Raw genomic sequence first — 144,179 nt, 5'->3', positions numbered from 1 at the left:
AGAAGGTACAGTCGCGTGCACCGGTGTGAAACATAATCATCCGAGAGTAAACGAAAGAGATTTGATTGATATATAACAACGAGGCGCCCTCCACGAATCAGTCAGCCGCGCGCAGAATTTCGCACGATTTCCGTTCTGCCATATTTTTTGGTGTCTCTCTCTCTCTATCTATCTATATCTCTATCTATATATATATATATAATATATTTATATATTTATATATATATTATTTCGTTTCTTTTTTTTTTTATTTTTTTTCTTTTTTATTTTTGCATGTGTGTGTTTTAATTCAAAAAACGGCAGTGCATCGTCGTCGAATTCACTCTCTCGGCTATGAGAAGGGAGGGCGATCGTTTTTTTTCCGTTTCTTTTCCCCCCTTTTTTTTTCTTCTTCTATTTTTTTTTTCTCTTTTTAATCCTTTTTTGTTCCTCGTTTAATTTTTTTTTCTTTATTCTTCGCCTAAAAATTTACCTTCGTTTCGCGACGAGACAGCCTAAAAAATGCACTCCCTGATTTTCTCCTAGAAATTTCTCCTCTCTCTCGCTCTCTCGCTCCCGTTTCCTTCTCTTTATCCTTTTTCTTTGTTCTCTTTTTCCATCCTCTCTCTCTCTCTCTCTTTCTCTCTCTTTCTCATTCGTACCACTTGTTCTTGAAACTCTCACTCGCTCTCTTTCTCTCGCCTCGTTTTGTTATTTATCTGCGGTATCGTGACACATCGTAGGAACGTACGGGGTTGGTCGATCGGCGATCAAACGCGCGACGGTAAAAAAAAAAAAAAAAAAAAAAAACGACGGGGAAGACGCGAAATTTTGACTCCAGTGCCGAAAAAGATGTGCGTGTGTCCCTTAAAATCTAACCCTTTTCGACCCTCTTCTTCGAACTCTCTGTACTACTACTCCATCCTTTCGTATTATCCCCCCCCTTTTCCCCGAGTTTTTTTTGTTTTATCTTCATTTTTCTATACAGCGCCAAAGATATACATACATACATACATTACATACATACATATATATGAGGAAAACCAGCCACGTGCCGCGGTGCCAGCGATGCAACCGTCCGCGCCTCCTCTTGCAATAATTTATGTACAATTTTACAACCTACGACGCCGCCGACGATATAATTTTTTTTATTTTCTTATAGTTCGCCTTTAAATACACGAATAGGACCTAGACATCGTTAATTTTTTTTTTTTTTATCATCATCATCATCATCATCATCATCATTATCATCATCATCATCATCATCATCATTATCATCATCTTTACAACTATACTAACGAAATCTAAACGTTCAATTTTCATTTTCACCACACTAGGAATAATAAATTTTGCCGTATCGTTAGTATACCTTTATAGAAATATGCTTACAAAAATAGAATTTAGCGAGGCGCCGAAAGTGCGTCGCTGCCGGGCGCGGGCGAGTTCATTAGGAATTTTTTCTTTTTCTTTTTCGCTCTTCGCCCCTTGTCTTTTTCGTTTTTTTTCTTCCTCGTTTTCTTTTATTTTTCTTTTTTTTTTTCTCGTCTTCTTCCGTTTTATCCCTTATGTTTATTTTAATCTTATACATATATACCGAACAATTCCGAAAGAAAGTAGCAGACACGGCGTGGTGACAACCCCCTCCCCTGTATTTTTTTTTTTACGCTCGCCGAAAAAAACCATACGCCGTTTCGAGGAATTTTCTTTTTTTTGTTTCCTTCTTCGTCGTCGTCCCGAATCCACACGAATCCAACAACGTTCCACCCTAAAATTTTCGCGGGAAACCGTGAAACGTCGTCCCTTTGAATCACCGGCGTTCACCGTCGCGCCGATCGCCGTTCGTTCTATTTATCTCCCTCTTCCCCCGTGCAATTAATTTAGCGTGTGAATCTTCTCCCTCGTTTAACCTCTATACTCTCGTGCATTCTCTCGCGCATACCTAAGCACACTTGTACACCCTTTCACCTTCGTTTTCTCCTTCGTTTTCACTTATTTTCTCACTTATCGCGCGCAAAATCGCCATTCTCCCTCGCGTTCAACTTTTTGCCTCTCGCGTCTTTACCGATTTATCAATCGTTCGATTCTCGATTCTCTTCTGGCGTGCACACACACACTCAAACCCCATTCATTCCCGTTTTTTTCATTCGGCACTCAAACGAATGCATTCGCACGATTCGCAATCACGCATCGTTTATTCACTCTCGAATCGATCTCTCTCTCTCTCTCTCTTCCTTCCTTTCTCTCTTCACATTTTCCTTTCGTTCTGTCTTTCTCCTCTCTCCGATCTCATCTCTTTTTTTTTTCTTTTTGTAGAGTTTCCCAAGAACGTATATATATGTGTCTCAAAATTGTGAACAACTGAGTCGGTTTTTCGCTGTCGTTTACAATGTACGTACAATATAACGATAATTAATGACAATCAGAAATACCATTAATCGCCGTAGTAATAATAATCATAATGATAATCATAGGAATAATGATAATCATAATAACGGTTACAATCGTCGCACTTCGTTTTCTTTTTTTTTTTTATCTCGTTTGCCTCTTGGTTTTTTCTTATTATTTCTTTCTTTCTTTCTTTTTTTTTTTTCTTTTGCTTTCTTCACGGATAGATCAATGATAAGAAACGAACGTTACTTAAGGGGAGGACGAATAGACTCGTTTCCCGTTTGGACGACGGGGAACGGTTTTTACATTTTTTCCTTTTCGCTTTTTTTTTTTTTCTTTTCATTCGCAATAATGACAAGTGACGGGTGACTGACAATCGTAAATCGCAATAATAATAATAGTAATCGTAATGATAATCGTTATAAAGATGCAATTTGTCATTCTTTTTTTCATCATTTTCTCTCTCTCTTTTTTTTTTTTTAATGTTTTCGTATGCACAATAATCTCTTTTTTGTCCTCTCTTATTCTCTTTGTTTCTTTTATTTTTTTTTTTTTATTTTTTTTTTTATTTTTTTTGTTTCTCTTTAAATCATCCACGTGCACAATCTCTCACGCGCGCTCCCTAAACTTCAAGTTAACATCATCATTTAGACTCGTCATTACAATATTACATTATTAGATTACATTATATCATAATACGCTAGCGTTTATTCAATAAATTTTACATACTTTGATACGCAGTATGATGGTTTTCAAAAACGGTCATCGGCCAACCAAATTTTGTTCACACATCAATACACCTACGCTCAGTAGTCGAAGTAATTTGTACTTGTAGCCATATATTATAAATATTTTTTAGTAGTTCGGCCCCACTCTATTTCTCGCCTTTCGCCTAAGTTAGTTTCATTTTTTTTTTTCTTTTTTTTTCCCTTCTTCTTTCATTTTCACAACTTTTCTTGTCTCCCTTGTCCCATTCGGTCGCCAGTGTTTTCGAGGCCCTACACATTTTTTTTTTTTTCTTTTGATACGAATATTTAAATATTACTTTACCACCGTTTTTTTCTTTCTCTCTTTCTCTACCTCTTTTCATTTTCGCATTCTCTCATCACTCTCGTGCTCGCTTTTTCTTCCCTAGTTTCTCACGCACACCTCAATTTCGCTCTTTTGTCAATTACTCGAATTCTCTCTCTCTCTCTCTCTCTCTCTCTTTTTCTCTTTTTCGCTCTCACTCTCTCACTCGACATTCTTTGTGTCCAAAATTTTTTTACAAAAACACGACAGCGATGCGCCTTCGTCTACATCGTTCTTTCGTTAGCTATCAATCTCCCTACATTCCACCTCGTTCATATTTTTTTTCTCTTTTCTTCATTCTTCTCTCTCTCTCTCTCTCTCCCTTTTTTTTTGTTTTCTTTTGTTAAGCTAAAACCTTAAATAGTAGTCGAGATATCGTTGCCAAAAATATATAAAAAACCCATAATCGATTTTTTTCTCGAAATCGAAACAAGCGTGCTCCGGTCGAAATAGACAAGGACGCCGAATCGCGTGATCTCGGAAACGGATTTTACTTTTTCTTCGCTCTCTAAACATTTTTTTTTTTACATTTTACTAGTCGCTTTTTAGTCTGTACTCTTTTCTTTTTTGCGTTTTTTTTTCTCTCTCTTTTGCTTATTTTTTTTTTTTCTTTTCATCTGCCTCGAGTTTAGCCGAAATCCTCCGAAAATATATATGTATAACCTTTTTTTTTTCTCTCTCTCTCTTTTCTCATAGTCGCTTCCTTCGGGCATATTCTTTATCTATTTATTTCCTCTCATTTTTTTTTAAATAATTTTTTTACTTTATTCATTTATTTATTTATTTATTTATTTTTTTTTTGGCCAGGAAGAAGAAGGAAACTATAATTTCGGTCATCGAACGCGTCACGGAGAAAAATATTTACAAGATGATTTTATCCGCGATCGAGTCACGAAACGTATTCGATCGATCTTCTATCCTCCGGTATTTTTCTCCGTGCACCCCGTATCCGGCGCCCATGAAATTTCGAGCTCGCGTCGAGATCGGGGCGCGGTCACCGGGCGACCGAATCACCCCCAAGAAATTTACAATAAATTTTGTCTCTCTTTCCCCTCTCTTTCTCCCCTTCTATTCCCTTTTTCTCTCTCTCTCTCTCTCTTCCTCCTGTGTATTTCCCCTTCCCCTAACGCAACATTATTTCACGCATACAATTCGACACGCATCGGTAAAAGATCTCATTCACTCGCGTCTATCAAAATCCAATGCACGCACTCCCACTCGAGTCTACATACTCGTCGTCGTTTTACGCATTTTCGCTTCATACAACAATTTCGCCGTGTGTTTCGCGCAACGAGTCGACCTCGAAACTTGTCACCATTCTTTTATAATAGGTCTTTTATCCTCTCTCTCTCTCTCTCTCTTCCATTCTCTCTTTCCCTTTTCTTTTTTTTTACAATAATTTCTTCTCTCTCTCTCTCTCTCTCTCTTTTTAAAAGATCCTAAAAAAAACCACAAGAGCGTAAGATAAAATTTGTATTCGACATTTTCACCCACATATTTTTTTTTATACATCTAAAAGTTAACTTGCACCCGTTTCGGACGGGGCCGCCGGTGACCAAGCCGCCAATCGCGATTAATAGCAATTTCTACTGACGTTTCGTCTTTTTTTTTTTTTTCTTTTTCTTTTTTTTCCTCCCTTTTGTTATATCCTTTTTGTTTCGTTTTTTTATTGTTGTTGTTGTTGTTGCTGTTTGTTCTTGTTTGCTGTTCCACACGCATACATTCACACCCCTACGTTCTTTGCGCATGTTATACATTATTCTTTTTCACACTCATGCTTTATCAATCGCATACCGTGCACGCGTTCTTTCCCTTTCTTACCTTCTTATCGCTCTGTCATTTTTACGTCCTCTTTCTCTCACGCCGTTTTTCTTTCTCGTTCGTTCGTTCGTTCTTTTTTTTTTTTTTTCATTTTTTTCTTTTTTTCGAATTAAACATCGTTACTTTATTATCGTGATTTCTCGCTACGAATCTGCCGCCCCATTTTTAATTTTTTTATTTGTTTGTTTGTTTGTTTGTTTTTTTTTTGTTTATCTGTTAGTTCGTTCGTTAAAGTTTTCCGTGTCTTTTATGTTTCCTTTTTATTTTTGCCGCATACGAACTTTTCATCGAAATGCAACCGCGACCATTTTGTTTTCATCCATATTTTCCTCTCTCTCTCTCTCTCTCTCTCTCTTTCTTTTCGTTTATCTTTTTTTCGTTTTTCGTTTTGTTATAAAAAATGTACACTTACTAATGCTTAAATTGTCGTCAATTGTTCAAATTTTTTTTATCTCTCTCATTTTTTTTAAGATACAACAACATACTATACGTATATGGCTCTACAGATGTTCGCTTGCACTGCAACTCAAACGTGTGTCATATGAAGGTCTCACGGTACGTCAGTGGCGGTGCAGACATCTCGACTGATGGGATCACAAGACTTGATATTCCTTCCGTCGTTTTTAGGCCCATTCGTTTGCCATTTTCGCGTTTCTCGTCTTCGACGCTTCTTTTTTTTTTTTTCTTTCTTTTCTTTTCCCCCTTCCATCCGAATGAAGAGGTTCGCGATTATCGCGAAATTCGATCGATCTGCCCGCGACCAACGGCCCGTGAGTGCGGATTTAGTGTTTATTATTATTAATTTATTTTTTATTTTCGGAAAATTAGGACCTTCCCGCGACCCGAGTCGCGAAAGCTACTCGAGCGCGGCGGGAATTCAATGTTTAGAAACTCCTACCCGCGTTATGCTTCTTGTCGGGGTACCCGCAAGCAACACGTCAACCCCCTAAGGAACGAGCCAAGAGAAGAAAACAACCTTTCCTCCCCTTCCGCTCGTCCCCCTCTGCGATCCGGTGTTAAAGTGATCGCAGTCGACGACGGATCTCGTTGTTGTCACACTCCTTCCTCTTTACGATTTTTTTCCTAGCTCGGATTTATCTTTTTATCTTTTTTCCTTTTTATTCTTTTTTTTTTTTCCAATTTTCACACGAGTTTGAATGGAGCTCGATGGGCATAACGGCCTAATGAGAAAATCAGGATGGTAATTTCCACGGTGTTTAAAACGCACGGGTCTGTCTTCGCGAATTCGTTGTGCCAATTAGTAAGTGATTCTTTTTGTTCGATTTTTCAAAGCCCTCAATGGCTTTCTCTTACCCATTTTCTACGAGATCCGAGAGGCAGGATCACAGATCGAATCTAATAATCCTCGACAACAATCTTGATCAACAATTCACGCGTCGAAATTACTTTTTTTCGTGTGGATGGACAAAAAGATCCTTTCCTTTTTTCCCCCTCTTTTCTTTTATCCGAAGTACGAAATATCCGACTATATCGGATAAAAAGGTAACGGTCCCACCTCTCGAATCTCGATTTTCCCGACCGATTATCCGCGTCGTTGCAAGCAGGCAGCCCCAGTCTCGTTTGACCATGGCGTGTTTGTTTTTTAACCCCCGTGTTGTGGTACCAGGCGGTATACTGTATACAAATATTCATTAAGTTTTACATTACAATATATCGGTCATTTTGCTTTTCTCGTTAAAGTTTATGTGGCATTGTATATACGCATTGTATTCGTGGGAAATGAGAACCAGTCTTATGGCGCCTGACTGTAGCGCAGGCATATTCTGTAACGTAAAAATATATACATCATCTGTGTGGTATGTATAGTGCTGCTCTGTAACTCAAGATTTTACATCCAGTTTATGCATTCATTGTTTAATCCTGTACAAAAACGTTTAGCTACGCTTGAGGCAGATTCAGCCCCTGTCGCGAACCCTGAGCCGCGCTTGTCCTCCCGCCTCGTTGTCGTATCATCATCATCATCGTCGTCGTCGTCGTCGTCATCATCATCATCGTGATCATCGCGAACGGTTTACGCGTTCACCGCCGACAAAGATTAAGAAAAAACAGGAGATTCGACCGCCGGATTCGCGTGTGATATCTGTATGTGTGTATGTATGGGATCTTTGAACGCGAGAACGCGCGGCTCAGTCTCGCGGGGCCAGAACGAAGCGGACCCGCGGGTAGGTCGGTGGTTATCATTACTGCATTATTTTATTTTATTATTTTTTTTTTTTTATTTGTTCACAAACTGCACGGCAACTAGTGTTTCATTTTCTTATGTTTTTTTTTTTTATTATTATTATTTTTTTGTTTCCTGTTACGTCTGTTCTATTACTGCTGGTATCTGTAGAAGTGCGTGGCCGTATGCGTGTGTAGCTGCGTGTACGTATTTATCCTGTCACGTATACCTGCGTGTCGTGTTCAAAGTGTGTGCTTCCCGTGTACGCGTGTCTATGTATATGTGTGTGTGTGTGTTCATACGTGTATAAAACGGCGTCTGTGTCTGTAGAAACCTCTTCGAATTCGAAATGTATGCCTGTATGCGTTTATAAATGTGTGTATGTATTGTGTCTCATCTGCGTGTATTATCATGCGTGTGTATATTATGTGTATATTATCCGATCATCATACGAGTTTCGTCGCTGTGTGTCGATCAGAAAAAATGGTCGTGTGAGGATGGCGTAATCCGTGTTAGTGTCCTACTTTTTTTTTCCTTTTTTTTCTTTTTTTTTTTTTTTTTTTTTTTAAATGTGTGTGACCAAACGTCTCCCATACCTTATCGTCGTCGTATTATCATTAAATATCATTATAGTATACTATATATAATATTATATCGAAAATAACGGATAATACAACACGTAGGGAATCGAGGGGTTAGGGAGGGCGGGAGGGGGGGGGAGCTGGGAGGAGGGAATCGCGGAGGCAATTGGATGGAATATAGGGGAATTTCGGAATGGTTCTCTCTTCTTTCTTCGTGTCTTTTCTTCTCTTCTTTCGGATAACGGGGAGAGGGCTGGCGGGGGTGAGGGGTTTAGAGGGTGGAGAGGATGTCGAGGGACACTGGTTACTGGGGAATCGAAAAGGGCGCTAGCTGCTATTAATCAGCTGTGCTTTGTTTTTCGGGGCGTTGGCGCGTCCGCGCTCGCGATCGCTTGCTCGGTTTGGCGGGCGGGGCGGGGAGGGGAGGGTTTAGGTGGATGGATGGATGGATGGGTGGATGGAGAGAGGGGGCGGGCCCCGATGTTCTGCATCGGCCAGGGATCCATCGATCGAGGGAATCGCGATCCCTCGACCTCGACAATTAAATCCCTCGCTTCGTGGGGAACGCAGGGGGCGACCCGCGTCGATCGCGAACCGCGGCCGGCTCGATGAGCGGCGGAGCTAAAGTTACATGGTCTCCCCACACGTGTGCGTATAATCGTAAAACGAAGTCTTTGTTTTCCATTCTTTATTACTGTCTGTCTACGAAAAAACACTAATGGTAAATATCATGTTTTTTATTTTTTATTTTTTTTTTATTCTTGTTATTCATCGGCGGAATCATGTTTATACTGACTGGGGATGGGGGAGGGGGGACGGGTTTATACTGCGCGGGAGGATTCTGTTTACTTCTGGAGGATTTTTACTCCTGATGGAAATGACGTGGGAGAGGATGGAAGGGAGGGAGGAAGGGAATGATGGAGGAGAAGGAGGAAACGTGTAAGGAGTGTAAAAAGAAGCAGGGGACATCGACGGAGGGGGGACAGGACAGGGAGGACACCGAGTCTACATTTCTGCTGGGTTGCTTACGTCGAAGGAGACGGATAGATTGGTAATTGGGACGATTATCGGATGGGATGAGTGAAATAAATTGTTTGATGTCACCGGAGAATCGGGGGGGGAGGGGGTTATAGTCGTTTAAGAGGGATGTTGCGAGAAGGGGTAACCAGAAAAAGATACGGGAGGGCGGAGGTTTTTAGGAGTTAAAGAAGGTCATTAAAACCGGGCATTGGGTTACTTTTAATCGCTTGCTTATTAGAACTGGACTGACTGATACAACTGGTAGAATACAAGTTATTTTTTTTTTTTCATTCGTTTTACATACGGCTATTACTTCAATATACGGTAGGTAGTTAGTATGTAGTTGTCGACACACAATTCAATGATTACTGGGCGTTTACTGTTTATACTGCTTTACTGCTTGTTTAATTGTTAATAATTAAGTAAGTTTAATTGTAGTTAGTTAGTTAGCTTCTTACGTAGCTTCTCATCGTCATTCATAGTTAATGTGGTTAAATTCTACGCTTGTATTTTCGGGGGTATTTGGGGTATTCTCGATGGGTGGTAAGGAAGTTGGTGGTGTTCCTGGGGATATTTCTGGATCTGGTGTTTTTCTCTGGGATTTCCGGGGTGGACGTTGGAGAGTGTGGGAGAAGCCGTGCACCGATCCAAGTGTTGACAAACGATCGCGAGAGCGTTCTCCTCTCTCTCTCTCTCTCTGTTCTTCCTCCCTGCCTCTCTCTCTCTTTCTTTCCTTCTCTCTTCCTCCCCCGTAGATCGAACGATTTCGAATCGAAATCGCATCCGATTTTCCAGGGGGAAGGTGGAGAGGAGGGTTGAGGACTCGCGCGCTCTCGCGAGTCAACGATTGTCCGCTCGATCGGCCCACGACAACTCTTGGGGTTTTCTGACTGGGAAGTGGGAGAGACCATAGTATACATATATATTATGTAAGTATACTTATCGCATAGTAATTGCATTTAATCAATATACGTGTGTTATCGGTGCATAGCAGCGTTCCGAACTCCTTGCATCAACGAAAATATTCTCTTTTTCTCTGGGGTGTCGTTGGATATATTGCGAGCGTGTGCATAAGTGTACGTGTGCGTGTCGTGTTTTACTTCTTCTCCCCCCCTCCCCGAGGCACGGAGTCGAGTGTGAGTGTGAGTGTGAGGATACCGCGTATTTCGTGCCTCGGGGTACCTCTTCCTTTTCGAGGTGATAATATTCTTGGCCCCCCAGATTCCCGGGATCCGTGATGGACGAGTTTGATATCTTTTTCTCGCTCGATCACGATTTTATCACGCAGGATTCTCGATCGTCTCGATATCATTATAGATAAACAATATAAATTTGAAGATGTAAAACGGTGAGAGGAAATGTATAATTATTTTATTTTTTTTTTGAACGTGGTCCCAGACGCGAGTGTTGATCAAAAGTATACTGGAAAGAAAAGAAACGGAAAGGAAAGTACCCGCTTTTTATATTTCGAATAAGAGGATTAGCTTCGAATTTCAATTCGATTCATTTTTGCCCCTTGAACACGATCCTTTTCCAAAAATTGATTTTCGTTAAACTGAATCCTAGCTATAGACAAAAAAATCGAGACTCCTCCACCGATCGAGCTTCGTTGGCAAATAATATCAAACCTAATATCGCCCTCACGGATTTTGTCCGCGATTTCTCGAATGGGGCCTCGATAATTATTAACCTGTCTGTGTATATGTGTGTATACGTGTATGTAATTGTACCTGTGTGTGCTTGTTGAGACCGGTATCAGGATGAGAAAACGGGCAGCGGGCGAGCACCAGTCAGGCTTTGGGTGGGCGTTCGGTCTATGTCGGGCCCCTTTGTATAATTTTAGTATTTTTTTCGTATAAAATCAACACTGAAGGCACATTCTATCGGACGAGTCGGCCCAGTGTGTGCTGTGAATGAGATTGGGCGCGGGACCCGCTTCCACGCGCTCGCGTTACCGCGGCAAACCTGGCATATCTTTTTCTCTTCTCTTCTTCTTTTTCTTCTTCACTTTTTTCTTTTTTTTTTTATTTATTGCGGACCCGAGGGGTGGCCTTATGCACCTCCCCCACTAAACTAACGGGCAGCCGCACCTAATAAAATTATCTCTGGATATCCTCTGGGGTTTTTTTTTCTCTCTCTCTCCTTTCGAGGCTCGTTACACGAGATATCGGGTAAGATCTAGGCGTTGGGGAGAAGCGGGGGTTGGATTGGGGAGGGAGGGGTGGGGCAGGGATAAATTTCTCTCTCTTTTTTTCTTCTTCTTCTTCTTCTTCTTCTTCATCTTCCTCCTCTTCATTCATCTTATTAAATTCTTCATTTGTCTAAAGCGGAAATATCTTTGGTGGCTGCCGCGGCCGGGCCCCGCGCGAGAAACTGTTGATTCGTGTGGCGGTTATTTTTATCCGGTTGCCTTCCTCTATTGCGTCGGGTTTTGGGGGTCTGTTCATTTTTTTCGCTTTTCGTCGAAATGGCTATTTCAAAATTGAGAGCCGGCCCGACGCTCGCCTGACCTTGCCCAAGGCTAAACTCAAACTCTCTCTGGGGTGGTTTGTGCTTCGAGTCGCATGCGGTACGGCCGTGGATCCGCGATCCGCTCGAAGACGCAAGATTAATCACGCGTCGTCGATTACAGATTTCTCTTTTTTTAATTTTTTTCTTTTCGAAAACGAAGAACCGGGATCGAAGACAGACGAGGAGTCTCTCGCTGTTGGACAGCGAGGAGTCCCGTCTCTATGGATAATTTCGGAGAATTCGAATTCGGAAATACTCGTCGTAGTAGAAGATCGAAGATCGAGAAGCGTGTACGAAATGATTCGACCGGTACAACATAGAATATTATTGTACCCAATTGAAGTCTGCAAATGAAATGATCCAAGATATAGGAAGATGAAGGAAAACCTGTTAAATTGTTGTTGGAACGATCCGTCGGAGTATCAACGACGATCGCGTGGCACAATCGTTAAAGAAACGTTTATTTACTTGTCGCTTCTCGATCCTCGATCTTCCTAGAAGACGATAGAAATTAAAATATCGATTCGTGGATCGACAGAAAAGGAAGAATTTGACGAACGATCGAGAGATTGAGTTTGTCGTCCGACGTGGTCTTCGACGGATAGCAAGGACAGACCGTTCTAACATGGACTCGAAGCACGGGAATCATAACGAGAAGAGTCTGCGTGTAATCTCGTGTGGCTGTTGCGCTCACACGAGCCGTGCGCGCGTGTGGATGTAACGTCTGTGTGTGTGTGTATGTGTGTACGCGTGTGTATGCGTGTTCTTTATCATTCTCTGAACTTTGCAGAATTTCGTCGGAGAGGGGAAACATTGCTCACTAGTGCGGAAGCACATAGAACCGACAGGAACCCTTCGATCGGTCTAGAATCAAGTTCACGTTACACCGCGGCGAACAGGTACAACCCTGGAATCGCGGGAATTGAACTTCACCCCCGCGTCCATGGGTCGTGTCTGCGAAGCAACCGGGTGCCACGTTAGAATTTCGAAGCCGTGATCGAGTATCGTTTCACACGATAGTTTCGTCACGATTGAAACGTTTGCCCCGGATCAATCGGAACGAACAATGGCGCGGGAATCAATCTGAAACGAAATGGCGAAATTGGGTGTGAACGATCGATGCGTTCGCAAGACGGTTCCACGAGTAAACCTAGCGCGGCTCCTAGATTAGTCCCTAATTTGCTTCATCCCCAAACTGATATCCATATCACCCTCTGATATAACGTTTGTCAAATCTATATAATTAACATCCGGACATGGATCTGATTATCCGCGGATTATTCTCGTCGTCCACGCGTTTCGTCGTCCCCCGATTCTCCTCCTCCTCCTCCCTATTTCTCTTCTTCTTCCAAGGTATTGATGATCGTGATCGAGCCTCGATTCTCAATCGATTCAACAGTCGAGAGACAATCGATCGGAGGCAAAACAGCGGAACGTAACTATTTTATTTCACCTACGTGACCTACGTGAGGCGATCAGATCTCGTGTCTCGTTGTACATACTCCTTTTCCCGGAAATAGGAGGAGAATGGGAATGCGAAACGATGGACGACTTACTTAGCAATAAAATCGTAGTCGATAAGAAAAAACGCATTGTATTCAATTATCGAATAAGTAACGAACATACTGGTAAAAATGTACAAAGGATCGACGGTGGCGGTCGAAGGTTCATCGAAGATTCATCTCCGAGATCGAAGATTCCTTTCGAGGAAACACTCGAGCTTTGGAGATGATCAACGATTCTTCTTCTTCGACCGCCCACCTCGAAGAAAAGTTTATTTGCTAGAGAAAACTTAAACACAACAATCCTATTGGGCGGAGACGTCGATCAGAGAAATCAATCGAACCGCGACATCTCCGGTTCCGATATCCGTCCGAAGTTGTCCGTTTCTTTTCCCTGTTGGACGTCGAGTCTTGCACGCGTGTTCTAAAAAACAGAGGCAGAGGGCTTGGAGGAGTTTTCTCACAAGGAATTTTTCCTTTCTAGGCCTCGCTTCCTTATTATTGTTTTTTAGTGGACGATACTTTAGTGATCGCGCTGGAGGATTCTCTTCCTCTTCAAAATTCTATCAATTATTCAACTAGATTCAACTTATTCATCCTGCTGCTTGTTATTGTTGTAATTATTATTATTATTATTATTATTATTATTATTCTTTTTTATTTTTTTGAAAACATCGTTTCATTTTATCCTTGATTGATACATCGATCTCGACGCAATTTCTTTTTTTTTTTTTTTTACCGAATTTTTTCATTCTACGATTCGATCGATTTGAAGACGGGTGTCGATCTGTCGTTTCCACGTGGATGTGCTCTATACGAAGGCTACTATACGGGGGGGTGGAGAGGATACTGTGCGCTCCTCTCTATTGCTATTGCGCTCATGTACTGTTGTACGTTGCATCGTCCTGTTCGATTCGAAACTTAAAACCAGTTGTCCTCGAGTAATATTTGATATATGTGATGTGCGGTGCATCGGCACCGAGACGGTTTTTAAAAAAGGCATGAAACTGAAATCCGGTTGTAAGAGCAGAGTGCCTTCTGCCGCATCCTTCCATGAAACATTCGCACCCTCGAAAGAAGAACGATCGATTTTGGATTCCTTTTTTTTTTTTTTTTTCAAAATTCCTCGAAGGGTTCGCCTTGAAGAAAATTCCTTTCCTTATTTCATTCCGAATGTTTGATAATTTAGCCTCCTTTGCGCGACTAGACAGCTTTATCTAGCTATCTATAGTGGTCCATTTGTTAGACGAAAGGGATTGATATCCAATGTTTGATAATCGAATAATTTTTTCGCTTCGTTCTAGCGTTTTATTTTATTTATTTTTATTTTTTTTTTAAATTTTGTGGTTTCGCATTTTTCTCTTTTCCCCCTTTTTCTTTTTTTCCCTTTTTATTTTTTTCTTTTATATCTTTTAATTCACGGTTGCATCCAATCGTGTATATATAATTCCAGGATATATAAACGTTTTTTTTTCGGTTGACGATTGTTTCAAGTGATACGCGGTTTCCTTTTTTTCTTTTACATATTTCCTTCGATTGGATCGTTGGTAGTGACGTTGGTATGCGTGGCGTTGGGTATGTGAGGGGTATGTATAACGGGGTATAACGGGGGAATTATATGGGTTGTGGGAAAGGGAGAGCAAAGCTATGGGTCCGTATGGGATGGTCGACGGGTAGCATAGAGTTCCAAACGCTCCGTGATCTACAGACATTCAATATTAAACAGATCAATCAACTATGTCGTCATATAATAGGATACTAGGATAGTTCATAATCGTAAGTTATATCAATAATATAATTATATCATTAGGTATCATTAATGCTTGTTTAATGTGTGTACATGTGAGTGTGTATCTCTCTCTCTCTCTCTCTCTCTCGCTCTCGCTCGCTCTCTCTCTCTCTCTCTCTCTCTCTCTCTCCTCTTGCATGTAATGTAATCTTTCGCCTCTTCTTCTCTCTTTCTTTTTTTTTTTTTCAATTATACTTAAGTCTCAAGTTACAAGCTAGCGTATAAATGATGGGTAAGAAACGACCACCTCGACGAGAGGGAATCCGACTTGAGGGGAACGCGACGCCGACGTCGGGGAAGGCGTCGCGGCATCGGCCTTCGTCCCGAGTCGAAGAAACTACTCAAACGAGGGAACTCGAGCGCGATCGTTCGCGAAGGAAAGACTTTTTTTTCTTTTTTCTTTTGTTTTCTTTTTCTTTTTTTTTTTCATATACACATATATATATATGAAATATATATATATATATATATATATATATATATATATATATATATATATACATATATTCTTTTGTTCGTTCGTTCGTTCGTTTTTTGTTTCCGTTTTGTTTCGTTTGTTCGTTTCCTTTCGTTCTCTTCTTCGAAGAGAAAAAGAAAAAAAAAACGTCACGTTCGATCGGCACCGCCTCATTCGGACGACCGATTTTCTCTTTCTTCCTTTTTCTTTTTTCTTTTTTTTTTTTTTCTAGGCCGGATCGCTTCGTCTCGGTGGATTGTTTGTTAGCCGCCATGTTTTCATCGGGTTGTCCTCGTACCGTTTATATTATATATCATTATATCGTATTATCGTTATAAGTATTATTAGTTATTAATTACTTTTTTTAATTAATCGTTAGGTATAATTCAATTAATCAATACTCTTAACCCTTTTATCGTTTAATAATTATTGTTAGGTAGTTTATAGTTTTTTTTTTTTTATTAGATTTCGATAACGCGTACGGATTATTATTATTATTATTATTATTATTATTATTATTATTATTATTAGTATTATTATTATTAGTATTATTATTATTAGTATTATTATTAGCATTATTATTATTATAATTATTATTATTATTATTATTATTATTAATTTTATTTTTTTTTTTTTTGGAAGCAAACCTTATTTCCTGTTATTTGGGAAGGATTTACCGAGGGGGTGGAAGGTGGTGGCTCTTATCTTTTGTTTATCTTGTTCAGCGGTGGTTACGGGGGCGGGATGGGATCTCGGAGGGGACGCACCTGTTGTCCCGCGCGAAAATCTGCGAAAAATCAGAAAGTCGAATAGCGAATCTCCAGTGATTCCGTTGAATTTTTGTTTCTCTCCATTATTTCTTTCTCTCTTTTCTTGTTTCTCCCTTTCTCTCTCTCTCTCTCTTCATTGCTTATTCTGCTCGTTCTCTTGCTTTTCTTTCGTTTTCTTTTCTTTTTTTTTTTCGTTTCTTTTGTCTCGTGTTTTCTTTTTGTTGCTTATTTTTAGTTGTCGTTGACTTTTTTTCTTGTTGGTTTTGTTTATCCTTAAAAAATCACGCATTCTTCTTCCTTTCTCTCCCTCTTTCTCTCTCTCTCTCTCGCTCTTCCTCGTTATCTACTTTATTTTCAAGTGTTCTTTTTATTTCTCTCTCTCTCTCTTTCTTTCTCTCTATCTTTCGTTCGTTTACTCTCGCTCTCTCTCTCTCTCTCGCTCGCGCGTTCCTCTTTCTCTCCCTCCCGCTCTCGTTCTCTCTCAAACACACACGCTCCCACTTTTCACATGTTAATAGTTTTTCATTAATTTCATTTTTTCCTTTTCTTTAATATATTATTACGTTATTGCGAATTGCTTAGAACGCGTCGCGTTTTCAACGAATTGCAAGTGGCAAGGGTTTCTCGGGGTAAATTCCTTTTTTTTTTCTTTTTTTTTAATAACAGTTTCACAGTGTGTCGAATCGCCGCGGAGAATTTTCAAATTTTCCGCCGCGTCCGTTTTAAGTCCTCCTTTCTCTCTTTCTCTCTCTTCCTTTTGACACTTCTTCTCTGCCTGTTCGATCTCGGCCTGTTGTTCGTATAAAAAATTATCATATCTATATTTCATTCTCTGTTATTTTACATTTATACTTATTTGTTTCTTCTTCTTTAATTTTTTTTTTTTTTTGCTTCTTCTATTTCTATATCTCCTATTATTATTTCTCGCCCTCTTTCCGTTGTGCTTTCACGTGTATCACGTGTGTGTTTGTGTGCATATTCCATATTAGAATTCGCTTTGCTTCCAGTGGCTTTTGGCTTCCTTCTCGTCCAAGCGAGAATTCGGTGTCGTGCGTTGCCCGCATACCGGGCCAGCGACTTGTGTCTTTATTCCACGTGGCTGTACTCTTCGTTCCTGATATACATATACATATACATATATATATAATCATCTGGTTTCACGGGGGGGGGGCGTCTCGTATATAATATTCACGGCATCCTGATCGCGGATCGATCGCCGGAAGTACGATGCTCGCCGCTTCGATTCGTAATGCTGTCCCGTCAGAAGTGAGTCGTGAGATGTGTGGCCCTATATTCTATTCGAGAACTATGCTTCAAATATATTAAACGTTGGTTAAGCTGTTTGGTTATCCTGTTTATGATCCTACTATATTTTCATCTCTCCTCTGTTCATCCAATCCAGGATTCAACGATCGAACTTTTCCCTCCTCTCGTCCTCTCGTTGCATCTCTGGCTCAACCGCGAAGAAGTTATAATAATATAAACCGTTGTCGCGCTTCCGTGATCGTAAAGGAAGAAACTATTGATCGTGATTAACGATTGAAAAGAAAAATCTTGTTGAACGATCGAAAGAAAACGCTTGGATCAGCGTTTCGTGGTGGAGATAAATGAAAACCGGTAGTCGATTCGATAGTCTCGACTTTGAGTTCCTGTAAACGAATCTGTGTAGAAATTCAACTGAAACGATTGAATCTGGTTTCTCTGTCTTGTTGCTGCGACAACAGGTTTCCGGTATATAATACGTAAAATATACGTAGCTTGTTAAACGAATCAAGTGGCAGAGGTTTGGTCGCGAGAGAAAAGAAAACCGGCGTCGATTTTGCACGACGTGTTGGCACTGTGAAAAAAAACGGATCGTTTTGTGGTCAAAAATTGGTGCGTTAGAACTGTGCGAACAAATGGAAATCAACAAGTTCTTCTGAGTTAATTATCCAGGTAAAGGTATCGACGAAATATTAATCCTGCCTTTATCGATCAGCGTCGGGGAGCATCTGCATCCGACACCATCGTCCACCGGTAATTACCGTCGGTACGCCGTTATTATCGCTCCTTACAATGATTATTATCCTCGTCCAAATTATCGACGAATCGGACGAACGAGCAATAATTGTCCCTGCGATTATTGCCTGCCTGAATTATTATCTACCGTGTGATATCGTTACTATGTACACTGAAGACTAATCGAAGAAGATCGAGATTTTTATCTCTTGCCTCTCGTATACCTCTTTCGTATATTATTATTATTTTATTTTATTTTATTTTATTTTATTTTATTTTTTTTTCCTTTTTCATTATTACTTTGTTTCCTTAACTTTTAACTGTTGTGTGTTTATCGAAGGGAGATCCCGAGACGCTCTACGCTATATATTTTTTCTCCGTTATTTTTTTTTTCCTTTTTTTTCTTTTTTTTTTTTCTTTTTTTTGGTATTTTTTTTTTCCTTCCTTTTTTCTATCTTCTCTTTTTTCCTTTTTTTTTTGCGGGGCATTACGCGTCGTCGAGGCTGATCGCATTCTCCTAGAACGTTTGAACGTTGTCACGGTTCACTGTATTGCGGTGTGGTGTGTAGGCTGTGATGCATTCGCGGTGCGTTATTTATTTATTTATTTATTATTGTTAGAAATTACGGTGGTCGTTGATGCTTGGCTGTAAAGAAGACTCTGTCTCTGTGTGTGTCCAGCGTTGCTTCCTTCGAACTGGTTTGTAACTGCATTATCTGTCGGATTGGGCCGGGTCTGTTGGATCGTCGCGTGTTAATCAGAGGGTTTGTTGAAAAGGCGGGTTTCTATGGGATCCATATGTTTATGATTTGATATGGTACGCGCGCGTCGGTGGAGCGGCGCGTACTTGCATCCGTGACGAATTTTTAAACGTTTTAAACCAGAAGTCTGCCGAAACGATCGTTCCTTGACACTTGTATGATCGTGTATGATCTTTTTTCTTCTTTTTCTTCTTTTTTTTCTTTCAATTTCTCGGCTTGATTTTTCTCGGCCGCCGATATTCGTGAACGAATAGGTACGTGAGTTAGACGAGCTGGCCCAAATGCGCGGACATGACCGATGAGATTGGCCGAGTAAGGTGACTAGAAACGAACACGGGGATACAAAAGCATGTAATAATTTTTTTTCTCTCTCTCTCTCTCTTTTTTATTCGTCTATTTATTTATTTATTTATTTATTTATTTATTTTCACTTCGATAGTTTCACTTCTCTTCGGTAAAAAGGAATTTTGAATTTACTTTCTCGGTACGGTGATCCTGAATATTCGCTATTTGATGAAAACATTTCTCTTTATATAATATATTTTATTTAGGTATATACATCTTTTTTTTTTCTTCTTAATTTCTATCGTCCAAACAGTTGTACATACATGTATATATTGAACTTATATCAAAAGGAACACATAATTGATCCTCAATGTTTCGGTAGATCGAACGTAACTCAAGTCTTCTTATAATGCTCATCTATGGTTTCTTTTCTTTTCCTTTCCTTTCCTCTATTTTTCTCTCTCTCTCTCTTTCTCGTGCCTAAAGTTGTTGCTCCCAGTGTCGCGAGCTCAGCCGTCCACCGATGCGCAGCATCGTGTGTTCGAATTCGCCCATAAACGGGCACCAGTTTAAAACACGACGAATTGATCCTCGCCCCTCTTCGTTTTCGAGTCGTGGTCGAGTATCTCGGAGAAATATCGGGTTGGTTAGTGAAATGAAAACGGATGGCAAAGAATACCGCGGATCTACGCGACGAGATAATACGTGGTCGATCCCTCCTTCAACATTTTGAAATCTTCCTTTCTTCGTTCCTCACTTTCTCTCTTTCTCTCTCTCTCTCTCTCTCGCTTTCTTCCTTTCTCCGTCTTCCTCTTCTCTTCCTTATTGCAAGATTCTCCCGGATTTTCGGCGAATTTTCCCTCGTCCCGGCCGCGGGAAACAGCGAGTCGACAATCGAGTCGAATCAAATTTTTCCTTCGTTTCTCAATCTTCGTTTCTTTCTCTTCGCAATTATTCTGTATCCTCGTCTTCCGACCACTCTCTCTCCCTCTTTCTATCTCTTTCATGCTTCTCCTAGCACCGCTATCGTCATCGTCGTCCTCATTAATCCACATCTGCATTCCCGCCCGAAGACGAGAGTCCTTAGAATAATTTCGGATGACCCGTCCACTCGCGTCGTCGCTTTTATTTTTTAAGATCTTTCTTTTCTTTCTTTTTTTTTTTTTGCTTCATACATGCAGGAAGTGTTTTTCTTCTCTAACGCGAGAAAGGAAACGTCTCTCTCTCTCTCACTCTCTCTCTCTCTCTCTTTCCTCACGGATGATTTCCACTCTTAAGTTCTTCGGTTTCTCTTTTTCTTTCGTGCTCTTCGAGCGGATAAGGATTGGAATTCTTTTTCTTCTTTTTATCTTCTTAGGAGGAGCTGGGATATCAATAAATTTTGGCGTTTGTTTAAATCTTTTCCTTCGTTTCTTTCCCTAGGTTTCTTTTGGGGGAGTTTTGGGGGTGGGTGGAGGGACAAATGTCGCGGGGTGGGTTTGCTGGAGCAGGGGTTGTTTTCGGGCCGCGAGACGACCGACCGACCGACCGACCATCCTGCGTTCAAGGAGGGACTTTGAAAGACAGGTTTCGCGTCCACGTCGCACGTCCCTAATCGCGGCGAATTCGCTTGTGCACCACCCTCGACCTTGTCCTCGTTCAACGTGGACGCGAACCGTTTTTAAGAATTTCGAATCCTGCCAGACGCGGCGGGAACTGAGAAGACTATTTTTTTTCCTTCTTCTTTCTCTCTCTCTCTCTTCCTTTCTCTCCCTCCCTTTCTCTCCCTCCCTCTCTCTCCCGCCATTCTCCCTGAATCTTTCGATAGTTTTTTTTCTTTTTTTTTTTTTTTTTCGGTGGTTTGCTGAGTTAGCTGCGAGGTTTCGAAACGTCCCGCCGCCGGCGGATATATACTATATGTATACATATATTTATAATATATCATTTTTTATAGATACAATCTAGAGAAATCTTATAATCTAGAGAAACGGGGATCTTTTCTTTGAGGGGGAGAGGGAGGTACGAGGGAGGAAGGGGGAGGGCAGGACGCGTGGGAGGGTCGCTCGTCGTTCGTCGTTCTTACGGCCCTGGAAAAAATGTATATACTAAGGCCGATTTTGGTTAAGAATACGCTTCGCATTATTATTTTTTTTTTTTCTTCTTTTTCTTCTTTCTTTCTTTTTTTCTTTCTTTCTTTCTTTCTTTCTCTTTCATCTTCCACTCTTTTGATCAACTTTTAATTTTAACATTAAGGCGCAACGTGATAAACTTGTACTTTTTTCCTTGATGTGTCTTTTAGATTCTGGCCGAAACTGCGTGTAATTGTGTCTCGGTGTAAAAGTGTTCAGCGTCGTGTGTATGTGTGTGTGTGTGTGCGTGTGCATGTCCCCCTTACTATTCGCGTGTGTGTGTCGTTGTACGCGTGTGTGTGGGTGTGCCGCTAGGCGATCGAGTAGTACGCCGCCTTGACGAACACTTATCTGTTGTGTGGCACGAATTAGTCGAAGAAATGCGGCCTCCTTGTGGGCCGCGTTTCCACGAGCCATTCGAGCTGAGTTTTTCTTTTTGGTGTTTGCCGAAAAACGGAATTTTTTCATTTAATCTCGCTGCCGCGAGGGAACGTTCCTTGCCATAATTGCACCACCCATGTTCATCATCCATGTCCAGAACATCCCCCCGCGCAGCGTCTCTTGTGTGTCGTCTTGTGCGCAACCTAGGACAGCAATGAATCAATCCGAAACTTCTCGTGTCGAAAGCGAACTTATTAAAACGCCGGTAAAACGTGCGAAAGGAAAAACTCGTCCTCGTGTCGAAAGTAGTGGTGATATAGTATATCAAATATCGTAATGCGTGAAAGTAGGCAGGTTGGTTGGCTAGGACACCTCTGTCTCCTGTGTTTCGTTTCTGGATATCGAGGAGAGGTGGAGGTTATCGCGAGGTCGGAGTATGCACGACCTTCTCTCATCGAGAGATTTGCTATTGCAAATGAAGATATTAATAAGGATAAGTAATAAGTAATTAATCGAGCGATACAATCGAGGAGAGTTTCGTTCTACAATTATTCGATGTAACAATGTTAAATTCCAAGTATCTTTGAACGAATTTCCAATCCAGTCATATATATATATATATACATATATTTTTGTACAAAACTATAAAATTTTTATATCACGCTTGCCAAAGTTATATTTTTAAGAAACTAAGGGAATCTAATTCTTTTATTCATTTTTGTTTAATCTTTTTAACCTAAAATGTATCTCAACTCGATCAAATCGCTCGAAGAGATCCACGAATCGATCCTTTCGAGATCTCGTTGAAAAAAAGGTATTGATAATCGTCTAAATCTGTACTAAACTGTATTGAACAATCGATATCGTTAACAGGGAAACAGAGACAGAGGCGCGAAGCATAAAATGTACTTGCGTGAGCAGGTTTGCCTCGACTTGGCTCGATGAAGCTCGAGCCGGTCGGAGCGCAGAAAAACAATTCCCACAATATTCTTTACAAGACGTTCCAGCTGACCGGGCCCTCGGCCGGCATCATCGTTCGTCGTTCCGTGATTTCGCTAATTATTTATTTATTTATTTATTTTTTTTATTTTATTTTATTTTTTTTTTTTATTTTTTTTTTTTCCCCTGTTGTCGACTATCGGATACACCTTTCGAAAAAAATATTTCTGCTCGAAAGTTTGTTTCCTTTTCCGCGGAGCCGAGTCCACGATCGTACAGGCTTTTTTTCTTCGACAAAATTTAACGACTAACATTTATCTTTTTTTTTTTTTTTATCAAAGTATTGTCTGTCTTTGGCGTGATACTTTAAAGACTATATAAACCCCTGACGCATGTATCGCGGAAAAAACGACAAAGATGGCCGGCACGATGGCCCAGGTTCGCGTCCCTTTGTTTCACCTCAATCTGCGGAGGGTCTGCTTCTATATTATCTCTGAGGACTTCATTGGACTCAACGCGGCGATCTAGCTCACATCCTCACACATCAACGTAGGTATTTTATTTTATTTTATTTTACTTTATTTTACTTTATTTTATTTATTTATTTTTTTTTTTTCATTTGTATTCTGTGTCGCTTCGCTTCTACTCGTTTTGTCTTCCGCTTCTGTTTCGTTTTAATAAATAAGAGTTTCTATCCTCTTTATTTCCCTTCATTTTTCCTATTTTTTTTTTTTTTTTTTTTTTTTTTTTTTTTTAATATATATTCTTCGTTTGAGTTTGTTTCTTTCTTTTTTTTTTTTTCTATTTTTTTCTTTTTCCCCTCTTCGCTCTATTAAATTTTTCTCTCCCGTTTTTTTTGTTTTACACTTTTGTTCTTGTTCACACTTTTTTTTTTCGTTCGTTTAGTTTTCTTGTTTATACGTTTATTTGTTTTAAATGTTTTATGTTTATGTTAATGTTTATCTTAACACACCTACGATTCCCTACACAATAATACGTATAACCTAACACGACTTGCTTGGCTGAGACTTGTATGCGCAAGTAATAATATATTTTGCCAGAAATTTTACAGACACTATTTTAAACATAATATTTCTCATCTATTCATCCTCGTGTGTGCTCTTCTCGGGTACACGCACGTATCATTCACCACCCTCTCTCCCGGCTCCTCGATTCAATCACAGACGAAGGATATCAGACGTAACGCGATAAATTAGAAGTTTCGGGACGTAACGTCGGGTTTTTTTCCTTTTTATTATTTTCCTTTTCCTTCCTTTATTTTTTATTTCTTCTTCTTCTTCTTCTTTTCCTTTGGTTTTGGAAGATCTTGGTTAGATAAGAAAGTCGGGGGGAAGATTCTCGGCAACGGAATCGCCTCGATTCCTTCTTTCCTTTCTTGGAAAAAATTCTATGAAAAACGATGAAGCAATAATATTGCGATTGTTTTCGAATAACGAGTAACATATTTTCGAATAATTTTCCTTGTTTAATTTATTTATTTATTTATTTATTTATCTATTTACTTATTTATTCCTCTCTTTTTCCCTTTCTTCCTGGAATGAAGGATTTTTTTAACAACCGAAATTCGAAGGATTTTATATATTCCGTTGCTGTTGCAACACTACGTTACAGGTGGCGATAATTGACATTTTTCTTCCTTTCCTTTCCTTTCCTTTCTTTTTTTTTTTTCGAAATTAAAACGGAGGGGTCGGAATGGTTCCACTGGCAAGCAAGATCCGATTAAGATTCACACTTTTTTCGCTAGTCATTCGTTGCTCTCACACTCGGTGGTTGAAGGGTTGGATGGATCGTGACACTTTTAGTACCTGTCATACATGGTGCTTTGTGTGTATTGCCTGCCTCTTTGCAATCGATTATGTCCTTCTCGATAGCGCTACTGAGTCGGACGACGGACTTGTAATAATGGGCCATTAAAATCCCTTCCTCTTCTCTTCTATTTTTCATTCCTCTCCACTTTCTTTTTTTCCCCCATTTTTCATTAAAGAGATCTATCATTCACATTCTCACCGTATATACACATTCTCTCTCTCTCTTTCTCACGTAATCTCTCTTTCTCTTATTCACGTGTAATTTCTCACTTCTCACATAGAATGCACACACACACACACACATCCCACAATTATTTCTCCATCGCATTCTCGCTCGCGAAAGAATTGCCAAAAGTATCGTGCACGAAATGGGTGGGGGGGAGAAAATTCCTCGTTTTATAACTTACACTTACAAACTGGTCTAATAATTTTCTCTCCTAATTTTTCTCTCTCTCTCCTTTCTCCTCTTTTATCATTTACTAGTTTTCTTTCTCTCTTTTTGTTTAATATATAATATGCGGACCTCCCGGTAGGCAAGGAGATCGGCTCTCTCTGTATAATTTTTTCTCATCTTTTTTTTTTTTTTAATTTTTTTTTTCTCTCTTCTCAATTTTTCTTCAACGCACTCGCTCGAATCGTGTCTCAACCGCTCACTCGTTCACACTTTCGTTCATCTTTATACCTGTCACTCGTCCTCGTTCTCTCCCTCTCTTCCTCGCTACTCGCTCGCTACCTCCCTCCCTCTCTCTCTCTCTCTCTCTCTCCCTCTCACGCTCAACTAGGATCGGTTTACGCCGAACGTCTATCGCCCGTGGCTCCGAACTCAGTTCCGAAATCGCAATTCGCATGGATTTCTTCTCATCCAGTGACTTTTTTTCCCCTTGATCTTTTCTCTCGACGCCTGCTTGTCACCCGCCCGCTGGTAACATTTCTCGATTCTATCTCTCTCTCTCTCTCCCTTTCTGCTCCCTTAATCTGCTCGAAAAAAATCACCTGTTGAGATCGCGAGATTTCGTGGCTTCAACGACGGTCGCATCAAGGACACTTGGCTCCCTACACGCTTCTACACCATTCCCAAAATTTCGTCGGTCTCCATCTCTATCCCCTTAAACCCCTACCCACCCTCCCCGACTTGAACGGATTCCTCGATCGGTTTCACGGAATCTCGAGAGGTTTTCGTTCGAGGCACACGTTAGCAACTCAGAGATGTCTGAGGTTTTTTTCTCTCGATTTATTATTATTATTTTCTTTTTTTTTTTTTACAAATGATCGATGTGGGAAATTCACTTAGTCCATCGACTTAGTCGGGATTCGAGGCTCGCTAGGGATTAATCGAGGAGGTTTGAGGAGGTTTCGAGAGCTGGAGTATCGACAGCCTCTCGTTTCGTGATCTCTGTACAGTGAAAAAGGTGTGTTGGCTCGGTGTGCGTTGGCAGGGCAGGACAGAAAGAAGAGGGATCGCGGAGGGACGAGTCAACCCCTTGCAGGCTGTTTTAGGTCGATGGGGGAGTGCCGTCAGTGGTTTTTATAATTCGAGGTAGTTCAACGGCAATTGATGTAGTCGTGTGGGACCGGAGGGTTGTTTATTTAAAGGAACGCGTCGTCGACGTTCAGGCTAGAAGGCGAAGCGATAGGAACTTTAATTTAGAATTTTCGCTACCTCTACGAATTTTTTTTTTTTTTTTTTCTCTCTCACATCACACTCGCTCGTTCGTCCTTTCTCCCTGCAACATTCTCTCCCTCCCTTTCACACACTGTCCGCGAAATAGATACTTTTTTCCCCTCCCCCCCTCCCTTTTTCCTTTCAAAAATTGCGCCAAAGACATTTAGAAACTAATTCTTCTCTTCGATCTTAGTCCCTTCATTTCTTTCTTTCTTTCTTTCTCCCTTTTATTTTTTTCTTTTTTTTGCAAAATTTTCTCTTCAACGTTGAATCTGCTCGTCATTTGTCCTTTGAACAAACAACCCTGGATCGGGAAACAAGCGAAATGATCGTACATCATTCGCGGAAAGAACGAAAGCTATTGCATCTCCGATTAACCGAGAAATCATCAACACAAGACGTGAAACGATTTACGTTAACACATGGAACCGAACCACGTCTTTGAACATCGCGGCCTGCGAGGGATCGAATCTGTGCATCGTTCGAAGGCAGGAGTGATCGACTGCCTTCGTTTTATCTTTTTCCTGCTTTCCTGTAAATGAAACGGATGAAAATATCGCCTCGTATCTCGCAGCCGAGGACGAGGTAATTTTCCACGGCGTATATAAATAACACGTGTCTACTCCCCCAAATCAAAGAACTAATTGCCTACGTTAAATCGACGAGCCGGAGTAATCGACGGCCTCGTCGAGTTCCCTGTAACCAATCAGACAGAGAACCGATAATAAGATACACGCGATGATATGTAGGTTATCGGTGATAGCGAGTAGTAAGTTTCCAAATCCACCGATGAATTTCTCTTTTTCTTTCTTTTCTTTTCTTTTCTTTTCTTTTTTTTTTTTTTTTTTCATAAAGAAACGATCAAAAATTCAGGAAGCAAACACCTCTCGAAATTCACCCGATCGTAGGTCTCGACGTTATCGTCTCCTTCGCCTCGCGTTAATTTCTCATTTCGTCCGACTTTTTTCCATGTTTTTTTCTTTTTTTTTATCTTTTTCTTAAAAAAGTTTTAGTCGCTCTCACCTAAAAATCCCCTACCGAAACGTATTGTTAGACTTAACGCGCTACGTGTACTACGAGATTATCACACAGAAAGTTTGCTCACTCGGTGTCAACGATCAGTAATTTTTTTTCTCTTTTCCCCCTTTTATTTCTCACTCTCTCTCTCTCTCTCTCTCTTCCTTTCTCTCCCTTTCTCTCCCTCTCTCTCTCTCTCCCTTTAATCATCTTCATCTATTTCATTTTTTAAAATTTTCTCTTTTCCTCTCCTCTCTTTAGATTATTCCTTACGCACGCGCTCCCTCGCATTTAAAAACTCTTAGCTTCTCGCATCTCTAAATAATCTATCACTCTGTCCGCGTTTTTTCACTCTCTCTCCCCTTCTCTCCTCCTATTCTTCCCCACGTTCTCTCCCTCTCGCGCTAATTTTATTCAGTCGTACACAACTTTTCGAAAAAAAAAAAAAAGCACACGAAATTTTTCTCTTCCTAAACTAATATATATATATATATTTTTTTTTTTTCCCATAATATCGCGCGCACTTACCCGCACCTGTTCGCGGAGAAAAAAGAAAAAAAAAACACGATTTTTTTTTATATATATCTTCCCTTATTATTCTCCTTTCTCTCGCTCGCACACTTTTCACCCTTCATGCGTCGCGTGCGTTGCATTTACATTCACCGTAAACGCGTATTTCGTTTATAATAAATATATATACCCTAATTATGCTCCTAATAGTTTGAGGAATTATTATTTCTCGATGAACATACTTTGAATTTTATTCACAGTTTTCCTTTCTCTCTCTCTCTCTCTCTTTCTTTCTCACTGTCTCGCCATCACTGTCGTTCTCTCTCATTCTCTCTCCCGAGGTGTTTCACATCTCTTTCGTTCTTCAGCTTTCTCTCTGTATCTATCTCTCTTGCACACGCACATCCAACTTTCTCGTTGTTCTCACTCTCTCTCTCTCTTGCGCTCGGATTCTTTTTCCTTTTTCTTTTTTAGCCCGCACTCTCTCACAGCTATCCTCTAATTTCTTACACCATTTTTTTCCACCAATTTTTTTTTCCTGTTATCACGAACTCGATAGTTAATAATCGTAATAATAATATATAATCATATAATAATAATTAGTTTATTAGAGTGTGTGTGTGTGTATCTGTTTTTCAATTTTTTTTTCTTTTTTGCTCATTTTCGCTTCGCCCGCCCGTTTTTTTTTTTTCCTCAAAGAGCGGCATATCCGCAAAAATCCTCTCTTTCCTCTGCAGCGACTCTGATACGACCTTCCGCTCAGCTTTTGTTATTTAAGTATATTTATTACGTGCTTTTTTTATTTTTTTTTTTATCTCGCATTTAATTACCGTTTAGTTTAATCGTTTATATAATAATTAATAGCTTGCAAGTGTTAACGTTAAATACTATTACTTAATTCTGCTTACACGTGTTTCCTTAAAACTTACGCGTTTAGGTATGTGTGTACGTATGCTTATTATTCCATTTTCCATCCCTCTCTCTCTCTCTCTCTATTTTCCTTCCTTCCTTCATCTCATTTATTAAAAAACAATTCGCTCGTTCCCTTCTCTTCTTCTATCTCTTGCAAATTTCCCCTTCTCTTCGTGCTTGAAAATCCTCTCGTTCTCCGTGCTTGTTCGGCCCCGCTCCACAAAACGTAATAACGGCGAGTCGATCGGCTTTCGTTCGTTCTCCCTCCATTTTCCTCCATTCTTCCTTCATTTTCTTCTCATTTTTTTCTCTTTTTCCTCACAATCTCGTCATCCACATATTCGAATACCTCGAACAGGAATCGCGCGGGCTCTCTTATCCGTGAATTGTTTCGTCGGCACAGGGAATCCCTTTCGTTCTGTCCAGTCTCTCGAGCCCGCGATATTTTTCATATCCCTTCCGTTTTCCCTTCTCTCCGACAGCTTCCATCGCGGGAAATCGCGATCCGCACGCTCGAACGATCGAACGTTGGCCCGCGAGAGGATTCACGATCTCGATCGTTCGAGCGGAGGGAAGACGAGAAGGACGCGGGTTTCGGCTCCGTTTCTTCTTCTTCTTCTTTTTTTTTTCCCCTCCCTCGCTGTGTTTCTCGTCTTCGAAGTTCTTTCTTTTTTCTTTTCCTTTTCTCTGAGCGAGTGTTCGCGATTCGTTTGCGTGATCCGTGGCGGTTCGTCCTTCGCGCCTGGACCCCTCGATCCTCGATCGACGGAGAAAGAAATCGATAAATTAGCTTAGCTCGGATAGAGAATTAGGCTTCGACGGTTGTGCTTTCCTAAAGTTAACGGAGATTTATCGCGATTTGTTTTCCATCTTTGTTTCTTTCTCGTATTATTCAGAAAGCCCACGAACGACGTGGCGAGCCTGCGTGTATGCTGCGATGAGAAGGACGACTCGGGATTTTTCTATTTCTTTTTTCTTTTTTTTTTTGGAAATGGATCTCGTCCCGGTTTCGATATATACTTTGTTGTCGGTCAACTGTTGGCATGTTTTCTAAGCGTGTAAATGATCTAGCTTTCGCACAGACGTTTGAAAGCTTCACTTGGATAATAATAATAATTGGTTTTTTTAGCTGCTTCAACAAATTGTGTTAATATGCTATTGGTCGTGTCGGTGTGATGTCCTGTTTCCCTCAGATTATTACTTTCTGTTTATCGGTTGGCTGGCTTATTCTTTGTCGCAACAATGGTAGAGTATCAGGGTGCTTGCTTTTCTCTCTCTCTTTTTTTTTTTCCTTTTACGCGGGGTTCGATTGTTAGATCAAAATTGTTTTCGACTTTGGTTCTTGCTTTCTCTTTCTTTCTCTTCCCTTTTTTTTTTGGTTAATCATGAGTGTATACGTGGCAGTTAAATGTTCATTAAATGGTTAAATGGAGGAGGATGCTCCGTTTTTTCTTCTTCTTCTTCTTTTTTTTTTTTTTTTTTCGAGAAAGACGTTGACGCGAAACGCAAGTAGCAGTACGTAGTAGCGAGCTCAGTTTAATCCACGAATGCGTTTTGCGAAATGTTCCTCAGTTATATAACGTTCCTCATTGAGATCCCTATATATATAATAAGCCTCCACGAAATCGTTCGTTAAAATCGTTGAGAAAAATTTTCAAATAAAGACATTGTAAAAAAATAATCGATCTCCAGGATCCTTCTTTTCTTGTTTTTTTTTTCTTTTTTCTTTTTTTTCTTATCTTTAAATTTAAAAAAGAGACCGAGAGATCCGTGCATCTCATCCCTCGATCCGTGTATTATTTATATAATTCGTAATAATTCGATCACCTAAATTTCATCAAATTAATTATTATTTAACGGCTTCGCCTTGATAAATCATTCATCAATTTCCAATCTCGCGTTCTAGTACCTGTTATCATAAACAACCAAGTAGTATATTAGACGTAAAGTGTTAACGATGAAACGCGACGAAAAGTTTTATATTTTTCAACGGATCGATAAATGCGTGTGTGTGTGTGTTTTTTTTTTTTTAATTTTAATTATTTGTTTGAGGCGCAAACGCGCGGGATCAGCGCAGCGTTGGAATCGCTTCGCGCATTGGTAGATTAAAAATCATCCTTGAGATGATTCACCGCTATATAATACCCCCTGGCGAAAAAATGATGATGTTGTCGTCGCTGATCGTAACGTGCGTAGGAACTGAGCGCCGAAACGAGCACGACGAGGGCGACGCGTTCCATCCGAAACACTTGGCCCGAGTTTCGAGATCTGTCGCGGCTGCAGCAGGTACGTAATCGTCGTTTTTCGAAAAACCCCTTTCCCCCCGGTGGAACGAGCCTTGCACTCTTCCTTGCCTTCTTCCTTACCCGAAAATGTTTTGTTTCTTTTTTTTTCTTTTTCCTTTTTAGACCAAAAAAATCTTAGGCCACCGCCGAAGGAGATGCTAATTTTTAGGCCACTGAAAAATTTCCGTAAATTTTTTATATTCCCTCATTTAAATTAGAATTAATAGACTAGTATTTTTCTTTCCCCCCTCACCTTTTTCTTTTTTGTTATTTTATTTCTACTTCAATATCTTTTCTTTAGTCTCTAGTCGCGATCGTTCGAACCGAGACGCGTCGCCCGTTCGTGCTCCTCGCGAGACTCGTTTTTTCGGACTCGTTTCGGCAATTTTTGGATCGAAGGTAGGCCGGGTACGCGGCAGTCGAATGTGTTTCTGAGCTCGAGACGATTCGCAGGGTGTTCCATTCGAATCTATTTGGTTCTAGGTCTGTGAGGGATTTGAATTTTTTTCTTTTTTTTCTTTTTTCTTTTTTTGGCGAGAACAGGATGTATGCGTGCTGTATAATACGGTGATAATTTGTTATTTCAAGTGACATGGTGAAAAACCATGGGGGGGGTTGTCTGTCTGTACTGTAGGGGATGAGGGTGAGCGCGCGAAATGAAATGAAATGAAAAAAACGGCGTCCCGGTTTAGAAAAGAAACAAAAAGTAAAAGGAGACAACTTAGAGTTCCAATGTGAGTTCGTTTTTATTCTTCGTAAATAATAAATAAAATAATAATCAATAAATCGATCGATTAAAATTAAAACATTAGTTGACTTGTGACTAGGTTAAGACTCACCGCTTACAGAAACGTGTGTGTATAATGTATACGTGTGTACGTACGTGTGTCTCTTTCTTTCTTTCTTTCTTTCTTTCTTTTTTTTTTTTTTTATTTCCTCTCTTCCTCTCTGCCATATACACACTGTGTAACTCGTACTTAATCGTAATAATAATAATAATAATAATAATAATAATAATAATAATAATAATAATAATAATAATAATGATAATAATAATAAAAGATAATGATCGTCGTGATACAATAACTAAATACAATAATAACTAATAATAAAAACATTATTATTGAATAAGAAAGGAGGGGGAGGACGTGGGAGGAGAGCGGGGAACGAGGGTTTGTTTCGTCTTAACGCAAAGGGGGAAGAATAAAAATGATGATGAACGCAATTAATAGGGGGGGAGGAATTACACGAACAGGGAAACATCGCGTTGAAACAGAGCTTAATTACATAAATCCAAACAAATTCAAATCAATGACTACCGATAATCACTATAATAATAATCATGATTTAAACAAAATCGTCATATAATATACATAACATAATAATAATAGTACTGATAATAATAATAATATAATATCAATAATAATAATAATAATAATAATAATAATTTCAATAATAATAGTGCACGTAATACCGATAATTATAGTGGTAGTAAGGGTGAGAAAGTAATTAGGTTAACTTACAAGGGCTCGCTACCACTCGAGACGATATATGTATAATTATAATAATCATTACACGGTAAATTATCTACATCACCATTTATATACCGGTTTGGGGGAGGGGGAAAAAAAAAGAAAACGTTCTATATTAAGAGAACACATATGTAAACATCTGCAATGAATTCAAATCCCTATTTGCCTATTGTTCATATGCGTGTACGTGATAATTTACAACGTGTGAAAACGGGTGTAATACGTATCGTATAAAGTATATGCACTGTGTGTGTGTGTTTGTGTGTGTGTTTGAATGAGTACGCGCGCGAGTGTCGTGTGCAATAGGTCGGGTACAAGTGGAATAAGGGAGGCGTGGGTGTCTAACCCTCTGTCACACATTCCTTACGCAATTTTAATCGCGCCAACATCCGTCTTTCCGTTTTTATATGCCTAATATATATACATATAACTTTATATAATTATACATACATACATACATATATATATTATATTCAATTTTTCATATATATATATATGTATATGTATATATATATGTGTTTTTTCTTTTAAATATAATCTACTTTATATAATTACGCACCGGCATGGATTGTTCTTTCTTCTCTTCTTCTACTTTTAATGTTTAGTCTTTTTATATTATTCATATCAATTTATAATATCTCCCCACCTCTCCCTCCTTGCTTCGATGATTGTAATAATTTGATCGTATTGATTCTTTCCCCAATTCCAATAATGAAAGTGTATCTCTTCGAAATAATAAAAAATCGCCGGTGCTCGGTTCAAGTTCGTTTAAAATTATCTCGTGCATTTACGCGTTCGTTCGCCCCTCCCTGTTGTCGTCCCTGTTACTCGTACTCCTGTCACTGCGACTAGCCTAAACCTCGTTCATTATACTCTTATATCAATTAAAAATCAGTTAATCAGTTAAAAACATCTCTACGTAATTTTTTCTTTTTTTCCTTTTTTTTTCTTTTTTTCTTTTTCATCTTATTACGCGCGAATACGAATTTCTTCTTATTCAATATTTTTCGCACCGTGTATTTCTTCCCCTTCTTTTCGAATGCAACGCGGTCTTTCTCTCTCTCTCTCTCCGTTACGATCTCTTTCGTTTTCGTTCCCCTGTCGGCGAGCGAATTTCGAGCCGAGAGAAAATTAACAACGACAGAGAATTATTATTATTATTACTTTTTCTTTTTATTTTTTGTTGCTAAGCTAAATCGACGTTCGCTTCGCGACGTTCATCGTCAGAGCATTCGGCCGGGTTCCGAGCGTTTCCAGCGTCACGCTCGTCCGAGATTTCATGGAATTTATCACGAAGCTTTCGCCGCTAGGAATGTTCACCGTCGGATGTTTCGAATTTCAATATCGAATTGAATAGGATCAAAACATATTTCGAGATTTCGAACGCGTTCTTCGATTCGACTATGGTGCTAAGATAAAAGAGAAGAGAAACGTGTATATATACGTTACAACTTAAGAGCAAAAAGGATTTATATTCTGATCGCGCCTGTGTGCGCGTGATGATATCACCAGTTCAATTTTTGCTTACGAAATAATATATATATATATAAAAAAAAAAAAAAAAATTTCCATTCCAAGAGAAAAGAAAATAGTTGGGTTTCTAGTTCCCGTCGATTCGGTTTTACGAACCGCCATTCCAGGATACTCTTGTTCACGAAACAACAAAATCATCCAGGCTCGCCCTGTTCCACAGAGCCCGCGAGTGTGTTGTTGTTGTTGCAGTGATCGCGCGATAGAATATATGATCGCCACCGAGACGAGGGTTCAAAGGAGGGTGGTGCGCTCGATCGAATCGCGAGGTACGCTTTTTCTTTTTCCTTTTTTTTTTTCTTTTTTTTTTGGTACGCAGAGAATGATAAATGAAAAAGAAAAAAAAAGAGAAAAAGAAAGAAAGGACCGCGACGAGGTACACACACACACAAGTTCGACGAATGCCGAGTGAAACTGGCCATCGTTGTTCCGAGTTAGCTTAGTCGTTAGAAACGGTTCGAAACGAAGGGCAACGCCGTCCGTCCCGAACCGTTCCTCCCCCTGGAAGATCCACGAGAAGGGTTCCTCTTCTGCCTCTCAACGGGAAGCTGCGGAGGATCCGTCCAGCGGATCTCTCGCCCCAACATATACATATTATTGATAATAATTATCATCGATCGGTTTCCACTCTTCTTCTAGAAACATATAGACAAATATATATATATATATATACATATACATATATACATATACATATATATATATATCGTTTCGTATATAGGCACACCTCGTCGACGTTTCGCTCGAACGAAAGCCACCCCCTCGCCCGTCGTCGCGGGATTAATTATTATTATCATACGCTCCCCTTGTTAAAATGCTCTCTCTCCCCCCCTAAATCGGGGGAGGAAAGGGGGAGGGGGAAAAACCGTAGTGTATGCCACTTAAAAATTAGGCGATTTTCAATCGGTGAACTCGCGTAACGCAACAAATCGAAAACAAGATATATAATAGTTGACAATATATATATATATATAGCTCGAATATAGCTGTGTGTATTATTTATATTTGTGTTGTGTGTAAAATTCCTTGCCGTTCGTTGACCACGCTTTCGTCCTCGTTCTTCTTCTTCTTCTTTCTTCTTCTTCTTTCTTCCTCTTCTTCTTCTTCTTCCAAGACTTGTGTGTCGTCTCGAATTGTCGTCGGGCATGTGTTGGTCCACATGGTGGGCAGGATAGGGTGGACAGTTCGTGGCCTCGCTAGTAACTCGTAGAGTCCCGATCGAGGATCCCGATCGGGATTATTTATTAATAAAGGCACGAAGCTATATTTTGAATAATTATCCACCCATCCCGCGATGTGTGTGGACAGTTGTCTCGTATGATTAGGTCACAGCCTGATCCTTCGTCGGCACTCCTCATCGTTCCATTTGATGATGATCGATGCCTCCGTACGTCGCGTGTACGTCGTATGTGTCGTTTCGTTCCTCCCTTGAACTACGCTGTGTGTGTGTGTGTATAATCCTCCCTCTTCTCTAATTCTCCCTCTAACTCTCTCTCTCTCTCTCTCTTTCTCTCTCTCGCGCTCTCTCTCTCTCTCTCTCTGTTTCTCTCTCTCTCTCTTTCTCTCTCTCACGTTCTCTCTCTCTCTCACGCTCGTTCTGCGATATGTTAGTTTAAGGATACCTGAACGCGCTTTACGCGAAGGACGTGTACCTCCTGGCGGATGCGATCCTTCTTCGCTGACCGTTCCTTCATTCGCTATCGTTATTATTATTTATTTACTTCTTCCTTTTTTTTCTCTCTCTCTCTCTCTTTTTTGGTTTCTTGGTATTATTACCGGGAGCCGACGAGCGCTGATGAGCCCGCGCACCACGAAGAGCAAGAGCCACGCGACCTCCTGATTTAACCGAGCTGCTGCAGGAAGTTCGGGGTCTTGAAGTACTCCGGCACCGGGTCGTCCAGCCTCGAGATCACTTTGTAGATGGACTTTTTCCAGCTCTGCTCGGTGTCCTTGCCACCTTGAATCGCCTTGAAAAATTCTTTTAACGTTTGCTCGACGACGTACCTGAAGTTGCTCGGCACCTGTAAATCCCATCCAACATTGTCAATTTTTCCCGTCGATCACTTCTTATATATTTATCTATATATATATCATCGTAGATTTTTATGCGAATAAAAATATATATCCGATTATGTACGCGATACATACGTAGAAAGTATTCGTGCAAAGTTACGAATGAAAATTCAAATTTTCGCGAGAAGGGGTTAAAAATTTCGTGATCGAAAACTGCACGGATAACGGAGAAGACGATACCATTGAAATCGCTTTTTGTTTTATCCCGATATCTCGATCCGAGGCGGAGTTATAACAATTCAAAGTTTTCCTGGTACTTAAGACGCGGCGACGAGGGTGATGAATGAAACCGCGACCTACATTTTTCTCTAGGAATCGCGTACTACGTTTTTCTAGGAATCGCGTCTGGCGCTCGTCTGCCGTTCGAGACGGGAGTGCGAGCGAGACTTCCGAACGGGACGACGAGGACGAAGATAGTAAACGATTAAAAATTACCCTTCTCTTTATACGACGATATCTCGGGAACCGGAAGTCGTACAGGGATAATTCAAAAAGCGTTTTAAAGGGGAAGCTTCCGCGCTTCCAACGATCTCCGGTCGAGCTAATGAAACTCATCAACTTAGAAGTTACAGCGGTTTAAAGTTTCTCCAATTTTAATACAGTTTTACATCGAATTTTACGATAAATTACATTCACCTGTGAGAAGATATCGTTCGATCCTCCTACGAATAATATATATACGTAAGAAGGCGCGAATCTAATCGTTCTCTAATTACAGAAATCGCGAGTGAATTGCGCGCATAAATTAGATCCCTCGTCGACGGATCAATCGTTCAAGCTAATGAGAAAAATTTTGTGAGCGTGGGCCGGGAAAGGAAAAAAGGGAAAAGATAATTTCTCGCCGCTCATTACGGTTCACCGAAGGAGTTCCACCGCGTATCCCAAGTATTAAAGCGATGTTACGCGCGTGTATCGCTTAACGAGCGGCCGTGCCAAGAGTTACCACTTATAATTAGTACGTTTGGGTTATTAACGAACACGAGTAATTAATTACGCGTCAAGCGGGCGGCAATTGTGACCCGGGCCCGTCACATAAGAATGGAGACTCCAGGTTTCACCAGGAGACTCGTTAAATAATATTAAATAGCTGCTTTACGTGCGCGCAACCGTCGCCCGCCGCCGCCGCCGCCGCAGCCGCATTGCAAATACAATCAACGGTCGTTACGCCGTGGCGAAAGTAAATTGCGCCCCACAATGGGAAAGTAAGAGACGTACGAGTGATTTGCAACACGCGCCGCTCCACGGATACGGACACAAACCAAACTCGAATTCGTTTAAAAGCGTTTCCACGGGATGAGAAAGGCGAGATAACGGTGGCGCGGTCATGGCCGACCGCCGAATAATTGCGCCGGTCGCGCGGCCTGTCTCCGACTCCCGGCCAATTTTCTCGCTCCCATCGAAATTTCGACTCTGACAGCTCGATTCCGACCCCGGAAATTTGATTGGCGAATCATGGGGGCGCGCAGGTGGTTGATGATCCGGATCGGATTCTTCGTTTCTTCGCGAAGTATTTAAGTATTGGGAGGAAATGAAAGGTGTCGCGTTACTAACTATTTTTCTTGAAATAATAATTTCAGAGAAATTTGTTACGCGTGAGATTCAAGCAAGAGTAAAAGTTCAATCGACGTATCTTCAAGATCTTCAATTTACCTCAATGTGGTTGTTTCTGTTGTAATGAAGGTTCAGAACTCGATAGATTTCCGAGTCACCTCCAACTCGTAGGTCATCCGCGTTCTTCACACCTTCCGAAACAGCTTGCCTCGCGTATTTCTCCATTTGAATGTAGTAGAACTCCCTGGAAAAGCGACGATAAATTAATTATCCGATCGATTATTATTATTAATTTTCATCAATAACTTTTAGAATCAACCTTGGAATGGAAAATTTAATAAACAATGGGCTGAAAGTTATTAATTCTTTTAAATTCGGGAATACTTTCATCTTTGTTTATCGTCGAAAAATTATTAAAACGACAAATAATACTGAAAATTTTAATATTATTTTCTGAAAAACATTATTGGACTTTACCATGATAAACAACAATCATCTCAAAATCCTCCATCCATTTCTCCACCATTATATTTAATCTCTAATCCAACGAAGACACATGCTCTTAGTAAGAGGAGAGAGGGGTTTAAAATATATTTTCTTCGAAAGTTGGCAGCCGCCATGTTGATTCTCGCGTTAGCGTAGAATGCTAATGCACTACCGATAATTAATTAAGGGGGGTCGATACTGAAAGTGGTCTGACGCAGAAGCGCAGAAGAAGATGAAGAAGGAAGAGGAAGAGTGGGAGGGAGGAAGAGAGAGAGAGAGAGAGTCGCAAAGAGGTGTGTACAACTCCTCGTCGGCTGGCAAGCGACGCGGTTCAAAGAGACTATTAAGAACGTGTTACACTGTATCGTCCAAGAAGACCTCGACACCCTCGCAGAGGCAACCGCCGACGTTTACAGACAAGCATGAACGAGTGCGGCCGTGTACTTACAAACGCCGCGGGATCGCGCGATACACGCGCTCGTTTTCTCTCTCTCTCTCTCTCTCTCTCTCCTTTTCTCGCCAAAGAAGGAGGAGGAGGAGGAGGGAAGAAGGAAAAAAAAGAGAGAGAGAGAGAGAAAATAAAATTGCGCTCCCGACGCGAAGTTTGCCGTTTTACGTTCATTAATTAACGCAGTTAAACAAGCACAAGTCACTAATTGGCGGGTAATTTGTATAGTAATAGTGACCCAAGCTTTCGCGCGGAGAAACCGTGAAGGGGCGGCACCAAGGGGTGGCTCCGCTTCGATGGATCTCACCGAAAAAGTCGGGAAAGGAAACGGTTTACGACACAGAGGCGAGGCCGCCACTTTGAACCAGTCCTTTATGCCACGTCTTCAACCCGCCATTGATTAAGAAAATAATTATTTTTTCAATTGAACTCCGCGGACGGACTGAGTTAGTTTTCTTTCTATGCGACTGCTGTTTTGTTTTTCTTTTTTGAGAGAAGGCTGAATAGAAAGGTGGTAAGACGGTGGTGGGTTCACGAGACGCCTTTGATACTTTTATTATATCTTTCGGATATCTATCTAAGAAGAAGTTTGTTCAATTATTCAGAGAAAAACTAACAGATATTTGATCGAAAATGTTTCAACCATGGATCGTTAAGATGATGTAGAATTCTTCCAAAAATAGAACAATCTCAGAACATTTTCTCATATAGGCGAATTTTCATTAAACTGTTAAACAACAACCTGCAATTTATTTTCCAAATTTATATTATATTGTTATTCTATTTTTTTTTCTTCATTCTTTCCATTTTACTTTCGTGAAAAACAGAGCGATATCGGGAACCGTCGCGACGGATAAGAGAAAATGGAAAGAAAAGGGGGTGGATAGTAAAAAAAAAAAAAAAACACTGAAAGACGTCGATGACGAATAAGAAAGCCAGGCCTGGCATTCTTCGTCGCCACGAACGAACAAGTCGAGCGAGGAAAACGCGGGAATGACTTGACGCGACGAGGTGGGGAAGGGAGGAAAGAACGGGTTGCTACTTGCTCGCAATATTTTTCCATTCTTTCTTCCTCGATCTTTCTCTCTCTCTCTCTCTCCGAAGGTCCCTGTCCTCCTCACCCTTTCAACCGAACGTGCACAGAGAGAGAGCGTAAGCGGGAGATCCCGACGGTGGAAGAGTATCCTAGAGTAGCAGGCCAGGAATGGCAGCGAGAATGGCAGTCAGGTTGATCTTACACTTTGGATCCCGAGGGGATGCAAAGAAGTACGGTTGAGCGGGAAAGCAACGAGCGGGTAGTGCTACCGCGGCTTGTATAACTCGAGATCCCTGAATGCTCGACAATGCGAAGCAACCGGTTCAAACCTTCGGGTCTTGGTCTTCGCTTGGTGCCGCTGGGAGCAATTTTTAAGATTGCTTCCGCCTGGCGGGATCGTGCACGGCTCATGGAGCACAGAGGATCGACCGTTTCCATATCCGTCGTTTCTAGGAATATTCCGTTAACCGGTGTTTTCATCCCCCCCCATTCTCTCTCTGTCTCCCTCCTCGAAGATGCCTCGTTTCCTTTCTTACTCGAGAGGTAACTAACTCATCCGAGTCATAACAATTATTTTTGTTTGAACAACTTTTGAAAAATTTCTTTCGAGAGATTCCACCCCCTACCTTTCTTTTCCTCGATCCCTTCGATCAAGCTATGCGCATTAACAACACCTCTAGATCCGATAAAGAGAGAAGAGAGAAAGAGGAAGGTTTTTTTTTTTAAGTAAGCTCGATAAGACCAGCAACGAGCCGATGACACTTCAGATAACGAACAAGATAACGCCGGGGATTGAGATCTATCGAGCCAACGGAAGAAAACAATAGGATCCTTGGCTCGTTACCGACCTACTACGAGCAGCAGTCTAGAAGAAAGGGCAAGTAGTACTTGTAGCAATAATACTAGTATTAATACTAGTAGTAGCAGGAGAAGTCAGGTGGCGGAGACGCGAGAGAGAGCCTCTTCTCTTCTCATTCGATCACTCGAGATTGGCTCTCTCGCCAATTAAGACAATTTCGCGTGCTCTTATCAGTCAGCAGTCAGTCAGAGAAGGTTGTGCACACGAGAGAGGAGAATTGAAAGAGGAGTGTGTGTCTCTGCAGAATCGCGTGTCCCGCTCCCCTTCTACCTCCCCTACTCCCTCTCCCTCCTCCTCCTCCTCCTCCCTAACCCGCCTTCACTTTCTCCCTTCTCGCGACCGCTCTCCCTTTCGCACGCCCTCACGTGTGCACGCGTCCTCCTCCTCCTCCTCCTCCTCCTTCTCCTTTCTCCTTCCCGCTCCCTCTTCCCATCTCGCGGCTCCGTCACTCTATTTCAACCGTCTCCTTGAACCGACGTCACCAACACCCACCCATCGGAGAGCCACCCTATCCCCCTCCCCCTCCACGTAACGTGTATGTGTCACCTGGTGTCTATAATCCTTACTCAACCACCCATCAACCGCATTCAAGCTCGTCGGATCGCCGAGTATAGGTGGGTTACGTACGTACGGTAGGCAGGCAAGCAGGCAGGCAGACTGGGCTAGGCTCGGGCTTGGTTTATGTACATCTACGTAATACCGCGTGGTAGATATATATTCCGCGAAGTGCCTAATTAAAACAGACACCAGGAGACAGAGAGAGAGAACCAGGGAGGAGAGACGAGGCTGGCCGCATAATAGGGTGCAAGGGCGCGAGGGAGACGGAGCTAGTTCCGTAGTCGGTTTGACAAAAAAGCCCGAGTGCTAGAATTGCCACTCTTCGGCCACCAAGTGCACAGAGGAGAAGAGCAACGGTGAGCGAGAGAAGAAAGGAGAAGGAGGGAGAGGGGGGGGAGGGTATCGCGAGGAGCGGAGCGGGAGAGAGAGAGAGAAGGAGAGCCGCTGAGAGAGGATGAGGAGGATAGTGAGAGTAAGGGCTAGGAGGGTGAGCCGCGCAGTCATTCATTATAGTATTGTATAATTAGGATAATAATAAGCTCTTCAGGGGGCTCGGGTTTTCTTGCGCCCCGCGTTGCAACGACGTAGAGAGAGAGAAAGAGGAAGAGAGTGAGGAAAAGAGCGTGATCCTCCTGGAGGGTGCTGATTATTAGCATCTAATTACGAGAGGCTGCCTTTGCCACCGAAAAAAAAAGAAAAATAATAAAAAGAGAGACGGGAAAGAGAGAGGAAGGCGAAGATGCGGGGTGTCTTCGAGGAGGGAATAATTAGCCCTCGCCGCGAACTGAAATCGTTACCTCGCGTTTTTTCTCGATCCTCAGCCTCGTAAATGTAATATTCTCGAGGAAGAGTGAAAGTATCGAGCTAGAAGTATACTTATTTGTACGTCTTTAATCAATCGTTTAATTATATAGACTCTTTGTCTCTTCCTCTCCCTCTTATTTATATATATTTTTTCCTTCTCCTTTCTTCTAAAGATTCAACTTTTAATTTCTCTTTTCACATCGACGCGATCCGTGTTTCATTCGGGGCCGAGTTTTGAATGAAACTCTCCTCGCCCTTCCAGGATTCCTCGAGTCCTCGCAGCCGATCCTTTCCATATCGGGTACACAAAGGGGTGCGGGTAAATTCGTCGATTCCTTTTTTCGCCACGGTGGCGGGTATTGTAGCGAAGGTGAGGCAACAATACGAGCTTTAGAGGCGCCGCGTATTGAAGCGTTTAATGGCAATGATGGCTGTCGACATGACGCCTCCTTCTTCATACGACGTGATCTTCATCATCGGCGGGTTTGCTGTTTCGACGCGTTGCTTTTGTAAACGGATTCCACGCCGTATAGGCCGAGAGAGCACTAATTAAAAGGGGGAACATCAGCACTTGGCTGTACGTTTTTTTTTTCTCTTTTTTCTTCTTCTTCTTTTTTTTAATTTCGCACCGCTCTTCTCTTTGGTCGATTCGTCGAGAGAAAACATCTCTCGATCCCGAAATTTGAGTGTCGAAACTTTCTTTCGAGGCTCAAATTTCTTTTCTCAATCTTTTCTTCCTTTCTTCCTTTCTTTTCTTCTCGACCGAGTCTCGGTTTTGAAACGTAAGGGCGTCGCGGTATGACTTTCTTCCCGCTTCCTTCCCTATCTAAAGAAAACCTATTTGCATTCTGACTCGGCAAACAGGGGTGTAGAAAACAGGGGCGTGGAAAAGCGCGCGACTCGAGAAATCGGCCGCGCGTTTCCAGACTGTAAAGTGACTCGGGGCGTAACGACGACTCGCGTCTTCTCGCCTTACACCCTTCCTCCTTTGCCCGCCTCTATTCAAAGATCTTCAATCGTGCTCCTTAAGCCAGCCAGCCGGCTCCCTTTTAACGGTTATGCCAAGTCGGTCGACCTTCGACAATGCTGAACACCTCGGCTCCCCAAGACCCGGAGCTGACCCTTAAAGTCTCTCTCAACCCCTCGCGCTGGCTTTCTTGCCAGAAACTTTCCCACGAACGACTCTCCTCTCTCTCTCTTCCCTTTTCTCTCTTTCCCTTTCTCGAAGGGGAGAAGACGCTTAAGAAACGGCCGCCAAGATTCGCAAAGTGTCGGCTGCGGGCTCGATCACCTTGGAACCTTTTTGTCCCTTCTTGTGAGACAGCTGTTCCTCCGGTCGGGATCTAGCAAACTTTTGCATCCTTTAAATCTATCCGTTTCGGGGGTTGAATTTCACCATTTGTCCCATTTTATGGGATCGATTCGTCATTCGAGTGCCAATCATTTCGTTTGAGAAAAGAGAGGGAATTTCTAACGTGAATTTTTGGAGATAAAATAGAATCACGATTTTTTCGATAAGTGTAAAGTATTAGAAATTACGTATATTAACGTAATTAGTGCTTCGCGATAAAGCTAGCTCCCTTTGAATTCAACTGAAACGATTAAAAATACTAGTTTCAAACATTAACTAATGCAAACAGGGTAATAAAAATATTCCAACCGGTGAAACGCGGTCTTTTAAACATTCTGTAAACTCTGTGAAAAGAGACACTGTTAAATAAGAGAGATTTTTTTTTCTTTTTTTTTAAGGTTGCTTACTCACAGCAGATCTTTGGGCCCCTATTCCGGGGACAAACACCGGCTCTCGAGCCACAAAGACGCTGAAAATTTCGTTCACTTAATCTTTACCCTCACTTCGCCCCTCCTAAACCGACTAACTGGTCTAGAAAAAAGAAAAGAAAAAAAAAAAAGCCAAAGTCCACCGGCACGCTCGAGGGTTGGATTTAACCGTTGGGACACGGAAGAAGGAAGAAGGAAGAACATTAGCCCCGCGTTTCCTTATTACCTCAGCCTCCTTTCACCTTGTAATTATCATTGGGCAGAAACGGGTCCGTTTATGGAATACAGAACGCGTAGCGTTCAGCACAATTAACAGAGAGGCATCGTGGGTTGAACCACCGGGGCCATTCATCCGCCATCACCGGGCGGATAAATTCACGGCGTGGCTCCGCCGCTTTGTGGCGCGCGCGTGGTGGCCGATGGCGTCGCATGCACCGCGCGCGCTTGGAAAAACGTCAGCGAGGAGAAGGGAAGAAGAAGCTCGCAAAGAATTCGAGAGGAAACGTCGTGCCGCCACGCGCTACTTTATCCTCACGGGTAACGGGCACGAGGCGTGAAAGTGCGTATAACGAGAGGGCATTAAGCGTCTGCGCGCTCCTGTTTACGTGTTTGCGCGCGTCGCGTCGCGTCGTGTCGCGTCGCGTCGCGTCGCATCGGGTCTCGTGCAACCGAGCACGCTTTCCACGGATGCGCCTCCTCTCCCTCCCTCTCGCTCCCTCCCTCTCTCTGCCTCTTTCTTGCTCTTTCCGGGCAATAGATCGCGCAGAGCGCGATGTGTGCGTGAGGGAGAGGATGTGTGCGCGGATGGTGGTTGCGTGGTGGTGGCTCATGAGCGCGGATGGATGGGTGAGTACACGCGTTTGCCCGTCAGGGCGTAAGCGTCCATTCAGAGGGCGCGTTCAAAAAGGTGTCGCGCAGGGTCTTGATGCTGCACCCTGTGCACCCTTCTTAATTAGTAATTAACACTTTAACGCCATCTGTGCTCTAGACTTGCGGCGGCAAACGACGACGGGGCTCATCGACGGGTGGCTGCCTTGGGCGGCCTTCCTCCTCGCCTCGTTTCTGTCGACGACGGCGCGGCCGCGACCCCGGAAAATCATGTAATTAAAAACACAAGTTAACAAGTGATTACTTCATTCTTCGTTTCTCCGCCGCACACCCGAGCGGAGACGCGCGGATCCGCGCTGGTTTAAGGGTGGTCGTGCTCGTCGATCGCAAGGATGAGGTAATATCAGGTACGGCCTTTCGGTTGGGGTGAATCTTTTCTTCGAAAGGAGAAAGTCCAAGGAGAAAGGGAAGAGAGGAGGGGATGGACGAGTTGGATCATTTTCTTGCGGAGTTGCGCGAGAATTTAAATTGCTTCACGAAGAGAGAGAATCGTAATTATAATGTAATGTTTTTTATTAATTATTAATGTTTCTCATTAATCGTAATGTTTCTTTCGTGGAAGGGAGTTTGAAAGAAGCCGATAAGATTTCAAGAAAGTGAATGGATCTTAGATTTGGAGCTAGACTTGTCATCCTCGTTTCAGAAAATTTTCAATATAGAGTTTTAACGACGAGTGAAGTTTTTTTTATAATAAAAGAGCTCCATGAAACATTTTAAATTGGAGAAAAATCTTAGCTTCTCGATGCTTTATCTTGTTCTGAACGAAAATTTCTACAACCGAGACTGACTAGTATAAAATTATTAAACGGCAGATAGACATTTGGCAAAAGTTACATGGTGGCAACGAAAACAGCCGTCCCCTTCTTGGTCATCCCCTCGAAAGGGGAATCGCATACGTGTGCCCCGGCTGCTAAGCCACCTTTTTTCTTTTTTCTTTTTTTTTTTTCGACGAGGAGCAAGTTTCCTAAGCTTGCGAGACAATCGTTGGGCGATCGCGCGGCAGATGTGGCCCCGACAATGAGCTCCTGGGCCCTCGCCCTTCATAAAAGAGAGAACTCAAGAGAAACGGTGGCACGAAAAGGCAGAAGGGGCGGAGGGGGGGCCCCGGCTCTGAACACACACGGGGGTTCTACACGACACAGGGCACAGACTTAGGCGGAGAGGAAGGCTCCGCGTGCCGCACGCGCCGATCTTACAATGCACGCTCCTCGTGTGCCCCTTGCTTTTCGACTCCCCTTCCCGCTTCTCTCTCTCTCTCTCTCTCTCTCTCTCTCTCTTCTTTTATTTTACATCTGGCTGAAGCCTTGAAGCCCCCCCTTCGACGGGGCTCCCCTAGCTGATCCTCGCCCTTTTTCTCCTCGATAACTCGTTTTCATTCTCTTAACGTCAAGCTTCGGGGAGCATCACCAGACAGAGAGACGGACAGACATACGGAACGAACTTGGCCTTCCGTGGCACACGCTCGGTTAATGCGAATCGTTCGAGTTGAATTTATTATGCAAAGAGCGTTAGAACGAGAGAGAGAGAGAGAGAGAGCTTGGCGCGAGCCACCGCCATTCATTCGAGATTGAAACTACGTTATTTGCATATTTTTTTCGTACACCGAATTTCACATATCTCCTCGCGTGTTACGTATAACCCTTTAAGCTGGAGAAGCTTAATAAAAAAAAAAAGAAGAAAAAGAAAACACATGCAACGAATATACGTTCGATATCGAATAGTTCTCTCCACCGGAGGCGGAGCAGATTTCGACTAGGTCCTCGTGTATCGAAGCTGGCGCGTACACCAGGGGACAAGAAAACAATCAAACGGAACGCGTTGAACCGGCGGGAATGCGGAGCAATTGTCCGGCCCGGACCCACGCGACTCGCCTCATTCAGGAAGTTGTTCCATGGCGGCCGCAATCGCGGTTCAACAAGCAGCCGCGCACCGACCCTAAAAAACGAGCATCGAGATTCACGGACCGACTGGTTGGTCCGAAAAAAAACGAAAAGAGCTTCTCTGCTCTCGGTAGCAGAGAACGTAACCCGGTTTCTTCTCTTCCTTCGCTCCCGAACCTGCCTCTTGGCGCTTGGGTTTTTCGGGTGTTCCTCTCTTAAGGGAAAGCGTGCAGACGAGCCAACGAAACGTGCTAGCGTGCGAGAAAGAGGAGAAGAAAGTGGTTACGGGGGGGGAGAGGGTGTAGGATACTGTACGATACGATGTTGGAGGGGTGGTTTTTCAAAGCTTACGAGGAGTAAGAGAGAGTCGAGGTTCTGGGATCGGTGGGCGCACAAGCCGAAGCGGGCGAGGATCAGCGGGGAGGGGGTGGCGAGGAGGAGGAGGAGGAGGAGGGTGAAAGGTTGATGGAGAGAGGGGGCGGGGGCAGCTGCTTTGAGCGGTTTCACTCTTCAATGGTCCCGGACTATCCCTCCTTCTGCTCTCTCCCGTACCTAAGCCCCCGTCCGCCTTCACCACCCCTCCTCCTTCAACCCCGCCACCGTCCTCCTCCTCCTCCTCCTCCTCGTCCTCCTCCTCCACCTCCACCGGCTCCTATCGGCCGCGATTCGCGTCCTCGTCACACGTCGGCATCGGCCAAGCATTTTTTTATTCGATCGATTTTTTCCTCCCCCCTCCTCCCCTAGCCGCCGCCGCCGCCGCCGCCACTGCCGCCACCGATGCACCGGCCGCTGTTGCACTATGCATGTGCAGTCTCGCGTGCATAAGGTGCGAAAGCCTGGACTAGACTATTTGGGTGTACGGTGCTCCAAAAAGACCGAGCTCTAACGTGGCTGCACTTTCAGCTTCGGGTTGGTGGCTGGTGGCAGCTCTGTCATCATCACCGGTGTACCTTTCGCCGATGCAACGATGCAAGGGGGAGAAGGGGGGGGAGGGAGGGTGGAGGGGATGTCAGACGAGCGTGGTACCCTGTTGTCGATCACTTTGCTTTAAACGTATTCTTTGATTAAGGGAACGAGCGAATTTTTAATGGTTCAATTACCGGGTTCCGCTACGATGCATACTTGAGCGTCTTACTTGACCACGGAATTCGAACCCCCTCCCTTCCCTCTTCGGGGGTCTTTGACCTTCTTCGGCTGTGGCCGTGTTCGAAGGCTCGTTCGCCCGTTAAACTTCGTTCGAGTGTTCTTTGATTGATGCACGTATGCAATCATCATTTGTCGACTAGGAGGGGGAGAGGGGGGAACGTTGCTTGTAACCTCGTAAGTGGTTACACATTTTTTGGATTCACGGATTCACGGGCTAATCGAAGACTCGAACGAGGAGTGGAATTTTTTTTTATAGAGGTTGATTATTCCATGACGCAACTAATTCTTTCGTGAACAGTCAATGCGGGCACGTGATGGCATCGACGGATACGTGTTACGAAAGTTCAATGGTGTGTTCCAATCGATGGATTCGTTGTTCTATTTCGATAGGAGGAAGGAATAAACAGAAGACTGTTATTAGTGAACTTTCTAAAATTCGTGAAGGATTCCATCGATGAGGATCGGGTTTCACAAGATTTTCAAAAATCAGCGTAGAATTTTCCAGACTGGAAAAAAAGTTCGATTGAAGCATACGTGCGTATATATTTATGAAATACAAGAGACTCGTGTCGGTCATCGACTCTCGTTACCGCGAGAAACCACGAAAGAGGCTGGCTCTCGACGTCGGTGACGATTTCTCTGGTATTCTAACCTTAAATTTTGCACATCTGTCCCGAAGCTCGGATGCCTGCTGGGACGACAATGAGGCAGTTAAGTCCTCGGTGCATCGGCTGAGTACACACGGCGTGTGGGCAGCGAGAGACGAAAAAGAGGGGAAAGAGGACAGGCGGAAGAGAAAAGGAAGGAAATGGGCAGAGGAGCGAAGAGCGAGAAGGAGAGCGGGACGACCCCCCCCCCCGTCGCACACACGTCGCGCGCGGGGGCAAGAGCAGAAGAGAGCCACGGAGAGTCCGGGTGGCACACGGAAACACGTACACACGCGGCATAAGCGTAGGAGAAGGGTTACCTAGGTTAGGGACTCGGAAAACATCCTTTGTCGAATACCCTACCGGGACCGCTTCAGCCGCCCAGCAACTCGTTCAACCCGCTCAAAAAAAAATCAATAATTCTTTGTCGTCAAGTTTACCTCCTGTCGTGCCACGCTAAACCACATTACGGATCCGCAGCTTGAAAGAACCGTATATACGCGAAATAGCGGGTCTAAGTCGCCTTCTTTTTTTTCTTTTTTTGCAAGGAAACCATCTTCTTTATTTCCTTCTCACTTCTTCATCGAATGCGCCATCAAAATTTGACACGTTTCCTTACCATTCCCTCAATATATTTTTATTCACACCGAAGCGGATCAATTTTACGAACGAAGAAATGGAATTTTGGAAATTTGTAATTTTTCTTTCCAAATAATTTCACGTGTAACTGTCATTAAGATAATAGGAAAATTGGATGCGTCAATAAATTCGAAGGGATCGAGATTAGATTCGAAGAGGAAGGGATTTCCAAGAGTATGAGAAATTTGGAAAAAAACACAGCCGCCCTTCGGACGAATATCGTGAGATCATCTCGTGATCCGATCTACGAAAGGCCGTTACGCGTGCGATGAAAGATGGCAACGGTGATACGAAGGGGGAGGGGGGGATAAATAGGAGGAAAAAGGCAAGAGCTCTGTCGCGAAGGGAGGTGGAGAGTGTGTGAAAGAGACCGTGGAAGAAAGAAAGAGATACTGGAAAGAGAGAGAGAGAGAGAGATTCTTTCAGGGGTGAGACTCATGGCAGTAGGGCAGTAGGTTAGCTAGGGGTAGATAGACACCCTCCCAGCATCTTTAGTGTACATAGACCGTTGGGTAACAGTAAATAGGATTTGGTAGACAACTGTCGGGTGAGGGGACAGGAGAAGGAATATCGTAAATGTTGGAGCAGCTCGAGATTTAACAGTTCTTGAACGATACTAAAAAGATTATTCATCGAATTCAGATTATCATTCGAATATCCTGATAAATCTCGAGAAATAAAATTTCTTCGAAACCTTTAATATATTATGCATTCTTTGCGCGTGAAATCTTCTACTTAGATAAAGATCTGAACGTAATTTATTATTTCGTTATATCGTTGACACGTTGATGATATCGAAAGCATACATCGTACAACCTCCATAATTTCTTCTCACACGACACGTCCGTTGCTATTTCTTTAATAACGACACCGGCCTACTTGTCGCCCGTATATACCGTGTCGTAAGATAGTCGCGGTTGGCGTGCGCTCGTTTGCCCGCATGCTCGCGATGCGCTCAAGAGAAGTGACTCGCCATATGGGCGATTTACATACGACGCCAATAAGAGTCCCGTTTCGGCCATTGCCCAGGCTCCGTGGCCTCCGCGCCCGCTTCCAATGACTTCTTTTGGAGGAGCGCCAAATTAAAGGTAACGTTAACAATTGGGTGGCCATTGCCAATCCTTCACGAGTTTCACGAAGAAAGTTTCGCCGACGAAAATTTTTGCTGTCTCTTCGTTATAGATTGTGATTAATATTAAATTGTGATACACCGATTTCCAATAAGGGTGGAGAGAAAACGCGTTTCGACGAATGTTTCACATTTGCGAAACGATTATGAGATAAAATTTATCCGATCTTTAAATTTATTGCGCGCTCCTGAGCGCCCTATCCACCGTCGAAAAAGGCACTCAATCGACGCCCGGCTGCCGGATACGAAAGCACGAGAAAGTGCACCCTGGCTACCACCACCGGCGAGGGAAGAGTAATATCCAGGGACGAACACTGTTTGATCTGGCTCGGAGCCACGGTGTAAAGGACAGATGCAATTTGCCTGATATCGTTTTACTGACAAAAATATCGAATGACGTGGCGCCGGGACCAGTGACACCGACCCTCTACCCGGTCTTCGAGGATGGACGACGGATATTATCGGTTGGGCCGCCTCGTTGTTGAATTTCCTACGCTACGAATCCCTTCTCTCTTTGTCTCTCGTTTTCTTTCTTTTTCTCTTTCTTTCTTTCTTTCTTTTTTTCATTTTCTTTTTCTCTCTTTTTCCACTTCTTTTTTTTTTTCAGGTGTTGTTTTTAAACCAAGCTTTTTCACCTCATCTCTCTTTCTCGTCCAGTTTCACGAGCCCCGGGTTTATTTTGCTTCTAGCCGGGTATCATCGAGTCATTCGCGTTCATTGATCTCTTTGTTCCGCATAAGGTTCATTGATTACCAGCCTTCATCGACGGGGTTCGTTGAATTTTGAACTAACCGCGTTGCTCTATTATTTTGCAATTCGCTCTTTTGATGTGCCGCACGCTGGTCGTAGCGTTTTACATTATATCGATGATCGACGGCTTCTAACTTTCCGGCACAACTTTCCTATCCGCGCTCGATTGCGAGAATGGAGAACGGTGGCGCGAGCAACTTTGCCCTTTGTCCACGCGTGATCCTTTTTTCCTTTTTTTTCAATCCAAAAAAAAAAAATCTAAAAATCATTGAATCCACCGTTCGTTTCGAATTTATCCGTGTTTCGAATTCGAACAATTATCTCTTGATTCAAGAAAATAACAGAGCAATTTTCCAAAAAAAAAAAAAAAATACACGCGTGTCCATCATTACTCCGAAATAATCGAGGAAAAAAAATTAAAGAGCAATCTCGAATTCAAAAGTTGTTGCGAACGAGGGGTACGCGAGGGGGTTGGCTGGTCGCGCCATTCCTTCCCTGGATGGAGAGAAATAACGCGCGCGAAACGTATGGAAACGGTATGCGCGCGTGAATCGTGGCGCGCATTGTTTCGCAATCGGGTGGCGAAATTGCAGAAATTTCGAGAAGGGGGCACGGATCGGGAAATAGCGTCACCGGTTATTGATTGCAGCATCACTTTCTCTGCCTCGGCGTGTCGCGTTGCCCCGGCTAATGAGTCTCCCTTTCCTCTTTCTCCTTTTTTTACCCCCTCCCCCCTTTTCAGCGCCGGTGCTTACGCTCTTCTTTTTTTTTTCTCCCCTCCTCCTCCTCCTCCCATTTCGAGGCTGGACACGCAGATGCGACCAGATAGGAAAATGGTGCGGATCGAAATGCATTTCGCCTGCTCTCGGTCTCTCTGTACGTAGGCGTCAGAGGCCCGGATGAGATTCGAAAACGAAGAGAGGGAGGAAAAGAGGGAGGAAGAGGGAGGAAGAGGGCGTTAGAGTGAGAGGGAAATAGAGAGGAATATATACGAGGAGGAAGAGAGGAGGCGGTAGCGAGCGAGCGAGAGAGAGGGAAGAAGGGAAAGGCCGAGGGTGGTGAACAACGATCCTGGACGAGAGAGAAAGAGAGGAAGGGGAAGAGTGAGTGGCGGACGTAGAAGAGGTAGGAGGGTAGATGGAGGATGGGATTTCAAACGAAATCAATTCAGAGTCGCTGTCCAGTCGAACGTTACCCCCGCGAGTGGCGGGGTAAATGTTGGCCGAAACAGTAATTTTACGCTCGGTCCACGCCGATTTCGAATCCCGATTCGCTTTGCCGCGAACCGCCACAAGAGGCATCGAACCGATACCCCGTGGGATTAGCGAGAAATTTAAAGTTGCATCGAACGAGCCACTATCGTTTTTACGGCTGATCGTTATTTCCCACAATTCCCCTTCCCCTTCTCCCTCTGTCCGTCTTTGATAATTCATTAAAATTTATCGAACATGGCCTGAAACATTAACGTTAGAGATCGGAATTCTCTTTCTGAAAATAGGAAGGAAGAGATAAAATTGTACCTTCCAAAATAAAAAAAGAAAATAACAAACAAGAATCTCGAGAGGGGGGGAAGAATTAGAATTAAATCGGTGTTTATCGGACGTAGCGTGTAATAATAAAAGAAACTGTGTGAGAAAAAAAAAAAAAGAAGAATTCGTGGCGTAATAAATGGCAGAGGTATAAGTACTCGCACGAGGTAAGAGGTTTTATTAAAAAATACTTAAGTGCCGTTTTAGGAGCGGTGAATAAATGATGCGCCGCGAGATAGAGGTAGAAGAATGGACATGTAGAGCCGAAAGAAAGAGGAAAGTAGGGAGGGCGGAGGGGGGAGACTAATTCGAGGGTATAACGAAGTCGACGGTAATCCATGCACGGACAATTTCATTTCTGCCGTCGTGAACCCTCTTTCTATCCCGCACCCCCTTTTCCTCCGGCATCTCCTCCACACCACCTCCTCCTGCGCCCGTGTTTTCCATCCCTCTCGCTCTTATCCCTCATTCTCCCTATCTCTACCTCTCTCTCTCTCTCTCTCTCTGCCGTCGCGGAGCCTGCGCGGTAACTTTTTTGATAAACTGTTTTCCGCATTTTTCGCCAGTGGATGTAAATTAAATCCTCCATGGAGGCTGGAGGAGGCTTGCATCTCCCGGTTGCCCCCAGGATCCCGACCTCCCTCCCGTTCCCCGGCTTGCAGCTCCCCCCCTCCACCATCCTCCCCCCGGTCCACCAGCCATCACGGCGGATACAAAGCCGATTAGGGCGGGATACCGGCTACATTATCATTTCACGTTTTTCGTGCGGAATCCAAAAACGAGAGAGAGAGAGAGAGAGACAGTGAGAGAGTGAAAGAGAGAGAGAGAGTCTCCGGGCAACGAGCGCCTGGTATCTCGACGGATGACGCGCTCGCGCGCCAGATCCTGCGCGCACTCAACGCAGGAGTGGGTGGACGTGTAGTAGACGCGCGTTTTTTTTCTCTCTCCCCGTGGAAATCCTTCGAGCGTGGATGGAAAATGATGCTCGATAGCTGGACCGTGTGACGCGGATAACGATTATTCCATGAGCGATTCTAGGATTCCAGAGTTGCGCGTAAATGAAGGGATTGGGATAGGAGACGAGTAGAGATATATCTTGCTACGTTGCAATTTCAACCAAATATAGTAGAAATCGAAGAGGCTGTATATATATTGATGCGTAGTCAGATCGAAGACTGAGTTCGAAGAAAAGGAGCGACGAATGAACGACAAAAAGGGGGGATCGCATAGATCACAGGTAATGATTTAAAAGAATGGGCTGGTAGGTGGAAAGTGGCTTGGCACTTGCCTTAACGATCTCACGCTGGAATTAATTCGCTTAAAAAAAACAGGTATATTCTCTTTTACGAGCCAGGCCAGCGTCGGTCTTCGGCCTTAGTTGTGAAACTTCCTACGCTCTTCTAGCCGCGTCTGAAAAGAGCGCGACCGCCTGCCTCCACGGAAAACAATTACCTCCGGTTGGAGCCCGGTGGTTATATATAAATGGAAGGAAGAGAGAAAAGAAGAGGGGTTCAAGGAGTGGAATCAGTGTCGCGAGAAAACCGAGGCCGTCCCTGTTTTAATGACTCCACCAGCCTCGTCTTAAAGCAAGAAAAGAAGATATTCGTGTCAGTTGGCCGCGAAACGAAAACAAAAGGAGATCGCGAAGGAGAACGATCGATATTTAGTTAGCCTGGGATTTTATCGCATTTTAATTCACTGACATTCCTTTTCTTCCTTGTAACGTTCGATGTAGCGCGCGCGCTCTTATATGTGTATGCAAAGCGAAGGTGTGCGCAGTTTGAAAAGAAAGGGAAGACGAAAGAGAAAGAAGAGAGGGAGAACAAAGAGGGAAAGAAAAAGAGAGAGAGAGAAAAAAGCAAGCACCGTATTCGGCGCATTCATCGCGGACGATGAATTTTCTAGGTCTCCTTGCTCGTGCTAGGCAAGCTCTCGGCCGTTTGCTTGCACTTGCTAGCTAAGTAATGCATCGGCAAGTAGCGGAACCGGAGCAAAGCCGCCGAGAGGGAACTAGGCATCGTGCCAAGTGTTTCCTTCGCGGATCGGCCAACTATTTCCGATATTTCTTAGGCAAAGAGGCTGATATTGTACGGTAGCCGGCAGATGTTTCGCCCGTAATTTGCGCCCGACAGGAATGCACTCGGCGAACAATAGGAATACGGATAACGAGCCCTCGGACCCAGCCTCATACGGCCCGGACAATAAAATTCTTTAGAACGTCACAAGCATTTTTCTCGAGATATTAAATACCCCGGGAATGACGAGACTCTCCGGAGGCTTTACGTAATCAGGCCACCGTGCAATATAACCACCGTCCCATCGGCATCAGGGATCTAATCAATCGTCCCCGAACTCATCGTTTCATATATACCGTTCCGCGTCGATGCGGGTTAATAATCTAGCCAATCATCGAATCACAATGTGCCTCGTTTCCAGAAATAAATTTTCAAACGTTCTTACGAGAATTTCTTCCCAATTTTTCAAACTTGGAATCTCTATTGGAGGGGAAGGAGGAGAGAATGAAGAGAAGAGGCAGGGACGTCTTTCGTTCGTCCTTCGTCGTTCGGGGTCAACGAACGGGTTCCGTTCGACCAAGCCAGGAAGAAGACTCCCCCGAGGGGGCATCGTGGGTGGGTGGGGAGGGGGGGAGAAAAGAATCTTTGGCAGGGAGTGTACCGTACTCATGCTGCAAGTAGCAGCTCATAGCGGCGGATTAGCCTTGCAGTGGCGATGCTTACATCCCCTATAAAGTCCCCTGGCATCGCCCTCCGCCACCCCTTCTCCTTTTCTCTCTCTCTCTCCCCTCCGCGGAGGCTCGCTCCCATCGAAACTCCGTCAGCCAGCGCCCCCCGCCTCCTTCGTTGTTCCTCCCGCGATAACCCTGCGGCCACCGCATTGTCTGCCGCCCAGCCAATACCCGTCGTGTTTCTCGTACTTGTGTTCATTATCAAAAAATTCGAAAAGGATACGATGCTGCTGCCGCTACGGCCGCCGCCTGACTGGCGGTCGCCCGCTGCAACCCAGCCAACAGGAACCCCTTATGTTGTACGCCACTGACATTTCGCGAGGGTGGTAAAGCTTGTTTCCCTCTCTGTCCTCGTCGAGGATATATATATATATATACCCCTTCCCTTTCTCGATCGTTCGCGAGCAAAGGTGTTGACAGCCCAGGTAATTACTCGAGTTTTTCCAGATTCCTTTCCTTTTTTCATCAGCGATTACAAATCGATCGATTTCGAATGATGGCAACGAAAAGTAAAGGGATATGTTATATGATAAAGAAACGAGAGGGAGGGAACAACAAACGAATTCGCTTCGTTTCACCCTCGTTCACCCGAGTTATTTCTCTCTCTCTCTCTCGGGTTATCAGAACGATGAGGGAAAAAAAGAAAAAGAAACTGGTGCTCCGGTTGCTCGTGCAGGTGTATATATATATAGCATTCGAGTTTTCAAAGATGACTCCGGAGTCGTGTACCCGGTAACAAAGGGGTAATCCCTGCGGAAGCCGGGTCACGGGGAGGGCGGTGTAGGGTCGGCAGTGCGTGAAAACCGCGAAGAAAACCGAATAAGAAGAGAAATAACGTTAACCGGAAGTTTACGGCGCTTCGGGTAACTCGTTGCTAGTCTGACTTCCGGAGAGCGGGGAAAGAAAAGCAGAGCGACAGAGGGAGAGAGAGGAAGAAGAAGAGAGAGAGAGAGGCGAGGGTGTTGGATTGTTGGCGGGTGGCAAGGCGGGCGAGGGGGTTGCGGAAGAGAGAGAGAAGAAGAATGGAAACCAAGACAGAGATTTCGCTGCCGGCTGAACGTTGTGAACGAAGTGTAGGAGCGAAGGAGGGTGTAAGAGGAGATGGAGGAGGCAGCTAACGGTCGAGGAAGGCGAGAGAGGGTTGAAGGAGGTCGTGGTGTGGGCGGACCGCGCGCGCGGGAGACAGAGAGAGGGAGAAGGAGGGAAGGAGAAGGTGGCTAGGCAGTCGAGGTGCACGGGCGAGAGAGAGCCAAGCGCCACTAATTAGTGCCAAGAACGTAATTAAGTAATTTTTAATTAAGTGACTGCCGTTTACGCGCACAACCACCACGTACGAGGTAAGCTGACTCGATGCAGGGTGCTTCATCCCGGCTGCACCGCCATAAGCCGGATTACCCTTCTTCCGAAAAATTCGCTTCCTCGCGGGAATTCGGCCGACAAGTTCTATCCTGCCGCGCCAAGATATCTTCGTGCAGTGTTGAATCGAAAATACGTTAATTCCAACGTGCGATATTCGCAATTTCTACGTTGGATAGTTTTAAGAAAGTGTGAATAATATTCTCCAGATGAAGTTACGAGTGCATTCTTTTCTTTTCTTTTTCTCTATGGGTGCAAAAACACATGCACATATGCATTTATTTCGCGAAAGCAACTCAAAACAAACAAGCGGTATAAATTTTAACAATTAAAAAATTGAATTGAATTGATGGATGAGTACAATCGCGACAGGATCGTTCGATAGGAATAACTCTATGGTTAACTATAGGAAAGGAAGTAGTCTGTTGGGAGTATTGTCGGTATTGTAGGTACCTATCTTGAGAAGACTGGCGTCAGCAATGGGGGTGGTAGCAGCAAGTATGTATCCAAAGAGTTGCCACTCCATTGTGCCGTGCACTGAGTTTTTAATTAAGGAGCTGGCGCGAATTCCTCGAGATCTTGCTCAACTATCTATATAACCCGCTCGTCTCTTCACCGTTCCGTTCGCGCGTGTACACTCTTTGGCAGATGGTGCAGGACTCGCGCAACTGTGTACCGAAAGAGAGGAACGAGAAGAACGTTGGTGAGGAGGGCCTCCTTTGTGCGCCTCAAGGGCCTCGCGGCGGCATCTTCTTCTTTCCCATTTCTTCGTTCTCTACTACCCTTTCGAGGAACAGGTATATATATATATGTATACCCGTCAGCAAGGCCGCGGACCGAAAGTCAAAGACCAAAGTTTCCTTCTTTTCATTAGGGGGTAGGTCCTGGGATACATTTCTCTTTCCGCCTCTCTCTACCCCTTTCTTTCGTCGTCATCGTCTTCTCCTTTCCCTCCCTTTTCCTATTCCTACCATTTCTTGCCATTCCTGCCATCCCCAACCCTTTTCCATGTTCGATGTATTACCTCTGGCCCTACCACCTTCCTCTCTCTCTCTCTCTCTCTCCGCCTCTTCATTTCTCTATCGGCTTTTGTCTCAAAGAACTCGTGCTTGCTCATTTCGCCCGGAATCCTTTCTTTCTCTGAACGACCGGACTCCCGGTCGACGCGGGATGAGAAGGAAATCGAAAGAGAGGACTTTCCCTCTCGGAAACGAGCCGGAATCCTGGAGCAAGGAGACGGAGTCCTAATGTCAACGATCCCGAAGACGTGCTGGGAGGACGAGCCAGACGGCTTTCACGTCCTTCGCGATAAACTTCGTCTTGCTTCTTTTTCAAGCAAAGAGAAGAAGAAGAACAATGAATACGAACGAATTCGAAAAAAATTAAGCCTCTTGTGCTACGATTTCTTTCTTTAATCCTATTTCCTACGAAAAGAAGAGAGAGAGAGAAAAGAAGACACGAAATCTGAAATAAAAGTGTTGCTCGACGAAGCAGGAAACGAGACCAATTACATACATACATACATAAAAGCTACATGTCGCGTGTCCAAAAACCGTAGCGACCAGCGGAAAAGGACGAGCAGCGAGAGAGACTCGTGAAACTCGGCGAAACAGCGAGCAGGAAGCAGGCAACGAATTGAAAGAAGAACAGAACCGGAAGAAGCGAAAGGGGTATGCATAGATATGGAAGTATAGAAAAGATTACAAGAGCAGTAGTAATTACAAGGCTCGGATTCCTCCGGTTCTACCCCCGAAGCCTACCCCCGCACTCTGTATGAACGTAAGCACGCGTCTCCTGCACGCGTTACCTACGAAACGTCTGCATACGAGACGTACCTCGACATTCCCTTTCCTCCTCCTCCTTCCTCTTCTTTCTCGCTCCCGAGCGGGTGTCTCTACTACCTCAAGGCTCGAATTTTCTCCGACTACCCAACCCAACCCTCCTTCTCCTCCCGCCCCTCGGTGGTTGCAGCCAGCTTATTCCTCACAATAAGAGAGAACCGGGGCTCGGTCGCGTCATCGTTCGCGTATGGGTGCACACGCTTGTACATACGTGCAAGAACACGCGTGGCGACGCTCGTGTCTAGCCTTCTCGCTAAATGGCCCTCGCCTGTTCACCACCACGGCCGCCCACGCACGCCTTCCGCCGCCAACCTATCCCTCGCCTACCCCTCCCTCCCCTAGCGTCGCACTTCTCTCCTCCTACGAGGCATGCACAATCTTGTGGGATTAAAACACAAGCCACCGGCGGTGGAGTAGCGGTACACGCGCGTGGTCCCGCGCCTGGAGATTGACTGCAACCTCTCTCTCTCTCAGCCCGTTTGTAGTCGAGATTTCGTACGTGAACGTACGGGCTACCACCTTCCCTCCCCCACCTTTAATTTCACTTTTCTCACTGTTCCTTATTCGTATTTTTCTCCTTTTCCTTTCTTCTTTTTCAGTTTTTTGACACGATTCGATCGTTGGGGATGATTTTTTTCTTCATCGTGGAAGAATAAAGGTGGAGGATTTATTTTGAAGTTAATGGTTTTTTATTTTTCTTTTTTTTAGGTCTATTTCAATCGATGCATTTCAATTTTCCTTTCCGTTTATAAAGACGTTTATTTGTTTTTCGTTGTGTCCGATTTACGAAATCAGTGAAGGGGCAGAAATCTATAATTAGATTAATTTCCTTTTCATACGTGTTTCAAATAGCTAAAAATCGAAAATTAACCTCGTGGTAAATAACTGACACCACAAATATCCGTCTGGTTATAATTCGCGAACACGATCGAATATCCATTCATTTGTTCCTTTTCCATAAATAAGAAGCAGGTTGAACTTCAGCTTCAATAAAACATATAACACGAGAATATTTGTATGGCTCAAAAATAAAATAAAAAGAAGAGAATTATAATTAAAAGAGAAAATTATAGGAGTGTCGATTTTTCGAATCGAGAAATGAAAATAAATAATTTTTATTTTTTTGTTAATGATGGATTCGCAAGGACGACGGAGAGAAAAGTGGACGATAACGACCGGTCACGTGCTCGTGGCTAGGTAGATAGGGGTTGGAAAAGGAAATTCCTGTTTAGAAAATTACCGCGTCATTACCCTAACCACCGTGGTCAACGGGGACAGGGTGGAGAGTCCGGGGTGGTAATGTGTCCACAACGAAGCACGATCGTCCGTTGATAAGAACGAGGCGAAGGAGAAATTAGAAAGAGAGACGCGCACCCTCGTTTGAAGAATTATCGAGGATTTCGAGACGATAAGCAACCCCTCGAAAGCGTGACTGGGTAAATTCATCGTCGACTTCATTATTCGACTGCTCGAGAGCTTTCGATTCTTCGTTTACAACGCACACTTCCTCTACTTATATTACTTTTACTCGCGTTTTCCCTGTTTAATCATTAACCTCCACCCCCGCATTTATGTTTATCCACGTTGGTTTCTTTTTTTTCGAAGACACATCGCTGTTCTTTACACGGACTTAAGAATTATTGGTACCAATGGAAGAAGTATAATCGACTGTAACTATTGAGAGATATTAGAAATAATTTTGTTTTCATAATGATTTTTAATCGATGAGTTTTATCGAATATAATATGCAAATATATTGATATAGTGTGGAAGAAACTAATTCTTCAAATAAAATCTTAATCTTGAAATATATTAGTTTTATGCTTGTTTGATTAAATTGAGAAAGTATTTACAGATTGATGCAAAACAATTTATCGATTTATTGATTTAAGAAGTTATTCGCGTGGAACAAAGAATGCTTCTTATTTTTCCAAATATTATTTTAAATTTATTATTACAATTTAAAACGATAAAAAATTATCTAATATTTAATTATATAACTTATATTAAATTTTCATTTAAGAAACTTCACACGCACATCAATCTGTAAATGTATCCAATATAAAATACCCATTATTAAATAATTAATTAGAAAAAACTTGCATGATAAATCGAAATAAATCGTGCTCCTCAATTTTCAAATTCAAATATGAATAAGTTGAAACAAAAATTATTTCCAATTTCCAAAGTCTCATAAACTTCGACACCATCTTGATAACATTCCTTGAATGATAAAGAGAGGAATCAATCCTTGTGCAATATTTCATCAACGTGACGTCAAAATATCCTAAAGAACGCCTCCTCGATCTATTTTCCACTCTGTCCTCCCACGATTTCTAAATTGGCTCGTGGTCAGTCCGACAATCAGTCCGAGGAAAAAAAGAAAAAGGAAAATTCCCCGCTGAAAAAAAGTCATCTCTCTCTCTCTCTCGGTACAAAAGGAGGAGAAAGAGAGAATCGCGGGCGGGCTTTCATTCGTGTTACCAAGAACCAGCGCTGCGTCCACGCGATCCATCGTGGAGGCGTCTCTGTGTCGTGTGTCTGACCACCGCTTGTCCATTATACGACATAAAATTCCTTCCATCGCCACGAGATAAGATCTTCCTGGCTGAGTCGCGTGTCCTACCGTGAGATCTGATAAAACGGACTAACCCGAGTTCCCGCGCATCTCACCCTTTCTTCCCTCCCTCCCCCCCTTTCCCCACCTTTCTCCTTTCTCCACCCCTCGTCTCGCGCACAAACAGACGTACAGAGGCGTACGAGATGCAGGCAGATATAGCGAAAGAAAAAGAGAGAGAGAGAGAGAGAGAGAGAGAGAGAGCGAGGACACGAGCATGACACACGTTCGAGGCGCGCACACAGGCGTCGCAACCCTGTCATCGACGACCCCAATCATCCCCCCCGGCAAGCTTCATCGAACGAAGGCTGTCAATATCGTCGTCGGTATAAGCAGATCCGATGATGTACGCTCGACGTCAACGAGTCTCCGTAAGATATCGGACGTGCTTTCGATTCGAACGTGCGCGTGAGAAAATAGGGTGCGAAGAATCGCTTTGTTGAAACCTCGTCCCTCTCCTTTCGATCCTTCCCTTCCGCGCTTTCCACGACTCCCCCTCATCCTCCCCAGCATTTTCTCTCTCATTACCGTCTTCTCGATACGGGACCGATCGTTTCGTTGCACCAAGGAAATATTCTTATATCAAAGTATTTTTCTCTCGGATCGAAATATCGAATAATATAACCTTTTTTCTTCTTTCACGAATAAAATTTCAAAATTTACCAACGAATTCACGATTGATAAGAAAAGAATGAACTATTTTTCATTAATTTATATATTACGAGAGTAATGTAAAGAATCGCGTGTTACGAGATAGTTTATAAATTATTATTTTCACGAACAATGTTGAAAGATTGAAATGAAAAGCCGAATGGAAAGAGATGTATGTTATGTTTATCAATTTTAAATGTGAAATTTTTCCTCGGCTGGAATTTTTGATGTGAACAGTTAAAGATGGAGAATTATCGATGAAATATAAAATTGTAAAAAGGGAGGATTTCACGTGATAATTATCTTAGGATACGGTTTCTAACTTCAAGGTTATCCCTCTTTCTTATTTTTTTCTTAATAAAATCTATTCATTACACGATTCCTTCCCATTCTTTTTTTATTTAAAACTATAACAAGTAAACTATAACTAAGAACAAAAATTCCAACTTAAAATATCAATTTCTCTGATTTTTATCGATCGTATCGATCGATTCCTCCCTTATTTTCCCGGGCCGAAAATTCATCACCTCGACAGCTTCTTATCTAAATCTCGTCCATAATTCACCTCGATTAGAAACGATTCGATGGTCGGAGCCGAGGGAGATCGATCATACGCGCCCCTTAAATCGAACGTCCTCCACCGATTCTGATCGAACGATCGGAAGAAGATTGAAAAAAAAGAAGAAAGAAAGAAAGAAAGAAAGAAACCGTGGATGACAGCGAAGAAAAGTGAGCTCGGTTCTCGTGACAAAAGTGCAACGCGAGGAGGAGTGGCGGGAAGGAGTGAAGGGTTGCAGCACCCCGTAGGCAGCGTAGAATAATGTGGCGGAGCATTTCCGCATAGGAAGCCGTGCATTAGGCTATCAGATCGAGCACGCTCGACAACGACTGCCGTGGCAGAGCCAGGAGGAAAAAGTGTCCGGGGTAAACCCTTACGTGATTAGTCGTCAAAGGAGAGAGGGTTCCGTGGGGTGAAAGTGTGCCTAATGAGCCGCGAGATTGGCACCTTCGTGTCGTCCTTTAATCGCCATTTTACGGGAAACTTGTACGAAACTAGTATGCAAGGATTATCAAGAGGAAAGTTGTCAATTTCTCCCTTTCAACGATCGTTAGGGTGGCCGACGGGGTAGACGCGGGTAATTATTTATGGACACGGCCAGGCTAGAAACATTGAGATTATAACCGAGGGGTGAATCTTTTTTTTTTTTTTTTTTTTTTTTTTTTTCCTCTCCCTCCGCGGTCAACCCTCTCTCCACCGGATAGCAAGATAGTTTTTATCTGTCGCGGATGGGTCCGCCTCGAACGCGTTAATTTTATCACTTAGGGCTTAGGGTTAATTGCGCAACGTCGTCTCCATTGCCCCTATTTCGGAGTGGAAATCAAAAGAGAGATCGAAATCTCCGTTTTTTTTTCGTTTCTTCTATGCGAATCTAACTAAGTACGAACCTAGTCGAGGAAAGAACGAAGGAGAGGATGCGTACCTTTCGGTTTCGTCGATGAAAAAGAGCGAACCCCTGTCGTGTTCAGCTCATTCCTGGTCTGGTTCGTCGTTCATCGGCAGCGTACACGAGATACGGGAAGGAAAAGGGAAGAGGGGGGGGTGGTTTAGGAAGAAGAGGAAGAGAGAGCGAAGACCCCTCCGGTCCCGACACGACAAAATGTACCGAAATATATTCAGCCGGTAATTAGCTTTGTGCTTAACGGCGGAAGCCGGCCTCCAATGCAATTTTTTCACTGGACGTTTGAAACTTTTGCAAACACACTCCGCCCGTTCTCCTCTCTTATCAACCACTCTAACCGATTCTCTTTCTCGCTGCCTTCTCGATGTTGAGAATGTTTCGAGAGAACGAAACAGGGCCATGGAGAAAGGGGATGGAGGGGGAGGGGGGATGAGATTGGAGGAGCACGAGAGAGGGACAACTTCCTCTCGGTGCAACCGAGATGATTCGCTTTGCTCCTTTTTCTTTTCTTCTTCTTTCCACGGTGGACAAAACGAGCTTGCAATTTTTTCTCCTCCTCTCTTCTCTTTTTTTCTTTCTTTCTTTTTTGCATGGTACGTAAATAGGTAGGCTGCCTTTTTCTGTCGCTTTTCGATCGATGATCCAACGACAGATGATAGATCAGGAAATGATTTCGAAGTAGTTTCCGGGTAGTAGCTTCGAACGTACGCGTTTATTTTCGTCGGAATAAAATTTCGAACAACTTTTTTTTTTTTTTTTTTTTGCGCTCATTTCCCCCCGGCGGAATTTTAAGTGTACCCTTTCCTCATTTCCACGGGACCAGCTTTTTTAATGGACCTTTTCCTGCGTTAATTAAATTTCGCGGCCGGTCTCCCCTGCTCGCCCGAGTGCTTCGAATATTTCGTACGAGATCGACGGAACACGGATGATGGACACGATTCGATCATTAAAATTGAACCGTATTTTATAATATAAGGTATAAATTCTCATAGCTAATTTCAAAATTATTCGAAACTGAGATTTGCTTCGTGATAACCTCGAGAAACAATTATATACACGCGTTATTTTGAATTCGTAAATAAAAACTTTCGTAAGGTATACGTTCAAAAATAAATGCTCCCAATATTTTTTCGAATTACAACAAATACCCAACACTGGATTATCACTATTACCTATAATAAATTTTTTCAAACAAATTAGAAAGAATTAGAAAGATCGATCGTATTTAAATTCTCTTGATCCGATTAATCATTGCTTCAGAAAAATTCCATTATTCTCAATAACCGTGAAATATATGACATAAAATCACATTTAACCTAACCAATACCACCTTTTATATGAACCAATGAAATATCCCTTTCCTGGAATAGAATCGCTGCGGCGTTGAATGTCGGAGGTCGGGTCTCGAAAACTTATGGTCTCCAAGAGAGGATGGGCGTCTCTCGCGATAAGAAAGCGGCAATAATGTAGGGACACAAGCACGCGCGTTTCTCGGCCGCCTTATATCTCGGATCTGTACTGTACTCAGCCTAATTATAATCAGGCTAATGCCTGGCGGTACGTGCCGGTACCAGCGATGACTCCTACGCTCTTCATACCTGGCCGCGATACCGTAGCCGCTGTTACTTATTCCCGTCCCGAGGAGAGGGGTAATTAAGATTCGGACACACCCATCGTGACTCTCTCGTCTCTTGGGTTCTGACCGATTCTACGAAGGGAGTGGTCGATCCCTTGGAAAACCTCGTCCTCGTTTGCATTACACGTACCGGACAAAGGATTCGCGTACAGGACGCATCCTCCGCGTTTCTTTTAACCAACGCGCCGACACGGGAATCGGGGAGTGGCGACACGATGTCGAGAGGAATGGGTTTCTCGTCGATTCCTTCCAGATTTACGCGTTCCAAGACGTCGTTGATATCTCATATCGACGATCTGGTTTACCAGGGGATAGAGAATTGGAACGGCGAACGGACGGTGTATTATGCAAATTCGACGATCGGGGCTCTTTTCCTAAATAGAGGGCTAGTTGGAGAACGAAGGATTGTTCCCCGTGCTTTGGATTTTAAAAATGTAATTTAAAAATAATTTGAATTATTATATCAAAAAGATACAGTTGTTTCTGTAATTTTTTAAAAACGAACGGATAATAATTTAATTAAACGAATTCATTAGAAAGTTTACCAATTATTCAATCAGTCGTAATAATTTTAAAATAAATAAAATCGAGCGTGTTAAAGCGTAGAAATACATGGGGAAATATTTGGTACTGGCCACATGTTATAAAATCTTGACCGTTATTCGAACTTTGAAACAATCCTTCGATTTCCTCGTGGTTAACCGTAAATTCTCGATACAATATTGCTGTACTCACCGGAAGTTGGAGAACCACTTGACCAGCTGCGCTGTGTTGTTCTTATTGAACCTGATGTCGGGGAAGTACATCTTGAGAATGGACGAGGACGGGTACCTGACCCAGAAGAACATCAGCTTCGCCTTCCTCAGATGTATCGGTGTTAGCATCGACGAGTTCACCGTGGTTAAGGAAATATCTCTTTTGCTTGTCGAAATTATCTCTACTATAAATACATTCCAACACGTGTAATATAATATCATAGCCATCATCATTCTTTACGATCATAACGTAATTGCATCACTGTCAGAACGATTATTAAGATCTTCAGTTTCTCTTTCATTCTTTTACATCTTCAAACGTAATTTATATTCTTTACTTCTTTATGTCACGACGAAGACTTTATACAATTCTTTCTCTATCGAAGGAAGAAAAAGTATGGAAAAGTATGCGTGGACCGGCAACAAAGCAAAATAGAAGGACGAGGTTGGCAATCTGTTTTTGTGTACGCAAAATATCTCAAACTTAATCGTGTTTCCTTCGTATCAAATTGGATTAGAAATCGTACAAGCTGTGGATGTCGCGAGGGTAGTAGGGCTCGAAAGCGTTCTCACCGAGGTTGACCCACGATTGGCCACATATCCTCAACGGAAGCCTTACCGATTTCTTATCGGTAATAGGATCTCTTCATGTGGTTTCATCGCATTCTTATTTGCTTAATCCTGTGTCGAATCTGCCGCGGTTCGTCTGCGCCTTAAGGCGTGCCCTTCCCGGACCAAGAATTTCATCCAAAACTTTCGACCAAAGCCAAAAACGAAAATGAAAATTTTCATTCCAAGAGATGTACCAATCTAAATACCATCTTAGATCATCTTATTAATTCTAAAATATAATCTTCCAAATGTCAAAACGGGAAAGGAAACGTGACTACCTATCGAAATCTCAGCGTGCTCAAGCGATGTCGTTCCCTTCGAACGTTTCCTCGAGTGTGATCCGCGATGAAGGAGGATGCGCGCTCGTCGATGGGCGCGATAACGAGATGCCAGACGGTTAATAAGGGTTATTCCGGCGGAGGAAAGTCGAGCAGCGTGAAAAGCATATTTGGATACATGGAAGGCCGGCAGGAGAAGCGACAGACAAGGGTGAATCCGGAGGTGAGTGGTGAACAGCAGGTTGCGCCGCGCCGGTCATGCGCTCGACCTACCCCAAGAGGAGGGAGTGAAAAAAATGCGCCATTGATTTTACATCAAAGGCCGACTAAAAAGGCGGCAAAGAACGCCGCGCTGCCGATCGAACGACCCGGACCAACACACGCCGATGCAGTTCCACCGGCGTTGCATCGTTACCGACGCGTTCGCCTCACGCCCCCGCGCGACACGCGTCTTTTTTTTCTCCTGGCCGAGGTGAGAGGGGAGACACCCCCCTTCGATATATTTGCAAGTGCTTTCGGTGGTAAGTGTTGGAGAGAGAGAGAGAGAGAGAAAAGTGGCGAGCGACCACCGCGAGAGGCTATCCGGCCGGGTCATGCGTGATAATCGAGCTGCTGAACTTTTCGCGCCTGTTGATCACGCTTTCAGACGATCGTTCTGAGAGAGAAGGATGTGTGTCTTAACTTCGCCCGTTCGCCGAAGCTATTTTTACGAAGTCAAAGCGTAGTACTAGCGAGGTCACTTGGTTGCCCTCCCCCCGCTGATGAATGCGCCACTGTCTCTCTCTCTCTCGTCACGTATTTTTGCGTGGCCGGTTTTCCATCCCCTAGGGGGAATAACGCGTTCAAGTGTTCCTGCCACTTCATCCTTCGTCGAACGCGTCGATGGATCCTATGGATCGAAAGATATTTCCGTGAAGAACAGAGGCTCCTCTCTTCCTCCTCTTCTTCCTCTCTTGACCGATTCGACTCGATCAAGGAGAAGAAAAAAGAACGAGGTATATACAAGGACGTTTAATAGAGGAAACCGATATCGGCTGGAAGGAATATATAAGTTGGGGGTCAAGTCTGTAGACGGAATTCCTACGATGCATTCTCTCATACGGTCAGAGAAGTAGTAGAAGTGGCTTATCTACGATAAGTCGAGGAGATGCTGGGTGGAAGGGAAGTTTCGCGGACCACCTTCTCTCTCTCCCTCCCTCTCGTTTCCGTGGTTAAATTCCGAAATTGCAGGACAGATTATTGGCTTGCAAAGTTGGGTGAGACTCCGAGGCCGAAAGGGTGGTGGGCCGAGTAGGCAAAGAACTTTCGACCTCGCGCGTTGTTGCCGGACAAACTCTACTCGTAGGTGCAGCCAACATTAGCCTAACTCCGTGGCAAACTAATCTAACATTCGTCCGAGCTTCCCCTCCTCTTTGCCGCCTACCCTCACTCTTTACTCTACGACTTCCTTCTCCTTATTGGCGGGACTGGCTTTTTCTCTCCTACAAAACTACCCCGTTGTTTTCCAAAGTTTCCAACCTCCTCCTCCTCCTCCTCCTCCTCCTCTTCCCTTATACGAGGAAAAGAAACGTGAAAAAAAAGAAGGAAAAGAAAAAAGAAGAAAAGCCTGGATTCCTAAGCATCGTCATCTCAACTCTTTCTCTCTTATACCATTTTTTAACGCTCGTTTTTTCGCCCATCTCTTTATACAGCTCTTTAAACAGCGCATTGCCTTCCCCCGATTTAATATCGAAACTTCCATCCGCTACTTTCTTTGGAGAACGTTCAGACTCTGTCCCTTCGCGATATTACATACAATAAGTCGGCGGAGATTCCTCGCATGTTGTTTCTCCAACAAACCGGAGAGATACCCGTTTTCGAGAGGGAACTTCGACAGTTCCCTAACTATTGCACAAACGGCGTGCCCCGTTTGTGTTTGCCGCGCATCGTTCTGGACGTTCTCCAACTCTTCTCTCGACCGAAAGGCGGATCGAGACGATCCCTCTTTATCATTATCATGTCTTTCATTCTTTCTTTTTTCCTTTCATTTCCTCTCACGACAACGTATTAGAAAAGGATATTGTAGGCTGAATCCCGTCGTAGCTGATGTCGTCGGAGTTGCAGTCGTTGGGCCGTTCGTTGCTGTCCATCCTGAGATGTCCGTAATCTGGACTGCCATGCTGGGCAGCCGCCAATAAGGCAGGATGCAATGGCATGTGGGGCAGTGGAGGGGAGTCCCTGACATCTACACCTCCACCCGGAGGGCTGGCAGGCAGGTGATGTGGGCCAGGAGGTGGTACTTGGCCTGGGTGACCCGCGTGGGGGTTGAAGAACGGTGAGTACGGCGAGAACACTTGGCTTTCGTGAAGACTGGGGTTTGGTATCGCTACGCTGGTTGGCAGGGACACTGGCAGCATCGGTGGTGGCGGGTGATACGATCTCGGTGGAGGCGGGGGTGGTGGACTCTCGCTGCCTCCTTGCGACCCACCACCTTCCTGCGCCAGGATTCTCGACACCGTCCTCGGCGTAAGCCTCGTGTCCGTCACCTGCGGAGGGAAATACTAATTGATACATCGATTTTACAATCGTGAAATTCAGTCTCTTAGCCTACTTAAAACTAAACAAATATGTTTATCCCTCGATTTATACAGTTTCTTTTTTTCTTTTTCTTTCAAATATCGTTTATTTTTATTTTTATTTCCACGTAAAAGATACTCTGGATAAATCGAGGGATATCGTATCCACTGACGAATAAATTGCTTGTATATACAAATATTGAATACGAAAGTATTCGGCTACTTGAATATTTCGTAGGTATATATTTTATATTTTGAAATGAAATAACAAATATGATAATTGATAAATTCCTCATTTTATATTTTTACGTACGAAATATATACAAGCGAATCGAAATTTGCATTATTATAATAATTCATTATAATAATGTTAAACATGAATTTATATATTTTTTGAAATATTCGTCAGTGCTTTGTAACACGTATATTTATATAAAATAATTTTTTTGATCAATTTAATCGATTAATACTGTGAATGAGAGATTCGAACTTGTGGTAAACAATGCAACAAGTGAACACGTTTACCACGGAAAAGTGTATCATCTATTGTATTCTTTTTATATATTTTTTTTTTTGTTATCATAGAAAGATGATAATTACCTTATGGCGTTTCTTTTTCGGTGTCATTACGAGGGAAAGCGCCTCGTTCTGTTCCGAGTCCCTGCTTTCTCTCTCGTCGCCCCTCAAGTTGCAATATTGGTCACGTTGCTGCTGCTCCCTTTGCTGATGCTCTCGTTGCTGTTGATGTTGCTGTTGCTGCTGTTGCTGCTGCGCCTGCATGGAGGCCATGCTGTACATGGTTGGCGGTTTCGGTGTCTGGAACATCCTGCCCCTCACGTGCGAGGGCAGTTGGTTCATTTGATTAAGATTGTTTTCCGTGGGGCCAGAATGCGGACCATGGGGTCCACCACCCATGGACGCGATTTGCGGGAAACCCGTAGACTGTGGAGGTGGGGGCCCGCCATTGTGGGGCCCCCGTGGCCCGTTTGGGCCACCGGGTGGTTGTGGCGCTCCTCTATCTACTACTTTCGTCCTCGGCGACTTTCTCTCCAGTATTTGGCTCGCCAACAAGAGATCCTTGTTCAATTGCTCGGCTGCAACTTGCGCCGCCTCGCTCTGCTTCCCAAGATACCTCCTCTGTTGGACGAACCTCGTCACCACCTTGTCGATCAGATTCGTCAAGTACGAGGTGATTTCCGCTTTCAGCGTATCGGACAGGCTCTGGAGATCTTCGTCGGTGATGTGGGGGCCCGAGGTGCCAGCCGCTGCAGCGGCCCCTCTGAACACATTTATCCTTTCCTGGAATTCTTTGTGCTGGAGAGGCGTGCTGGCCGGCTGCATTTGCGGTGTTTGCGGCGTGGACGGGCCTGTATTGCTTTGGCTCTGTTGCTGCGGTTGACTCGGAGGGGGTGGCGGGGAACTTTGTCGTTGGTGTTGCTGCTGCTGCTGCTGCTGTTGCTGCTGTTGTTGCTGTTGCTGCTGCTGTTGCTGCTGCTGTTGCCTGACGGCTGCCTCCTGATGCTGCTTCATCCTCTCCAGAGCGGCTTGTTGCTGTTCGAGGTAGAGTTTCTGTCCCATGTGATACATAGCGGCTGCCGCGGCGTGTGGGTGTTCGGTGGGGAGGGCAGGGAGCCCGTTGTACGGCGGTGGATGAGGTTGCGGTGGTTTGAGCGGTGGCTGAGGACTTAGGGGAGCGCCGATGCTTTCGCCCGCGTCCGAATCGATTCTGCTCGTAAGCTCATTGTACTTTTGCTGCATCACTGCCAATTGTTCGTGCAATTTCTTCAGCTGGGTCTGGAGATTATCCTTCTCCTCCCGCTTCTGCCTGATCGTCGACGGATCATCCTCCTCCTCGCTCTCCTCCTCGTCGTCCATCATGGTATCGTTGACGGTGTGCTGGAGGACATGGTGCACCGTCTGTTGCTGGGGTTGATAAAGTTTACGCTTCTTGCAACCGTTCACCGTGGCAGTTTGTAGGGCTGGACTGCTGCGCATCGTGCTCACGATATTTTCGACACGAGCGCGCTTCGTTTCCGTGGTCGGCGAATTGGCCTCCGTTTTGGGCACGATCGGGCAAGGGGAGTGACTGGGGCTACGTTTGATATTCAACGAGTCCTGTATCTCCTCCTTGACGGACACGGACCCCGACCTAGGCTGCGTGGGACTGGGTGGTAAACTCTGCTCGCAATCGGACCCATCGAGATTCGCGCCAGGCTCCATACCAGCTTCAGCGAATGCCTCCTCCATGGCACGTGCGGCCGCGGCTGCGTCCTCGGCACTATCCTCGGCATCGCCCGGCATCACGGTATCACGATCACTGTGACTCGCGTTATTCACGACGTTGTTTCCATCACCACTCTCCTCCCCACCACTCTGCACTGCACCACTACGTGCACTATCACTGTTGTTGTTGTTGTTGTTGTTGTTGTTATGCTGTTGAGGGCTTTGATGGTGTTGCTGCTGCGACTTAAGTAGATCCGCTGTGGTGTTGTTGTTGTTGTTGCTGTGTATACTGTTATTGTTGTTGGGCTGTTCCTGCAGCGCGAGCGCGGAAATTTTCCGCCCTTGCAGTATGTCGCGGAGCATGTGCTGCGTGAGCTCGGCGGTGGCGGGATCGTCGCAATTAACCACTGCACCGGATTGCAAATTGGCAGCGGGGTCCATGCCGGCACCAGTCATCCCGTGACCGCCCTCTGGCGGCGAGCCACCGGCGTCACTGGCCTGTTTGACCTGTCGCCCGAGTAGCTCGTTCAACATCTTGGCGGGGCCGTAACCCGGTGCCCCGAAGAAGCCAAAAGCCGCGTGGGCGGAATGCTGCTGAGTGCTAGGACCCGTCGTAGCTGTACTCAAATGACCTTGACTGCTTGCCGCTCCAGCTTGTTGCTGCTGGAGCTGTTGTTGTTGTTGTTGTTGTTGTTGCTGCTGCGATTGCGATTGCGACGGGTGATGTTGCTGCGATTGTTGTTGCTGTTGTTGTTGCTGTTGCTGGTGTGTTGGTCCGCTGCCACCGAAGATAGAACCGTACAGGCCACCGCCGCCGTGGAAGGATGGCCGGGAGGTGAAGTGCGGTATACTCGAGTAGTTGTTGCGCGGCTCGCCGGCGTCCACGCGCTGTCTGGTGCGCTTCTGCTTCTTCTGGAGTCGCTGTTGCTTGCTTTCCGTAGTTGCTCCGTAGGGGGCGAAATACTCGGTCTCCTCCCCCGATGACATCATCGGCCGTCTGGTTGGTCGGCCCCCCGAAGGCCTCCGCGTCCCCTCCCCGCCAGGGTTCCTTGTCACCCCTCCCCTTCTCGCTCGAATAGCCCCTCGTGGCTCAGCGCGCTGCCTCTGCTTCTCTACTCTACTATTCTCGCCGTTTCCCCTACCACAGCCGTCTTTTCTCCTCGTTCCTTCTACCTTCTCCTCCCCACTCTGATCCCCAACACTCTCCCCTCTCCACTTTCTTCGTCTTTAGGCTCTCCTTCTCCTTCTCTTCCTTTTCCTCCTCCTCCACCTCCTCCTTCTCCTCCGTCGCGCCTCCGCCGCCGCCGCCTCCTCTTCTTCTTTTTCCTCCTCCTCCTCCTCCTTCTCTGCCGCCGCCGCCGCCGCCGCCTTCTCCTCCTCCTCCTCCTATTCCTCCTCTTCTTCCTCCTCCTCCTCCTCCTTCTCCTCCGCCTCCTCCGCCGCCGCCGCCGACGACGACGACGTCGGCACCCTTCTCCTTCCCAAAGAACTCTAGCCTTCTCCTCCTCTTCACCTTTTTCTCCTTCTCTCCTGCCTCCTCTTCCTCTTCTTCCGTCGTTCCTCGATCTCGCTCTACTATTTTCTTTTTACTATTCCTCGCCCCGATCCTTCCGCCTTGGGGATCCTGACGCCAACAGCTGGGGCTTCTCGGTGACTCGGGTGACTTGTCGATGGCTTGTCGTCCTCGTCTCGGGATGGCGATTTCTTATCAGGAGCAGCGGCACGTCCTCTGGATCGTTATTCCTATCGTTTTTACTCTTTATGTATCTATCGCTGCTCGTTCCGGGTCCGCCGTTTTCGCTACACTCTCCGTCACGTTTCTTCACAGTCACAGTCTTCGACACGATGTTGCTTCCGTTTATAATCACGAGAACTGAGGCCGGTGCTCTCGCGGGCGGAATTCTAGTGCTCCCGCCTGGGAGCTGCATCCTTCGAGCTCGCCAAAGGGCTAGGTGCCCCTCGCTCCCTCGTCTCGATTTTCCTTCCCGCGATTCTTCTTATCTCGTCTGAAACAGAGATCGGTCCCGTGTATTAGCCAATTATACCGATCTTTGAAAGGAAAAAGAAAAGGGAAAAGAAAGGAAATGCCGCTTATAGCCGCGCGTTCAGTGATACACGATCGATACGATGTATCGCACTCGAAGAAGTTGTACATCAGTGAATCGTATTTTATTTTAAACGCGCTCCGTATATAGAACCTCCGATGATTTCCGTAGATAGAAGTGTCTGATACTATGTACGACTATCGTTGACTTCGTATGATATAGGATAATTTAATTGTTTAACAGCAAAACGAGTTTGTCGTCTAGATTTAATTCGCTTAATGAAATTTTCGTATTAAAATTGAAATCATCGTTATCATATTTCGTCGATCGAAGATCGAATTCACCGATAATATAGTTTAGAAGCTAGAAACATCTGAGGAAAAATTTCTTTGAAATAAAACGTACGTAACCGATAAAATCGTATCGGTTCATTGCACGATCAAGTCACCGGCAACTATAAGAGAGGACAGCAAGTTAAATTGCCAGTTAAAAATACTACTGGTAATCGATCATGACGACAAGACGAAGAATAGCCCTGTGACATATGTATGTATTTTCAACTTGGGCCCAAGTCTTGCCGAGAATTCTGGAGGGACAACGAAGACGAGGAAAGACTATAAGAAAATTACTCGCGTTAAATTTCTTATTCAGAACGTGGCTTGTTCCGGCAAATCGACTCTTTGATTGCACGCGTTGATCGATATAGCAAGAAAAGAAAATCCTTTCTAAAAACGATTCCCTACGATTCATTCTCTTAAACTTGCTCGAGTCAAACGAAGGAAAAGCTTCTATTTCTACGAAGCTGAGTTTTTTCGGGGGACGATAATCGCGCGATGGACGATAATTGAACGCCCGTTCAACGAATTCATTCAGGGTTCGCGGCGGGGGACCCCGATCGTTTCGCTATTCAATTGCCGATACGCATAAGTGCGTGGGTGGAACACGTGAGCCGGTTCACCGTTTGCACGCACGCACGCGGACGGCCGACACGGTGTACTACGCACGGTGTACTGCTTAGTATGTGCGATACCAATATCAACGCGATACACGTATTCCCGGTGAATGTGCATGAGATTCGAAGCAACAGCTGAGCAGCTTAAAGCACCTGCGCTCAATAGGCTGACATATTCCATAGTTTGCCTACGCACGAGCCGCCTGCGTTCGAGGACACGAGGCACTCGCCCCTATATATCGAGCGAGAAGAGAGCGACTAGACGTATATATACGCGGGGGCTCATGAAGCAACAAGAAGGCTCAAAGAGAGGAAGCTAGCGTATATAGCAACACGTGGCAAAAGCGTCGAATTGGTGGAAGCACGGGGATCGTTGTACTTTTTTTCCCTCGGAACGCGCCAGCTCCGACTCTCTCTCGTGCGCGTTTTCCCAGTTTTGCTCCTCCATCTCTCTCTCTCTTCTCGTGTTCGCGCGATCGCGTAAGGAAGAGGGGGTGAGGGAAGCCAACAGCTTAGGATTCATCGATTATTCGCCTGCCTCGACGATGCATCTAATTGAATAACGATTATCCACTGTTTCTGTTTACCTCGTCGAATCAATGAGAAGGACTTAGAGGGGGTCGAATGAAAATTGAATTAGAACATTTCTCTACCGAATGTAATTACCATTTCTAATTGAGAACGTGCACTTTAATTCTTTCTTCTTTTATATTCTTAAGATTTTTAGAAGTAGAATTTGTTTGTTGTAAATAGTTGGAAAATATATATATTCAAGTTACGAATAATTTTTCCAATTATTCGTAGATATATATATTCTGTGCGTATATATATTTCAGAAATACTTTAAACGTATTTTTGAATATTATCGTCGGAAAGAATAGAAAGGAAGAAAGATATTGCTCCCCAGCAATTATCTTAGGTGGCGTATACTAGGAGGAGGGATGCGATCGTTGGTCAAAAGGGTGACATATGGTCTCAAGCTCGATAACGTCTACTCGATCGTACCTGCCTCGAGGAGAACGGGACGCTTCGAGGGGGGTCGGTCTGTCCTTCCTACACGTTTGATCGCCACTTCCCTCCTGCGCCGTCATGCGTGGGACGGGCAGGAATGAAAAGGTGGCCCGGCCGGAAATGGTTTTAGGAACACTCTCCCACCGCCTCGACTCGGAAGTAGACATGCCGGGCTAATTACACGCGAGAAACGTGTATACCTAACGATGTGTTCGAGAGACTTTCGTGACCCCATTGTCGGTGTTGTACGATGTGTACATCGTGAGCAGATGCGCTTCGTTCGATTCTCCGGCTAAATTACTTTTTTTTTTTTTTTTTTTTTTTATTATCTTGCAACGTAAATTTAAATAATAAATTTCTTCCCAACGAATCGTTTATCGATAAATTGTAAACTGGATTATTGTTCATCGATCGATAAAAACTTTTTTTATTATTGGATAAATTTCCGTATTAAAAAAGATATATTTCATATATATTTTTCCACGTATCTTCCGCCTAACCTGAGAGTCGATGATGGAACGAAACGAAACCGTAATCGAAATCGTTTTGTCCCCCGTGGTTTTATAATCACGTCCCGAAATGATCAAGCACCCGGAGACGAGTTGCAAAACACGTCACGCCAGAAAGTGAACGAAACGTGACTTTGTCATTACTAAACCATGTACTTCCATGGGCAATGACATTCGCATCGATCATCTTCGACCTGGGCGAAAACAGCCTGATGAACCACCAACAACCATTTCCTGTGCGTCATGCGATATTTACCGTTTAAGCAGGTGACTTGATTTGAAAGGGTGATTTGCGGGTCATATCGATGGGGTGGTGCAACGAGATTAGAAAATCGCTGGTTGAAAATCGACTTGTCCGCTACGTTCGATACAAAAATAATTCAAACAATAACCGAGAACGATGTATCTAATAAGGAATTAATAATAATAATAATTCGAACGTAATTTGAAACAAATATAAAAAAACCTCGAAAGAAAAGAAAGAAAAAGAGGAAGAAAGAAAGAGTCGATAAAGCAAGCCGAGTTAAATAATTAATCATTAGACTGTTAACAGAGGATTGGCTCGTAATCTCGTGAACTTTTCACAAAGATTTTCCACCGTTAAGGGGTTACAGATCTAAGGTGGCCATTGTTTCGAACTATCGACGCAGATAACTTGCACCTATAGCCCTGGTAATTAAGGAAGAGACCGGAACACAAAAGAGCCCGGGGGCTAGGAAAGCGTTCGTTAATCTCTTACCGTCCATTACGCGGTTTCTATCGTCGGATCGAGCTTGCGTGAAATTTCAAAGGGAAGATAGCGCGAATCGAAATATTTTAATGAATCTATCGATGAAAAGGAAGAGGCTGGAAACTCCTCCGGATTCTTCCTTCGCCTCCCTCGATCTCCCTCTACTCAACGAACGTAGTGAAATCGATATGAAACGAACAAAACTTGTGCTATCCTATAGTTGGACCTATAGTTGGACAAAAAAATCTTGATTTTCCTCCAATAATAGGAATAATCACGATAGATTGGAAGGTACTTACATGTTTTGCTTGGAAAAATATTCTTATCGATCTTACAAGGGAATCATTTCCCTTATAAAAGCTCGTCGAAATGAAACGATCTTATTTCCATTTTGAAATTTCTTCGTGGAAGGAACCAAGCAGACGTGGCAAGCTCTTACTTGGCGACTATCACATGGTGCGCATGGTACCCCACATGGCGTCGTAATGTGGCACAACGTGGCATGTGCATCGGAATTCCACCCCCTTCCCCCCTAGATAGGTGTCATGTGGTCCGAGTGTTCGCAGGGGGTTGTGCATGGGAACTCGGGTATGGCCATCGGCCCATGTCCTGCGTGCACACCCCGTGCTGCACGCATAGCTATGCAGCACCCCCGCCCTCTTACAGACAGTGCAGTTAAATTATTGTTAACATTCGTCTCGTTTATATTATCCATCGACTCTTGTCCTCAACCCTTTCGAGTTCACGATTATACAACGTGCAAACAATACGACGTAAACGCGACGTTTCACGACGTCTCTAATCGTCAATGTGTATTTACACGCGTGTACACGATTAGCGGACAGACAGTCGGACAGTCGAATCACTAGACGAAGGATATACGTATCAGAGAGAGAGGAATGGAATAACACAGAGAGCGAGTAGGAGAGAGAGAGAGGGACGAGAGTTTCTGCTTCTGTGTTCTATATACATACGGAATGATACACTAACACAAAGGCGGAGGTGGATAGGTGTGCGCGCGTGTATATATATATATATACACACGGCTCACACGCGCTCTGCATATTATCGGGTTGCTCCGATGCAACAAGTTGACCGGGTGTCAATTGATGTGTTATTAATTGGAGGTTAATTGCGTTAATGCGCTGCCGACCCCGCCCCTCCCTTTCCCTCTCCCACGCTACCTCCTTCCCCGCCCCCGCCACCACCCCCTCGCCCTCGCCGCACACCCTCCGCACACTGTTTTATTATTATTTTGCATTCGAATCGTTTCGATTCACTGGCACGCGCCCAAACCAAACCCTCTCCTCTCTCTCTCTCTCTCTCTCTGGTAGAGGCAGAGGCAGAGGCAGAGGCTGCGAGGGTGGCGAGAGCGAGAGGGAGAGAGGATTTAAAAGCGGAGCGGCCTGTCACCGATTTTCATAATTCACAGCTCGTTAAATTTGTTTCGCTTTTTACCTCGCTTTTCCGCGAGCCGGTTACGCGACCCGGGGGCCATTAATCTACCTTCGGCCGTTTTCAATGAGTTTAATCGCGTTTCAAAAACAATGTGGGTCAACGCCACGGCCAACCAACACCACGGTGGGCCGGTGTTATTCCTGGCACGCGAGCATGACCTTTCCTGCCGTTTTCATTTCGATTTCGGTCCCCATTCATGTTTCGCCGCGTTACAAATAATACGGGGGCGATAATGAGCGCGCGTACTCTTTTACTCGGGACTCGATGACGCTGGAATTTTTCGGTTTAGCGGGAGATGAATGAGAGGGAAGGGGAGAGGGAGAGGGATATATACCGCTCTGTCCGCCCGTGACATTGCCCGACATTATCCGCCCGTTCTACCTACGGTTTTGCAAATTATCACGGGGGCAGAGAAAGATCTGAACACCTCTTGCGGATTAAAGGGTGGAGAGGGGTGGAAATTTCTAGCCGAATTCCGTCTGCTCGTTCAACGTCCAAGTTTTACGACAGATCGGATATTCTTTCCTTTTTTTTTTAGGATTGGAAGGAAGAGAATAGGGGGGATAAGGATGGAGGGGATAAGAAGATGATTTCGAGAGGGTGATATTTCGTCTCCCGAGGGGAAATTCGAAAAGGTTGGATCGCAAATCTTCAAATTTGGAATTTTCGAATCGATTCACGCGGCCTCTTCTCGCTCCACGTTATTCCCATGACTTCTCTCTGTGGGAAACGCTAACGTCTAATATTGAAAGGTACAAAAAATTCTTCGGGCGCCCTCCGCCCTTCTTCTGGGGAGGAAGTAGGAACAACGGTCCTTGCCCTCAGCGGCGTAGACGCCGCGCCGAGACGCTCGTTCAAGTCTCGAGGGACATTTAAACTTCCAACCACTATCAGATTTCACGAAAATTTTTATTTTAGCCTTTCGATTAATAAGTTGTTCCTCGTTATTCCTCTCGTTTTTTTTATTAAAATTATTCAAGGATGATTTGATCTTAAAATCTTCGATCTTTTCATTCGATAATTATTAAAATCCCATTTCAAATATCACTCTCTTTCCTTTCTCGAGCAAATTATTGCTGTATTTCAATAAGTTTCAACATTTTCATCAACTGTAAAAATTTACAACAGGGGAGCAACAATCGTTTCGATAAATTTGTTATTCTTACTCGAAAAATCAATCTCAATCGAGCTCAAGGAAGGCGTAGAACCCCTTCGTTCTACGCCAGTGCAAGATCAAGAAGGCCCCCTTGCTAGCATTCAGGTGGTTTGGCCCTCCTCCCCTCCGATTTAAATGCCCCAGGTATCCCCACAGCCGGATTCAGGTAAGGTAACTTCTCCAGACAGCCTTCTCCCTTGCCCTCTCCGCCCCTTGGCGCGCTCACGACTCAAGTCGCAGAGGAAGGGGCGAAGAAGGTAGAAGGAAAGGTCTTAGGAATCGGAAGGAGCGCGTGCCAGCTGCCGTTGGTCGAGGAGTAACCGACGTTTCGGCTTCTTGTTGCCATTGTTGGGCCACAAGGTCGGTCCCTAACGTCTTGGGTCGACCCTCCTCTCCACATTTACAACGTCTTCAAGAATCACGCGACCGATTTGACTCGTGCTCTGGGTGGAGTAACGGTTTTTCGACGAGAGATTCCGTTTCCAAGATAAGAGTCGGCCCATTCTTGGGGTTGGTAATAATGTAATTGCACACCCAGTGTTCGAAACGGTGAACGGTTCGGCTTGTAAGGGAGAGACGCCTCTTGCGTTTAAATATTTTTTAGGAAGAATTAAATTCGAGAAAGAGGAAGAGAGAAAGAAAGATTGATTCCTTAGCGATTTAAATAAATTATATAATCGACAACAATTACGATAATGGATATTTTATAATTTTTATTCGTTTGATGATTATAAAATCATTAGATTTTTAATATTTGATAGAATAATCGAAGTAGATAATTAAGTTTCGTAATTGTAGATTTGGTGGAACAATTGCTATCTTTGCTTATCGTTTAAAACAATTTATCACTCGGTAAAAATAAATTTATTAAACAAGTGTTTGCGATTCTTATTAACGTTCGATATATGACTTTTGAACATTCTTTCCAAGTTTTATCTAAAATATTTTATACATACGAATGCAGATATTGAAAAGCTGTTGTATTTATATTTATTGATTTCCAGGAAATTATTAATGGGAGAGGAGGAGGGAGAAGAGGGGAGGAACGAGCAATAGTTGTTATAAGGAAATTGTTATTTGAGGAGAAATAAACGAAAGGTAAATTACGTGTTAGCCGGACGGATGAAAACGGATTTTTACAGAAAGGAAGGAATTCGCGCAACAAAGCTACAAATTATTTCAATAATTAAACGGAAATTGGATTGTTGACGCGTATTAAATAGCTTACGAATAAACTGTTTAAAATAGTTGACGTTTTCCAAATGAATTATAAGAATGAAAATGATTCTTCTGCTACTATTTAACGCAATTGGATCGATATATCGGAATAATTCGAAGCAGTTGCACACGTGTTAAGATATAATATTCCTTTTTTTTTTTTTTCTCAATTTTATCACGACGGAGAAATTCTATGAATTGACGTATATTTATAACATTACTTGCCAATCATTAATCGATACATCTTCAGTATAGCAGATACGTTCATCTTTCAATCTCTCTTCTCGTCAATTATCCAATTTCCAAAAAGAAATAAAAATATCGTAAAACTGAAACAATTGATACAATTCCGTACACGAATCCCCGAACTTTGTAATGCGATCGAAACAAGAGCATCGATGAAATTACCGATAAAGGTAATTTTCAAACGCTCGCGCGACAAATTTCGATTAAAATGTAAATAAATCTCCAATCGTTTCCCCCTCTTCCCCCAATCCTTCCTCATTTCCCTCCCCTTGGAAAGTTACTAAAGTCGAAAACCAACCCCTTGGGTTGGGAGCTCCACCCCCGTGCCAGGCACAAGTCCCAGATTCACGGATTCTGAGAGTAATCAGCGATGAAGCAGATCGAGAAGGCTTAACGACAGATTCCACGGCCTCTCTCTCTCTCTCTCTGCTTGCTTTTTATTGGCCACAGGCTACTTTTCCAAGGCAGTTATGTAGATACGTCCGCAGCATATTGGCAACGGGCAGCCTCCAGGATTATCGGCGTTATTGTCGTTGGCATTCCGAGGTCTCCTTATGGCAGCCGGCCAAAGCCGCGCTCTCCTCCGCTTTTTTCGCCGCGCCATGCTTTTCCCCATCGTGGCCGACCATCTCGTGGCCATCTCTCGCTTCGAGATTGCTTAATTATATTCAATTGCCAAAGTTGCAGTGTTCGTTCGCCGTTTTGGCAATGGAGAACGATCATCGCGTACGAACCGCCGTATGCCCGCCACTCAAGTCGCGGCAATTTTTCGAAAAGTATGCCAGCTAGCGAACCACGACGATTCCGCTTCTTCTCAGCTCGTTATTTTTACGAAAATTGTACGCTTGTGATCCAGAAATAACGGGAATAAAGGGAAGACGCATTGCATTCTGACGAAAGCCTCGATATCGGTGGTTGGAAATATCGCTGTTGTCCAATCTTTTTGGAGAAAAAAAATGGAGGAGAAGGTTACGTTTCACGTCGTTAAGATGCTGTTGTATCGATAAACAAATCATAGATACCGATTTCTGTGCTTGCTTTTCCAACGATTCTGGAGTTTTGGAAAAGGGGAAATAAAAAAAAAGAAAGAAAGAAAAATGGGAGAGGATAGGAAGATGGGAAGTCATCTCTGTGGAATCTATCTGGAACAGATGCGGGGATTAGATAGACACGAAATGGGATCTACGTCGTTAAGAGCGTGTCTTTTGTTGCAGCTGGACCTTGGTCTACATTCGTGGCTGTGGAGTGCATGGGACGACACACCTTTGATCGTTCACGAAATCGGAAACACCTGGTTACTGCGAATCAATTTACAGAGCGGATGCTGACGAATTAAGAGACCGACGCAGTTGTCTTTGATGATGCGCCTAGTTCCTTTAATTAAGATCGAATTATTCGCGTCGTTATTTGCTATTATCAAAAACAAGAAAGAAAAAGAAACATTAAAAAGGAGGCAAAGTTAAATATTTTCAAATTGATCCATTAAATTTCATCAACATAACTCTAACATAATTCTTCAACTTTAAAAGAGATTTTTAATTACACAATTATTCTCCTATCTTCGAAATCCTTCAGATTCCTCTTCGTCTAAAGCTTTCGAATCTCTCTAAGAAAATTCTCTTCGTGACGTGAGCGAGAGAAAAAAAGAAGAACGGGAAGAGGAAGCTCGAGGAGGGGGGGCGAGTTCCAAGTGGTCGGGAGGCAAAGCAGGATCTTTCCTTCTTGACGTTACGAAACTCAACGCGGCACGTCCGCGCGAGCCTCCGTGGAACAACGCGCGGCGAGCGGTGGTCCGATCGTTTGAGCCAATCACGCCGTGATTGAGTATAATGGACTTGCGTCTTGTCCCCCAGGCCAGTGGTTCTCGCTTCGTGCCGGCGTGATCCGCGCCGATCCACCCTTCCGATCGTTGGACGGCTCGCTCGGCCGACACTTGGGTTGGCCACCCGCTCTCTCGTAAGTGACTAGGGCACAGGATGAAGGCTGTGCCCGAGTGAGCGAGCTAGCCTGTTGGTATGATAATGAGGAAGGTGACTTCCGACGATCCATATATCGCGGAGAGCGGCCAAGGGAGAGCGAGAAAGACAGGCCGGTCGGGCCCGGACCACGACAAGAGACGGATAGATAGATGCGCTTCCAAGAGGGAGGGAGGGGCAGGGAAGAGAATCACGAAACAGAAACAGAAGAGTCGAGGCCGATGGAGGAGGCGTTTGTATTATACGTTTAGACCAAGGAACGGACACTTCAATCCATGCACAACACTCCCCCGATCCTACGTAAGCCTCTCTCTCTCTCTCCCTTCCTCCACCTCTTCGTCTCTTCCTTCCGCGGCTCTCGGCCGCAGCAGCAAATTGACATGAGAGACAGGGCAGAGGAGAACGACGTGCGTCACCACGTCACGTGTGCACGCGAAACTGGCTCGAGGAGCGGAAGACTCTTCGTGGCCCGCGTCGGCCCTCTCCTCCACCGCTCGCCGAAAGAGCATTGTCGAACCCAACTGGTTGTAATCGCAACTGTGTGTGTGTGTATACGTGTACGTGTTGTGCACGCTATCCGGAGAAGAGATGGGGAGAAGGGAAAGGAGCGAGGGAGATGGCGAACGCGGAGAAGAAGCGGAGGGTATCTCCTTGTGAGAGAGAGCAGGCCTCTCTGATAGCTTCGGTGCGTGGACGAGGCAATTTTCCCAAACGCCGTCAATTCAGCTAACCAGCTAAATTCGCGAACGAGGCAACGAGGGGGAGGGAGAAACGGGCGAGAGAGAGAGAGAGAGAGAGAGAAAAGGACTCGGGAGCGAGAAACGAGGGAGAGAAACGGGCTGAAGTGGTGCGAATAACGCGACGCGTATTTGCATGAGAAGCAAAGGACTGGCTCTCTCGCGGATACGGTGACGCCGGTACAGGCCGGTTCCCAAGTGTCGGGTGAGCCACGGCGCGGTTAATCCAATTGAGTCAATTTGGGTTAACTTGAAGTCGTCTAAACAGCTTGTTTAGACGACCCATGATGCATGCGTAACCGCCGTGTATCCGGCCCTCTTCCTTCCTACTTTAACGAGACCTTCCACTCGCGAGACATCGACACCCGGACGACACTCGATGAGGGAAGGGAAAACTTTCGTGAAGGGAACGAACGAACGATTTATTAAAACGCGATTATACGATAATTCACGTTTTTCTCTTCGATTTGGACAATCATTCTTCTTCGCTATATCTATTACGAAAGGATGTTGCACGTATCATATATATCACGAGCTTCCCAGTGTATTTACTATAATACAGCCTTGTATTTGCGAGTTGGCCGTTTATATGACGGAAAGAATCGATTTCGATGACTGTCTGCCCGGATGGGGCAAAGGCGCGTCTAGCTAACCACCACCTTCGTGGATGATGTAGTCATTGAGCTCTATGCTGCTCTAGTGCGGAGCACGCGAGTATTTGCCCAGGGTACACACTAGACTCGCCTCCCCAGCTGACGTTGATTGAAGGAATAAGGGAAACGGCGAGCTCTCTCAAGTACCCACCACCACTACCACCATCTCGCCATCACCACCACCATCATCAACCGTTACGACCACCGGCACCCGGTATTACGGTCCTCCCTGTTGCAACCCCTGCAGACCGACCTCCAACCATCCCCCACCTCCTCCTCCTCCTGCGCCTCCGTCTCGACCAACTCCATCACCGACGTAGGATCATCGCAATGCAAGCCGCGTATCTTATGCACCACCGGTGCAATGCGCCGCTTACATCGAAAATTCCTCCTCTTTCAGTCCACGCGTTAATTAAACAGAGTTTACGTGGTTATGAAACGAGACCTTGCGGCAGGACATGAAAGAAAAGGGAGTCGGTGAGGGAGGGAGAGAAACGAGGGGTGAAACGGTGGTGGACGCGCGGAGAAAGAACAAGAAAAAGTTTCCGCCAACCGTTGGAGATAACTGGAGATGACAGGATCCATAACTGACGACGTGATCTCGCCGAGGAAAATCTGAGAGTGAAACGGATCTGTCTAGACGGTTTATCGTATATATATGTATATACGAATATATATCCGAAATATAACCAGAGAAAATTCGAGGCAACGCGCGAGGGAGGGAAGGAAGGAGAAAGAGTAAAGGAGAAACGAAAGTGTGTATCGAGTTTGCGGCAATGTTAATGAGGTTACAATGGAAACACCTGGGGCGTGAGAATAACAGGGAAATAAAAATATTATCAAACGCGAATGTTAAAAGAGCGCGGGACAAAGGGAGAAGGCGAGGGTGAGGGGAGGCGGAGCGAGAAAGAGTGGAGTGTAATAAACCTCATTAAGAAATTGAATGCACGCGCTCGCCGCGTCGTTGGAAAATGAATTGATCACGGGCTCGCGCTCGGCGTTTTGCCCTGCCTTGCCTCGGCGGGACAAAAACAACAGAGGAAAGAAAATGGAAAATGGAAGGAGAGAAAGAAGGAGGAGAAGGAAAGAGGTGTGGGAGGGAGAGAATGGAAGGAGGAAGAAAGGACAGAGACAAAGGAAAAGAAGAGAGAGAGGAAAGGTGGAAAAAAAAAAGAGAGAACCGAGATAGATGCATACGTAGGCGGGTATCTCAGATCCGGAACTTGTTGACAATGGTACGGAAGGCGATACACCTGGACGATCGCGGGGAATCGGTCATTTATTGACCCGTCACACCTGCGCCAACCTGGGCAACGACTATACTTTCCATATATATATATATATACGACGCGCCACGTGGTCAGTGAAGCTCGTCTCCTGAAAAAGAGAAGGGGCCTTGCCCATTCGTGATTATTATTCCCTTCCCTCTCTCTCTCTCTCCTCACCGACACGATGGATGCACGATTATTTACATTGCTTCCGAATTAAGTAAATAACCAGGCGCCCAGCCATCGGCGACTCATGGAAACGACTCGACGGTGACCTCTCCTTCCGCGGGTTGAGTCTCTGCTGTCTGTCTACCTTTGTGCTCCGAGGGGGAGGGGGCGAGGGTGTGCTTTCCTCGTTTTCGAGACCCAGGCAGAGCACATCACGACTCGCGGAGCTAAGGACCGGGCGGCCTCGCTCGAGGAAAAGCCTTTTTCAATGAGAATGCTAATTAGCGTAGGGTACGCCGCCACGGTGCATGCATACGCCGTCATGGCCCGTGTAAAAAGGAAAAATGTTTTTTTTTCTCTCTCTCTCTCTCTCCATCTCCTCCCGCGCGTTTCCGTTCCGTTCCGTTCACGGAGACGGCGCGGGGAGGGGTGGCGTTTCTTCTGGCCGCGATTTCTCAGAAAATAGGGTGCCGTCTTGTTTCCCACCGCGAACGGTCGATGTCAAGTAGATGCGCGCGGTATAGATGCGGTATAGGAGCAAGCAAGCTTGGTAATTTATTTATTGGATACTGTGTCTCTAAATAGCCCGGCTAATCTTGTCTTGTTAGCGTTGAAATTCTGGGAAAATATGACACGATGGTGGAACACTTGGTTCGCAGCTCTGTACCGAGCCTGGTGATTTGATACAATGATACTATTTCAAGTATTGCTTGTTGAGTTATATTGCGAGCAATGTTTTTTAACTTGGTCCAAGTTCGACGAAAATTTCGTTTAGATCGTTTTCTTATAATGATATTTCAATTTCAGACGAAATATTATATTCTAATGTTTAAGTAGATTCGTTGTATGAATCGATCAATCTTTCAAGATAAAAAAAAGAAAATAAGTGACACATCTTGCTACGCTTTACCTTTATTATAAAATTTCATCGAATTTTAAAGACCATGATAAACCAATAACTTCAAAAAAGCTTCAATAAAATATGACAAATATCAGGAATTCGATTAATTCAAACTTCCCTCCAGCCCATATTAAAATTCTCATTGTCATCTCGCAGCAAAATTCCACGCACGATCCCGCCATCAGCATCGAACCTATCGATCGTACGTAGGCAATTAGAAATCGTGACGAGCCAACGTCGCCGAATTTCCAACAACTTTGTTGCAGGCTGGGGGATGATCGAGATTGAAGGATCGCGGCCCATTCAAAAAGGGTTGAAACCGTGTTCGAAAAGTTATAGGAGGAGGAGGAGGAGGCAGGATATTAGCTTGAAACGGGCGCGTTTAAGTCTAAGGCGTCTAACGGCGGTCTGTTAATAATAGGCCGGCTCGATTTGACAAGCAAAGTGGCCAAGAAGACAAATGACTCCTTTAATCGGAGCGCTAGCGAGCCATCGATCGTCCCTTTAAAAGTCCTCGATCCCCTTCACCCCTGTGTATGCGTGTGTGCACGCGCTTTCCTTCTCATCCCTTCAAACTGATACCTTCGATGTCATTAAGCGCACCAACTTACCGCGTGGCTCTCATTAAGCTTTAAGTCGAACATAAGTAAGACGACGCGGCAAATGGTCGGCCGGGTGTTAATGACACGTCGTTCTCACAAATTAAAATTGCGAAGTAGACGATTAAATGGACGCCGAAAGGAGTGGAGAGGGGGTTGGGAGGAGGTTGCCTTCTTCAAACTTGTGACACTCGAGAATGAAATATTGTGAGACTGATATCTTGGCGAGGTTAAACGTACGAGTTGTCTATTCTTCTTTTTCCGATTGATGGATCGTGTTTTGTTATTTAGAGAAGATCGTTCACGGGAAATGAAAATTGTTGGTCAGTTTCCAAGCGTAATTTTCAGTGGGTACAATAGGATTCTTACGAAGGTTGCTCGAGCATGGAGCTAATTATCTGACAACTACGAGGTAGCGTAGGAGGCATTATGTCACCGTTTCGTGATTTACGCAGTGCCGTGTAATCTGTTCTCCTCACGTTCGTTCCAACTGTTCGAATTGTATCTCTTCAAACTTTTTTCACTCTTGTTTTTTGAATCGAATTCCAATTTCGAGATCACGAACAATCACGATATATATATATATATATAAATTTGTACAGTATAGAATAAAATAAAATAAAACTTCAAAAAATCTTAACATCATTCTTTCTAGAAAGAGATTATTTCAAATATTATCATCAATTAAATTTTTACGATCGAAACAACGCGATAATAATTTTCATCTCGTCGGAATTGCAGAGTTTCGAAACGGGAATCGAGTCTCGTTTGTGCGCGCACCAATGCATTCACTCCATTACTCCATCGTTCATCTTCCCATCCCTAATAGCCTGGTCTTCGACGATTCACCTCGTAACCTCAACAGCCGAAACTCTTCGGCATCATGCAAACCGCTTATGCCGAATTGACCGCATACCGGCTTACCTATCGTCACGCGTCCGTACTCCCATTACGAATCTCCGATTTACGAAATAAGCCATTACGCAGGCCGAATATAGCTGGCAGGCAATGCGTGTTGTGACACGCTCGCGACACGTCGCTGCGTCCGTGTGTCCCCACATATGCGCGCAACACATATCCGGGGGTCGGGTCAGTTCTCAGGGCTATCATTGCCTGTCGGCCGGAAGACTCACTTAGACCCGTCTTGAGTTACCCCTCTTCGTCCCTTGCCACCGTTCCTCGACAAACTCACGACCATAATCCCTCCTTCCCTTTCCTACGCTCCGTCTCTCTCCCTCTCTCCACTTTATCTTTCCACTACCAATCTCCGTTCTCTCACCCCTATCGTCTCTCTGTCTTCTTAAGGAGAAACCACTTGTCGGAAGCTCATCTCGGCTCCCAGCGGGCCTCCTTTTCTTCCTCTCCGGTCAAGACACTTGCCTTGCGGCTTACCACCGAGGAAAAAAAAAGAAAGGAAAAAGGAAAGAATAAAGGTGGAGAAGAAACGAGGAGGTGGAGGAGGAAAAGGCTGGTATCTTCACAGGGACACCAGCGTTTTGTAGGAGGCCGCTTACCGGCCTTTGAACGTTTATGGTAATCGAGCCACTTGCATCCGCGGCCACCGGACCTTCGGCAGGGGAATCTTTTGAGGCTACTCTCTCTCTCTCTCTCTCGAAGGCAATTAAGTAAAACGTAAGTGTGCAACGATTGATTCAACGCGATGTCCATGATACCGAATGTCCCCGTGCGGCCGCGTCCGGCTTTGCATCCGCTCGTCGTTTGTCGTGGCCGTCGTATCAAAGCCTCGTTCACGATCTTTCTCTCCGTCTCTCTCTCCTCCCTTTCCTTCGTGCGATCTTAATTAATTTAAATTCTCGATCGAATTTAACGGACGGCTGGTTAAACCCTCGCGTGCACAATGCGTACAGGATTTATTTTTCTTCTTCCCTTCCCTCTCTCTCTCCACCCCCCATAATTATCGATCTTCGTCGATAATTACCACGCGAGAAAAAGAGAGAGAGACAATTTTATCAACACGACAACTAACTACGATATTCCTTGTTATATTATTCCGATTCCTCATCTTAATTTGTATTTTCATTATCACGGATCCTCGCACCTTAACGCTTCAATATTTTCATTATTGTTACGCGACCGATCAAACGGGGGAGAGGATTTTTTGATCTATCGAACGAAGGGGAAGGGGGAGGATGGCTTTTGATTCAACCGCGTTGAATAAATCCCCGCCACTATCGCCCTCGCGGGATACGACACGATGTATCGATAATTGAACGATTTAAGTGGTGTCGTAGCTGGCTCGACAGCGCGTTATCACGCGCCTTTTACCTTTGCCTTCCTTTGATTACAGCCACTCGCTCGCGCCGCGGCTTATTTATGTTAAGCGTACACGCGCTTAATTAGCGCACGACCGCCGCGAGAATAATTGGTTTCGGCTCGATTTCCACCGGATTCCCTGCGCGCGCGCACAGGACAGATGATCGAAATTTTTTTCCCTCCCGGCGAATGGAACTCTCTCTCTCTCTCTCTCGTTTTCTTTTTCTCTCTCGAAAAAGAGTTTGAACGAGCATCGAATAATTAAGGGAGGAATATTATTTTCTGAAAATTCTTCGAAAAGTAATTTTTCAATTTTAGGGAAGAGGGAACGATGACGAAGAATTGTTAAAAAAGAAAGGAAAGGAAAAAAATGGATGCTTCTGGGAAAATGGGATGCCGTTATTTCGTTTCGCGTCTACGAGGAAAACGTTGTTTTCTACGAGGAAAATAACTTCGTTTACGTAGCAAAGTGTAATATTAAAAGGTGTGGAGCGTGCGAGCGCATCTCAATTCCTCGATTACGTGACAAGAGCGTTAATTACTTCCACGGAACGCAAACTTATTTCAAGGCTGTCGCAAGAACATGCATGTTTCGCAAGACTCACTTATCATTAAACATTTTACACGTTTCCACGTATCATTAAAAAAATCTAAAAACTTTTATTTCAATTTTCAAATATCATTCTTAAAATCCTCTCCCAATCGAAAAAAGAAAAGAAAAAAAAACAGAATCAAATTTTCCATTAAGACGAAACGAAATATTCCTCAAATAGGAGAAACTTTCGAGTATCCCCTCGAAAGTGTACCATCTCTTTTAAAAAAAAAAAGAAAAGGAGAGAGAGAGAGAAAAAAAGGAAGGGGACGAGAAAGAAGGAAGAGAATGCGAGAAGGAATCGCGACTATTTTACGCGCGCATTCATGGTCGACCGACGATGACTGTCCCAGAGAATTCTCCCGGGCGCTTTGTCGCTCTAAATACGTAATCACGATACATTAGACCCACCCAGTGAGCGATACGCGAGCGTCCGTCGCGCGGCAAACTTGTTGCGGATTCACGGCACGACGAAGAACAGAGGAAAAACGAGGCGTGTGGGAGGCGTACGAGCGATCCGCGCGCGCTCCTCCACGTCGGTGCACGCGTGCACACGCGTGACTCAGACCCGCGCACGCTGGTAATTGCACGGCCTGGCCGCGTGTGCGCGTCAGCCATTGTGCGTTTCCGTGGCGGATACTACTCCTTTTACTCTTTGCTGAGTATTCGCGCGTGTATCTGTCACGCTAAGCACTAGATTTCCTCCTCTCTCTCTCTTTCTCTTTTTTCATGGAATTATCGTGCACGAATTTTGGACGGAGAATTTTGAGAAGAGAAGATAATTATATAAATGTGTACGAATAATACACTGGAATTAGACGAGTTGAAAAGATTTTTAAAAGAGTAGGAGTATGTTAATTGGGATAATTGTAAAAGTTTATCGATCAACGATCTTACAGGTCTTTTCTTAAAACTTGTAAAATTTTCTTCCATAAACGAATAAATCCTCTTTTTAATTTAACGATGGAAACAGTTGAACATTAATTAACAAATGAGTTAAATCTAATCTCGATATTAGATGTGACGTCTTTTTGTTTCGAGACAAGGGAGGCTGGAGTTTTATTCGGATTCTATTCAAACGAGATAAAAAAGAAAAAGTGGCGCGAATATCTTGCGTTTCCAAGGAAGAAGAAGAGCGAGAACGCGTAAAATTTCGAAGCTCGTCCTCCCACAAACAATAAAATGCTTTTATAATACACTTTGTTACGCGGCTTGTTGTGGCTTCAACGCTTACGATCGGTCGGTTTACTGCCTTCGAATTTCTGGCGGACAGAAATTCTTTTACGGCCTTCCTCTTCGAGCCGAGAAACTGTTTCGCACGCAGTTTCACGTTTCACGTTCCTGGTAAATGTGCGAAGCGGTAAAAAATTTTCCTAAAATTTATGACCACGAGATGAGAGCGTAGAGACGAGAGAGAAAGAGAGAAATGAAAAAAGAAAAGGGGGGGAAAAAATTGGGATTGAATAGGAAAATACGATTAATTAGCTGTTCCGTGGATTACAATACACAATGGTCATTGGTTATTTCCATATTAAGATGTCGAACAGAAGAAACAAAGTTTATAATTACACGATGTATGGAATATTTAAAAATTCTATTACACAATATTTCATTTTCATTATGCGATTGTTTCTGAATTTGTCCTGAAAAAAAAAATTTCAACTTGGTTATCGAAGACGAAGAATATTTTTTTCCTCCCTCCCTCAATGAAGGTCCCGCGTTTTGTTTTATTGCGGCCCCGACAATGGTCACGGAATATCGAGTTAGATTTAACTCATTTGTTAATTAACGTACAAGTATACCCCACTGTTTCCATCGTTAAGTTGAAAAGAGGATTTATTCGTTTATAAAGTTCGTATCGCTTATTCAAGCTATCCTTTTTACTTTCTCCTCCTATATTCTTCTTTTTTTTTCTTTTTCTCTTCTTTCCCTCCCTTGATGTTCCTCGCCTCTTTTTTTCTTCTCCCTCTTTTTCTTTCTCTCTCTCTCTCTCTCTCCACTCCCCAGAAGAAGAAAATAACTGCGACGAAGGAACGGGTTAATATTTCATCAATCCGCGACCCCTTTAACGTCCTCCGTTGCATCAATTAGATACAGTGGACGTAGACGCTGTTAGTAATCGCTTGAAATAATAAACAGAACTTGAAGCCCACCCCGCGAAAGGGGTCGGAGAAGTTTGCATATTTTGTTACAAGTATTCTTTATTCCCCGCATGTAACCGTTATTTTAAACTTGCGCGCAACGGTACAACTTAGGAATGTAATGCTTGCCATTGACCGATTCACTGTTTCGAATGTATATACTGCGAAGAAAGAAGATCTAGGGTTGGAATTAGCGAAATTTGTGTATTATGTTATTTCTCTCCCCCCCAGTGATCACACAGCAATTGTAAATATCCGATCGATACCTTGCATTGGAAGCACGGGGATGCATGTACATGATATACTAGAATTTGAATTTGATAGTTCAATTTATTCGTATTTGCCATTTACATCGAGGAGGAAGAAATTTGCTATGTTTAAGCAGCTCAGCCTTACCGAACCGCCCCATTAAGCGTTATTTCAATTCGATTAATAATTCGAATTCATATTGTTGAAAAGAAGAGAAGGATTTCGCCAAGGGAAATTTATTATAAACGGCACTGTACGTATTTCACGATATTTGTCGAAAGTTTATGATAAAAATCTATCAAAAAAAATTAAACAAAAAGAAAAAAGAAAAGAGAATCTAATTTAATTCGAAAACTCTCCTCCTTTCGCAACTGAATATTATTTTTCCCTTTCTTTTCCTTCAAAGAGAAAAACTTAACTCGTTCAGCTTCGTCCAATCTCCCTTCAACAATCTTCGCAACTTCGTTTCCGTCTCGAAATCGCGCAAAACGAAAAACGGGAGATTTTCTCATCTCTGATCCACCGATCCTTGAACCTTCGTCCGCGAAGCTGCTCTTTCGTAATCGCCGTTAACGAGCCCGCGATAAACCTGTGCCTATGTAATCCGAACATTTCGGAATCAATCTCAATCGGCAAACAATTGCGAGCGAGTGGAAATGGCGCTTTTCGATTCTGGCCGACGGCCGATGCGGTGGCCCCTGGCCGACTACGGTAAAGGGAGGGGGGGAGGGAGTCAATTAAGACATCATTTCCGGCGGCCAGCGTACAATGATGCGTTGACGAAGGCCGGAACACGGGGTTCCGCACCTTTCGAGTCATCGCGGTGCCCGCTCGACGCCGAGAGTCACATCCTGGCTCGGTTCCTGGCCTCGGTGCTCGTGGATTGGCCAGGTATCGCAACCGTGCCGATGTGTATACGTATAGAAAACACTGGCATATACGTGATTGTAACAAAACAACGGACGTCCGGACGACAGACAGTCGCACAGGTATCGTTCCCCTTAATACGACACCTTCTCTCTCTTTCCCTTCCTCCCTCTTTCTCCGTCCCTCGACGGACTTACTCTCTTCCCCTCCTTGTCCATCAGAGATAGCCCCGTCCCTTTCCATCCAACGAATACGTTCATTGTCTCCCTGCGAACCTTTCCACCGCGTCGCTCATCAGATCTCCCTCCTTCTCTCTCTCTCTCCCTCTGCTCTGTGGGTTTTTCTATATCGCATCTTTTCCACACTCCCTTCCTCTACGAGCATCCGTATTTCTCTCGTTCTCCGTCTCGTCTGACCGATTATAGACAGAGAGAGAGAGAGAGAGAGAGAGGGAGAGAAAGGAGCGAACCACGGCCCCGTTTCCTCTTGAAAAGTGGAGGTTTAGCTTGGTCCAGCGCGCACGAGTTTCCGGTCACGTTTCGTAATACGGCGAGAATCTTGTCGATGGAGTAAGAGTGGGGGATGGAAATCTAGGGAGAATACGGATGTGGAAGGGAGGAGGGCGGTTTGGATCGGGTTACGGGGCACGGGGAAAGGATTTTCGGGGGTGGTTTATCGATGGTAATTGGCGGCTTCTAATAATTAGGCGCAGACGGGGATGAGGTTTCCACGGGGTGGCGGCTTGTGTCGATTGATCGATCGACAAAAGCACGTTCTATCGCGTTAGATTTCGTGTGCGGAGAGTTTCGATTCGGTTAATTTTCTTCCTTCGCCGCTTCTTTTTTATTTGGCTTTGGTTTCTTCTAATTGTCGTTCTTCTTTCTTCGTTCACGAAATGGAAAGAATGTATTTTATCGATTGAACGGAATGATTTCGTGATTTTGATTCTACAATCAACACATTGCGAGATAATTTTTTATAATAATTAATTCAACGAATCCGAGTACTAATTTTTCCAAATTAAAAAGACAAAGGTAAAAGATATATCCCGTTTCAAAAATTACATTTAACGTTTGCTTTGTTAAAAAAGTTGTATTCGATAAATGGCGTACGAGATCCATAACGAATTTTCAACCAAACTTTTCGTTCGTTGTTGTCGTGTCTTGAAAGTATCGTCTCGCCCGTTTTCACGTTGCGATTCCCCCCTAGGCCCTGGCCGAGTAATGTTTTCTAAACATCCGCGAAAAATCACTTTTTCACCCGTCCTCTGATTTCCAATATCATTTTTCGTCGTTTCGCCGGCCGGCCGGCAGCGCAGGAAGAACGCGGGGGTGTAAATGGAATAAAAAAAAAAAAAAAAAAAAAAGAGCGTAAATATTTTTTTGCCTCGGCTTTTTTCCCCCATTCGGACCCGTTTCACACAGTGGCGCGCCACTCTGCCCTGTTGTTTCAAACTCCATTATCCAACATTACCGTTGCTCGCAAGAGAAGAAATCTGATATAATGTAACCGTAATAAAAAGTTGGTACGCCTGGATAGAAAATTGAACATATCGAATAAAAATCTCTCTTCCTCTCTTTTTCCCCTTTCTTTCCGTTTGGTCCTTGTTGCATTAGCCCTCTCTCTCTCTCTCTCTTGATCGATCGATCGAAACCGGTGGAAGTAGTTGGTAATCGCATGCAGGCGCGCCGTGAGTGAAAAATTGAATCAAAATTGGAAGGAAAAGGGAAATCGTTACGTATTTGCCAGTCCTCGTCGTATCGAGACTTCGTATCGCGGCACGGAGCGGAAGAAGCGAGAGCTCATTTCCTCCATGAAAGTGGAAGCTTCCAGTAAGGATACCTGGTCCAGTGGATACGTACTTCCGCCGCCTATTTGTCGCGCTTGGGGGACTCTACTACGCTTGCCAGAAAATTATATTGCCTTTTCGCCGTTTGACACACCTCGTAATATATTCCGGTCGTGATTAAACCATGAATTACTTCCTTTACGCTACGTTTCTCCATTCAGGAAGACGTCGCTTTTGGCGAAGGTATTCTTGCAGACAGTGGTTGACGTTTATTGACAGAACGTATGCTTATTTCGGGCCACGGATATCATCGAAATCGTCTTTAAATATCGACACGAGGAGAATGATCGAAGAATATTTCGATATTCAATTTGATATTCAACTATAGGATTTCGTATCATCTATCCTTTATTTTTCAATTAATTTTAATTTGTTGTTTCCATATTTCAATACTTGGACAAATTTGAAAAAGATATCTAAAAGAAGTCATTCTTTTAAATATAAATTCTTTCGTGTCTTGGTGTCGAAGCATATAATAATTGGCTCGAGTACCTCGAAAGAAGAAAGAAGATTCCTTTGGCCGCGAAAAGACGTTTAAAAAGACGACACGATGACTCTTTTGGATACGCGAAGGAAGGAGTTCTTCAGGACGAGGCAACGAGTCGAGTGGCTAATAAGCTTGCGGGCTTGGTGTTAGGATGAAGGCGCGGCGAAAAAAGAGACAATCCTCGCCACTCGAGTATATTACGCTTTTCTTTTTGCCCCTCCGTCTCTTTTTATCGCTCATAGACTTCCTTCTCCGTTCTCTGGTCCGTCGTCTCTGGACCCTCGGGCGAAAGATGAAAAAAAAAAGAAAGAAAGAAAAAAAGAAAAAGAAAGAAAGAAAGAAAGAAAGAAAAAGAAAAGAAAACGAGAAGGAAAAACGAAGGAGGAAAAAGGAAGAGGTGGTAAAAAGCGTGCACCTCCTCGACGCAGCATTCAACGGCGCAGCTTTCTTGAATTCCTGAAGGCAACACCCACACCTCCCCTCCCTGTCGTAGCAGCTCTTTCGAAACGAAAGGACCGGGTGTACTAACTTCCGCGTCTCAAATCGTACTTTACCTTTGTCCTTTCCACGCTCGTTCCTCCTCCTCCTCCTTCTCCACCTACGCTTCCTTTCTTCCGCGTAGAAAAGGAGAAGGAGGGCCAAGGTTGGAGGAAAAGAAGAAAAGCAAGTGGAGGACATTCAGGAGGCACCTCTTTCTCGTAGTCCTCTCATCTTCCTCCTCCTCCTCTTACTTCTCATTCTCTTCTTCTCATTCTACTCCTCTGACTTCTCGTGTCATCACGAAAGCCAACAGACAGGAGAGTGGTAAAAGACCGCTGAGGGGTTGCCCGAACGAGGAAACTTGCCGGTAGAACGAGAGAGCGGGCGAAATAGAATAGACAGAGAGGGAGGCATAGAGAGAGAGAGAGAGAGAGGGAGAGTGTTTTTTTCGCCATTGTCCAACGCGCATCAAGAACAAGAAAAGCTCTTCTGACGACGAGTAAGCGTGCACTCGACATTAACGTTGGAGTTCGAGGCATCCAACGGGGCTCCTCTTCCACCGGATACCTCTTTTCTCTTCGTCTTCTTCTATTTACGACGTAAGTAGCACGAGGTATCCGTATATATATATACACCGTTCTGATTTCTCTAAGTAGCACTCTCCCGATGGAGAGACGACACAGAACGAATAGAATGACGAGCAACTACGATTACGACTACGACGACGACGTGGGTAGACGAAAGGTTTTTTTCTAAGCCCCGGAAGACGAGAGTTGAAGAAGAAAGATAGGGAACGATGCAGCAAAGTGTTCCGATAGGAGGTGGTGGCTGCATCCGACCGTCTGCAGCGCCGTCCTTTGTACGATACCCGGCAGCTTGTGCAGGGATTACACTCGCGTGTACGTTGCATTAGCGATGCCCGAAGAAAAGCTTCTGCTTCTCTGTGGAAAGGGTACGGGATGAATGGGGGTATTTTAGCTAACGACCGAACTAGAGCTCGCGAGGGCATTAATTTGACGATATGATTAACTCGAACGAGTGGATGATGGTGGAGCAGCTTGAATCGTGGCCGACTTACTTTCGTCGGCCAATGTTCCATCAGACACGCGATTTATTTGAACGATGTACAGATATATATATATATAAAACGTATTTCTTTCTACACGTCGGGAAAATGTGTTATTCTAAGCAATATTTCCAAGCCTCCAGGGAATATTTAATTATTAATACGAAGTGATCTCTCTTACGAAGTCGTGAAAATATTTGAAAAGAATCGATGATTATATAAATCATTCGATAATCGAATCCCAATTGAAAATCGCCATTGAAACACTCTCGAACCCCTTCTCGAAGAAACAAACTTGTGGACGAAGAGTGGCCCTTGAGAGCGATATCTTTATAAAATAATTTCTCGAACGACGTTGATCGCGGATGCGGACGGTGCGAACTGGGTCGAAGACGCGGGAAGAAACTTTGCCAGCCGGCCGAGTTCTCTCTCCCTCTCTCTCTCTCTCTCTCATCGCGCGTAAACGGGGTTCCGGATCAAATAGCAATGGCGAGACGAAGGAGACACAGACGAGGGAGAAGGAAGACAGGAAGTAATACGCGATAAGGGAACGAGACGAGGGACCGTCCTCTCGAAAGTTCGTCACCGTCACGACGAAGGGATTATATACATACGCTTGTGTGCCACGAGAGTGCCCCCTTCCGTGACTAACATCTTGGTGGTAAAGTGGCGTAAGAATAAGGTTTACGCCGCTCTCGTTGTAGACGACGGCGATGCCTCGATGCTCGAGGATTCGTCGCCGAGTCTTCTTCTCCCGAACGAGAAGGAGATGGAGATGGAGATCCGTGCAAGATGGGAGGAACAGAAGGAGGAGGGGGAAAGAAGGATGACGTTGGGCTCGTAAGCACTCTCGCAAACGATGACTCCACTTCAACTTCCGACCGCCCATCCTCCTCCTCCTCCCTCTCCCGAGGACGCGCAAGGAATGCTCGAGTGTCGCCGGTATATCCACCTTACAAGGGGTGCTCAAATAGCCTCTTGCAAGAAGCTCAAACGCGATATATCTTGGAAAAGAAGATCGAAGGAAACGGAGAGAGGGGAGAACCTTCGCCTTTTTTTTCTAGCACAGGTTTTCAAAATTTGTTCGCCTCGAGGCACGTGTTGCTCGGCCGCTTGTAAACCGGCCATATATACAATAAGGTTATTATTTGGACATCAATGAGGGATCGGAGCCGTTTACGTGAACGCGCGTTAATTACTCGGGTAATGTTGTAATTTCGAACGGTCAATTAGCGGCGGGGAGGAGAGAGATAGAGATAGAGAGAGGAGGAGGAGGAGGAGAGCGCACGCGGAGTAATATGCATTACGAAATGATCTATTAGAAACAGAGCGGGCCGGCGGGCAAGCCGGAAGCTCGGGCAATTTAAACGAGAGTCGATAGCGGGGAAACGAAACCGCTTGGTCGCGCAAAAGCAAACAGGTTCGGAGGCAGGTACGGCAAAGTTCCTCCATCCCCCTTTCGAGGCCCATTAAACGCAATTACGCTTCCTGGTGTCGTCTCTGACGATGCTCGATCGGTCTGATTGTGCGTCGAGCTGCGCGTACGATCGCCGTCGTACACAGCGTGGTATTCGTAGAGGGTGAGAGGGTGTAACGGAGGAGATCAACGGAGGAGACGGATACGACCGTCGCCTGGTTGGAGCAAGAGAGGTGTATAGATGTATGGATAGATAGATAGAAGGAGGTGGAGAAAGACGACGGCGACGAAAGGAGAGGGGGTGAGTGGGCGATTCGAAGGAAAGACGCGCGATGGGAAGAAAGGAGGAAAGAAAATACGGAGGGTGAATTCGAAGCGCGGACGTATTGAGCGGCCGAGTTTTCGGAATCTTCCCTCCACACCCACCCTTCCCCACACACCCCCTTCAACGGGGGTATTGCTTGAGGAGCCTCGAGTGCGCCGAGGGTGCGTGCATTGTACGTCGCCCATCTTATATGCACCACCCACCCAGCCCACCCCCCGGAGCTAACCCCCCCCTCCCGTCCACCTTATACTTGCACTCTTTGTTCTTCGCGGTCCCCCTCGTCCTGGCCCTCGTCCTCCTCCTTCAATTCCTGCTCCGTGTACACGCTCATACGACTTCGCACCCCTTCGTGTATATCGTCTACGATGGGAGAGACAAGCTTCAGAGGCTCTGGCAGGGAGACGCTCGAAGAACAGGGAGAAAAGAAGTGCGCGGATTCTCGAGGACGAAGGGGGCTACCGTCTGTGCCGAGGGGGTAGAAGGATGTTTTAAGGAAGGTACATTCGGGAAGTGAATCGTTATTCTTCGCCGTCTCTACCTCCACCATGCTCGATTTACTTTTTTTTTCTTCTTCTTTTCTTCATTCTTTTTCTTTTTCTTTCTTTCTTTCTTTTCTTTTTTTAAGAGATTTCCGTTATTTCGATTCGTGCAATACGACGACGAGAAGTGGTGGATGATCACCACGAAAACCGATCAAATTTCTTCGATACGTTTCCGTCCCAATAAATCTACGGATAACACTCAGATTTCGATACTTTGAGTGATTTTTGTACGTAACGTTGTTCAGGGAGGGAGAGGGATCTAGAGGAGAGGGTCGTCGTCACGGAGAAGACACCGTTTAGAATATATAAGAGAATAATTCGAAAGGGAGAGAGAGAAAGAGAGAGAAAGAGAATCCAAGCTGTGGAAGATGATTCGGAAAAACGGGGAAGGGGTGGCGGAAGGAAGGGGCGTCTTCTTAAAAGAATCTCATCCGCTGTCCTGATTCCGCGCGTCAGAACTCACGAGAGGAACGGCGCAGTCAGCGCAGCGAGGCGTGATTAAGAGGAATAATGAAAGAAATCTGCAACGCAAGAAGCGTTCCTCCTCCTCCTCCTCCTCCGCCTCCGTTCCTGAACCCGCCACCGCCTTGGTCCCTGGCGTCTGGTGAAAAATGAAATCTTTGTTCTCCGGAGCCGGCGGCCTAGGCACGCCGCGCGCTGGGTAAAACCAGGGTAAAACTCCGGTGATGCTCGTCGTTTCCGAGCGTGGTGGAACACCAACCACCCACTCCCCGTCGTTCCGCGCGAGGGAAGAAGGAGGAAAGAGGTGGGGCGGTAATCGGAATAGATAGAGACTTTCCTAGAGACAGGCCAAGGAGAATGGGCCATTCATGCACGGGAAACCGAGTGACTTGGTAGTTGGAGGACCGCGGGATTGTAATACGTCTCCGGCCTCCGTCGTGGAGATTACGTCGTCTCTGTGTGTCCCGCGGGGCTGCAATATCTTGCATCCCCCTCCCACCAAGAGTTGGTGCACTCTTCCCACTTCCCGCCTTCTCCGCCTTCCAACCAGTCCATCTCCACGTCGTCCGTTCACGTCGTCCTCCTGCTGCTCTTCATACTTGCTGCTACTCCTCCTCGTCGTCGTCGTCGTCGTCATCGACGACTTTTGCGTCGTCGTCGAAGGAAAAAAAAAAAGAAAGAAAGAAAATCCGGGAGAGAGAACGAAGTCTCGCGCGGGGATGGAGGGCTGGAGGACAGTGGGGCGAGAAGCAGGAAAAACTGCATCCGTTCGAGTCACATCCGCGAACCCCATCGGGTCTTAAGAAATCAATTAAACGAAGAGAGCCTGCTGCTGTTCGGGGAGGGAGGAAGAGAGGGAGAGAGAGAGAGAGAGAGAGAGAAGGGCCGAAGAAGAGAGGTGGGGAATCGGCTAAGGGAACGGGAAGGATAGATAAAGGGTGAGCGAACGGGAGCTGGATGGAAGGAGAAGGAACGACAACGACGGGGAGGGGCAAGTAGTAGGAGGTAGGCCGCTCTCTGTCAAGTGGATGAAGCGGGGAAAGACGAAAAGACAGACGGCGAAAAAGACGGAATTCGCAGTAATCAGGGGATCTTTAGATATATATATATATATATACATATATACACACACTCTTCTTTTCCCTCCCACTAACCCCCTCGGATTCTTCTCATCTATTTCGTCGCCTGCAATCCTATCCCTCCCCTTCCCTCCCTGGTTCCTCTCCTCCTCCCCTTTCTTTTACCTTCTGTCTCGGTTCCACTCGGTATCCCACGGTTTCTCCTCGGTGAAGAGTTCATCAAGCGGAGGCCACGGATAAGAAGGATACCGAAGTTCAGGCGGAGAAAGAATAATAATATCGCGGCCAAGAAAAACTGAAGCGGTGCTTCAAAGTGCGGAGCGCCGGCAAAAGTTTTCTGGGCTAGCCCCGTGCAAGCGTGCCCGAACAGGGAGGGGGTAAAGGGTTTGAATTTAACCAGCCCCTGAGGAGGGAGGAACGAGTTGTAATACATTTAATTCCACCACCGTTTCATCGAACGTTAGGAACACGTTTAAATAACCGGTGAATAAGAATAATAAGCCCAGAAATGGATTTTCGATTTCTGTCGCGCGGCGACGAAGAGTAAACCGAGCGGCAGAATCTGTGCATTTCCCAATGAAACGAAATAGAGATTAATCGTCCGTCCGGGGTTAACATCGAATTTAACTGGAAGCTCTCGTGTGACTCGCTGATCTCGCGTGAAATCAAAATTTGTGTGTCGCGCAATCGAAGCAGACATTTCGTTTAACTTCGTCTTCGAATTCCCTTGGCTCCCTCCGATCCCTTTCCACCTCTCGATATCCACAACTCTGTCCTCTCTGGCCAGAGAGTGGCCGAAACTGACGCGAACGGGACGAGGAAGGAAGAAGAAACGCGACACACAGGAAAAATGGAGGAATAAGATAGTGGAACGGAATGGGGTGGGGGGAGGGTGTAAAAGGAAGACTAGCAAAAATAACCGAGTAAAATATCGCGAGAGGATCGGAAGAGGGTTGGAGGGGCCGGGGGAAGGACGAGGAGAACTGTGGTCGGGGCGCGTGCAGGGAAGTGAGGCGGAGGAAAAGGGATAAAAAGTAAGGGGTTGCCCACCCTAACCAACCGCGTCTAGTAAGAAGCATTGGAATCGATATCATTGCAACGTGGGCTCCTCCATCCAGTCTACTCCACCCCCCTCCCCCCGACTACGCCACCCGCCACCTCTTCCACCCCTCCCCCCTCGCCGTCCTCTCTTTCTACTTCTCCGTTACGCCCGTCATCAACCCGACTCTTAACTCTTTCCTTCTCCGTCTCTCTTTAAAGGGTTCTCATCGCCGTGGTGGAGGTCGTCGAGTCGGTAACGGACTTCTCAGACCTTCTCTCTCCTTTTCCTCTCACTCCACCCCTTTCTCGCTCTTTCTCTCTCTCTCTATCCGCCCTTCTTTCCTCCTCATCCCTTCGATACCTTCGTTTCTTCTCCTCGTCTTCTGCTCCCGTTTCTTTCGTTTCTTCTTCCATCAATCCGCCGCTCCTCCTCCTCCTCCCTCCCTCGTTTCCCTCGTGCCTTCTCTATCCTCATCCACCTCCCCGATCCTCCTCCTCCTCCTCCTCCTCCTCGATCCTCGAGTCACCCTTCGGAATCAGAGCTCGTTTTCGCTATTAAGAAAATTCCACGTCGCGGACCGATTTAATGCTCGCTTCCACGGGAGGGATATCGGGAGGAGGATTCTTCCTCTCTTCCGACCGATGCGTCGCAGAGACGAGCGAGAGTGTAGAGTGGAGAGGAGGCACAACACAAGGCACGTCGAGTCAAGTCGAGCTTTTCTTCGCTCGATCGCGCGCTTCTGCACAAGCACCGATTTTTCCTCGAACGAGAACCGAACCGAACCGAAGTTTGAACGACCCTTGTCCAACTTCTCGGTGTACCCACCGTTGAGGAGAAGAGGGAGAGGGGAGGGAGGTTCGATTTCTCTGGATCCGAATAACAATCGCTCGTGGAACGGGTTACATCTTGATTCCCTCGTGGAAACGGAGAATAATCGGAAAAACGGAGCGATTTTCGATTATCTTAGGAAGATATTTATTTACGTTGTGATTCCTTTTTAACTAGAAATTTATTTTCTCGGATGGATTCGAATTAGATCCGATATGTAAAATTTTATTCTTGAAATCGATCGAATTTTTCGACGTCGAAGAAAGTTGTAGTCTTTTTTCTTTCGCGCGAAGAAACAATCTTAAAAATTGACACTATCCCCTCCGTGTGAAAATCTTCGAGTGAAGCATCTCTGATTGCTAGCCGCGTTAATGCTGCACGAGAAATCCCATCGATATTATCTCCTCGAGAGACGAGAGACGAGATACAAATAAATAATCGTGGAATAATATGCACGGCTGCATGCATTTTAAAGCATCGAGGGGGAGGTCCTGATAAATTCGTCAGTCTAACGAGTTTCCAAGGAGGCGAGATCCCTTTCCACCCTTACGGTGTGGCCACGGCTCGAGACGAAGTTGGAGGCTCGCAAGCAGTCGACGAGCGAATCGTCGAAATCACCCCATCGAAACCCCATTCGGTTGAAGGACGGCGAGCTTTAAGTCATGTTCGCAAGGAGGGCAAAAGAGGGAGCCGGAAGGATTCGGTCGAGAGGGAAGAAAGACCGTGGAACCCTTCTTCTGCACTCACCGACGAGAGTCGAAACCAGCGTCGAAGGTAAGTAGGATAAAACTGAGTTCGAAAACGAAAAGATTAAAGTGCGCATAAACGTAGCGAGGTTAAGGTAGAGGCAGGTTCCCCCTATCCCCGAGGAATCGATTCTCTTTTTGGGGAAGAAATGTCCTTCCTTCGATATCGAACTTTGATTTAATTGAAAACGCGACGCTTTTGTTACACACACATATATAGCTACTTTTTCTCTCCTTCTCGCGATCGATTCACGTTCTTCTCTCTTTCTCTCCAAAATTTAAAAAATTTTCCAATTTAACGACACATCTAATCATTCAACCTTACCTAATTATTATACATATAATCGTTGAACTACGAATAATATTCCAAGATCGAACGATTAACATTTCCAAAATTAATCATTAATTAAACGATCCCAAAAACCAATTTCCACATCCATTCTCGTTGCTAAGCGAAACGAAACGAGCAAAAATTTTAAAATCGAAACGATTTCTCATCGTTCGACTCGTCGAACCATCGAGAAAACCTCGAGTTAGGGAGGGAGAGAAAAAAAAAGAAAGAAGAAACCCGTTTGTTACCCGAGTAACGTTGCGGCGCGCGATCGTACGAGTTTCTTCGAATGACGAAAACACCGAAATTGCAGCGTAGCATGGGGCTGCATCAGCGATCGATAAACCCAACTTCGCGGGCGGGCTGAAGGGTCAGAGAGAAGGGTCCACAAAACTCGGAGGGCCGGCCGCGCGTACACGCGCGTTTAACCTAACATTCAGCAGGTTGAGCGTGCCATGTTAGCACACATGTTTTCTATGCCCGGAAACGACTAGAGGCACGTAGGACGAGGGAAGGAGGGGGAGGGGGAGGGCGGCACGGGAGCGGTCAGATAGAGCGGGACGATTTAAAGAGAACTTTTTCTACACGGCAATTTGGCAAACCTACGGGTGCACCGGCGAAACCGGCCGGTTTTTTGGAGGACCTTCGAAACTTATGTTTAAACCCCTTCCCACCTCTTGCTCTTGCCTTTTTTTTCCCCTCCCCCTCCCTCTTTCTCTTTCTCTCTCTGCCTAGTGACGCAAGCGGACGTAATATGGCCATGTTAAAAAACTTATGCCGAGTTAAAACGCGGCACAGCTCGTGAAAATATTCACCGTCCCTCTCCTCGACAGAGAGAGAGGGAGAGAGAAAGAGAGGAACAAACGCGCGGGAAACTAACTAACGGGTCGTTTGACGCTGCTTGATTTCGTTCCACGAGCGAGTTGAGTTTCGTTTCTAGGACACCTGGTATCCCAGAAGAGGGAAGAAGAAGAAGATATATTGGAGAGGGAGGATGGCTGAGGTGCTTGATATATATATATAAAAAAAAAGAAAGTACATAATTACAGTTACGTAACAGGGCGGAGGATAGGAGAAAGCTGGGTGAAAAAGTACAAGGTGGAGAAAAAAAGTATCGATACGGCGGCGCAATAAAGGGCTGTCTTATTGTGTGCAGCGTTGGAAAACACGGTTATCCATTATCCGCGTTCGAATTAACGCGCCGCTGATTCCGTGGATTATTACCCTCGGAATTCTCGGGTGGCGAAGGAGCGTGGCGGTCGGTGGCCCTTCTCGTAAGAAGGAAGAAGAAAACGAGGAACTCCGGGGATCCGTGACGACGGAACAAGATAATAAAATTCAAATGGAGAAATAAATAAGCGGTGGGGACCCTCCTTGAAGCATCCTCTCCTCCTCTCTCGCGGAGGAGAGGAGGGAGACCCCGGTTGGGGCGATATTCTCTCCCTCCTCTTTCTCTCTCGCTCGCTGCGCCTTACTTGTCCGATGCAACCCTTAGTTTCCCTTAGTCGGGGTTTGGCCCTATGATATCTCGCGGCGAGGAAGAGGAGGAGGAGGAGGAGGAGAGACGAGATCGGATGAAAAGCACGTAAGAAGAACGCGGCGAGGGTAGAAACTTGCGATCTTCGTTCGCTTTTTACCCTTCAACTTTTCCTTTCTGTTTTACAATATAGATAAATGTTCGAGTTATTTAAATTTTTCAATGTGAGGAAAATAAATTCAATTCCAATTTTATATTCCTTTCCCAGAGATTGATGCTTGATTATCTTATCGTTATATCTATCTCTTATCGTTATACTTGGAGACAAAGGAAATTTAGTTAGATCAGTGTATCATTTCATTCGTTCAGCACGCAGAATATTGAAACTTTTTCGAATCCTTGGAAAGGCTGAGTTCCTAATCACTCAACGACACCCAACGATGCTATCACGCGCCTGCATCGAGCCTTACGCCGGCCGTTTTCGAACATCAATGCCACCGCGGGAGCAGATCGGCGTGAGATCGCGCGAGAGCCAGACGCCGTGTATTATCTCCTCTTTCGACGGATCTTTCTCATAACGCGGACCGGTGGCGCTAAAAAGGAACCCGTTGAATCGCGCGTTACGTAATATTATGCGAACCGCGATGCCAGAGGCTCGAATGCCTCGTATATACGTGTGCTCCCAAAGCTTATCAAAGCTTGCATGTGTTCCGTTCGGGGATTCGCACGCACGGTTTCTGCACCCTACGCCCCCTCTCCCCACTCCACGATCCACCATGTGTGTACGCGCGCGCGCGCGCGCTCTTCCAAAGCCCGTAGACCTTCCGAGTGAGTCTTTCTCTTTCCAGCCGGGCATCTCGCGTCCCGGTTCAATTTCAACTTTCAACCCGCATCAAGAATTTTTTTTAAGGTTACGAGAGAATCTGTGGCGCCGCGACCACCCTCGACGCGCCACCCCTCCATCGAGTTTCGTGAGTAAGATGTTGAGCGAGATGTTTGGAAAATTAAGGGATTTCGTTCTTCTTCTTTTCGTTATCTTCCAACGATTGATTCTTTCGTGGCGATGATTCTTTGGTATTTTTAAGAAATATCGAACTTGGAGGATTATATTAAAGATCGAGATTTTCGATGAAATTTCGATAAGAAGTAAGAGTGTGAGAGTGATGAAAGGTCGATTCGAAATAAAAAGAAAAAAAATGGCGAATGATTTTTTTTTGTCGGTTTGAAATATCGTGTATTTTTAGATCGATAAATTAAAAATCGATTTCAATCGATATCGCCGAATATAATATAAGTTTGTAGGCAGACAATTTTAATTTAACGAATAATGATATTTAGAGTTATTCAAATTGAATTACTTCGATTTAAATTTAATTCGATAAAATCCATTTATCAATATGAAAATGTATATAAAAGAAGCACAAACGTCAAGAACATTTATTCGAGCAAGGTTAACTTTATTAAATATATCGCAAATTGGATTATCTTTATCTGTCAAATTCTGATATTTTCGACGATACGCATAATATTTTCGAAAGCGAAATCACATTTGTATTTTCCCTTTAACGAGCCGACAATCTCGCAATTTCACTCTCGAATAATCCACACAGATATATATATATATATATATATATATATATATATATATATATATATATATAAAAAGAAAGAAAGAAAAGAAAAAGAAAGAAAAGAAACTCGTATCTCTTCTTCTCGTACTCTCCAAAGGATTATACTCGCCCAAGAAGAATACTAGACTATACAGTTTGAGTTGAAAAAAAAATTAAAAAGAGAGAAAGAAATATTATAATTTCCCATGTTGGTTAAACATAGCAGGGATGTGCTTAAAACGATACGCACGAATTCGTAATTCCCGTGGAGACGAAACTCGATTAACCAGAACTCTCACCCTCTGTGTTTTCCGTAGGAGAACCGACCGACCGACCGCCCGCCCCTCCGCCACCCGGCAACGGCCCTCCCTCCACCGTCACGCCTTAACCCAACCTATCCCAAACCCGTACGAGGGAAGTTTCAACTCCAATTTGCCATTTCGTGACTGCAGCGAATCTTGCATTTTTCTTTCCCGAACAAACGTCTATCATTCTATCACGAACCGCGAAACTTTTGTTCCCGTGTCCCGTCCCACCTTCCGCCTTCCACCTAGCGTGGAATCGGCCCGGGTACCATCCGATATTTCCTTCGGGCCGAGATATATTCTTCCGCGAGAACAACCGAATTCGCGAATTCAACTTTAACCTCGACTTTTTCCCGTTCGCGCCCACTCGAAGCAGAAGGGGGGGCCCCATTTTAATTGATCCCCAATGTGCTCGTTCCAGCACGTATAGATTTTCCATCCTGCCTTCCCTTTTCATCTCTATCGATTCGATTTTCTTTTTCACGATTTTGTTAACGATAACGATAATTATCAATATACGGTTCGTCTCTTTTCCCAATATTATCTTCTTATCTCAGAGGGGATGAAGATAATACGATCGATAACATTGTTGTTATCATTATCTTCAAACATTTTTAAAAGAAAAAAAAAAAAGAAAAAAGAAGAAAAACGGGGGGGAAAAATTGTGGATCATTGATCGGCCGAGATAGGTGAAATCTCGGGGAGCAAGGACATTGGCCGGACGATCGTGACGCTGGCCGGAGAGTTGGCGAAATAAAAACGCGGACATGGCCGGCCGATGGATCGAGCGACAGGGTGCACCGTCGGAGGGCGTAAATTCGAGAGCGAAAGAGAGGCAACGGGAGGAGGGGAGGAGGATGGAGGGAGGAGGGGGCAGGCAGGCAGGCGATCGACACACAGGGCGCGTTCGCGAGAGGAAAACGGACAAAGAGAGCGAGATAGAGGTGGGATGAGAAAGAGACGGAGAGCGAGAGCGAGATAGAGCAGGGAGAAGAGGGGTGGAGAGACAGAGATTCAGAGACAAGAGGTGTACAGGGAGGGAGGAAGGGAGAAGGCGAAAGGCTCCTATTTGGTCGTTAGCCAGTTGGCTAATTTCCAGTAGAAATCATGAAAGCGGGGTCCAACACGAGGGCGACCGGTAGGAGCGGGTCGGGGTGGCCTCTGGTCATTCGATGATCCACTCTGCCAGCGTCGGCCTGCAGTCATCGCTTTTCAATGATTTTTACTCCCTTTTCCGTCCATTCAATGACCGCGCACCGGTAGCTCGTTCACCCTGCACCACCCAGCAAAGCGCCGGGCTTTTCGATGATTCTCCTGCCATTGCCTCCACCTCGCTACGCTGCCGTGCAAGCTTTCCAACGTAAGCCCTCGATTGGGGTAGGTTAGGCCGGGTTCGAGTTCTTTCTCTTCGCTCTCTCTCTCTCTCCCTCTCCCTCTCCCTCTTTCTCTCGACCGACACTGAACCACCCCTCTCCGTCTCTATCGGCCGCACTCGAGCTACTTTATATCCATATAACTCTTCCTCTTGTCCTCTCTTGCTCCTACGCCGCTTTCTGAATCGGCTCAGTTAGGGTTGCCGATGCCATGTCGACGCAACGAAACCAAGCTGACCACGGTATCCGAACAGCTGGACGCTGGGCGACACTTTGCGTATCTGCCTCTCTCTTTCCACGAGACGCGCGATGGAGACGCGTTGGATTCAACGTGTTGGAAGAAACGGGCACGAGAGAGGCAAGAGAGGACACCGCTGTGATCGGTTGCCGATGAGAGAGATCATCGGAACGACCGATTCCTCGATGAATCGCATTGATCCCGTTCTCATAAGGGGACGGCGACGCTTCTGTCGACGCAACTTGATAGAGAATCGTGGAAACTCGAGGCATTAATAAACCATCCACGGTCGTTAACCGGTCGATTTATCCGTATTTGTCGTAATTATTCATTTTCTCAGAGCAGCTAACTAAATTTCGACCGGGCCCGAAATCGATAATATACAAATAAGCTCGTTCGATGTTTTCCGGATCCGGTATTATAAAACGAAAACCTTCTCGACCTGAAGCCTCGATCGTGCACAATCCGGGGAATGATCGATATCGTCTATTAAAGGAGCATCCAATTAACGCGGTCTTCGTTAAAACTATTCGACCACGGAATAAAAAAAAACCCGCATTCGTTTTTAAACCTCAACCTTGACTTTCTTTCGACCGTGTCTAAATATTCGGAAAAGAAGAAGAAGAAGAAGAAAAAAAAAATACCAGGAAGCGGACGAATAGTTTAATCGCTCGATTCCTTTGCGCGCACCGGAACGAGTGCAGTGCATCTTCGCGACGAGACACTCGGCTCTTCCCCTCTCTCTTTCCAAAGGGCAAGCCGGGACAAAGAGGAAAATATCAAACCGTAACATCCTCTTGCGGCACGAGGAACCGATGAACATCTCCGTTCTCCACCCTCCCGCGTGGAAAACTTGCCGCATAATGCCGACAACGGCGCCCGTCGTCGCCCGCCCCCACCCCTCCACCCCGACCCCGCTAGTCGTCACCTGAGCATAGACGCGCGGGACGCGCTTAACCATTGAGCCGGGAGGGGAAAAAAAAAGGAAAAAAAGAAAAAAAGAAGCGGCAGCTCGAAGAAGAAGCGCGAGGGAAGCGGAAAAGGAGGCTGGCAAAGGGGGCAAAGGCGGCGAGGAAAGGAGGGAGGGAGAGAGAGAGAAGCGGAGAAGAAGAAAGAAAGTGGCGGATCTGGAGCGCGAAGTGCGAGAAATTTTCGCGCGAGTCGCGTTTACCGTCACTTCAATAGACACCGCGGATATATACTACAGAAAGGGGGAGGAGGATGGAGGGGGATGGGGGACCCGGTGTACTTTCGTCGCCCGGAGGATCGAGAAAGTTTTGTCCCCCGGGTACGGGCGCCGAGGCGTTGACACGGGTTGGGCGACACGGACGACAGTTGCACGGCCGCGCTTAGAAACCCGTACACATTGTAAGGCTTTCTTAATGACGGAAGAAATTCTATCATACACACATCCGTTTAGGACGGATGCCTCGGTTGCAGAGGGAGCGTTTTGTCTCCGGGGATGTGTACCTAAGGATCGGGAGAGCGTAGGCGCCGCTCGCTCGGGGGTAGGGGAGCATCATTAACGGGGCCCCCGACGACGTGTCATTGGCGTTGAACTTCGCCAGTTTGCGCGCGGAAAGAGCTTCGGCGACCGGGGAGGGGCATTTGCCCAACGATCGACTTTTGAGGGCCGATTCTGTAAAGCATCGGTCGGGGATCGAAATTTCCAGGGGCTACATTCAAAAGGGAAACGACTTTGGTCGTTCGACAGTTTTTTCTTTTTTTTTCCTCTCCCTCTCTTTCTCTTCTTCTTTTCGGGTTCGTTACATTGTGATAGATTGTATTTGATAGAGAAAACAAACAAATGTCGGGATAATGGACATCGTTTAACGACGGGGTGGATTTTAGGTATTAAGAAGCGTGTATAATATAAATCGATAATCGTTCGATCAAAATTGGAAAATTTATGGGATAATGGAAGAATTGCCCGTAAGAGGAGAAGAAGAAATTTGTTGAAAAATTTGTTTCTTCATTTTCTTCACCCCTACGGTACACACGGTCCTTCTCCAACGAGAATAGATTCGTGATGGAAGAAGAGATGGAACCTCAAAGGGACGCTTCTCTCGTGAAAAACACGTGAGAAGAGGTGCGCGCGAGGACGGTGTAGGCGGTGTAGGCGTCAAAATACGGTACGCGGCGAATCGCGAAGCTACCGAATCCACCGAAAAGAGGGCAGAGCTGACCGGTGGACTAGTATACGTAAAATCATCCACCGTCATCGATTCCCTCCCGGCGTCCACCCTTTTGTAGGTGGACGAAACGCGGGGGAGGGGCTGGGTGGGTCGGCGGGAGGATGGACAGGGGGGTTGTAGTGGGTGGCGGAGGGTGTCGGTTTTCCGGCCGTCGGCCCTCGGGTGCACCAGCCGCCCGTCCCCCCCCCCGCCGTCGGTTGCACCCCCTGACTCGTAGTTGCACCCTTCACCTCCCGGGCTTCTCTCGCCACCCCGAGGTCATCAAACACCCGACGTCAGCCTGGGCAGAGGCGGATGGGCTTCGAACCGGCCATTTTTTGTCTGGCCAGTCAGTGAGTCCCAGGGATCAGTGAATGTGCGCGCGGGGGAGGGGAGGTAGGGTGTAGGTGGTGTAGGGTAGTCGTCGGGGGGCTACACGGGCACAGAGAGATAGAGGGTAGTAGATGCAGCAGGGGTGAGTGCAGCAACCATCGATCAGCCTCGAGGCTGGACCGCGCAATGATTTTTACCCCTTTGTCCCACCCCATCCCCCGGTTGCCCCACGGGCCACGTTGGCTATAGCGAGACGCATACAACACACACTGGTCCATGCTCGATACGCGGCCACGTGTATGTGACGGCTTCGTGTGCGGCTTCGTATGCGCCGGTGCATACGTGCCGCATGCACATACGTGTCACGTATGCAACGCACCAATACACGCGCCCCTTGTCGGGCCACGTACGCCAACCACATGCACACGGTGCATCTATAACTTTTTCTCGTCGTCCTCCCTCTCTCTCACCTTCGTCCTCTCTCCGTCTCTCTCTCTCTCTCTGTTCGTACACCGTTCGCCGTTCTCTCCGATCTCTCCTTCTCCCTTCCTCCTTTCTCCTCCGTCCCTTTTTCCCTCGACCTCCTCCTCTCCTCCGCTTTTCTCTCTTTCGCCCTCTTCACCATCCGAGCCGGCTCTCTCCGCCGCTCTCTCTTTCTCTGCCTCGCTCTCCCGCGAGTTCTGGTACCACGGAAACGCGGCTCCTCTTTCTCTTTCTCGTTCGAAACCTGCCAGAGGCCGCCTGGCCACGCCCTCCACCCCCGACGCAGCCCCCTCATCCACCTCCTGCCCTCCGTCCGTCACGAACCATCCTCGCCCATCCACCCCCTTTTCCTCCACCTGCCTTTCTACTACTACTACTACCACGCAGCATCCGTGCAGCAGCCTGGCCGGACTGGTCAGCGCGCTTTTTTGCATTATCTCGTTTTTGCAAAAATATGCGGACGCTAATCCGCCGGGCTAATTCGTCCTCTCCTAGCCTCCGAAACCTCCTCCCTCGTCGTCCCTCCTTTCGACGCACCCCCGTGGATATCTCGCGCCACGCGGCAACCCTACTATCATCCACCCCGTTACTTTCCTCCTCCCTGTCCTTGAGCGTGTTGGTATTCTCTCGTTAGAATACCGGTCTAGGATAAATCCATGCCACTCTTCAAAGCTTTGAGGATGGTCGAGCGTGATCGAGGATGATGCGCGGCACGAGTGTGTTTCACCGGAGATCGCTTGTACCGCGCCGCGATTTTTCTTCTCTCTCTCTCTGTCTCTCCCCTCCATCCTCTCTCTCTGTTCGCGCTGCGAGCGGGAAACTCGGGGAAACGCGGAATTCGATTTTCCATTTCGAAGGGAGGAGATTAAGTTCGTGAAAAATAATGGGTTCGTATGTCGCTAATGCATCGCCGGAACGCGATTCTCTTTTGACGGAGGGCCGGTTTTTGTGTTCGTTTCTTTGCCCGACCCTTGAACGTTCGCGCTTTATCTATATAATGGTTCATCGAGTAAATCGCGATTAATTTTCTCCTACCTTTAACGTCTTCTCTTTTCTCCCTTTCTCTCTTTATTTCTCTCTCCTCCTTCTTTTTTTCCTTTCTTTTTTTTTTGCATTCTTTCTCTCTCTCTCTCTCTCTCTCCTCGTCAGCCGCACCCCGCTCGCACCACCCCCGTCTCTTTTACATATATAAAATCGTCCAGCGTCGCATCGGCTAGGAAGCACGGGGGAGGAGGATACGTTGAATTTTTTAAACGAAGCCGACGTACCGGATTTTTTATGCACATTATGCGTGCATGTAACGTGCCACTGTGTGCGCTTCAAGCATCCGCTATCCGTTATTTTTTTATTAATTTCAGGAAAATATGCGCTCGCCAGCGCGTCGAGTTAATTTGTCTGCCGTCGTCATACAGCCGCGTCCACCATCTCCGCGTCCATTCCTCTCCCTCTCTCTCCCTCTCTTTTTTACCTCGTTTGCTCGCCCTGTCTTTCAGAATATTTGATTTCCGTTGAAAAGATTGTAGCCGCTCGTTTCCCCCTGTCCGCCGTTTAATATTCCCCAGAAAATGACGTTTTACGCGATAACCGCCTTTTTATTCTCGTTTATATACAATATATATATATATATATATATATATATATATATATATATATATATATATGTATATAAAACCCGAAACGTTCGATAATCGGATAACAAAGGATAATTACGAAAATTTTTTTTTATCACCGCCAAGACATTCGCGGGACATCCTCGTGTCCCCGAATCGATACTCCGTGTTTTGCCGTGTATCCACCTTTTGATCCTATATATCCAAAGAGAAAAAGGGAGATAGAGGGAGAGAGAGAGAGATATAAAAAACGCGTACACACGCGCAAAAAGAGAGAGAGAAAGAGAAAAAAATCGCTGTTACCGCGCCAACGAAATATCAAACGTTTCTGGAATTACATCATCGGACCGTCTCCCATTAATCCTTGCTGTGTGTTGCGCCGCGTCCATTGTCCCGGCGTGCAAACAACATATCATCCGTGTTTCAGCAAACGAAAGAACCGGGGAACGCGCGCTAGTCAGACATAACAAGTATTAATTAAAAACCAGCGCCGCCCAGGAAACAAGGCATTAATGTCGACAGCGACCGTGCAAAAGTGATATCCGTTTCGCTCATTTCTGCCGTGCCGTGTTGTAGATCCACGGATGGTGGTGGTCCACGGATTACATCTCCCCAAGGACAGCCAGTAATCCATTAATATCCGGCCGGTCCAGTGTCATCGGCGTTGTTCCGTAGACGCCGTTGTCTCTCAGATGCCAAAAAGGGGCGTCAACCCCCCCCATTTTCTACTTTTTCTCCCCTTTCTCAGGGCCAAATTTGCGCCCATATAATTCGGCTAATAATGATAATAATCGGCAAAGGCTCGATCCCGGGGCACGAAATGATTTTTCATCGCCACTCTCGAATTCTCTCTTCGTCCTCCTTCGTCCACGTAATCCCAACCCTCTCTCACGTACACTCACGCACACGCGTTGTCACGCCGCCTCCCCGGTGTAACTCCCTCTCCCCTTCCTCCCCGTCTCATTCTCTCTCTCTCTCTCCCTCTCTTTTTTCACCACGTTTTCCTCTCGTCTTTCCTATCCGTCCTTCTACTCCTCTCCCCATTCTCTCTGTCTTTCTCTCTTGCCCTCGGCTCGTTTCGGTCCCTGCCGACGACAACCGCGAAAAAGAGGGACGACGGATAGAAAAGGGAGGGAGAGAGAGAAAGAGAGAGGAGGAGGAGAACGAGGATGAGATTGGCGGTGGAAAGATGAAGCGAGGCAGGGTAGGTAAAAAGGAGAGGAGGGAGAGGGGAATGGATCGGTGAAAAATACGCGGCAACGTGACATCTGCCACTCTTTCACTTGGCCGGCTTGGGCCGCGAATCGCGATCGCGGAAAGAGATTATTTTATGCAGGAAGCTCGGCCGAGCGTGGCCCGTGCATTATGCAGAATTCACGGCGGCATTTCTGGATGGTAGTAGGACGATGGAAGGTAGAAATATTCCTGGCTGCCGCTCTCCGCCAACCTCCGCTCTCTCTCCCTCTCGCTTCGTCCAACCTTACTCCACGCGCGTGTGCGCGCCTCTCGCTCCTCGTGCAAGCGTGCGCGTGCGCTCGCCCCTCTTCCTCTTCCTCTTCTAATTGTGTGCGTGTAGATATAGATATAGATAAAAAAAAAAAAGAAAAAAAAGAGGCAGAGCACGTACCTGTGCACGTGTACGTGTATTATGTGTGTGTGTGTAGAGAGAAGAGAATATTCGGGCGAGGCGAGCCGCGGTTCGGTGCGTGCGGATACGCGGCGAGGCTCGTCGAAAAAAGTCTGGGCCGGACACGCATCAGTGGACGCGAAATCACGGGAAGAATGAGCGGCAACGCGGCCTCCCTTTTCGCGGGAAAATGCGTTAAATCTCCGAGCACCGAGCCGTTTTTTCGCCGTTTCTTTCCTCATGAGAAGGCTACAATATTCCGACCAATCCCCCTCCCCCCCCCCCCAGCAGGAGTCAACGGACCGTGCCACCACGTTTAAACGGTGTTCCTTAATTATGGAGAACGCGCTCCTGTCGAATCCTCTCGGCGAACGATCGACGCGGCGATGAAGAGGGAGGAGGATCCTCGAGTTGCAGAGAGAGAGAAAGAGAGAGAGAGATTCGTCCAAGATTAATCGCCATTTTCACGGAAGATATTCGACGTTGGCGTAATACAACCCGGTCGAGGGGGAGGGGGAGAAGGGGGGTTGGGGTTTCGATCGGCGGGGCGACCTTTCGCGTTTTCTTCGTTTTTCCGCGATTGTTAGCTGCGCACGTCGGCCTCGCGACTCGATTATCGGATTCTCCGATTATCGACATCCACGATGAGGATTTATGGGATTCGATCAATATCCTTGATATTCAGCTACGCTGTTTCCCTCCAATTCGTTACGCCCGACGCCGGTTACCTTTGCGTAACCGTCGTCTTTCTTTTAGAATGCATTTATGGTTTGACGATTTTTATATACCTATGGATGTGTTATTCCATCCAGAGGGAGCAATACGTGGCTTTTATTTTCCCCCTTTTCGCCTTGTTTTCCTTTTTCCCTTCCTTCCTTCTTCTTTTTCTTTTTTTTCTCTCTCTTTCTTTTTCTCGTCGTTTCGAAACGCTTTACGCGAATCCGCGAACGGTATTAATTTTATCTTCCTCCTTTTATCGATTCGATGTTGTGCTTTTTTTTTTATTTAAAACGAGTTATTAGGTTTCGATTGGTTAATTAATGTAGCTTATTTCTCCTCTTCCTCGGCGGAAATATACGGCGGTCTATTGAATAAATCAGACGGCAAACGTGCGTGGTAGAAAGATAGAATAAATAAATAGACACTTTTGTCTTGGAGCGTTCATTACTGAATTACGAGGATGATAAATGTCAAGCCGAACGATGAAGCTCGTTTAAATATTTCAGATTCAGTGTTAATCGATGATGTAAGGAATAAATTTTTCCGCTTTCCATTGTATTTAGGCATCCCTGTATTCTTCAACTATTCACCGAACAACGAGATAAGTGAAAAATTAAATCAATTATAAGATTCTTCAATTTTGAAATATTCTTTTTTAAGGAAAAACACTAATTGAATTCTCTCGCCAGATTTCTAAAAAACCTGATCGTAATTATCGAAAGGAAATTTTATCCATTCTGTTCGTTTCGAGACGAACTATAATTTTGCCTTTATTTTCTTTTTTTTTTTTTTTTTTTAAATATTAAATCGCATCGTCTAGCCACGCCTTATCGCGGAACAAACGGTTCGAGCGTATATGTCAAACGAATGGAAAACAACGAACGCCATTGAACAACGAGAAGCCATCACGATTCGAAGAACCGCGCGTTCTGACCATTCGATAGCGATGTCCTCGAAAGCTCCTCCAGCCGGAGAACAACGTTCGCAGCTCGCCACGTGAAATATGAACGAGCACTTGACGACGGATTCGATTTGCAAACGCGACAAAAGCTCTCTCTCTCTCCCTCCCTCCCTCTCTTCTCGCTCTCTTTTTTCTTTTTTTTTTTTTTTCGCCCGCCATAACGAAGAGAGAGGAGACTTCCTGCGATGTGGCGCGAGCGAACAGCGCTGCAACGGCCCCTCCTCGCATGTAAAATTCACGACTCGATTCCGGATCCGGCCGTGAGGACGCGCGTCGATCGTTCGCCGATCGAAACAAATGGAAAGAATCTGTTTGACCGCGTCTGTTCTGCGTCGACGGGCTAAAAAAAAAAAAAAGAAAGAAAAAAATATATCGCGAGAAATTAGGTGACAGATCTGTTCCGGGATACGCATTATCTATTCCGTTTTAACCCTTTCGTAGGCGAGCAAGAATTTTTCATGATCGTGAATTCGTGGACAACTGTGGATCATTTGCAATTTGGTTCATGATTATATTTTCTTTATTTCGAGAGAGGATAAATTTTACTGTTGTCGCGCGATAACGATGATGCATAAACGTTTAAAAGATTTATGGATACGAAATTTTTCTTGTAATCGCAAACTTGGTATACGATTAACCGATAATTATTTCTTCCATTTTATTCTCACGCGCGAAGAAATATTTGATATTTATTTTTCTTTTTTTTTCTTTGGAAAATATTGACGATGCTTTTTTCTATCGCTGAAAACTTCTTTTATTAAAAAATAGAAGAAATAAAGGATGATAGATTTGCAAATATATAAATAAGAGATTTCTCGAAATATCGAGCAAAGAAATTTAGATAAATTTTTTGTAATAAGGTAAGTGAACGTTGTAATCTACGTTATCGAGCAATTTTACAAATGTATGAATATAGACACGTCTACCATTGTTTCCTCATTTCCCATTAATTGATTGTGATCGATAAAATCAGTATTTTTTTTTTTTTTTTTTGTTTCATTCGTATCGTTTAATTACAAAAGAAAGACATTTAATTTCAAACTTCACCAAGTATTATTACAAATTTTTATTGGAAAGTTAAATATCTCAAAAAGTTAAAAAAAAAAAAATGAAAAATATCCAAATATCGCATTTGATCAAACGTATCAGTTTAAATATTCAACAACAAATGAGAAATTTCCACAAACATTATTTACTTCGTGTCAAAAATTTTTTATCCACTTCTGTATAAAATTAATCAAAGATATCAAACCTATTCGATATACCTACGAAAAAAATAAAGTCGTAAGACTCTTTCCTAATTACTTTTCCCAAATTTGCATACAAGAAAATTTCATCTTCTTTGATCGTTTCAATATTTTTATTCTCCACGTCACACTCGATACTCGACGTACTCCAACAACAAAACAAAATTAAACGGTCGACATTATTCCATAAAATTTTCATCCTTTCACCTAATCTAATATTATAAAAAAAAAAGCACAAAAATCATTTCTCACTTCCAATAATCTCTTCCCTGTGAAAGGATGTTTCCGTGAACATCTTGTGATACATTTTCTCAATAAAACCTTCGTCCAAATGCGAACATCCTTCGGTATAATCATTATACACGACACCTGTTATATTATAGTTTCGAACGAAGGAGAGGAACCCGTCGTGGACCCTAAACAGGGGGGGAGCTGGCTCTCCTACGGGGTGTTTAACGGGAATTCTCGCGTGGCAGCCACGTGCCAAATGGTCCAATTTGATGGACGACAGTTGCGTTCTCCAATTAAAAATTATAACAGTTTTTTTCCCTCATTTCGTTTCTCCTCTCGCCGCGGATAACGCAATTAGGAGCGCGCCTTCGAGTGTGCGCCAAGAGGGCGGACCGTTCTCTCCGCATCCGCCCGATGCTTTTGATATGCACGCTCGGAAGGGTTTTCGGGAAACAGCTTTTTTCCTTCCCTCCTTCTCCTTCCTTCTCCCTCCCTCCCGCTCTTACCTAACTCCCTCTTTCTTTCTCTCTCGCACTCCACTCGCGCTCGTTCGAAGCTTTCTTTTTTTAACGCGGCAGGCGGCAAGCGCCCCGATGGAAACTGTCAGTCACAAATGCGAGACCTGGCGAAACCGCATTGGCAGAAGTCGGGTTTTTTAATTGGCGAGACGCGGCAGAGGAAACGCGTAAGTAAACGGTCGAAAGCCAGCCATCCCCGGGTTTCCTTGTACTTTTATTAATCTCGCTCGCCGCGTTGAATAAAGCGCGGCGGAAAAAAGAAGAAAAAAGTTCCTCCACCAACCTAGTTTCGTGTAATTTGTGGTTAATAAGTAAGGTCTCCCCCGCCCCCCTCCTCTTTCTCGTATTCAGAAAGGAGTAACCGGCTTTCTAAGCTCTGTTAACCGACCCGAAGAATCAGAAGCGCGGAAGTGTATTTCACTTCTCTCGTTTCCCTCTCTCCACCCTTCTTCGTCGAGTTCTTCCGTTCATTCGCGCCACGGTAAATTCGCGGACGGTCGATCATCCCTCCACGACGAGCTTTATATATAATTTCTCCTTTCTTTGGCATTAAACGAAGATCACATCGAATATGAGAGAGAGAGAGAGAGAGAGAGAAAGAGTGACGCTTCGTGTTTCTTTCCACGAGAGATGCTTCTTTTCCTCACGGAAAGAGAAGGACACGAATAGGAAACAACTAGATTTGCAATTTCCTCGGATTGGCATGAAGAATCCATCCGGAGTTCCGCGAGTTTGATGGGATCTCCGGCCTTAAACCCTCCTCCCTCCCTTCCCTCGCCCGCTCTTTTGTACGCCACTCTCTATCGTAATTACTGAAAATTGCATTGGCGTTGAATTATATCGAAAAAGAGAGAATTCAGGGCTAATCGAGTTACACGATGAAAACCACTGGTGGTCAGCTAGCTTACCGCCGGGGGTTTAGGATACCGGTGCATTGCCTGGGCCACGAAAGGGTTGAAATAAATCGCGATGCTGCGTTCGAGGTAACTTCCCTCGCGGCCGGGGATTATTTTATCCCTTGGATTACTCCAACTACTTCCCCTCCTTTTTTTTTGCTTACTCGAGTCGCATTCTATAAGAGAGAAATTAAACGGTTTAATCGGTGATAAGTGAAAATCGATCATCTCGATCAAGAAAATTATGGCAGAAGTTGATTCTCCTTTTATCATAAAATTTGTATCTACTATCAATCGTGATACAAAGAATACCAATTTTTCTCTATCTATATAAATATCGTAAAGGAGGGGATAAGAAAAATATCAGGATATTCACGAAGTTCACGATCGAAGGAATATAGGAAAAAGAGAAGGGAAAAGGGAAGATATATATTCGCGAATGGTGGATCGTTGATGTAGGTGCATGTGTTTGAAAACGAAGCCGTGACTTCTCGATTGGCATCATTGACGCCTGACGCTGGACAGAGGAGCGTGTCACGAGAACCGGAAGTTAGCTCGCAGCTACTAAAGCTCGGCACAAAAGTTTATGAGTTGTACACAGGATGGGGTTGAGTGGGTGGTGGTCGGAAGGACGGCAAAAGGGGGTAGTTGGGTAATGTGGCGGTTCACGGGGGGTGAGCAGGATGGAGGGGAGTGAGGAGGATTTGAGCCGATGGCTCGAGCGTGGAGGCGAGGAAGGAGAGCGGAGGAAGGGAAAGCGGTAGCAGCAACAGCAGCAACATTCGAGGAGGAAGATAGACGCATGCGAGCTTTGATGTACGAGCTTGCGCCGCGAAAAAGAGGGAGGGGACGAGAGGGAACGAGGAGGCAAGAAAGAGAGACAAAATTTTCGCCGGCAAGGGGATGAAATACGATTTTATTTGCCGCCGGGGCTCCCAGGCTATCCTCCATGGGGTTGGCAGTCCAATTGTCCAGTCGACTACTGTCCAGTACTGTACGTCCGGGATAATGAATAAACTTACGTCTTTTTAGAGAGATAGGGACAGAGAGAGACAGAGAGGAGATAGAGAAAAAGAAATAGAGGAGACGAATAATTTTATAAAAGAGAACGAGAGAGAGAGAGAGAGAAGAGGGAACGATTATTAACATTTTCAACATGTCGTGTCCTTGTTTTTCTATCTTCTCTTTCCTTTTTTTTTTATTTTACTCTTCCGTGTTTATTTTTTTTTTCTCTCTCTCATACAGATGATAACCAGATACGTGAACGTGTCATGATATTCGCGAGCACGTAATGCGTTATAAATTTTATATTTGCCGGTGGCACAGGATTCTAGGGGAAACGCTTTTTGCAGGCCTGTGGAGGCGAGCGCGGCTGTGCAACCGCGATATATGATATGGAAGTACGTAAAACAAAATTCTGAAGAATAACACGGCAGGAATGCTGCAGGGAGATAAGTGAATCTCTGAAAATATTGAAACACCGATACGAGACCGCGTTGGTAATAATTTTTCGGAATTTGTGTATCTTTCTCCCCGGGATATTCACATGTAAGCCGACTCGGCTAATTTTTTTCTTTTTTTTTTTTCCCTCCCCCCCATATCGACGTTGCCATTACGAAAACACCGGTATCGATGCAACTTTGCCAGCTTTGTGATATTCGTATTCGTTAAATTGCCGATCCATCGTTTTATTCGGATTCTACTTTCTCGATTTCTTGAAAAATCAAACGAAACTACGATTAATTTCCATTTCACGAATCATTCGTATTCGAAATATTAGATTGATTTTTCTCTTCTTATTATTAATTAGTCGCACGTCCTCGTGCGTAACGATTTTCCGCTTCTTCTCGACCGATTCGACGGAGAAGCGTATTCGAATTTCGCGAGGAAGATTTTTTTCGCCCTCCTCCCCCTCATCGATCGCCTTTCAACCCTGCGATTTCCAATAATTTACACATCCTCTCGTCCGAAAATCAGCGAGAGAAAGAGCGCGAGGCAACTTGCGAACAGAGAGAGGGAGAGGAGGGGGAAGGTAAAGGGTAGGGGAGGTCTCGTCCATTTCCGGCGGGATTGCTTGTTTACGGCCACACGTCTCGCGCGATATTACTCCAAGGCGCGTCCGTCACTTTACGTGGAAATTCGCATTAACCCCCGAGGGTCTTTGTCGAAATAAAAAGTGCAACGTGGAAAAAAAGGCGGAAGAAGAAGAAAAAAAGGAGGCGAGTCTGGTGGGAGAGAGAGAGAGAGAGAGAAAATTGGCAACGAGGAGGAGAAACAGGCTGAGGTAGAAGGAGGAACAGAGAGAGAGGAGAAAGAAGCGGCGTATATATGGGAAAGGCAATGCTGCCCGTCCAGGGCGCATGCACCGATTTTCCCACGTCTCTCTCCAACCTTCCTCCTCCAACCTCCTCCTTCCACAATCATAATCTCTCCGTCCCTCCCTGACGGGCCTCCCTTTTTTTTCTCTCTATCGCTCCAGTACAGTACAACCGTCACTGAGATTTATCCGGCGATGCGAGATCGCGAAACGCGAGGGTTGCACGCGTGCAGGTGCATGTGGGATGCACATGCACCGTGGTAACCGGCCGGCTGTGCGTGTACGTGTACGTACGTACGTATATGCATGCACGCGGAGGGAGGGAAATGGGGAGAGGGTGGCGAGCGTGTGTCCGGCGAGCGTGGAACAGGGAAGGATAGAGGGTCGAATAGGCTCGTTGGAGGAAGGGAAGAGAGAGAGAGAGAAGGCCGATCGGGGGTGCGAGCGGGACAGCTTCCAGTCCGTTTCTCTCGAGCTCTCTGGAAGGGTGAGTCGAGCGAGGAGAGAAGGACCAGAGGTAGGACCGGAGCTAGGCGGAGGAGGAGGTGGAGAAGGACGATAACGGAGAGGAGAAACAGGAGGGAATAGAATGAGATGTGCAGAGATAGAGAGAGGCCCGTACGAACGAGCGAATACCGGCACTGGCGGTCGGGAATGGAGAGAGGTCGAAGAGGAGAGAACTAGGGAGCGATAGAGAGAGAAAGAGGAGATGCAGAGAGGGTGCGCGAGGGAGGGAGAAGGTTGATTCGGAGGCAGGTCGAAGCGAGACGGGGACGTGGCGCGAAAGGAGACGGAGAGCCCCGTGCAGGCGGCAGTGCGTCGAACGAGGAGAGGCAGGAGCTGACCGAAAAAAAAAAAAAAAAAAGGGAAAAAAGGAAAAAGGACGGACGCTTCAATTCATTGATCGGCCGACGGTCGGTCCGAGCGGCGACGCGCGGGGTAAAATAAAAAACGCGGCTAGGCTAGCGGGGAGGGGGGGTGTGCTGCTGCTGCTGCCAGTGGCACAGGTGGAGGTGGAGGACAAGCCGAAGGGCGTTGCGAAAAATCTCCGCGCAAAAAGTGCGCACGTCACCCGCCGCCCCTCGTCCTCGCCGCGTTCCAGAGGAGAGAGAGAGAGCACGGTCGGCGGACGGCAACTGACCAGGAGAGGGAGGGAGGCACGATGGTGGCTCTAGCTCACCTGGCGAGGGGGGGAAAAAGGCGAGGAATTTACGTACGACAGAAAATCAGCAAACTCGATCTAACGCGTACTCTCTTTTTCTGGACCACCGCGTATGTACGACCAGGTAGAGCAGCAGCAGGCTCTCTTCCTCGTCCTTTCTTTGTTTCTCGCAATTCCACACCTGTCAGCGCGCGCATCTATGAGCTGAGGGGGTTGAAAATCTTTTTTGATCTCGATAATCGAAATGCCAGATAGATGCATTAATAACGCGGATCCCGTTCTATATATATATACGATCCTCAGTCTTCTTCTTCCCCCTCTTTTATCCTCTTCTTCTTCTATCCCATCCCGCTCTTCTTCTGATAATCGCCTCCAATCTTCACGAACACGTTAATCACGATCGCGCTTCAATAAACAATGTTTAAACGAAACGTATCGACACTCGTCGCGGAATATTTTAACGATGATAAACGCGACACCGATAAACGCAATCCGCCATGGACTGCGAGTGGACGACTGTAACGACGTGTAGAATTATTATTCGGCGGAAAAATTCGGTTGACCCAGCTTGTTCAAAAATAATCGCGTGATTAATTCGCCGCGCGATACGAGATAAGTCACGCGCGGTCCACGAATATAATATTTTCGGTCGAATCTTTTCGTATCTTGGAAGATTTGATAAACTCGATTAAAAAAGAAAATCGTTTAGCTCATTTCACAACTTGTAAAATCCCTTGATCGATCCTCTTGATTGTACGAAACTGTAACTTCTATATACTTCTGTTCCAGAATAGAGAATAATTTTTCTATCTTCAATGAAAACTCACGTACAGATTTTTTCGATTCGTAGAATCCATCCAAAATCCTGAAGGATCGTTTGTTACGTGCCAAGGAAGAAGAAAGAGTGGGGGAAAGCAGATGATCTTTCGATCCAAGCAGCTGCCCCTTATGAGAGGGTTGAGATTCCCGAAAGGTGGAAAATGTCTTGGAGGAGGCCGAGAAACGCACAATATCCTATTTTTCGTTCCACTCGAGTGGTTAGCTCGCGGTCTAACCCCGGGGACATCTGTATTTTTGGGAAAGGCCTTTTTGCATTTCGGAGACAGATGCAAATGAAAGGGTTCTTCCAGGATGAAAGAATGCAAAGGAATCGCGGCTTTGCTCGGCTGGGCCCTTTTGCGAATTCTTTTCATCGGCAGCAACTCACGTTCTCCTCTCCGATGTGTATGATGCATCTGTCTCGCAAACAATATCCCGCGATTTCGCTCTCAAATTCACTCGTGATTCGCCGCGGTCATTGTGCTTTCGATCTTCTCTCTCTCTCTCCCTCCCTCCCTTTATTTCCCTCCTCCTTTCTCTCGCGGAATTTTATCTTGCACAGTTGCGGAGTGGTAACCCCTTCGCTACCCCCTTTCGCAATTCTTTCGGCTCATGAAAACCGAATGACTCGGGCGAAAACGTCCCGTGGAAGATCCTCGAGGTCCATGTCCTTCCTCCAGGATGGATGTACTTTGAGGGGTGATTTGACGTGCGCGAGGGGAGAAACGCGCACGTATGATATGGATACTTATGTTGCGAGTACAAGTTATATTTTCTCTCTTGAACGTTGGTTTACGTTTTGTTTAGAAAATTCTTTTATCGATTTTCGAAACGACTTTCGAAAGAGAATCGAAGAAATAATAATTCGAGAAGGATATTGAATTAAATTTTGGAAAATATAACACCATGAATGAGAAAATTATCTCTTCATGCAAAAGATCTTTGAAATTATCCGAATCGTTTTTACTAGAATGATGACGTTTTGTTACGTTTATATCGAATTTCTATTATTCCTCATCGATGAGACAACGTCGATTTTAAAGGAGAAGAAGAAATCACGATAATAGGTTCCAATAACTTTTACGAATCGTAGAAAAGTATACGCAACATAATGGACAAGAATAATTGACGCTTCGGAATTGAAGGGTGGGGTCAGGAAAAATACGAGTCGCGACATATTTATACAGACGTTTAAATATTCAGCAGACGCGGGAATGGAGGAAGTTGACACTGTTTGTACAGGAAATGAAATGTCACGTTGGCGGACGAGCGCAGTTATGCTCCTCCCCTCGGTAATTAATTATTTCTTTCAGGTAAACTTGATTATTCTAACACGTGCTTTCTTCGCTTTAAAAAAAAAGAAATAAAAAAAACTCGAAAATTAAATCCTCCCTCCCTTCCTGTATTGTCGACGAATTCCATAACGATGTTGCATTAAATTTTCATCCTTCGATTCTCGATAACAATTCTCGACAACAAAAGGCAACTGAAGGCGTTATAACTTCAAGATTATTAAATTATTCAAAAATATAAACAATTTTATCCTGTATTGCCTGTATTTCCGAAATATAATCTTATTTTAATTTATCAATCTCTCGATGAATATCTTTTTTCTCCTCGAAGAATATCTACTCGTTTATAATTTCATTATTAGAGATTACATTACATCTCGTTACAATTGTTATAAATAAACATAAAATAATAAAGCGATTAAAATTAAAATAACTTAAAACCGAAGAAAAAATATTAGCACGGATAACACGTGGATATTTTTCCACCGTTCCACACGTTTTACGACAAAATACAGAAATTATTTTGAAAAAGAAAAAAGAGAAAAGAGAAAAGAAAGAAAGAAAGAAAAAGAAAGAAGAAATAAGAAAACAGAGGCCGAATAATAATAATTTTAAAAAAGAAGAAAAAATATTAAACCAGTGACCAGTTATTTTTCTAATACGTTCCCATTCTATGCGAATTAATTTCATGCAATTGAACAAGAACGGTTTAATTGATCTCCCTCCCTCAAGGGGACGTGTTATTTTTTTCTTTTTTTTTTTTTTTCTTTTCCTCATCTTTCAAGTGCAAGGGCGATTCGCGTGCCCTGACAGATGCACGGAGATCGGGAATGGTGGAGCACCCTTAGTCAGGGGGGCGCGGAAGAACCATCAGGTAATAATAAGGATCCCAGCACACCATTCTTTGGCTAGCACGTGAATTTTACTCCGACCGTGACTTATTCAAATGTTTACCTATTCAAATGCCTCAATCTCCCCCCTCGATTCCTTTACTATCCTATATTTCATCATTGGTCGAATATTCGGAAAAATATTCACACATTTCGATATTGATTAATTAACAAATCCGTCCAAGAGAATTTTCATATTCAGATCTTCAGATTGCAAAATATTCCACCGTCGATCAATTTCTGGAGATCAACCTCGACGGAGAAGAAACAGAGATAGAGTCTCGCGAGTAAGTTCTCTCTCGAAATCTGTGCGCTGTGTATTTTCTGACGTTCGTATCGGCCGAATGGAAATCCTTATTACTTCGACGCGGGGAATCTCACTCGCTGTCTTGGGTTTAATTTCCGTTGAAAACAGAGGAGACAAAAGGTGAGCGTAACAACAAGCGAGCCTTGGAAAAAAACTGGGAAAGACAGTGGCATCCGAGCTTTCATTAGCGTGTCTACTTGGGAGATTAGTACGCTTTACCGCGTACTGCCTCTCTGTCTTTGTCTCCTTTCCTCTTTCCGCGTCTCTGTCGAGAAGAAAGGCATGCACTCAGCGGCCTGCAAGCTTTGAGGATGGACTCTCGGACTTTGCTTCGTCTCTCTATCGGGCAGGCGAGGGAGGAGGGGAGCAAAAGAAAAAAAGAAGGATCGGGAGAGCATTATTACGTAGTAGGTACACGAGATATTTTCGCGAGTCATCCACGGTCCACGTCCAAGTTAAACAACTTTCCAGATGTTTATGAACTCGATCGCGAGCACAGCCACGGGTAATAACGGAGAACGGGGGACGGGGTTGTTTGCACTTCCTTCGGAGATTTCAATTCCTCTTTCAAGTTACCACGCAGCAAAGGTACGTAAGAATCATTGTCGTGGAAACAGAGAAGTTACACACGATGACTATATATATACTGAGAAGATCAAACGACAATCTGTACACATTGTTCCTCGATATTCTTCGATTACATCCTCAAACGATATTTCAAATCATCGTCGATATAATTACATATAATAATTTCTTCGAATCGTAGGAAAAAATTTTTTTAAAATGCACTTTCGTTTGCAATTCGGAACGATCGTTTTCCTCGACGATTTCCTCCCGAAACGGAGGGGAGGAGCGGCGGGCCTCGGGCGTGAATTAGAGAATTGCGGTTGCACGCGATCATCGCGCTACGATGATAAATCTTCGCCTGGGCGAGGACTCACCTTAGGTGATCGGCACTCCTGCTAGACAGAAGGGGGGCCCTACGTCACCGTGAGCGGTGCAGCTGCCGGTACGTCATACTTTTTCTTTGTCTCAAAGGACCCTTCTCTTCAGTCGATCCTCTTTGGGGCACGGACGGGGGCCACGCGCCCGCGGCAGATGTTCCGTGACGCATGCCCCTTCATTCCTGCGTATTACGTACTTATACTTGGAGCTCGTTCGTGCAAGGCGCGTAACACGCGACCGAACCGACCGAACCGATCGATCGTCGCATATATGCACGATTCCCTTCACCGTGTGCTCGCGCGCACGCTTCGAAGAATGCGACCGAGCGCCGATTGAAGGAGGGCTCTCTCTCTTGACTCTTTGATAGATTGCACGCATGCCGAGCCAACCCTTTATACGTGCGCGATCCCGCGTTTTCTGGATGGTCAGTGACACGCCTGTTTTGCGGTTTCTCCCATTGCCCGTCGAGATATTTCAATTGATTGATATTCGAAATTCCAAAGGTGGTGGTGGTATTTTTGGAAAATTGGGCGAATATTTCGATGATAATTTTAACGAGATAAAATTAACGAGCGAGGGTGTATAATACACGATACGATAGATTTTGAGAGTTTAAGGGTAGATGGTATTTAAAAATTTCGCGCAGGATCGATGATCGGGAGGGTAAAAAAATAGAAGAAATTATTTTAAAGAATGGTTTAAAAATAAAGGCCAGGTTGGATAAGATATTTGAAAAGCTTTTTATTCGAGTAATATTTGATTTGTTACGATGGAACAGCTGTTATTCGAGATGTCAAATAAAATAGGGGTCATTGGCCTTCTAGCCTCATTTCCGTTTTGGAGGAGAAAGAAGATATTAGACGAAACGCGAAGCGGGATAGAATAGAGTTTTAAAATATTTGCGCCGTCATTATTTTTACTCCATTTCAAGATTTTTCGAAATTCAATTGTACATAAAAATAAGAAATTTTACCTTATTTAAGTAAAATATCGCATCGAATTTTCTATCGTGATTATATTTTTCTAATAATAAATACGAACGAGCAAGTTATTTCTCTCGAAAAATCGATGAAATCGAATAAAACATGACACGTAAGAGCAACGGTAGAAGAAAATAATTACAATCGCACAATAGGAGAGAGAGAGAGAGAGAGAGAGAGAGAGAGAGAGAGAGAATCACAATTAACGTGCGCGATCGATAATCGGAGCAAGGAAGCTCGAAAAAGGACACACTGGGGGTCGGGAAAAATTTCATTTTCAATAAAACTGAAGAAAAAAAAAAGGGGGGGAAGATAGTGTATTGTCATAATAATTTCAACTGTTATATACTGCTGTTTTTTTGTTGCGCAATAATATTCTATTTCGACGAGTTCGCGTGGTTGGGAACGCGTTTTACTCGAATCCTTTGACGGTGATTGAACGACGACTTTGAAATGGATGTCAACGCGCGCGGAAAAGTCTGGCTCGTCTCTCTCTCTCTCTCTCTCTCTCCTCGGATGTGAATGTTCTTTGTAAACAGCAGAAATCACGCACATGCTTTCTGGGCGTGCTGAGGACAAGTAAGTGTGCGTGCATATATATCTCCAGAAGCCGCCCAGCACGATAACACCCGTGCCGTTGTGATAAAGAACAATTTAACGGTCTTGTTAAAGATACGAAATACGCCTACTGCGATAAAAGTGAGTCGCAGGCGTGCTGCCATCGTTGAAACGTAATAATATCGCGATATTACGTGTCCCGTAAGAGAAATAATTAGATCTTACTTGTCCCAATTTTTTACAAGAGAAAATAACAATTACAACGATTTGAAACATGATAAACGATATTATTTTCTCTTTATAAACGCCTATGCCTCGTTTAAAAATATATATCACGATAAAAAGAATCGATCTTCGAAAGAATCCAAATCCAAAGTTTGGATCGCGATATTCGAAATAAATTCACAAACTTCGAACTTCATATTTCTAACTAAATAATTCAGAGAGCTCCAAATGCGATCAATTATCCCTACCATCCCCCTCCACGAACTTCCCAAACGTATCGAAGCGTTAAACGTCCGTTAAGGCGCGCGTGACTCTCCTCCTCGGCACTTGGCAAAGTTCTTCCACGACTTGCCCGTTTTTATTTCGTCGATAAAAAGCTCGCTCTCGAAACGGTCTCGTCACGGTCCACCGGAATGTCCACCGCCACCGTTCACGCGCCAATTCGTTTCCCCGATTCACGAAATAATTAATTATACGGAAGGATCGGGCGTTGAAAAACGGGTTTTCCATTAACGCAAACGGCGGCTTTGAGACGCGGCCGGGCAAAGTTGGTCGGAGATCTCGATCGATGCACGGGCATCCAACTTTCCAATCAATGGGAGGGCGAACCTGGCGGTGGTGGTGGAACCTGGTGGCGAGCGCGAGCGCGCGCGCTGCTCGCGAAATTAATTTCGCGAATTGAAAAGGTGACCCTTCAGACGCCAATACAATTAACCGTGAAACCCCGAACTTCATATTTTATACAGAGCGGCGACACCGGGCAAATTGAAAGAGACAATTTTTGCGGCGAGCACAATCGCGGCAAATGGATACCGCGAAAACGTAGCTCGGCCTCGATTCCGGTGAATTGACCGGCGCGGTCCCCCCTGCCTCCCCCCTCCACACACTCGTCGTCGTCGTCGTCGTCGTGCGCCAGTTGAAACAAAAATCGAGAGAGAGCTTGCCATTCGCTCGCGTATATTTTTTTCCCCCCTTTTTTTTCTTTTTTTTTTTTTTGTTTTTTTGAAAAGGGCACGAAAAGGCAAATATATATATATATATATATATATATATATATATATATATATATATATATATATATATGTATGTATGTATCGTGATATGGCGCTTGTATGGAAGACGCGGGTAAGTTGGTGTAGCGAGCGTCGTCACACCTGACGTCACACACTCGTTAGGGGGCAGATGGCCCCCCCCCTCTCTCAACCGTGACGTTCGGCCCTTGGCGAACGTACCTGGCGGCGTCTACCCATGGGGCCTTTTTTCCTTTCTTCCTCCACCGGCATCGCGGTCCCCTCCACGCGGTACCCCTCTCCATAAGGTAAGGCAAAATAAAATAAAACTTCTGTCAAGGGGGAGCCCCCCCTTCTTCTCCCTCGCACACACGCGCAGCTGCTCAGGTAGTAGCACGAGCTGCTACTTCCACGTTAGAGGACGGAACCACCGCCGTGGGGTTCGCTGTGTGCCCCATTAAAATTCCGTCTGGCCAGACGCCCGGCTGCTCCCTCGCGTGCAACAACCGGGGCACGGAGGGAAGGAGAAGGGGGGAGGAATGGAGGGAAGGGAGAACAAGAAAGAGATTATTAAGGTGACGAACTTTCGTTCGATCGATTTGCTCGGATGCCCCCCTTCCCGGTGTGGCGTGCCAAGGGAGAGAGATATTTTATTTCGGAGGTGAATGAATCGTGGTCCAGCAGCGCGCTGACTAATCTTGATTTATTCCTTCCATATTCGTGGAAATTGGGGTGTTCTTCCGCGCGATTGATGAACAAAATATTATTTCAAAATGGTAATACGATACACAATTTGGGGAATTTTATTAAGTTTATAAAATAATGTAAATATAAATTTATAGCAAATTGTTATTAAAATTTTGCTGATAAATTTTACAAAATAGGAAAGGAAGTGATTGTTACGTTTGATCGAAACGATAAATTTTTTGAATATTTTTAACGAAATAATAATTTATTGACCGAATTGTCAAGATTGTCCTAAAACTGATTCCCCTTTCTCCACGACACAAACGCGTGTGTATCGTACCACAAAAGATCTCGTTAGAGAAGGATATTATCGCTTTTCAATCGAACGGTAGCTCCTGTTCCATTAACGTCGTCTCGTAAAGCCAAGAAAAGTTTTCTGTCCGCAATCCCTGTTGGGAAGGCCGTTTCCTTTCCTCCATCCAAGAAGAAAGGGATCCGGACTAATTATAAAAGGTGGCCTCATAAAAATGTACAAAGGGACGAAAAACGTGGGCAAAGTGAGACGTTACACATTGTCCACCGGCGGTGGTTCAAAGTGGCTAATGCCTCTTAAACCGTGGCAAAGTGGCCCGTAACGAGGAAATACACGGCCGTTTTCACGCCTCGGTTGAAAGAGAGAAGAAACTGCTCGCCGATTTGTCGCCGCTCGTAAATCCATTCGTGGTAATTTCTCACCACGAGACATCCGGTCTTCCGGGCAAGGCGTTTGCGAGGGCGTTTCGTGTGGTAAACATAATGTCCTGATCGTGAAACCTTTTGTCTGTGCGGCGCGTATACCTTCCGCTTTCCCTATACTGGACGAAACTGTACGCGTGCCTGCTACTTCTTTTCGAAACCCACACCTGGAAACTTTGCTGCATTGTGCATCCAATTGTGCTTCCTTCTTTTAACACGAGAAACCCAACTAAATTTTTTTTCCCCTCCTTCTTTCAATACTACAATATTAGATTAGACAAATTGTGGGGACGTATGCTTGGAAAATTATCGCGGAGGAAACTTTTAATTTTCCTTTTCCAAGAAGAATCCAAGGTATATAGTACTTGTATATTTTCACGATTCATCTCTCGTAACATCTGCCCACGCGATCTTCTTTCGAGGAAAAGATCCGTTTCTCGAACTCTCGAGCGTATCGCGCGCGTGTCCGTGGAATCATGCGAGCGCAACGGGTCCCCGGCTAAAGTGGTTCGAATAAAAAGAGCGATACGGAATCCAAATACGGCGCCCTCCTCTATCTTTTCCGCTTCCACCCTCGCGAGCCTTCCAATTCTTCGCCCTTGCGCGACAGATTGGCCGGCTCTCTTCACCTTCTCTTCCGGCCCCAATTTCTCTAACGGTAGCTTCCCCAACATCATCGAAAACCTCCACCACGTGAGAAGCCTCGATACACGGCGAGCACAACTGTATCGTCTCTTTTTCATCGCGCACAATGACTCGGGAACATATGTCGAACGAGCAAGTTTCTCTCGTCCGCATCAAGATACGTTATTAACGCGTGCCGGATGAGGGAAACGGTTCGTTCGCCTCGTGCGAGGAGGGCGTTGGAAGGGGGTGGAAGGAGGGAAGGAGAGGCAGGTGGAGGGAGAGCGAGAGAGGAGCGAAGGAAAATCCATTTTCATGTTGAGACCGGCTCGAGCGGCTAGACACGTGGGTGGAAGGGAAGGTGGGGTAGGTCGAGCCATCTGGGTTCTCTTTTCCATCCTACACACGACCACCTTGAGGGCCTTTTAAATACACCAGAGACATGCACCTTGAGACCTGTTTAGGCCAAGAACCCTCGAACGCTTGGCCCTTTAAAGATCCTGACCCTGAAACCAAGACACTGGTACCCTTACCCCTGGGCTCGCCTTAACAACCTGGGAGGGTAGATTCCATTCAATCGGTCCGGCTCTCCTCGTTTTCTTTTTTTTTTTAATACGTGTACACGTATTCTCTTCCGTTCCCTTGATTTCGGATCGTGTTTCTCGTAGATCCACGTAGATTCGTTTGATTTGTATCGGATTTAATGGACTTCTCAGTTTGAAACTTGAAGAAGCACGTCTCATCTTCTATCTATTATTTACTTGAGATCGTATCGCATCGAGTAATTAATTTATACGATTAATTGAATAATCAAAGTCAAAGAAAGAGTTTCATGAAAAATGCAATGATTAGTTTTTTTTTTTTTGTCCAGATTGAATTCTCATCTTATAAACCGTCCCGTTTAAATAAAATATATAATCAAGAATCGAATGCATCTTGCATTCCGGCGTTTCTCAGATTTCACCGATTTCACCGCACATAATCGAGTCCCTATTAACATTTTACAGAGGCAGGATGAGAAAAGAAAAAGGATAGGATAGAAAAAGGGGAGAAGGAGGAGAAGTGAAGAGGATTTCGTGCAGGCTCTGTTTACCGCGAGGATCAGCGTATCGCGGACGATCCACCGACAAAGCCAAATTAATTTGCAAATCGTCCTCGATCCGTCCAAGGGATCCGTCGTTCGCTCCCTAATCGATATACCGAGTGTTCATCGTTGTCTCGTAAGTCTCGGATATCGACTCGGGAACGTATCCCAGCCAGATCCATCCATCCATCCGGAGAAGAAGTGGTGGAGTTCGAGAAAAAAAACGATACGTACACGTGATCTTCGAGTGGTATCGACAGATGAACAAAATTGCAAGTTCAGATGCTGCTACGGCAAGCATTTCTGACCCGTATCTCGCTCGTTTCCCCTCCTTCCAACCCCTTCCTTTCCAGTATTCCGCTTACTTTTCTCTTCTTACACAATCCTGTCGTGGGAGAGATGCATCTCGTAGACCTTGTTACCATGCATTTTTCTCGTACGTGTCTAATGCAAGATAGAATAGAAAGAAGAAGAAGAAGAAGAAAAAGAAGAAGAAGAAGGAAAGAAAGAAGAGAAAGAAGAGGAAAAAGAAGAAGAAGAAAAGGAGGAAGAAAAAGAAGAGGAAGAAGAAGAAGAAGAAGAAAAGGAGGAAGAGAAAGAAGAGAAAGAAGAGAAAGAAGAGGAAGAAGAAGAAGAAAGGAATCAGGAGAGTCAGATGGATCTTGTTAGGAGAGGAGGGATGATGTTTCGTGACAATGAGACTTTTATTAGAGAAGGAATATGGGCAAGGATGATTATGTACCTTAGAGCGTCCCCACCTCCGTTCGCCAGTTCCGCCCCCTTCCCCCCAATCCTCCTTCGAGCGCCAGCCTCGCCCACCCTCCCGCACGCCGCGTCTAACCACCCTTCTTCCTACTTCGTCTCCGTCACCGAGCTATCGCCACTGACATTGCACGACGACGACGACGGCTACGAGACCACGACGGCTACGAGACCACTACGAAGCTGCCACCCCGCGCTCGCAGCTGCATTGTCAACCCCTTTCCTCCGTTGCTCCCTGCACTCGTGCGTATGCACGCATTGGCGTAGAACGCCGAGAAATCGAAACTATTGGACCATTGTTCGCGAGAAGAGATTTTTCAACGACGAGAGACGAGATTTAACGATGACTCTCGCGAGATTCTAACGTTAATTCTAACTGTTTCTAACGTTTCTAACTGTTTCTTAATGTAATTGATTCGAGGGGGTTGGGGGGGAGAGAATGAAATTGGAGGAAAGGGGATCTAGAGGGGTTGATTTAGTGTACGGGATCGGTACTTACGATGAACCGTTGCCGTGGCGATTTGAAAGATGCCGTCCCCTGGAACAGAAGGAAATTGCAAATTTTAAATCTTATTGATCGAAATGAAGAAAATTAATCTCAGTTCCCTTATTTTCGAATTTATTAAAAATAATATTCAGAAGGAATCAAATATATAAATGATTCGTGCAAAGAATGTTTCACAGAGGAGAAAAATCGTCGATGATGTTGATGGGTAAGCGGAAGAATGGAGAAGAATGGGGTGATGCTGCACGTTCCTTGGCGGTATTACTAAATTCGTCGTCCATAGATGAAAACGCGGAGAACAGAACCCGTCCTCCACGAAATTTGCATCTCTGCCTCGCCAATGCCGCCCAAGGCGATATTGTCGTCACAATGAAACCGCCCTCCCCCCGATGCTCGCCATCCCACCCCTCGATACACACTCCGACACAGCGATGTCATGTGCGGGTGTCGCACTCGAACTTTTGCCTCGAACCAGATGCGCGAAACTTCGCGAATTCTGATCACGCATACATCACGGCACGGCTAACAAAAAAAATTTTATCAGCCTTTTTTCACCGTATTTTCTTTCTTCCTTTTCTCCCACCCTTCTCTTTTTCTATCTCTTTCTTTCTCTCTTTTTTTTTTTTCTAGTTTTAGTTTTCGAGTTGTCCCTCCGGACACCGGACAACGCTAAAATCCTTTTGAAACAAACACTCGCGTGAGCGCCGACCGAAACTTGCGCCGGAGAAAATTTAGATGCAGATGACCGCGCCTCGTCGCTCCAAACTTTTTAATTTCGAATTCTCGTTCCCAACGAGGATTTAGTTCCCGATAGGCTTGAAATAGTTAGCGCGCTAATTTGCATCGTCGCGTCGTGAGAGGTGACGTGTACGGTCTTCAAGTTGGTGTCTTTTTTTTTTCGTTTTCGAAGAAGAGTTGAATCTTTGTTTCGAAAAAATAAAAAAAAAGATCGGGGGAAAATGTTAAATTCGAAGAAGTTACAATTATTAGAAAATAGTCGATATAATGATAATACGTGGCTATTCGACGATCGTTTTTTCATATCATTTAAGGTATTTCGTATTCAATTTTGTATTTATTGTTTATTTATCGATCAATTTTTAATTTATTTGTATATACAAGGAATGGTATACTTTTATATCGAACAAACTTTTATAATACATATATATATATATATATTTTTTTTTTATCTTCAACAATCGATAAATTTAATTTATAGAAGATAAAAAAAAAAAAGAAGTATAATTTGCGTTTGACTGTTTCCTGAATTGGCTGTTTCCAGTTCTTTTTTAAACGACTTGTTAACAATATTTTTTATTATTAGCTTTGTTAGAGGTTCAAACATAGTAAAAAAAAAAAAAAAAAAACTGTAATCGATAATGTTTTCACCTTTCAAGAACTCTTTCTATTAGCCAGAACCCGGATTGAAAATAAATTCGAAATTACAATTTTTCTTTAACAACTTTCGTTCGAGAATAATATTAAAACAAATTTCGTAAGAGTCTACGATCTCTCCCTTCCCATCCCTTTTCATTTCCTTCGTGTTCTCGCCAAGTTTCTTTCGCGCATCATCATCAATTCCCCTCCCCCCCGAAACAACGAAATTTCACGAAATCAGAATGCGCCCCCTATTCACCCTTTGGTAGGATGCATCGAGACAACGGAGGGTTAGGAGGAAGGAAGAAGGGAGAGATTAAGGAGGTCATAGGTGTGAGGCGTAGTTCGACGCCAGTATCTGAGACAGTTTCACCGGGCAAGACTTAACAAATAGGCAAAGTTTTGTCCCTGGGATAGTAGCCGGTGGATTCTCCGCGACATCCTCTCTCTCTCCCTCTCCTCTTTGTTCCCAAGTTTATGATGTATTAGACGTTCCCCTCCGCCCAGCGTTCCTTTCCACCGTTTCTGCGCCTAAAGGTTGACCAATTTATATTGTGAACCGACCAAACTTTCATCCAGCGAATTAACGAGCCTCTTGGCTATGATACACGCAAGGATTCGAAACGATCGAGCGAGATCAATTGTGCGTAGAGTATATATAGGTGTAGATAATAGAGACACGAATTCTTTAATCCTTTCTATTTTAAAAATCTATTCTATGTCATTCTAATATCAATGATTCGAATACGAATTTTAGTATTCTTATTTCATTCATTTACAGATGAATTCGTGTCGATATTATTACTGCTTTTGAATATTAAATCGGAATTGAAATTGTGAAAAATCGAACGGAACTAAGAATATAGTTGCATCAACGAAACATGAATTTAACAATAGTTTTCGTGCTACACGAATAAATACTTTAATTTCTCATCCACCGAATAATTAATTTAGATCTTGTATCGATTTAGATTCCGGAAATAGAAACTACGATACTTGTAACAATACCTTCATCACGGAAAAAAAAAACTATACAAAACCCTATACACTTTCTCTCGTTAAAACATCTCGATCCATCTTTTCGAATCCATCTCAAATAAAAGTACATTCCGCCATTCTATTCGATCGAAAATCGCCGAAAATTCATTCATTGGCGCGAGACTCTTCGATAAAGAGATTAAATATTCGAAAAAAAAACGATGGAAAGGAAGAAAAGCGCGTTGAAATTTTTTTTTTTTTTCTTCAAAGCGGCGAAACAACATCAAAAGTTTCGTATCCTACCGTGGAGCGCGCGTTTCGTGGCCGTGGCTACGCAGACGCGTCTGCTGCCCCCCAGGATTAATAAACTTTGTCGCGTCTCGGCTTTACCCCGTCCATGTGTCGACCGTACGTAACTCCTCCGTACGTGGAAAATCAATACCCGATACACACGTACGATATATTCCTTGCTAGAGGTCCGCTACTTGTCTCGCGCGCTATCTCACTTTTATCGGGATCTGTATCGTATCTGCCCCCCCCCCTCGTCCTCCCTCCACCCTCTCCCCCCCTCCTCCTCCTCTTCTCGTGTTGGCGTGCACGCGGGCGTGGGAAATACGGTATGGGCAGACGACAGAGGCGAACCGTTTACGAGCAGCAAGTAGGTCGTCGTAACGCCCACGCCGTTGTCACTGCACCCACCCTCCCTCCAACGACGGCGATGTTGGAGGCTTCTCGAGGGGGGGGGGGGGAGGATGACAGATGGCCCGCTAGACAAAGAACTTGGCCGACTGCCTTTCGTTGCGTAACTCGATAAAAACCAAAACGCGCCCAAAGTCGATCGTACGCCTCCTCTCTTTCTCTTTCTCTCGCCCCCGATCAAGTCAAAGGGACGATGGGGTTGAAAATCAAATAGCGTCGTCTCGATGAGGAAATCTCGATCGTTGCCAAGATTGAAATCTCTCTCTCTCTCTTTCTCTCTCTCTGTCTCTTCTTCTTCTTCTTTCTGCTTCTCTTCTTCCCTGTCTGCCGTGCCTCTTATCTTTCCTCGATTAGAAATTTCCCTCCCTGTCGAGAGAAGGGTGATGGTTCCATGGCGATTAGACGATTAGAGAAAGAGAGAGAGGGAGAGAGGGAGAGATTCCCCTCCACGAAACCTCGTTACTATACCCCGCGGTATTGGATGAAGGAATTAGCCACGGGGATTGCAAAATCGTTTCGAAATGTTTTCCTGCGGTGTCGTCGATTCTTTTTTTCTTTTTTTTCAGGGGATCTCTCATTTTGGGAGGGAGAGAGAGAGAGAGAGAGAGAGAGAGACGCGTTTATCGAGGGAAATCGGTTTCTAAATACCGTGTAACCGCAATTCGCGCGCGTGCGTTCGAGCTACCCGTCACAAACGATCCCCCCGTTGGTAGTTTGTCTCGTGTTTACCGAGTGTTTGCGTTACACTTTCGCGCAAATACGTGATTTACATTTAATTGTCGCCCGGCGAACTTATAGGGGGAGGTTTCAGCTTTATGGGCAATATAACACTGTCCCGAAGAGTTGGCATTATTTCACAAGGGAGGGAGGGAGGGAATCGCGTTACCGTGCATCAAAAGTTGAATCGTTGTTTTTTGACGATCGTAATTTATCGAAGGGGAGAGGGAAGGGGAAGAATTTTTATCGTATTAGATTAATGCCTCGACAAAATTCGATATCGATATAAATTCTTCGAATATTAATATTAAAATGATATGACGTCGTTGCTTTTGAAGTAGAACGTAAAACTAAAAATCTAAAACTATAAAAATTGAGAGATTCGAGAAAATTAAAAAAAAAAAAAAAAAAATTCTAACTCTACGAATTTTCTCCCCCGAGAAAGAAATAAATAATCTATTCCAAAATTTTGTGATAAATTGTTCCAAGCAGCCTCGATTCGAAGTGATGGGAGATTACGATTCTGCGTCTTCGCGTTGTAGCAGTGACACGCATGAATGACACGCACACGCGCGCACAGGAAGGGGCGTTACGTCGATGGCTGGCACAATGGGCACGTGGCAGAATCTAATCATCTCGCAAGTCTCAGGGTGAGTAGTTGTATTTTCTCCTTTTTTTTCCTTCTTCCTTTTTAGCTTTTTTTTCCCCCCTTTTCTTTTTTTTCAAGTTCCCTCATTCAGGATGTTAACTCGCTGGAAATTCATCAATCCGCGCCACTCACACCAGGATCAGGCTCTGTTTTCGCCCAACCAAAAACGGTATTTGCCTAAGTGCCTCGAATGAATGAGAGTGTTTGAAACGATTTGCAATTCAATCCCTATAGGTAATACGCACGATGATGTTCTGATAATGTTCGATACATCTACTTGCGTGTGTCTGTCTGTATGTATGTATGTGTGTGTGTTTTTGATTTTGTATAAATTCGATCTATCGAAATTAATGGTTCAATGAAAAATAAATGTATATAATAATTTCATTTTTTGAGAAATTTATAATTTCAATAATGCCAATTAGTAATTAATTTTTTAAAAACCCGCGATTTAATTTTTGTTGTAATAATAGATAAAAGAAATTTTGTATAAGTAATAATTTCGAAGAAAAATTTTATTCGAGGATATAACAATTCTAATTTAAGATAATATTCGCGTAATAACGTAACGTTTAAAAAAGAGATTCATTCTTCAAACTTATCTGATTTCCGTCAATCGTTGTCGAAAACGAAACGTGTACCCATTTTTCCAATCAAGTACACTGTATCCCCGACGGATTTATATTATTAAATTTAGTTTATACGAATAAATATTTCGAGATAGAAAACAATCGTGAAGATTCACTTTTCGACGAGTTTCCTATCTCGAGTCAGTTGTTCTCGATACGATTGATTAAACTGGTGTTGCGCGTGCAAGCTGTACATGTGCTTGGAACTATGGTAGAAACACGTGGCCCCTGCCTCAGGAGACGCCCCTTTCATCTAATCGTTCCACCGTTAATGGATTATTTCAATCGAAGAATCGAAGAAGGGATACGTCCTTCGCAGAACTGTAATTACAAATTATTACTCGCGATTAATATGTGATCTGATCAAATTTTTAACAATTCAAATTACAAACAAATGCATTGACTTTATTTGGAATTTATTTTATTTTCTGTAGAAAAACTAAATCGCTGAAGATCAAGAAAAAATTCTTAAATTTTTTCAAAATTTAAAATGATAAAAGATCAAGGGAAGATTTAGGAATAAAAGAATTATTCTTAAAAAAGTTTGAATATATAGAAACTATTTCGTTGTATATTGGTATTTCGTTGTTACTTTATACAATTTTTGATGATGTTTTTTTCTCCTTTTTTTGGAAGATGAATGATTTATAGATTGAGGGAATTGAATGATTTCTACTTGATCGAGCAAAGAGACGAAAGTATGGAAGGATAAATCTAGCTGTTATCGCCAAGTATCCTGAAACGGGACAGCAAGTTCCTTGTAGGAAGGATGAAGCAACAAGTGGCTTCTTAGCTCGAGCAATCTTAGTTCAATGTTCAACAAGTGTTTTCCGAATGGATGCGTGTCCTGGGAATCTTTCGTGGGAACTTGAGGAGATTTGTCACGAAATATTTCTACGAAATACCAACGATTAACGAAACAATTTCTTATTTTCTTATCTATTATATATCTTTTCGAAATGAAAATTGAAATTCCAAATTAAATCGAAAAAACGTATTACTTTTGAATTTAAACGAAACACACATTTTCTTTTAATCCATTAACCAAATCTGTATAAAGACATTGTGTACAATTGAATACTATTAATTTCAAATCAATTTTAATATAATTCGCCATAGAAAATGTATGTTTCGTATCGATAAATTTTCATTGCTCTTAACACACGAACAGAGACGCAAAAGAAGGAAGGAGGGGAGAAAAGAGATAACATCCGGGCAACAACGATAAAGAAATAACATTTCTTTATCGCGAAATATCCAATACGAACCGATTACTCATATCTCTTTTCAGAATTCACTTCACTTCGAGGAAAATAATAAAGTCAACTGTTTCACGAGAAAATGAAAAACACTCCTAATTCTAAAAATTTTCAACTGTTCGTCCTCGAAAAGGATAACAAAGAAAACGTACACACGTGCACGGACACTAACTCGCGAAGAAAAAAACTAACTTTTCAAACTTTCTTCTTCTATTAACACGGAACAAAACCATTCTAATCCGTAGAAAGAGAAAGAGAGAGGGAGAGAAAAGGAGAAACGCTACGACCGACCGTGGGAAGGGTCGGTTTCGCGTGCCGTCTCTAAATAATAAAATAAAAACCTGCACTCCCCTCTCCTCCTTGGATCCTTGGCCAACACGCTCAATCCGGGACAGCAACAAGTTGATATCTTGTTCCCTCGAGGGGGGGCGAGAAGCGACTTGAGCTTCGGTAAGGGGGAGAGGTATCGTCGTAAGAAAACGCTTTTCCTTTCTTTTCTATCCACCATCACCCCTCGCTGGATGCCTCTTTCCGCTGAAAAGATTCCTTATCCGCACCCTTTAGCCCGGAAAATTCTTCGAGGGAAGTTCTTCGTCCGTGAAAGGGCTAAGAAAACTGGGCGGTGAGGGCTGGCTTTCTCCGGGCGACGGATGGAAGGAAACGACCAAGATGTTAAAGGGACGATGGTGGTATTTCCTTGGAGGGGAAGACGATTCAACCTCTCAACGTCTTGTAACCTGTTGAAGTTATCCTCTTCTGGGATGAGAGAAAGTCGGATGGATTGAATTGCGCAGTTAAATTTCGATTCCGTTTTGCGAATTCGAGACGATACGACGGGAACTCCTTCACCGTGCCGAGTTCGAGACGATAATAACGCTCGAGCTCGAGGAATTTGTTTTGATGGGGGGGATTAGAAAGAGAGCGGACGGATTATCTGTTTCGTCGAAATTCTGTGTTTTGAATACGCGATGTATATTTCTGGGAAATATTACGAATATTTTGTGTTCGCGTTACGCTTCGTCCGTTTATACTTGGAATATAAACAATGAGGCGAGTCGAAGGAAAATAATGTAAACGCTTTTAGACCGTGGCGAGACGTGGACGTATTTAAGAAATATATACGAATATTTAAAGAAATATTAATAATCGAGAGTGTTTTAAAAATTTTAAAAAACGAATAATCGATTTTAAAAAAACAAAATATTATATTGTTATATTATATATTATTTTACGAAATACGATTCTTTTTATACAAAAATTCAAGACAATATTAACATCTTTCTTCGATTTTCTATTGAAAAATATAACATTATTTTATAAAAAAGTCGAAACCAAAGAATACAAAGCAAAATAAAAAAGTATTACAAGATACAAAGATTTAATGTACTATACGAAGAAATAAATTTTTAAATATTTTTATAAAAATTCATATAACACTTGAATTAATTGCGAGTAATAAAACGAAGGGCCAATATTTCTTTCCAATAAGATAAATCTTTAAAGAAACTTTATCAAGATTAAAATCTTCTCGACGCATTATTTTCTCACGGCAAGTTTATTGGCTGATTGTCCATGGTGATGGTTAACAAGGCGAGAAAATCAACGACAAAAGGGAATCGTAATTAGCAGACGCTTCCCGTAGGCTAAGAAAGTCGGGTTGAAAGCAAGGGGATGAGCGTTTCTTAGGGGAGGCTACGCTCTAAGAAAAACGAAACGGCCGATGTCTTGTAACCTGTTGAAGCAACCCCTCAGGAGATAAAGTGCTTTCTTGGAAGAGGGGGATGGAAGTTTTAGTGGGGCTGTTCGCCAAGAATCTTGAGATACTTGGGATAAAATCTATATAGAGCGACATAGATGGAACGGCGAGTTAAAAGGTGCGAAAAGGAAGGGAATCTTTCCGGGCGGAAAGGCGAATCGACGAGAGAGAAAAAGAGAGAGAGAGTCAGAGGAGCCAAGAGCTCTTTGAAGAAGTGACACCTTTGTTTTCCCAGAGGGCGCTCGAACGTGGCGTGAAGGGTTACTAGTCTCGAGGAAAATTGGCCTTACGAGGAAATTACGTGGAAAACGAAGATAAAACTCTTCCTCAGCTATTCCTCTCAGCACAAATGATTATCCTAATCTATCTTTTCTTTCTTTCAACAGACACCTCGTTCCTCGTATCTTTCTTCTTCGCAAGGATATCAATTATCAAACACTCCAAGACTTCGATACGAATCTATCCACGACGAGAATATAAAGAATCGATCCCATTCTCGACTCCACCCGCATCGAAATCAACATCCACGTCGATTGTCTCGCTGCAAAAAGGAATCGTCCCGACAAAGGGGGATGTGCACAATCTGTTTCCTCGAATTTTCGTGAAAAGATTCCACGGGACGATCTACACGAGTCGATTAACAGGATTGATCACGGCCAAACCACCTCTCAGCTGCCGTTTCCGGACGAGATTCCTGTTCCCTCCTCTTCCTTCTTTTTTTCGCCTCCTCGCGAAATCCGAATCCTAACTGAACGGCGCGTGACTTTCGATCCATCGCCGTTCTTTTCCTCGCCCCCGTTATTCGCCCACTGATTCGAGCCCATTGTCCCTCCCCTCCCTTTCCCAGGGGATAAATATTTAACAAGCCGTCGTACTGTTACGTCAATATCGCCCCTGAAAACGCATCCGGATGCATCCTTCCGGCCAGGAGGATATCCAAGCCAGCGGGGATGCACTCGATCACTTTGAAAGTCTGGCTCGATCGCGCGACGAGAAAAGGTAATGTATATCTATATCTATATCTATATATATATATATATATATATATATATATATATATATATATATATATAGAAAGCGGTACGGTCGAAAAGAAGGATCATGGATCCTTTCGGATATATTCAAAATATGCAGAGCAACGGCGCGCCGCTCGGGCGAACACCGACAAAAGATCGCGCCAACCGCGGAGATAAAGGGAGGCCTCTCTCTCTCTCGTTTTCTCTCGTTTAGTGAGGGTGGATAGGGGAAGGGGGGAGGGAGGGGATAGGGAATAAGCGGTAAGAAAAGTGGAGGAGATCGTCGATTCTGTTTGCCAACAAAAATGCCGTAAACACGAGACGACCCGGCATTATGCAGTCGTCGTGCAGACAGACAGACAGACAGACAGACAGACGTAAAGACAGACGAGCAGCCACCTACTACCAAGCGCAGATGATGAACCTTTTTCGGGAGGATTAGCGATTAAGGCGGGCATTGCACGCAGCGCGGGAAGGGAAAACGCGAAGGAGCGCCCTGAGTAATTTGAGACGACGATGCTCTGCCTCTTGTGTTCTTTCTCAGCTGCTCAGATGCTTCGCCAGATGTCGAAATTGCCTCAATAAATGGAGACAATAACGCGGGGATAAATGGTTTTTAAGTCGAGACCGAGTGAAATTACACCTCGTTGATCCGCGATCGATTTTTTTTTTCGTATTTGGAAAAACGTGAAAAACGATTTTTCTACGATTGCTACGGTTTAATTTTAACCCTCTGGATGGTCTCTTTATTTCTATATCGTGAGTGTATCATTTATTAGAGCATAGAATTATCTTTTATAGATTTATCTGTTACGAAAGATTTATTGTTTTGCCATCTTGCAAAAATTATGAATGTATAAATTAATGCAAATAAGTGGTTAACGTTATTGAATCACGGTTTGGTATGGGGAGGGGGGAGGATTGGTTTGACATGGAATTAAATATATATATATAGATGCAAATATTTTATATTTTATTATTGATTAATTAAAAATGAGTCAAAGGAATGGTTGATTAAAGCTGTCAACCACCAGTTGATACGATTATATTCGACGACTCGTTCAAATATTTTATTTTTTAATCAAGCAAGAAAAATATTAGCTTTCTGATTGAGTAATTAATACCTAATGCATCTTTTATTTATTTATTAACCCGATCAGAGATGATAATCAGTTTTCTGCTTACGCAATTTACGTTCGTAAATTACGTTTCATTAATTACAATTAATGGGAATGGA

General features: G+C 44.5%; 2 protein-coding genes across 3 annotated transcripts; both read right to left on the bottom strand.

Annotated features, from left to right (window-relative positions):
- Positions 1-33,201: 33,201 nt before the first annotated feature.
- On the bottom strand, positions 33,202-72,029 carry LOC406073 (homeobox protein prospero). Of its 2 annotated transcripts, none has more exons than XM_006560015.3 (5): positions 69,131-72,029; positions 68,036-68,515; positions 65,066-65,220; positions 37,545-37,689; positions 33,202-35,842 (listed from the first exon to the last, which is right to left on the bottom strand). In XM_006560015.3, the coding sequence occupies exons 1-5, from the start codon at positions 71,741-71,743 to the stop codon at positions 35,663-35,665; spliced, it is 3,573 nt and encodes a 1,190-aa protein (XP_006560078.2). In that variant the 5' UTR covers positions 71,744-72,029; the 3' UTR covers positions 33,202-35,662. The 2 variants fall into 2 exon arrangements, with proteins under 2 accessions (XP_006560078.2, XP_026296874.1); XM_026441089.1 differs by having other exon boundaries at positions 68,036-68,500; positions 69,131-71,743.
- Positions 72,030-72,153: 124 nt separating this feature from the next.
- Positions 72,154-119,102, bottom strand: LOC102656027. The gene is made up of 2 exons (XM_026440825.1): positions 118,973-119,102; positions 72,154-72,759 (listed from the first exon to the last, which is right to left on the bottom strand). The coding sequence occupies exon 2, from the start codon at positions 72,679-72,681 to the stop codon at positions 72,343-72,345; it is 339 nt and encodes a 112-aa protein (XP_026296610.1). The 5' UTR covers positions 72,682-72,759; positions 118,973-119,102; the 3' UTR covers positions 72,154-72,342.
- Positions 119,103-144,179: the final 25,077 nt, after the last annotated feature.

Source organism: Apis mellifera, linkage group LG5, assembly GCF_003254395.2.
Source record: "Apis mellifera strain DH4 linkage group LG5, Amel_HAv3.1, whole genome shotgun sequence".
NCBI lineage: Eukaryota > Metazoa > Arthropoda > Insecta > Hymenoptera > Apidae > Apis > Apis mellifera.
Note: the sequence above shows the minus strand (reverse complement) of the source record. Positions and strands in the feature narration are given on the sequence as shown.

Coding starts and splice junctions, on each gene's coding strand:
- LOC406073 (XM_006560015.3), bottom strand. CDS start 71,743: ATGATGTCATCGGGGGAGGAGACCGAGTATTTCGCCCCCTACGGAGCA. Junction 65,221..68,035: donor ACGACGGGATTCAGCCTACA/ATATCCTTTTCT, acceptor ACCACGGTGAAC/TCGTCGATGCTAACACCGAT. Junction 35,843..37,544: donor ACAGAAACAACCACATTGAG/GTAAATTGAAGA, acceptor TGGGATTTACAG/GTGCCGAGCAACTTCAGGTA.
- LOC102656027 (XM_026440825.1), bottom strand. CDS start 72,681: ATGCAGCTCCCAGGCGGGAGCACTAGAATTCCGCCCGCGAGAGCACCG.